At 47.4% G+C, this 142,957-nt stretch overlaps 1 long non-coding RNA gene across 7 annotated transcripts; it reads left to right on the top strand.

The window, feature by feature from the left end:
• Positions 1-419: 419 nt before the first annotated feature.
• On the top strand, positions 420-59,128 carry LOC142839420 (uncharacterized). Of its 7 annotated transcripts, XR_012908743.1 has the most exons (7): positions 420-705; positions 794-906; positions 41,006-41,122; positions 44,765-44,863; positions 53,428-53,547; positions 54,319-54,431; positions 57,571-59,128. It is a non-coding gene; the product is annotated as an uncharacterized LOC142839420 (long non-coding RNA). The 7 variants fall into 7 exon arrangements; XR_012908745.1 differs by lacking the exon at positions 53,428-53,547; XR_012908747.1 differs by lacking the exon at positions 41,006-41,122.
• The last annotated feature ends 83,829 nt before the right edge of the window (positions 59,129-142,957 follow it).

The following is a 142,957-nucleotide window of genomic DNA, read 5'->3' on the forward strand; positions in this document are numbered from 1 at the left end:
CTTCCTCAGTGATACTTGGAAGAGCATGTGAATTAGCATTGGTAGTTTGTCCAACCTCACCAAGAGCAAGCATAGCAAATTACCCTTCGTTCTCACTCATCCCCCATGCGACTGCACGGCTTCGGGATAGTGTAAACCTGAGTGGGGGGCGATCCTGCTCTTCCTCAGTGCGTCTCCCCTGCGCATGTGTCTTCAGGTTCTACACTTTCTCCCACAACCCTACACTACGGCGTGGCTGCTTGAGTTTACGGGATTCAAAGATATTGACTGATCAGAAATACACAGAGCTGGGGTTTCCTCTTCCCCCGAAGAGATACATTGGACATAAAACCAAGGCTGTGTTTCCCTTGGCGACAGCTCTCAAATTACACTTCTCATCCATCCTCTTAACCTTTCACATCCTTTCCTGCAGTCATTTCATCCTCCGTCGAAAATGCCAACCTAAAAATAAGCAATCACCCTGAAAAGGATCCAGATGGAAACAGAAAAGCATGTACACCCTCATTCAGTCCGGGGAAGATTTTCTACATCTGCTATCCGACTTACGTGTTTTTCTTCATTTCTGCCACATCACAGAGGAGTGTCGGAGATGCCGAGAAATGTTCGGACCCCCTGAAACCAATTTCATTTTTCAAGGATTTTGATTCCAGGTATTAATTGTTTCATAGGGCCCTTTAGAAGTTCAAGAATATATTGGAAATGAATGTGAGTGATTTATATGTTTTATTTAATTGAGCTGAGATTTCAGTTAATTGTGTGTATTCTTAAGAAACAAACATTTTGTTTCAAGCAGCCAGGAAGTGAAGACTTCATCAAGCTTGCAACTTGACAAATACCCTAATTCTTTGGCTCTAAGGACGTGGAAGACTTTCGAAGACAGGACTGCTGCCTTCTCCTTAGACCCAGGTAACCAGGCTGTGAGGATTATGAGAACGGTATGAACGCTGTAAATTATAAGCAGAGTGAGAAATGCAAATACCAGACTAACCGGTATCTGTAATAACTTGATATTTTTAAAATTCTCTTTTTAGAAGATAGAACAACATCCAGAGATACACACACACATTTACATCAGAGGGTACTTTGTGCCTGTTGTCAAGGAATCTTTGATGTCAGTACACATTCATCTCGAACACCTACGTCTTTCTTATCTATAGTCCCGTCTAAGGGCAACTGGCGTCCAGAAGGAGAAATGTGAGACACCACAAGACGTTGAATCACTAAGGGAGAAAATAACTTATATTTTGTACCAAAGCAGGCCAACTTTCTCTGCCGTATTAGGACATTTATCAGAATAGAGAATTGAAGGAAAAAGCATTGGCTGAATAAATTATCTTTTAAGTCACAGAGGCCTCATTCTCTAAGCAATGCTTTATAAAAATGTCCTGAGTTGTCCCCTGTTTGTGGCAGCCTGTGCCTTTAATTCCAGCACTTGGGAGATGGAGGCAGGTGGATCCCTGCAAGTTCAAAGCCAGCCTAGCCTAGTCAACACATTGAGTTCAAGGGCAGCCAGGGCTAGGTAGAGAGACCCCAACTCAAGAACGACAACAAAAGTCTTCCAAACACAGCACATAAACCCTGATAGCTTCAATTTCAGATGACTTAAGGACCACAATCTTTGTTTCATTTTTGCTCCCTAAATCTCAAAGCACAGGTAGTTAAACTGTTGTATCTGAAGCTGATGAGCTGAAAATTGAAAGAGAACCCGTTTAAGAGGTTCGAAGGGGAAGAAAGCATAGCTTCAGCCCTCTGTGTTCACAGGTTCAAATCCCAGCGCCTACATCTTGTTCAAACTGAGCATTCATCAAAGCTGGCTGTGTTTCTCCTCATTTTGACATTCTAAACTGTAAAATGCTGACAGGGGGCTAAAAGGGCAGCACATCTGCCTAGAGATGGCAGTGGGCTTGGCCCTCCTACACGAATTAGCAGTCAAGAAAATGCCCCACAGATGTGGTCACAGTTTGATGCAGGTAAGTCTTCAACTGAGATTCGCTCTTCCAAAGTTTGTCTAGGTTTGTCAAGTTGACAACCAGCCTAACACCTCCTTTTCCATTCTTTATAAACTTGACTGTATCTGTTAGTATCTACCATTTTATAGGGGATTGGATGACTGTTGGCTCACTAAATGAGCAATGAGTATATGAACAATCCAATGACCTTCCTCTTCTTCTTCACGGGATCTAGTAGAAAGAGGCACAGAAAACATTTTCCCTATCTAAAGGGTGTTTGTTGGAATGGAAGCCGGCAGGCTGGCCTGCCATCCCCAGCTCCCTGCCCATCAAACACAAATCTACCACCAGGTCTTCCATTTCTCGTAGCTGTGTCCACTTGTGGCGCATGGCATCCTGGCAATGTACTCAGGAGAGCCTCCAAAGGGAACTATGCATCTTTGACCGTGTACTAAAACAGTTGTTTCAGGACTGTTCCAGGAAGCAGGAGGCACTAAAAACAGCTCCATGAGCATCCAACCCAAAGAACTACAATCGGGCATTGTGCTTTGTGACCATGCCAAGCAAAGTGAAGCAAAGGGAAGTTCTGTAAGCTTTATAAAGGCCGATTTTAACAATCGCAACCTTTCCTGGAATAGGGATGTAACCATTAGGAGGCAGAGCAGACTTTTGCTTTTCCAAATATGTGGAAACATTTTAAATAAACCCCTTTCTCATAAAATAAATTTTATTCCTTTGGTCACTTTCGGTGTCAGGAGACCCACACCACCTGCTTGTCCTCGGCTCTTCATTGCTGGGCAGCCGCAGGTAAAGTTGGACTCTCCGATTCCATACCACGCTGCAATGCTTTGCTTAGATCATTTACCGACTGCTGTGTCGTCCCCGCACCCGCCTCCCCAGAGTCTCACTATTTCATTATAAAGACCAGAAGAACAGGCCCTTGTTCCCAGGCAGGAAAACACAGAAGCCTCATTTGTTTATTATTTTTAATCATTATGCATTTGTGAGTTTCATAGCTTCTTCAGCGATTGTTCAGTGCTCGATGAATTGGCATGTGATTGAAGTCAGCTGCTCGGGTCCCCAGGGTGTGACCATCCCTAACGCCCTGACGGAAACAAATCCTCTTAAAGTTCAGGCTTCAACCTCAAGGCCATGAGCAATTAATCTCCAAATACTCTACGTCTACCAGGAAAAACATCCTCAGTTGTTGGACTTTCCTCTACTACTACTCAGAATGTGTTTTTATAAGCACGTTCCCTCTTTACCTCCGTGAAAAATGCAGAAAGGCAAGCAAGGGAAAACAAGCCCGCAGGGGCATCATCCGAAGACAGTCACACATACCCCAGTGCACGCACGGGCTACTGGGTTGGGACAGACTCCAGCAGTATTGCCAGCTTTTTCAATTACCATAATACAATAAGATTTTTTTGTTTCACTTAATGCTCTCAGTTTGTTACCAGGGTATACAGCTTGGTGGGTCATCATTCTCTGGGAAAATGATATTTTAAAGAAAATGATGATTTTTCTGCCACTTCAAATCCTGTACCAAGAGCTGTTTGACAGATTCCATTTGTCCATTTCCACTTCTCTCAGATCCCTCATCCTGCCCAGCAGGTCTTAAGCTTCACCATGGGATCCTTTGGTTTCCTTTTGCTTCTAGTATTTGAGAGTAGGAAGGGGAAGATTGAAAGCAAATACAACAAAACACTGACTGTGGCCAACTGGATGATTGGCATGTAGGTATTGGTTATATTGGTTTCTATAATCCTACAGTTAAAAAAAATTAATGTATTTTAGCTGGGTGGTGGTGGTGCATACCTTTAATCCCAGCAGTCGGGAGGCAGAGACTAATGAATCTCTGATTTCAAGGCCAGCCTGGTCTACAGAGTTGGTTCCAGAATAGCCCTCAAATATCAAAACAACAAAAATCAATTAATGCATTTTAACATTTCTTTCTTGTGAATGAGGTCTGGCACACGCCGTGGTGGAAAACATTAGAGGGCAATAGATAGGAATAGGCACTTTCTTCCACCTGGGGATCCTGAGGATCGAACTTGTATTGTCAGACTTGGCAGCAACGGCCATCTCACTGATCCCCTACAGATATTTTTAAAGTTCTACACAGTTTAAAATGTGGCCCCTGTGTTTAAGAAGTTCAGAGTATGGCATAAGATATATGCAACTACATTACATTCAAGTCTTGGGCACTGATTATTACTCTGGGAGACTTTTTTTCCCATTTTAATATTGTGTGGTGTTGTCTGCAGTTAGGCCTTCATCATTCAGGCCTCACTCATGAGAGGCAAGTGCTCTACCCCTGAGCTCAGTTCAGAGATTCTAGAAGATTCTCTCTAACAGTTAAGGGAAGAGGGCAGAGTATAACACGCTTTCCCACCTGGTACCTTTCTGTGTGAATATAAAAAGGCTTCCTACGGATCAGAGAGTTTGAAGATGAGTGCTTTCCCACGGTTTCGGGTGAAGTTAGGACTGAACTACAGAGAGAACCTGGATGTGTGGAAGCAGAACCTGGACCACAGCTGGGGAGGAGAGTCCCTTCTTAGTAAGCCTGGGGTGTCCTGTGTCAGCGTGATCGGGGTGTCCTATGTCAACACGACCAGGGGTGTCCTGTGTCAGCAGTCAGCTTTCAGTCAGGACCATTTACAAAGGGCCGAGTCCCGCTCATCAAATTTCTGGCTGGTTGATGAGGATCTGAGGAAGCAGACAGAGGAGTGAGCAAAGGTCACTCTCTGTAAAGGGAAGTGTGCAAGAGGGCTGGAAAAGGGCAGGGAGCCTGGCTAAGTAGAAGGATCTAAGTGAGATTGATGGTGGCTCATAACGCGGGGCAGCGGCAGAGGGAAAGGAGGGACAGGAGACATCTTTAGAAGACAGACAAATCCACATGACGACAAAGCAGGTAGGGGAGATAAAAAAAAAGGTAGTATTGTGTTTATGACCCAGAAAGTGGGCTGAAATCGCTAAGTTCAGAGAATGAGAGAACAGGATAGAGAAGTGTGCAACATACTGAATTCGGGAAATCTCTGGCACCTCTTGGGGTTGCCCTTGAGTTCACGAGGTGCTTACGAATATAGTGAGTCTGGGTAGAGGCGCTTTCTGGACCAGAAGCTGATACATCGGCTGAGACCTTAATGACGTTGAATGTGTCCCAGAAAGAGTAAGGGAGAGAGAAAAGAACAGAAGCTGCAGCTCTTACGGTTCACGGAATTTAAGGACCAGGCAGGGAAGAGAGGCTGTGAAAGAGACTGAATTGTGGTTCTCTGGGCAGAGGGATCAGGTGTAGTATCCGTGAGCATCCCATCTGTTAACGAGGAGACTGCACAGGTAATACAGCAAATTTGAATATTGATAGAAATAAATACCCTTTAAAAAAGAAATATATCCCCTATTTGCTTTGTCTACTTGTTTTGACACAAGGTCTGGCTGAATAGCTCAGGCTGGCCTTGAACTCTCCATCCTTCAGCCTCAGCCTCTTGAGAGCTGGGGTTGTGGGCCTGTGCACCACTGTACTTGCCCAATATGGTAAGCCTAGCGTGTGAGGACGAAAACGTGCAGATGTGTTAGAAGAAGCATAGGCCTTGGACTCCAGAGGGCAGGAGGTGAAGAGACGGATGGCTCTGAGAGCCCATCTTCTGAAATCAGGCTGCGGGGCAGTAGGGAAGGGGTGGGGCAAAGACAGGGAGCCCTCGCCTAGGCAGAATAGAAACTTAGTGTTGTCATCCGTCTCCCACACGTCACGGACCTCCTGACATAATGTCCATGCCTCAGTTTCCCTTGCAATAGGATCTTCCCAGGGCCTACTCTCCAGGCGTTAGGAACTCAATAAATGTCTGACAGCTTAAATTCCTAGACTGAGTTTCTCTAGCAAGTCAGAAGAATAAAGGTCACTTAAGGAGGCACAGTATTTTAGCCTCTCTTTGAAAATGACAGCCTAGGTTTAATCACGATATTGTCTTCTATAAAAAAAAAAAAGAAGAGAAAAATTATGGCCTGACTCATTTTGGCAAATATAGTTTAGACTGACCAGAATGGCCTGGGAAGTGACCTCAACTCTATACTACTGTTTAATAAAGATACTGTATTAGTCAGGGTTTTTGAGAGAAACAGAACTGACAGAAAATGACTCTATCTATACAGAAAGGGGATTTATTAGAACGGCTTACAGGCTGTGTTCTTGTCTAACAGTGGCTGTCCACCAATGGAAGTTCCAAGAATCTGGTAGTTGTTCTGTTCACAAGGTTAGATATCTCCCCTGGTCTACATTGTCCACTGGAATATCAAAGAAGTGGACTCTGATGCTTGCCAGCTAGCACAAGCAGGCAAAAAGAGCAAGTTTCCCTCTTCCCTGTCATTTATAGAGGGCCAGCAGAATGTATGGCCCAGATTAAAAGTGGGTCTTCCCACCTCAAAAGATAAGGATTAAAAGTCAGTCTTCCCACTTCAAATGATTTAATTAAAAAAAAAAGCCCTCACAGGCGGCGGCTTGGGTTTTAGTAATTCCAAGAACAGCCCCCCGCAGGTACATACCGCATTTTACTGCAGAGCACAGCGCCAGTTCTTCTACGTTGCTAATATAAAGTTACAGTAGCAACAAGAAGTCAATTAATTAATTGTCTTGAGCTTTGTCAGGATCATGGAGCTTTCCGGGTGAGTTTAATAGATCCCGAGAGGTTGAAGGAAAATCAAAATAAAAGCAACTAGGCACCCAAACCAGCCATCAGGTGCTCAAGGGGTTGTGAGACCCGCGGGAAGCAGCATCCCTCAGCTGTTCTGACACCAGCCGCTCCACGTGGTTCCCAAGCTGCCTCTCCTTCTTTACACAGCTAAGTGAAATCCACTCACCCCATCAGAGGAATAAACCAACCACAAAACAAACCCATTAAAAGGCCACTCAAGTCTGCCTGAAGTGATCCAAAGCAGAGATGCTGACTCGCAAGAGCTTTCAAAGAGAGATGTTTTGCATTTCCAGTCTGAAAGCTTGTGTCTGCATCTACACTGGAGATCCCTGTCGGGCGAGAGCAGGGAGCAGTCTGGGCTGAAAGGGGAGCCCAGGACTCTGCGCTAGCTGTTTAGGAATGCGGACCGGGCACAGACCTGGAGCCAGAAGAGGCTCTTGTTGGATAGAGAAAGAGAGAAATGGTTACATGGAAAACCTTGGATGTTGAGGTTGGGTTAGACCTGTGTTCAAATCCCAGATTTCCTCCTCTGCAGTTGTGCAGGCAGGGCTTTAACGTGGTTGTTAGCAAAGCTTTAGAGTTCCACGTGCTTGCATTTGGTGCCTAGTGCTACAGGCAGAATGAAGAATGCATTCTCCCTAAAGCCGTTAGAGCACAATGGCTTCCAGAAAGGGAAAGTGATAACAGAATTCCGGGAAAGAGAACTAGGAAGGTCCCCGCCACACTGTTGGAAGGAAAAGAAGCCCATCCACCATGGTCGGGGGGCGGAGTTAGAGGACTCGGAGAGAGGGGCCCATGAGAGTAGGGAAGAAGAGCAAGTGGCAGTGACTGGCTCACTGGCAGGGAAGTAGTCCGTTCAGTCATCATCAGGCTTGGGTTGGGGATGTTTGGGATACAGTTTGTACTTCTCCCTGTATGAGGACTCCCGGGAGGAAGCTGCCCTGTACATGTGGGGTAGGGGCCCACCTGACAGCTACCCTGCTGTACCTCTTGGCTCTGGATGGACCTAAGGCAAGACCACTCCTCCCTTGAGGCTGCCCAGCCTGACTCTTAAGCCTTTGAGAGCCCCACTGGGGAATGCAGAGGCCACTGAGCACTTAGGCCAGTGGGCCATCCATGAGCTCTGTGGAAGGGGAGTGACACATAGTGTTGGAAAGAAAACTGTTGACACATATCACAAGGGACAGACCGAGTCCTGTCACCAGTGATGGTGAGGGCTGTGTGTACCTAGATGGAGGATGCAGCAGGATGCGCCTACCAGATCGGGAGCAGACAACAGGCTTCTCCACAGCTGGATTTTACTCATAGACCTACACTCCCAAGGGCCTTTCCATTAAGAACAGTAGGACCCCAGAGGACAGGACGAGGACCAGGCTTCCCAAAGCAATGGAGCTGGGGTAGGGCAGAGGAATAGTTCCAACTGAGCGTTGTACCTTGAATTATTTGAATAGCTATTCAAAAGAAGCCAAGATAACTAACTGGGCTGAGAGGAACCGAAAACAAAACCAAAGCCAAAAATGACTCTTTTGTCTGCTTCCCGTCCTCCACACAAACCATGAGCTCTGTGACTTGATCAGTGTTTGTGTGTTTCTGCTCCTCAGGAGGATTTGGGGTGCTAGAGGCTAAGATGAGCTATAGAAAATAACGGACCGAGTAACACACACATCATAGTCGCTGGGCAGATATCACAGCCTGCCTTACGATGAGCTTTGTCCTAACATAACTTAGACTCTGGGCCTCCATTTCTTCATCTACAAATTGAGGGTTATAGCGCTGCGGGAGAGTCATTGTGACCACTGAAGGAAACGGCATGCTCTAAGCACCGGGGACAGCGCGCGCAGCACAGAGCTGTGTCCAGAACGTCATCCCCAAGCTCCCTCAGGCTTCGGGTTTCTGCCTCTATGGAGCAGAATATCCCTCCATGAAGCAGTTATCTTGCAACCCCCCGTCACACGATAGATATGCTGAGAGGGGATCGCCCTTTCCTTTTTCTGTTGCCTTTCTGAAGAACTAATCTATTTCTCATTTCCCACCTCAAGTAAATTCGGGGAGGCGGGGCAATCGTCTTGTTTCTTTGTAACGGAGGGGAGTCAGAAGTGTCGGTCAAGTGGGGCAGGGATAGTACAGGCACTGATCACTTCTAGTTAGAGGGCAGAGGTACAGTCCACCACCAAGCCAGTGAAGAGGTCTTGGGAAAAGAGGCCGACTTAGCATGTAGAGATGGTGAAGATGGTCCAGGCAGGCACAGCGGCCTGCAACCAAATCAGGGAAGGCAAGAGATGGGGTAAGAGGGCTGCTATGGGAAGCTGAGGGCAGGTCTCACACAATGGCTTCATGTTACCAAACTGAGAGTTCTTTCTCTTTCCTTTTTTATTTTATACACACTGGTGTTTTGACATGGGCATTGGGTTCCCTGGAACTGGAATTACAGTCAGTTTTGAGCGGGCATGTGTGTCCTAGGAACTGAACCCGGGTCCGTTGGAATAGCAGTCAGTGCTTTTAACCACTGAGCCATCTCTCCAGCCCCAAACAGAGAGTTCTTAACATGCTTTTCTTCTGACATGTTGTGAAAGGAAAAAGAAAGCGCTAGCATAAACTGAGTCTCGGCACCGAGACCGCCGCTCTGTCAGTATCGTGTGAGCATGCTGGCACTAGGTATTCACTAGAGGAGCAAACGTGAGTTCAGGGAGGTTAGTCATCTGCCCAAGGTTACATAGCTAAAAATAAACCGAGTCAATCTTGGGTTTGCCTGCTCCACAGCCAGTGTTCTGAGAAAAGGCCCTCGGGCCTTCCGTGTTCTACCTGTTTGCTTGTGACTGTTGCCTTTCTCTTCAGCCCCTGGCTTTAAGGAAGTCATGATGCTTTGTGTTCTGTTACCAGTAAATTAACACAGAGGTGGAATGTGTACAGTCTGAAAATCAGACTTAACAGAGAGCTGCTTCTAGTTCAGGGTCAAGAAAAACTGCCCAAAAGATGCCCCCTGCCCCATGTATGCCCATGTCGCTCCTGTCAATCTTGATTATCCAGAGGGAGAGGAACAGGGTCAGGGCCCAAGATTCGGCTTAAAAAAGGCAAAGCAGAAATGCAGTAAGCCGTAGGAGACTCAGTTTTTCTATAGCTTCTTGCTGTTTAAGCCTAAGAGATTATATTTAGAGGCACATTCTGAGTCAGGAAACACGGTGACAAATGTTTATCTGGCAGAGAGCGCCTTAGAGAGAAAGCTCAAAAGGCCTGCTTCCTCCGCTGGGGCTTACGTCGTGAGACCCAGGATAACTTGGAATTTGTACTACAAATCAGGTAGAGGAACTTGGTCTGTGAGCCCAAGGGTCCAGTTAGGTGTAAAACCCTCTGTTTACCCAAAGCCGAGGCTCAGAGAGGCATGCAAACCCTTCAAAGCTCACACAGACCCAAAGAAGCAGAACCAAAATCCGGGACCAGAGATCGGACCCCTTGGCTTCCCTATGGAGCTGCTCTAAGGAGGATAAACTCACCTGACTGAAGGACGAAAAATGGTTAGTGTCCCAATGGCCTCTGATGGGTTTTGCTGGAATGACAGAATTTTTACTATTAAAGGTGGCAGTGGAAATCATCTAGTCCACTGGTCACGTTTTATAGATGAGAACATGGGGGCCCAGGGCATGTTGTGGCTTGTTGTGAGGCCAGAACAATTTTAGCTAAAGAATCTGCCTGTGGTCAACACTGAGTGATCTGTCTGTACATGTCTGGTAAGTATGACTATGATGTGTATGATGCATATATGCATGTGCGCACACATATGTATTTAAACATACACACACATAGTATATGTATGTATGTATACATAGTATACACACATACGTACCGTGTATGCATGTATATGCACTTGCATATACTATGTATCCATAATGTGTCTACATAATATACATCCCACTGACCATGATGGGCACCATCACCTCTAGCCCCACACACTCCAGCGAGATCCCAGAGGTAACCCCATTATATCCTTACCTTTAGACAGCATCCTGTCCTAGTCAGAATACCTGGGCCAGGCAGTTTGTATTGAAAAGACGTTTACTCTGGCTCACGATCCTGGAGGTTGCCAAGTCCAGAAGCACAGTGATTCGCGTCTGGTCAGCTTCTTGTAGGGGCAGCCTGCTGCTTCCCAGGCTGGGTAGCAAACTGTCTGGTGACAGAAGGGGCAAAGCATGGGAGACAGCCCCACTGTAGCGCTCGCCATCACTGTCCCTGCCCTGTAAAGCTGAGAAGTCATCCGGGGAAAGCTTTCCATGCACTCCTGAGAGCTCTGCCTCCAGACCCCAAACCCCCTGGCCAATCCACACCTCCAGCATCACCACGTGGAGGAATCAAGAGTCGAACACATGAACTCTGAAGGGGTTCACTCAAACCATAACACTTACCTCTCTAGTTTTACGAAGGAGGTAACATGTGGCCAACTTTTAAAGACGCCAGCAAAAGAGTTCTCAAACATCTGGTCCTTTCCCAGTTTGAAAGTCCCTGGGTTTGGCACATAGACTTTGAAAGTTGAAGCAGAAATCCGGGTCCAGTTGTTTGTCTCAACAGTCCTGAATACTAAGCATTTACAGCATTCTGGTGATAGGAAACTTCTGACAAAAAAATGTGTTCACCCTTGAACTTTACCTGGTCCCACAGCCACCTCCCTCTAGTCAGCTTGCCAAGCCCCGAGAGCCCACTCTGCCTTGGGGGAAAAAAGGCTGGGAGCCCTTTCTGCCTCTTTGCCATTTGCATTGCTACCCAGCTGAAGCTGCTCCCCAAGGAAGCACTTTCTGCAGTCAGATAGAAGAAAACCAGGATGCTGTTCCTCTGGGATTCCTGCAGTCACTTCACTATCCTCTCAGAGCCCCCCTCCCAGATCTGACGTGACTTGTCCTTTAAAACAGGCTTGTGAGAAAGATGCATTTATGCCCAGTGTTGCATTCCCGCACAATCCCGCTGGCGCCGAGGCTGGAAATGATCTGTGCAGGGCACACAGCCAGCCTAATCATTCCCATACTCACAGATGCAGGGAATCCCGGCTCACTGGCCCAGGGGAGGGAAGGAACCTCCCTCTTTTTGACAGTGTCTCCCTCATGGATATGCTTAGCAGTAATGACTGTCTGGGAGGAGGAATGGCATGAGCTGCGACTGGAAGGATGGGTAGGATTTGCTTAGGGTGCCCTCTGGCAGGAAGATGGGATCACCCACAGTTGGGGATAGTGAATGAACCTGGGACTTAGGGCAAGCAAGAGAGAAAGTCAGGTATTTGTTGGGGAGGAGGAAGAAGATGAAACCAGTCAGGATCATAAGGGGGAACAGAACCAGATGGGATCATTCCAGGAGGGTTATCGGCAAAGTTGTGAGCTGGGCAAGCCACAAACAGTACAGGGACTTAGACCCAAGCATTGTCACCTCTAGACACCAAAAGACAATGACCAAGATGGTGAGAGTTATGCCAAGCAGCTGTTTTAGAAGGAACAGAAACCAAGGACACAAGCCAGTTGGAGGCAATTACAGATTCCGGCAGGGAGGATGGTCAAGTTTACAGTTCAGGACCTCACAACCCACAAGTGCCTTCAGGACCCAGGGGGGTGGCCTGGCAATCTTCACAGGCTGTGTCTTTTGTAGATTTTGCAAAAGGCAGGAAACTTTTAACCATAGTTTCCTTTTACAATACACATCAAGTGTTGCGTGGCTTTGGAGTAGTAGTGGGCATCTTGGATATGGGGGAGACAGGTTTGGAAAGTGGACTAGATTTAAATTACTTTTAATTGTGTTGTGCACTCAATTCATCGCTGACTCTCTCCTTGCCCTTGGATCACATGGCTGTCATCTTTGTGGAGAAGTAGACCCTACCAGCCTGCTGGGGAGTGTTCACTGCCCCTTACTGATCTGTCGCTGCAAAGCTGACATTTTTGAAGATGTCTGAGCTTAATTTTCCAGAAACTGATAGGAAATGGCACTGAGGAGGAAGTTCCGTTGGAGATGTGTCTGTGAGGAATGAGGATGGCGGCACTGAGAAGGGCTGGCCAGGATATGCTATCAGTCAGTCTGAGTAGCTACAGATGGCCATGTGACCTGAGGAAGGATGGGGCCCAGGGTACCCTCTGTAGACCACAGCAGAACACCCACCATGTGACACCCTACTGGGGACATCAAAGACAAACTAGCTTATAAGAGTCATTGTCACCATCCTGGCAGCAGTGGCGATATTTTAAAAAGAGACATTTGTGTCCCTCTGGCTATCAGACTATTGAATAATGGTCCCCAAGGGATTGGAATATCCCCAAGAATATCATGTTGGAGGAAGGGATAGACTAAAAAGTCTGGTGCCAGCCAGAGGAGTTTATCTTCCAGGAAGAGCCTTCACACGGTTCTGACAAACAGTCAGACAGCCTTATAGGACAGACGCCAGCCTGGATACAAGTGGTCAGTGGTGGGCAGGACTGTACCTTAACTAGGTCTGCTTAGTTGTATAAACCTCCTGCCTTTTATTTAAAACTAAACCTTGGGCTGGAGGGATAGCTCAGGCATTAAGAGCACTTGCCACAGCCAGGCTGTGGTGGCGTACTCTGTTAACTCCAACGCTTGGGAGGCAGAAATCAGCAGATCTGAGTTCCAGGCCAGCCTGGTCTACAGAGAGAGTTCAAGGACATCCAGGATTACACAGAGAAACCTGTCTTGAAAAACAGAAAGAAAGAAAGAAAGAAAGAAAGAAAGAAAGAAAGAAAGAAAGAAAGAAAGAAAGGAAGAAAGAAAGAGGGAGGGAGGGAGGGAAAAAACGAAGGAAGAAAGAACAAAAGGAGCCGGGCGGTGGTGGTGCACGCCTTTAATCCCAGCACTCGGGAGGCAGAGGCAGACGGATCTCTGGGAGTTCAAGACCAGCCTGGTCTACAGAGCTAGTTCTGGGGCAGGCACCAAAGCTACAGAGAAACCCTGTCTCAAAAAAAAAAAAAGAACGAAAGGAATGAAGGAAGGAAGAGAGGGAGGGAGGGAGGGAGGGAGGGAAGGAAGGAAGGAAGGAAGGAAGAAAGGAAAGAAGAAAGAAAGAAAGAAAGACAGACAGACAGAAAGAAAGAAAGAAAGAAAGAAAGAAAGAAAGAAAGAAAGAAAGAAAGAAAGAGTGAGCACTTGTTGCTTTTGTAGAGGACTCAGACTTGGTACCCAGTGACACAAATGGCCATTTACAGTGTCTATAACTCCAGTTACAGGAGATCCATTGCTTTCTTTTGACCTCTTCGAGTATCAGGTATGCGTGCAGTGTACAAACATAAATGCAGGTAAAACACACAGACATATAAAATAAATTTAAACCCGAGCCTCATATTAAGACTCCAAAGATGAAAATGGGGGTCCCTGGGCCTCTTAGTTGCTCTCGCTAGTGCTGCCACGTGGAATGGATCTCCTTTTTCTCCTCTGCACTATTCTTTGTCTTGTTGATGAGCGTGTTGAAGACTGGTGGCCAAGCGCCACTTTCAAGGGCTGCTAGAACTGAGGCTCTTTCACTAACAACCCCAGAAACACTAACCATTTCAAAGAGTATTTAAGGTCAGTGCCTGAATCAGAAAACTTGAGGTGTCTGAAGTCTTAGTTCCATAGGAAGAAAATGATAGAGGTCTTTCCAAATTTAAAAACAGTTTGGACAGTTGATATGATTGCTAGACATGGTGGCTATGGGCAGAGGGAAGCCGATCTCTGTGAGTCTGATCTACATGGAAAGTACCAGGCCAGTCATGATTACATAGTGAGAGCCTGTCTCAAAGTAATGATAGACAAATAGATAGACATATAGATGATAGACAGACAGACAGGTAGATAAATGTAATTTTAAAAATTTACGTGATTTACAAAGAAATGCATACTTAAACCATTTTAGCCAAGTAATGGTGAAAGAAAATATAATTTCCATCAAATCTATTAAAGACTGGATTGTATTTCTGCTCGTTCTCTAGAAAATCACATGACAAACTTGTGTCTGAGGAACAGAGTACATGCAGGCAAGAGATGAAGAGAAAGTCTCACAGGTATTTAAGACAATTAAAGACATTAGTATCTTTCGGAATCCCTTTCTGAAGGGGGAAACGCCTGAAGTACACAAAAGGCAACCGTGATGGTATTCTTATGATGGTCAACTTTCTTTTCTTACACAGACTTGTTCCTCAGAGACTTCTGCCAACAGCTCAGTGGGCAGAACTGTCACATGACTGTCCCTAGCTGCCAGTCAGGCTGTGAAAGGAAGAGCCTGAACTTTCTAGACTCGGGGGAGGGAGGGGAGGAGATGACAGGGAAGGGATGTTGAAGTGGGCTTTGAGAGCCAGCCAAGGTCTCTGCCTCGCGATGGTTCAAAGTTTGAAAACCACAAGTTCTATGAGCCACGAAGGTTTGAGGCCCACAATTCCTTCTGTACCTTTGTAATGGCTGGAGTAAGAAATGCCCCACATAGGCTCAGGCATTTGAATACTTGGTCCTCAGTGGGTGGTGCTTCTTGGGGAGGTTACTGGAATCCTCAGAAGGCATGGCCTCACTCGAGGAAGAACATCAGTGGGAGTGAGTGGGGCTTTGAGAGTTTCTAGCCACACCCTACCTCCAGTTCGGTCTCTGCCTCCTTGGTGTGTTTGAGCTCTCTCAGCTCCCTGCTGCCATGCATTCCTTACCACTCATAATCTCTAGCCCTCTGGAACCATAACCAAAAACAAACTCTTTTTCCCCCCAAGTCACTTTTGGCTATGCTGTTTCATCAGAGCAACAAAAAGTACCTAATACTGTCCTTCCTGTGTGTGGAGCACGGTGAAGAGACTTTGCTATTTCTTTGGGAATTTTCTATTGCACTGTCTTGTAGGCCCATTTGGAAGCAGATCTTTGTCTCCATTCCTTCTGTATTTCATGCCCACATCCAGAGTCTCATAGTTCCCCAAGTTCATGCCTTCCTTGACTGTTCACTAAACTAGCAAATCTGCGCTAAAGACACAGCCTGTCAAGTGGCCCGGAACCTACCAGGCTAGTGGGTAAGGCAGCTTCGAATGTCATTTTTAAAAAGTTCTTAAACAGCAAGGACTGACTTGTCAAATAAAGTGGCTTGTTTGGTCAAAAGCAATAGACAAGTTTTCCCACAAACTTCCTTTAGGAAGAAGGAGGAGGAGGAAAAGAAGGAAGGAAGAAAGGAAAGAAGGAAGCAAGGAAGGGAGAGAGAGAGAGAGAGAGAGAGAGAGAGAGAGAGAGAGAGAGAGAAAGAAAGAAAGAAAAAGTTAGCTCGTTAGCTCTACATGACTGGTTTGACTGTTGAATGGCTCTGCTTCTTTGAAAATTTGTCTGCTTTCTCTTCCTAGACTGACCAGTTCCTTCTGAGGACAAGGCTGATTTAATGGCTGATTAATTTCCTTATCCTCAGGGGCGCAGTTAGTGCTGGCACATAGTAGGAACTCCAGAAATATTTGCGGTGGGGAATGGAATCTAGTTTATGTCTTTAATAAAGACTGTCAACTTGGCAGCTGGGCTCATCTTCGCTTTGGGTGTGTACTCTCTGACTTACGGGGGTGTAAGTGGAACAATGAATTGTTTTAAGCTTCATAAACTGTTTTGTGTGAGCCCCTCCTGGTACCACACACACACATATGTCTTGCCCCAGTGAGGCCCCTGCAGGGAGACATTAGCTCCAAGAGCCTAGACAGGATCAAATATCTTGGAGCATGCGCCTTGTCTTATCTATCTCTCACACACCCCTTTTCCTTCTTAGAAGCAGTGAGGAGACTTGGCTCTTTCCACTGAAGGGAGGGATGGCTGCAGGGAGCTGAACTCAGGTGCCTTTCTCCCCTCTGTCTTCTCTCATTTCATTCTAGAGTTTCTTTAACACACATACGCTGTTCCAAATCTCAAGCACCCAGAGAAGTCTTTAGTGACCCTCTGCCTGTTCTTACATGAAGTTGAGTACATCCCCCACTCCGCCACAAGAACAATGTCAGTTTATTTTAATTCAAAGAAAACAAAGCACTGTGGAATTTTAATATAATTTGTCTGTTATGATTTTTTATGCCCTTGAGATATCTCTTTCAGCCTCGGGTGACAGAAAGCAGACTGTTTCGTGGAGTGTCCCATCCCCCATTCTTAGCTTGCTTTCTATTGCTGGGATGAAGACCCTGACCATAAAAACTTGGAAGGGGAGGGTTTGTTTCCTCTTACAGCTTACAGTACATCGTGAAGGAAAGCCGGGGCAGGAACTAAAGCAAAGGCCATGAAGGAACGCGGCGTTCCATAGCTCGCACAGACTGCTCAGGTTTCTTATACAGCCCAGGCCCACCTGCTCAAGGGTGGCGCTGGCCCAAGTGGGCTGGGCCCTCCCACATCAATTGTTAATCAGGAAAAGGCAGGCAGGCTTGCCTACAGGCCAGTCTGACTGAGGCACCTTTCCCTCCAGTGGAAGTTTCCTCTTCCCGGATGACTCTAGCTTGTGTCAAGTTGACAAAAAACAACTGACCAGCACACCCACAGACATCACCATGAGCGTTGACTACCTGGACTAATTGGAACAGCGTTGATCTGGGACACACTTCAGAAGCCACCTGCTGCCTGGAAGGCAGGCAGGGGAGGTCAGCGCGACCTGATGCTTGATTATGTCCAACTGCTTCTGTGTCTTGATCCACCCACAGGAAGGATGCTTGGATATGAAAAGAACCATCTCTGTGTGCCTGGTGCTATTTCTTCAGTGTGACAGTTGGGAAAGCAGGCTGGGCCAGAGTCTGACAGCTCTAGGTTACAATCATAGTTGTATGTCTTTTGGCAAGTGACTGAGTCTTTCTGGGCCTCAGTTTGCCCATCTACAAAATGAGACAATGGCTACTTACCCACCTAGGACATCTTTGGGATGGCTGTGATTGTGTCTCTGATTCATACATTGGTTGTTAGGTGGCTGGGGGTATCTGTCATGACTTGGCTACGGGTGGGTATGGTTAGAAGTACTAGCTTCAGCTGGCCTTTCAAAGGCTTCCAGATTCTGGGTCCTGCACAGTTTTATCAGTTGTGTTTTTATTAATTCTTTATTGGTCCTTCAGCCCCAGCTCTACTTCACTCATTTATGGAAAACTGAGACCTATGATTTTCCTGCTGGCATTTGGTTCAGACACTGGTTTCTGAAGGTTTCCTGCCACTTGAGAGGACGTCCTTGGAGCTCTCTCTCTCTCTCTCTCTCTCTCTCCCCCTCCCCCCGTGTGTGTGTGTGTGAGTGTCTGTGTGTGCCTGTGCCCATGAGACATGGTCTTCTCCAGAGCTACATTACAGACAGTTGTGAGCTTCCAAACACTAAACTTGGTCTTCTGAAAGAGCAGCTAGTGCTCCTTACTGTTGAGCATGTCTCAGAATTACTTTCCACTTCCGCTGTGCCCTAGGGTGCTGCCTGTAGAGCGAGCATGGACGGAGCCTTGTTCTACATGCTGGGGACACTGCTGAATACTTTCCTACTGTGGCCAGAAGGGAGGTTTCGGTTAGAACTGTTGTGCTAGTCTGACACATGAACGGAGATTCGCAGTTCATCTTCCTCTGTTCTGGGGAACCCCTGGGAAGGGCTTCACTCCCGTTGGTCCTGTTTCCTGGATACCTTAGAGAAAGGGGTGGGGGTGAGGCCGGAGGACAGAAACACACAGTGAGACACACACAAACCCAGACAGGAAGGCAAATGAGACGTAAACAAAGGGAGAGGGGCCTGCAGACAGCTGGCAAGAGCTGGAGGTCTGAGGGAGATACTCAGAGAGAGAGAAAAAGCAAACTGGACACGTAGGGGAGATGCAGTTTAAGAGAGAAGTTAGATGTAGGGGGGGAGATAGGAAAAAACAGCGCCTGGGCTGGAGACATGGAGGTGGCACCCAGGAGGCTTCTTGCTGAACTTCTTTCTTGGCTCTCCGCAGCAGGCTGAGCTCATGTTCAGAAGACACGCTTTGGAAAGTGGGCCAGGCAGACTTACAGGGACAGCTGGGCTTCAGCTGCAGTTGACAGTGGCCAGCCCGTTAATCCAGAGCCTAGGCTACAGGCAAAGCAGGGGAACTCAGACTTTCCCCACAGCTTCTCTTGGGACAAAGATGAGGTTCCTGTGGCCCAGCACAGCCAGGGGAAAGCAGTGTCCAGGGACACACTGGGGAACCTGCCAGTGACCTGGGGCTGCACCCCTCGGGACCCATCTAGCCTGACAGGCCTCTGCTGGCATCTTGTGAACATGGGGAGTAGCCAGCCCATAGCTGAACAGTGCCACCCTGCCCGCTGCCTTGTCCAGAGGCACGTGCTGTCCCCTAGGCTTCAGGAATGCCTCTCTTATAGTTGAGAGGCCAATTACTAGACAGCCATGTTCTCCACACAGAGACATGGTCACTGAAAAATGCCTCCCTGGACAAGCTCCTCTGGTGTCAGGACAGCATCTCCAGAAGCCCCCAAAGGCAGAATCAGGGCAAAGACCTCAGGTACAATCATAGCCTGGGGGAGTCCTGGTCCTGGGGCATGTCCAACCTGTTTTGTGTTCCCCTAACTCCTTCTTGTTTCTCTGCACATGCCCACAACGGCCAAGGCCCCTGCTCTGCCCCTGCTCTCTTTCTGGCAGGTTGACCTACTCCTGTCTCACAGGGTTTCAGGAGACTTTATCCCTGGGCCACTTTATCTGGTGGCCAGCTCCTTGGCTGGCCTAGAAGAAGGGCACTGCTCTTGGGCCCCAGGAGATGGGTTTCTGTTTCCCTGTAGGCAGGATGGAGACTCCCTAAAAAAACAAAATGCCATCCAAGTGATGCTGGGCCCTCAGGGCTGACATTGCTGTATGAACTATAATGTCAGAGAAAGCAAAGCCCTCTGTAGATTAGGAAACTGAGCCCAGGTAAACTCCCAAGATAACAGCAGCCCTGTTCTTACCATCCATGGAGTCAACATAAGCTTGAGGATTCTCAGTGGGGTCAGATCACCAAAGTGTGAGCCCCATGAAGCTGGGGTGTAGAGTGTCGGCAGAGTCAAAGTCATGGTGAAACCACTCCGGAACTGACGCCTGCGGCATTGTCAGGATGGTCAGCGTGGGAGCCAGCCATGATAAGCTAAATATGGACAGACCACCCAGAGGAAGTGTTTACTTCCAACCATTATCACCTGCCAGACTAGGACTCAGCCATAAGTTTAATGAAGGCCTGAGTCTCAGTAGTTTACCCTGCAGCAATACCTGGTTGCAGGAAGGACCATAAACTAAGATTACCTGAGCACTACCCAAAAACAGACCATCCAAAGGAAGTGCCTGACTTCCAACCACTGTAGATAGGATCACCTGCCAGCACACACTTACCAGGAGACCTCTAGACAAATGTCAGCCAATGGGGATCCTGAGCCTTAGAAACTCCTCACCCCCCACCTTTACTACTATAAAAACTCAACTCTAACTGAGCTCGGGGCTCTCTGTTTATTGCAACATGTTGGACATGCAGAGAGACCGAGTTTGCAGACTTGCAAAAAAGAAAGGCTCTTTGCTTTTACATATGGGACTCGGTCTCCTTGTTGGTTTTTGGGGAACTTCGCAAATTTGGGCATGACAGTCAGGAGACAGCCTGAACCTCTCTATCATGGACAGTCTCCTTCCGTTTCTGTTTCCTGTGGCCTGGAGAGCTTTTTCCCATGCGTCATCACACGGCGTTCTCCCCACGGGCCTTCCAGCGGGCACCTTATCTGTAGAGGGAAGTCGATTACAGCGAGCCAGTGCCACAGTCATGAATAACTCCAGGTCCAGGATTCACGGCCGAGGCACTTGCTAGTCCAGCTTTAAGCAGGAGGTACTGGTCCCACAGAACACTATCTCCCTTTACTTCCCTCCGGATAGGAAAACCTGAAGAAGCAGGAAAGATCTCACCTCCTGTGATGCCTTGGATCAAACAGTCCTAGAAACAAAGAAAACCTCCAGCCTGATGTGGAGATGGTGGTTGGGGGGGGGGGGCGGATAGGAGGGTGGGAATTTTTCCTTAGAAGCAGTCAACTCTGCAAGGCAGAAAAAAAGTGGGTGGTGCTTTGTCTTGCCCTCCCCAAACACACTTGTGGAAAGCTAACCACTGAGATCAGCCCCCACTTTGAACTTGGCCTCCCAGCCTGTGTAACTTAGAGACGTGCCACTGTTGCTTGTACACCACCTGGCTGGCTGTATTTTGTTACAGCATCCTGGAAAGACTGCGGCTCGTGCAGTTGCTTGGCTATAGAATGAGCAGTGGCCACAAGCTTCACAGAGGGCTGGGTGGGGCGCGGGGGGGGGGGATGAGGAGTGTTTGTTGTGCTTTGTCCCTGGTTATGGTTGACCTGGAAGAACTCCACTGTAGGCAGATAACACTCTGCTGCTCTAGGATCAGCCCTTTGCTAACATTTCAATACTGAAAAGAACTCTCAGTTGATTCTATGGGCTTTTTCTAATGACAGTTTCCTCTCTTTTATGATAATTCCACCTATTTCCATTTTATTGTATCAGTCATACCTATCTCTCTATATCTATCTATCTATCTATCTATCTATCTATCTATCTATCTATCTATCTATCATCTATCTATCTATCTATCTATCTACCTACCTACCTCTATCTATCTATCTATCTATCTATCTATCTATCTATCTATCTATCTATCATCTATCTATCTACTACCTAGAGAGAGAGTGTCCTATTATGTAGCCCTGTTTTCCCCTAGACTTGTAATCCTCCTGCCTCAGCCTCCTGAGTATTTTGATTTTAAGAGTGAGTCACGAAGCCTAAATGTGGGGTGAATGTTTTCTGGTAGGGACTTAGCCCCATGATGCCTGTTTTAAGGCAGCAAACCAAGAGAAATCCCAGTGGATTGTGCAGGGGAGCAGTCAGTGCACACTCGGGTCTGACAGTCTTCACATGGGAAAGGAGGCACGCAGCCCCTCATTCATCATCTCAGAGTCCTTAACTGCCCCGGGAGAGGGGATAATATTGGCCATTCTTTGCTAGTTCTGTAAGGATGAGATGCGATGGCGTATATGGAGTAGAAAGAGTAGACTCCGAAATGGCGCCCTAGAATTTGCCTCCTGATGGTGCCACCTTCATCTCCCCTCCTCCTACAGTGGTGTTTGGGTTGAGTGTGACATGGCCAACAGACTCTAGCAAGGAGGTGGGATGTAGTTTTCCAAGTTAGGTCTTAGGAAAACATTGAGGCTACCTGCTCAGTTACCGTCTCTTTTTGGGGAAGACATTGTCATGCTGTGAACAAGCCCTTTGAAAGAAAGGTTTATTTGAGAAGAAACTGAGGCTCCCCGACAGCATTTTAGAATTGATGCTATAGCTACAGTCAAGTTCAAAGAAACCTGTAGCCCCAACCCCTGGCCAGACTTAGTCAGCCAGTCACTCCTCAGTTCCCAGTCTTCAGAAATGATGTGATATAATTCACACTCATTGTTTTAAAATGGTTGTTTGTGCAATAGATAAGGCTAAGATAAGCACTTGGTCAAAGTTATCTATTTAATCACTATTAATATTAACAAGCATTGGAATCCCTAAAGAATAATCAAGTTGTCCCTAACCAACGTGAAAATCAATGTCGTCTGGATGTTCTAGTTTATGCTGTGATTGATGAGACCTTTCCACCAAAATCAGTTTAGGGTAGGACAGGGTTGGGCTAGCATGTACTTGCCGGTCACCACCCATTATTGAGAGAAGCCAGAGCAGGGAGGGAAGCAGAAACCACAGAGGAATGCCTCTTACTGACCTGCTCTCCGCCTTGGTCACTGACCCATTTGCTCAGCCCAGGCCACCTGCTTAGGGATGGTGCTACCTGCAGTGGTCTGATCTCTGCCAAACCAGTTATCAATCAAGACAATCTCACATAAACATGGCCATAGTCCAATCTCACCCAGGCAGCCACGCAGTTGAGATTCTCCCAGATGATTCTAGGCTGTGGCAAGTTGGTAGCTGAAGGACACAGGAACTGGTGGCTCACACTTGTAATCCCTGCACTCGGAAGGGAGGTTTCTGTGATTTGGAGGCTAGCTTGGGCTATATAGTGAATTCCATGCCAGCCTAGGCCACAGAGTGAGACCCCCATCTTGAACAACTACAGCAACATAAAATAAAACAAAAGAAACAAACCGAAACCAAAAACCAAAGAAAACTAGTATTAATGTTTATCAAAAACCTCTATTCTTTGAAAGCTCTTTCTTGTCTCTCAGGCCTTAAATCCTAACTGTGTCAGATTTCTGTTAAGCACACACGGTCTCAAGTTATACAGTTCCACGGAAATAGAAGTTTTGGACACTAGTCCACACATTAGCGAAGATGCTTTTGTTGAGAAAGGGACACTAGTTCACACATTAGCAGAGTTGATTTTGTTGAGGAAGATCCCTTTGTTTGTTTCCTCACGTGGGTGAGGCTAAAGGAGTTCAGGAGAATGGTTATTGGCCTTATATAGCAATTTATATTTATACTTAAATAAATTTCTAAAAGAGAAACACCCAGCTGCCTCTCTGTACTCGCTGTGTGTCTCCTGTCCAGAAAGCGCATGGGTGGCCATGGTACTTACCTCCTGTAGGGGAATTTTCATCACTGCAGGAAGTTCCTGCCCATGTAGGACTTGTGTAGAGCAGAGGGCTCAGTGTGTTCTAGGCCTTGTCCTCTTCCCGGTAGCTCTGAGGCAGGAGAGATGGAGTCCTCTGTTCTAGAACGCACAGCCAGGATGCCAGCAACGGGTCTTGGGGAGAATGTCCCATTGTGTGTGTCCCTATTACTGTCAGTTTCTGTTGCCCTGGTCCTTGGTGTTGATAGTCAGTTGTTCAGTTGCTATGGTGGCACAGGATGTCCAGAAGCAACTCAGTCCCATTGCCTGTCCCCATCAGTAACCGTGTTTCATGTGTGGCCCTGCCACCAAGTCCCATTGCCTGTCCCCACCAGCAACCGTGTTTCATGTGTGGTCCTGCTTCCCTTTCTCCTCTTGCATGTCTACTGACTGTTCACCCAGGTCAAATTCTCTTAGTCAAGCCTTTGGGCCATAGTCTGCTCCTGTTCCCTTCTGCCAGCATCTTGTCGTCTCAAGTCCTCCCCTCTCCATTGTTCAAGTGCTCTTATGGATCCCTCACTCTGTTGTGAAGCAACAGTGAGATCACACATACCCAACTACAGTGGGCAAGAAGAGCAGAACGCTAGCCTGACCTGGGCTTACTGCAGCGCTGCAGCGAAGAGGGCTCTTTGGGGGCTGCTGGGCTGTCATTTCAATGCTGGAACTGACTGGTATAGCTCCTGTCAATCTTGACAGGGTAGGGAGGGAATTCCTGCTGACCACAGGGGCTTCTGGCTCTCACACGGTAGGGAAGCCTGGAGTGCTGGGTTTGACAGTGTGCCAGGGAAGACAGTAAGAAGGATGTTCAACAGGCCGAAGCTGGGGCATGACCCAGTGGGTGTGTGCCTCTTTGATGTGCTTTGGCAACAACCCCCCCTCCCCCCCCCCCCCGCTTTCCCTCAGATCTCTGGCCTAAGGTTGCGCAAGCGAATGAGGGATGCTGTGAAGAGAGCTGGGAGGCTCACAGCCACTGCCACGTTGTCATCTGGCCTGGGACACCAGGCTGGAATGTTTCCCATGTCCCATGGTGGGAGGCCAGACAGGGGGAAAGCTGGAATGCATCACCTACAGCAGTAGCTTGCCTAAACCACCGGTAGGGCCACAAGCCCACTAAATGCCTTTGTGTGAATTAGAAAAAACACCTCTCTGTGCGTGGATACAGCTTTTTGGGCTTGGCAACTGGAAGATTAGAGTTCAGTTCCAACTCTTTGGTGGACAACCTGCGCAACTGTATCCAGTGGCTGCCTGGTCCATTTCCCCTCCAACTGTAGGTAATGGACGTAGGGTTGGACACAGAAGAGGACTAACAAAAGAGAAAATGAATAGGAAGCTCACAGAGGTATTCAGACTCAGAAATCAGCCATTTAAGAGACAAAAGGCACACGAAGCCAGTGTCTAATATTAAGGTTGAAGTCTTGGCTCCTAGGAACCTTTTTCAACCTGCTGCAAGGCCCCTGGAAGAAGGGGGATGTTCCAGGAATGATTTTCAAGATGTCATCTTCCTTCATGAGTCCATTAAATGCATTTATTCTCTATTTATACTTACGCACTCAGGTGTTTAGTACGTTTTGATTTATGTGTGTTTAATCCATGTCTTTAATATCCGCCCCTAATTTTATTCTCTCTCCTGAACTCCAAGCTCCCAGAAAGTGCAGACTGTGCACTAATTGAGTCTTTCTCTGTGAAGGGTCTGGCCCATTGCCACCTGCTGCTTTTAAATAATACCGATGACGATCAAGTTCAGATTCCTCACTGTGGCATTCCAGACTTTCCATCATCTGGCTTTTAACCTTTTCCCTTCCCCATGCCCATTATTCTGGTTTAACATCCCATATGAGAGCCCGACTAGCTGACATCCCCCAAGCATTCCATCTCTACAACTTAGCTTAAGCTGCTGCTTTCACGGACACAGCCTCCTTTGCTTCCTCCTCCCCCTGAGGAGCCACACCCAGCCTAGAGAACCAATCCCAGGGCTTTTCCTTGACAGCTCTCCTGAGTCCTGCAGGAGTGGCCTGTACTTTAGTTTTTCTGTGACTTTCGTTCAGCTTCTGAGGGTACTCTTTACCTTATACTGCATATCACTGCTATTGGCACAAGTGCTGGCTTCCTGGTTGGGGCCCAGTATCTCATCTGTGCCCTTCTCTGTACCCTTCACTCCGGGATTCAGCTTTGTGGCCAGGCCGAGGACACACCCACCTTTCTCTGAGTGTATGTCTGCTCATCATCCGTACAGGTTAGACAAACCCATCCCTAAGGATCCTGTGGCGGCTCTGATCTCCAGTTCTCTGAGTCCTAGATGAATACAGGCTCAGAAGGATATCTGATGCACTCAAGAGAAACTTCCCAGTTTTAGAAGTTGGAAATTTGGGCTGGAGAGATGGCTCAGAGGTTAAGAGTTAAGTTAAGGTTGCTCTTCCAGAGGTTCTGAGTTCAATTCCCAGCACCTGTATGGTGGCTCACAACCATCTGTAATGAGATCTGGTGTCCTCTTCTGGTATGTGTATACATAATAAATAAATTATAAAAAAAATTTAAAAAAAGAAGCTGGAAATTCAAATCGGTTAGTCCCAGGCCCCCTGATTTTTCTCTCCCCATAGATGGAAACAGTGAGTGACTTGGAATAGATGGCCCAAGATTCAGTATTTGTTGTTCAGACCTGGCCTCTCTTGAAGTTTCCCTTCCACCCTTCCTGAGGCAGAGGTCTGGCTCACACTCTGGCAGTGGTGCTGAAGCTGCCCTGTGTGTGCCAGGTCCCTCTGTGCAAGCTCAGGACTGCATGCACCATGACAGCCAGCGAAGGAGCAGCCTGGCCTGCACTGAGGCCAAATTACTAAGCATTTAGGTCTTTAGTACCCTGACAAATCTTTTTAAAATAGGCCCTATATTGTCTCCCCAGGGTGACTCAGCACCCCATACAGTTGCTGTGATTCACAGAAGTGTGGGCACCAAGGGTGTGTGGGTGCTTCTTGGAGACTGTTCAGCTCTCCCTCCTGGAATCAAGAGGGGTCACAGCCAGGAGAGGCGGTACCCACACTTCACACCCTCAGGCTTCCGGAATACCAGTTTCCTCGTAGTTTCAAGTTTCTGTGCTTTGCATCCGTTGCCAACCCTCCAAGGCAAGCACATTTGTTGGGGCAACTTCAGAGTTGCAATGGAGTACGGAGACACACTGGAATCCTGATAGCTCGGTGTGAGGGCAGACACTGCCCTTAGGGCTAAGAGGGTGGAAAAGCCCTATCTGGTAGAGGCCTAGCCAAGTGAGAGTCTCGGCTTCAGGCCCATCCAGGTTGCTGACTCACTGTGGGCTCCTAATTTCCTGTGGAGGGCAGGCCCAGCTCTGGGAAGCCTTGAAGCCTTACTGGTGTTGATACAGCTACAGCCTAGGGCCAGTGGGCTGGGAGAAGGCCCTGCTGGGCCACAGACATCTGGGCAGTGGAGAGGACCAGGGTGGGGGAGAGGATAAGGGGGGAGATGAGACCCCACTCCCCATGTTTGAGGAGGACTGGCACAGCAGCTACTTTGAATGAGGATGATGGAACTCAGACAAGCCAGGACTAAGCCCAGCCTGAATCCTCGCTCTTGGAAGAGGTGGGCCACAGGTCTCTCGGATCCCATAGCTGGGTTTAAGATTTCCAGTTTCTCCATAGACTCTACCAGACAGGCCAAGAAGGTTCAGAACTGAATAAGACGAGTGCATATATATAAAAACTCAAATCCATTAGAACCCCTGAGTGCCGCTTTCAGCTTTCCCGCCTTCTCAAGGGCTCTAGGAGTCACTAAATCTTCTTTATCTCATTACACAAAAATGACAAGATCATAAGTGTTTTCTTTCTTTCTTTCTATCTTTCTTTTTAGTTTTTTGAGAATGGGTTTCTCTGCAGCTTTGGTGCCTGACCTGGAACTAGTTCTTGTAGACCAGGCTGGCCTCGAACTCACAGAGATTTGCCTGCCTTTGTCTTCCTTCCAAGTGTTGGGATTAAAGGTGTGCGTCACCACCGCCTGGCAAGTGTTCGCTTTCTACCTGCTTTTCCAAATGCTGTGAGAATGAGGGATGACCCAGAACGTGGCTGTGCATCTCAAGGCTCCAGGTAAAATGCTGAGTCTTGGCACACAATGGAGATAATGTTTAAAACGTTCTCAGAATTGTTTCTGTTCCTGTTCACTGTAGGTGAGAAGCTGTGCATGTGTGAGAGAGTGTGTGTGTGTGTGTGTGTGTGTGCATAGAGGAGGGCAGGGAAAATTCAGTGCTTTGAGGCTAGGGTACATAGTTGCCATTGCTGAGGTCTTGCTGTCATATTAGAGATTTGGGAGTCCCCAAGGTGACATGCTCAATAGCCAGCTGTGTAAGAGGCAGGATTTTCAAAAGGCTGGGGCTCAGATAATAGTTTAAATTTCTACAAGGCAAGAAGAGGGCAAGAAAGGGAAGCCCAATGCTTATTGCTCCTGATCACAGGAGAAGCAGGAAGAGGTGGGACAGTCAGCTTAGCCAGGCATAAGCCTTCATCTCCCACCCAAGGCTTCACTCTGGTGGGGGAGATGTGCCCACAGTTCAGGATACTCGAGGGCCTTGTTCAGTCAGTTTCAGAGGTCTGACCACTCAGAGATTCCCTATGCCAACTTAGGAGTGTCAGCGGCATAGCATGGGCAGTCTCTGCGTGCTCCTAGAAGCTGATAAGGAATTTAACTGAAAAGCCAGCTGGGGAAGTTGGAGTAGGGAAGGGCAGAGAGTATGGCTAAGGCTGCTTGGTAGATGTGTGTCATACCTCAGGGACATGTAGGACCCCGAAGCAATCCTGAAGAGGCCATGTCAGAGGCAGCTAACCAGAATCCGGTCACTGTGGCCCAGTGCAAGCCTCCTGCTAGCCAGCAACTCCTCACCATAGCTGCCCAGAGCTCTCACCTGCGGGTGAGTTTCCCACGCCTAGGCGCCACACTCTTTTTGAAGCATTCATGTATCCATGTCTCCATGTGTGTGCGTGTGTGTGTTCCTGTGTGCACACCAGCTCACATGCACGTGAATGCCAGAGGTCAGCCTCCTGTGCTGTTCCTCAGGAGAACTTTGCTCTTGAGAGACAATCTCCCATGGGCCTGGGGCTCTCCAGTTAGGCTACGCTGGCTGCACAGAGCATCCCCGGAATCTCCTGCCTCTGCTTCCCTGCAAAGACAAGCATGCCACCACACCTGATGTTTTTATGTGTGTTGGAGCCAATGTAGAGTTTCCTGCTCATGTAGCAGCATCTACTAATTGATTTCTCTCCGCAGCCTCTGGGTCTGGTGTGTTTTAAATGCATTCCATTGATTTATGAACCCAGGAAGCAAATGACTTTCTTTTGGGGGAGAGAAATACCTTTTGTGTCAGAGTGAGGAATAGAGCTCCTAGGTTACACTGTTTGGGGAACTGCGCACTGCCAGGCTTGTGTAGGTGTCAACCGGCACCTGAATGACTGATTGTCTTTGAACCTTGGGCACCTCATTGCCCACCTCACTGTCCTTTCTAGGTGGTTCCTTCCCTGACCCAATCTGAAGAGGTAACCCTGGGCATCGGAAGGGACCCAATTTGTAGCTAAAGTTACAAGACCAAGAGATCATAGGGGGATGAATGGGTATGAGAAGATCCCCCCCTTTTTTGAATGAATAGATTAACTTATTACCTATAGTGCTTTTCTGTTTCCCAGAGAGTGGCGTGCCATGACTCTCAGCTGCCAAATACAGCTGAGTCATTCTTTCCAGCTCTCCAAGCCAGGACACTTCGGTTGAATTCACTGTGGGGGAGGCAAAGTGGAGCTGGGGTTCTTCAGAAAGGAATTCAAGTTTCACAGACCTATGTGTGTTCGTACTCAGCTGCTCCGTTTCAGTCACAAAGAGGGGAGCGTGTGCCTGCTTCCAAATGCCGTCTGGGCAGCTCCGGGGCCCTGAATAGCTCCCGACTGCTCTGCACCCATCTCACCCAGAGGCAGGCTCGGTTGGTGCTGGTGACTCAGATGCGGGCATGATGGAAGACAGACTCAAAGGAGCACTGGGAACTGATTGGTGGGCGAGTGTGAGCTCGGGGCATCTGTGAATGACCCGGGGCTGTGCAGAAGTTCAGTTTCACATGCTAGAACAAATGGGTTCTTTGTGAATCATGGCTGACCTTTGTCTCCTTCTGCCTGGTCTTCCCCCACCCCCTCCTTCATGCTGGCCTCAGTCAGGATCCCGGGTACTCTAGAAGGAAACCCTGACTGGGGCTGGACATCTCTACCCATGGCAGAGCTAGGATAGGGGGGGTTGGAGAGGGCCATGGCCTTTGGGGATGATATTCTGCACTGTGTCAGAATGACTTTTAGGGTCTGGTTCTGTTTTTGTCTTTTCATTTTGCTCATCTTACACAGCGAGGGGGGCAGTCAGCGTCAATCGGAGAAGAGCAGCAGGACACTGAGCCCTGATTGCTACCCAGGGTCCATCAGACCCTTCTAGTCCTAAGTTACACATCCCCAGAAGAACCAGTTGCTATTTTAAAAAGTAACTGGAGGTCTGAGTTCTTTCAGATCTGATGCCCTGGCCAGAGGAGTTGGTCCTGAAGACCTGCCTGCTCTCTCAGCTCCTGCTAACATCCTGACTAAAGAGAGAGTTCTTCCTTCCAGTTTCTGCTGAGAGCAGCAGTAGCAGCAGCAGCAGCAGCAGCAGCAGCAGCAGCAGCAGCAGCAGCAGCAGCAGCAGCAGCAGCAGCAGCAGCAGCAGCAGCAATGATCCCTAAAACCCAGCAGCGCCATCCCTACCTCATTTGCTGGGATCTATTAATCTCTTACAATAGCCAGTGGCTAACCCACCTGGCAGACATCTGGTCTTGATTTAATTAACTTGAGAAGCGAAAGAACATCGGTAGGTAAAAGTCTGTAATTAACAATAATCTCTTAAGATTTTCTTTGTTGGGCCACTCCCTCCCCCCTCCCTCTCCAGGCAGTAGAAAAAGACTAGAAGGAACCAAAGGCAAATAGAGTTGAATTCCTTCTTGAGTAGTTGTTCCGGAAAGCCCTCTGGAAAAAAAAATTGCTGGCTGTTTAACTCAGCAATTTGGGTTCGCATTAGGAACATCATCAAACTGTGAACGCTTTAATCTCTTGAATGCTTTTGTCCGTTAGGAAAACCGTGGGCACCCAGCTCCTAGGCTGTGCTGTCACGCATCTTAGAAGCTCTTGGCACGTGGCCAGGAGTAAGAGGCTTGAGAGGGGTTGGCTTTGCTGGAGGAGGAAGCAGCCAGATGCCTGGGGGTGAGTGTCATAAGAGGAGCCAGGAGGCCAGGACACACCCCTTCGTTTTCTAGTCCATAAAATAAGGAGGTGGGGCCATATGAGTTCTATATTCTAGGTCCTACCTTCCCCATCTCAGAACCTCTGTAATTTTTGGTCTTTTCTTACACCGCAAACCTAATGGTGAGGTAGGTTAGCAAGGAGGAAGGCAACTCGATGCTTGCTCTGCAGGCTTATCAAAACCTTTGAGTCGGATTAAGACACTCCTCTGAACAGTGGTACATCCTCAGAGGGGTTACAGCCCCTGTGGCCACAGAGAAGAGCAAGTTTAACTTGCCTCCGGGGGTTTGTGGGGCACCTGTGACCTCAGCAGTAACGAGCATCATATGTTCAATAGCATTCTAAACCACAAGGGCTTTAGGCAGGCCCCCACATTAAACCCGTGCCACTGCCTCCCTCCTGCTGCTGCATGTTCTTCTGCGCGGAAGGAAGGCAGGACCCGGGCAGCACAGGCAGTGAGCTGTCTTCATTCCCGCAGCCATCCCACAGATGCTTATGCCTACTATGGAGGACCTGTCTCTGGGGAGACACAAAGAAATAGCTAGAATATCTGTTTGCCTCAGATAAATGGTACCAACAAACCACAGATTCCACCGAAGCCCAGCTTGGGGAACTAAGGAGTTTTTCGGAGCTATTTACAGGACCCTGAGTGACTCCTAGGAACCACTGAGGGGTCCCACCCAGAGCTCCAAAACACCTCAGAGCTGCATAACTGATGAGACCCTTGGGTAGTTTGCAGCAGCCTTGCTCTGGAACATGCCGCTTACATTTTATATACCCTTGGGAGATGCGGGGCCTCATCAGGATCCCAGGAGGGATTGATAATAGGCCAGCTCTCATGAGGGTCTCTGGTGGATGTGTATAGCTGTTCTGGTTGAAGGCAGCAATGGGCGTGCCCACTGTGGAGAAGATAGTCAAGCCAGCTGGGCCTCAGGGTGGCAGGAACTGATAAAAACACAGCACAGAGTCTCAGTGGCTCCGAGTGTTCACTTTTGCTGCTGTGGCACTTTTGGTGTGCATAGTACATCTGCAGCAAACTCACCCAGGAAGGTACCCAGGCAGATGTATCTTCCAGCCTGGCTAACCGGCAAGTCTCAGAAGGACTTACTACTTCTGTCCATAGGGTTCCCACTCATCCTTCGAGGTCAATGCAATACTACCTCCTCTGGGAAGCGTCTTCCGGCATCTCTGTCTTCTGCTCACACAGAGCATTTGGTTCAGTTGACACGAAATCACACCGCTTTTTACTTTGAGAATTTTCTCCATTATACTGGTAGTTCCTTGTGGGCAAGGACTACCAAGGCACAGGCAAGACAAGACCTTGTTGGGTTCAGTATGCTGGCCGCCATTACACTTGACGGTGAGTCAGTGTGTGAAGGGGTTGTGCTATTCATCTGGGTCTCCTCCGGAGCTTTCTTCCTGGCTTGGGTTCTCATGCCATCCTGAGTCTTTCTCTGGATGGATTTCCTAGCTTACTCTGATCTGGAACGGTCAACATCGTCCCTTGCTCTGACTACTCTAGTAGCTTCGGTGCAGTTAAGACCACACTGTTGCCTCCATAACTCCATGCCATTGATTCACATTAAATGTGGGGTCTTTGTCCCTGCTGCCACGTCTAACTTCACTATTCCCCATATTAGTGACAACTGTTTCGTTTACTTAGCTCAAACTTGGGACTTTGGGTTTGTCTATACCTGAAGCAGACGAGAAAGCTTCCACCTTTGAAACTGTGAAGGAGGTCCGAGTCCTCATTGAGATGTGGAATCATGAGCGTGAGCCCAGAGGCATGCCATGCTCTGTGGCTTGGCCTATGTCCTCAGCCCTACGCCCAGAGAAGTATGATTACTTCCAGCACTGGCAGCCCTGAGGGATTGCTCATTGTTGTGGAATCACAGGCTGGGTTTATTTTTATAACAAGTATTTACTGCAGAAGAGCCTAGTAGAACCGCCTGGGTTTCATAACTCTTCCGGCTCTATTACAGGCACAAAGCCATGCCAGCGTGGCTCCTCCTCTCTCCTGTCCCCATGGAGATGCCTGCTGGGAGCCATAGCATCAGGTTAAAGCTCAGAGTCAGGCATCTGAGCTCAGGGCTCAGGGCACAGCAGGATCCTTCTGGTTAGAGAGGAGAGGCATCTCATCCCCAAATAAATGGAAAGGAAGAGAGCTTGCTGTCTGGCCAGTGCAAGGGAGCCAGCACCTGCTGATGTACAGTCATTGATGTTGAATCCATCCAGGGAGGGATCAATTCATTCTAGAGCCCAGTTCTCAAGTCTCAGCTGGCTCCTGATTCTCCAGTTTGGTGTACTGACCCCTGAGGGGCTGGGGAAGCAGAACCCTCTCTCTCTCATGACTTCATTCTTTCTTTTTGTCCCGATACCTTCAGTGGTTCCTGTTACCTGGACACTGTCACTCTCTGGAAATAACTATTGTGTATGTATGTACGTGTGTGCATGTATGTGCACTATATGTGCGTATATATGTGTGTGTACGTGAGTGTATGCGTTTGTATGTGTGTGTGCACAAGCAGGTGGAAGGCAGAGAGTGATATTAGGTGTCACTCTTCAGGATCTATCCACTTTGTTTTTGAGACCAATGCTGTCTATCATTAGGACCTGAGACTCATGGGTTCAGCTAGGTGGACTGGCCAATGAGCCACAGGGATCTGCCTGTTTCTGTTTTCCCAGTGCTGGGGTTATAAGCTTGCCACTAGGTATTCATGCTTGTGGGTGGTATTCTGTACAGTGGGAGGATTGTCTACAATAGCCATACTTTAATTCTCCAATGACGGAGCTTATTAGACATGTAGCAAATAAAAGTAAACGAACAAATAGCACATAGCCGATAGATGGGAGAGCAGCTAGACAGCACAACATCCGTCAGGCCCAGCGGAGACGACCGGAATAGCCGAGTGAAAGAGCAAGCAGACAACATCATCACATCAGAAGTCAAACGAGGGAGCCACATTGAGGCAACCAGCTGGAGTTCCTGATTGAGAGCTTTCTTTCCCGGATGAGCTTCCTGCTTTCTGCTCCCAGCACAGACATTTTTATATCATGGGATAAACAATAGCAACTTCTGTTGAAAACATTTTACCCTCTGGCTGTTCTCAAGGGCACTATGTTTTTTAAATACCCTTAGATGTTTGCTGGTTTACTTTCTCGCTGTTATAGAGTTATGGGGCCAGCCTGCCCCAGGACAGCCAGTTCTAGAGGACCCTTAGAGACAAACATGGTTGGGTCTGAAATGGTGTGTGAAAAAGGGGGAGGGAGAGGTGTCTATTTTACTCCCAGAGCCAGCTTCCCAGTAGGCTTTAAGAACATACAACGGAGCTGGGTGGTGGTGGCGCACGCCTTTAATCCCAGCACTTGGGAGGCAGAGGCAGGCAGATCTCTGTGAGTTCGAGGCCAGCCTGGTCTACAAGAGCTAGTTCCAGGACAAGAACCAAAAGCTATGGAGAAACCCTGTCTCGAAAATCAAAAAACAAAAAAACAAAAAACAAAAAACCATACAATGGTTTACCAGTGTATTTTATATTATTCTTGACTCTTTAATTGTTTGCAGGTTGTGTGTGTGTGTGTGTGTGTGTGTGTGTGTGTGTGTGTGTGTTATAGGACATTCTCAGTGAAAGGTCCGAGAATAAGAATATAAAAATGTAGATTCCAAAGATAATAAGAGTATAGAAATAAAGAAATATAAAGTTGCAAGCCTAGGAGAATGAGAGCAGGCTGTCAACAGCTTTCTCAGCAGCTCGAGGATTAACTATCAACAGCGGGTTATTTCACTTTACAACCCATAGCTCTATTTACAAGGCCAAAGCATCTCTCTGCAAACTAGAGCTAGTCTAGTATATGAGCTGAGTCAACTTTTAGTAATAGATATATGACCTCTGGGTTATGCATTATCCCTGTATGTGAAACTGGCAGCAGCAAAGGGGAGAGCACAGCTTCAGTAAACAACACCTGGAAGACAATAGATTCAGTGCAAACACTAGTTTAACTACAAAAACTCTGTTAATGGAGATTGTAAAGTAAGGCAATCTGTATCTGAGTTTTACCTTGAGATTGTAAAAATTCCTTTGTTCAGGCCTAATGTCCCATGCCCCTGCTATAAAAAGATGCATTCAGAAACCAGTCTCTGCCACAAGCCTAACAAAATTCTTCTCTGGCTATGGTCTCAGCTAGCTGACAAGATTTTTGTGCCCCATGGAGACTTTATTTATTTATTTATTTATTTATTTATTTATTTTCCTTGATTCTGGTTTCTGGAATAAAGTTTGCTTCTGGCTTATTAGACTTTGATGGTCTGTCCCCATCTTTGCATCCCCCCCTGCCCAGACCCAACACTCAGCTTTTTCATTTTAACAACTTTTTGAGAATATAATTCGTGTAAATACAGGAGGATTGACTTAATATAATTTACATTAAAAAAAAAGTTATCTGGAAAGGCTTTGTTGGTCCTTGGAGCCCTAGCCTTTCTTAGGTCTTGCTAGCTTGATTATTGAATACTTAGCTGCAAGATCTTTTATTTATGCTTTTTAGTGTTTTAAATCTTACCATTTTATCTTTTTTTTCCCTTCATGCTGAGGTATGGGAACAAACTATTAATGCTAACATCTTAACTCATACTTTTGATTTTATCAAATATTCCTTCCTCAAAGAATTGGGGCCCAGTTCTTTTTTGTTCCCGGTCCTCCTCTTAATGACCTCCTCCTTCTCCTCCTCCTCCTCCTCCTCTTCTTCTTCTTGACTATAAATGTTTAGCCTGCGGGTATGTCTGTGCACACATGCATGCTCAGTGCCCACTGAGGTGAGAAGAGGGCCTCAGATCCCCTGGGACAGTAGTTATAGATGGTTGTATGCAGCCATGTGGGTGCTGGGAATTGAATCTAGGTGGGACCCAATCCTTTAGGGCATGGGGCAATGACCAGTCTGGCTACTTTCAGCTGGGCGGATGGTCCGTCATCAGGATTCATGCTAAGGTGGTATAGGATGTGTGGTGTCCAGGGCCAGGAACTTCAGGTGCTCCAACAGCCCTTGGTAGAAGATGGTGGTCAAAGACTCTAGACAGCATTATTATGTCGGAGGCTAGCCTCGAAAGGTTTAAGGCCTGGTATCTGGAAGACAACAAGACATACATGAAGAAAGACCAAAGACACAAGTCAAAATTGAAGTAGTAAGATCCAGTGTAGGGTATGATGTATCAGGAGCAATTTGTTTGATTTTGGAAGACACAGACTTGATAAGTCATTAAGTGAAAGTGTAGAAGAAGCTCAGGAAGGTTTGTCTGCTGGGCACAGGTAAATAGCATGAATCACGTGGCAACCATTGCTACTTGGCAAAATTCCAGCATGTTGACATTGTGGATCATAATCATAGCATTCTTTTATCTTCGTTTTTAATGATTCTCACTAAAGGGAGTTCCCTTTCCCTTTGAGAAATTATATGTGACTTCAGTGGAGGATGAGGAGGTATACAGTGGCAGCCTCCTTAAACAACATAACTCTTTGGAAAAGATCCCCGCTACCATGGAACCATATAGCGTGATAACTCTGCCTACTCCCACACAAGTTAATAGCAAGCCCCACCCAAGTCCATATGCCCTCCTCCTCCCATGTAATCTCTTGCGCAATTGTAGAGTATAACATATGTAGTTTTTCTTCAATAAAGCGACAGCCATCCTGATTCACCTTCAGATCTGGTCAGTCCCCTTTCCTTGCAACCTCCACACCTCCTCTTTGGGACCTGAATCCTGCTGGAACTGGACCAGGGCCGTTAAGAGTCACGATGGTATAATGAAGACTTCCCATGAGGATGGTTTTAACAGTAGGAGCTATGAATCATGTGTCTACATATTTGCTTATCTGAGGTTGACCTTTGGGTTTCATTTGAAGAGAAAAATCTAAGTTCTCAATTGGTTTATTGTTCCAGTGGGTTTTTCCTGCTTCTCATTGTGAGTATCTTCTAAAAAGGAGAGTTTAGTTCTGTAAATGAGTCTGGTTAGTAATCTCTGAAGGCAAATGGATGGTAGAGTGTCATATGCTTTTCAGATAGGTGTTTTTAGACCACGTATGTGGCCACAGATTAACAACCACCACCACCACCACCAACTTCTTCTTCTTCTTCTTCTTCTTCTTCTTCTTCTTCTTCTTCTTCTTCTTCTTCTTCTTCTTCTTCATCTTCTCCTCCTCCTCCTCTTTCTTCCTCTTCCTCCTCCTCCTCTTCATTATTATTATTATTATTATTATTATTATTATTATTATTGTTGTTATCAGTTGAGACTCACAGGATTACACTTAGGAACATAGAAGGAGCCCCTGACTTCCCTATATTTTTTCCTCCACCAGCTGGGCTATCTGGGGGTACCCATCCTGTTGACCATGTGGCTTCCTCTGGAAGCATGGGGAACATGCTGCTCTCCATTGAGTCCCCTCCCTGCAGTCTATGTCCTGGATAGAGTACACAGAATCCAGTCTCTGGAGACTCTACAGCCTGTGGGCTCGAGAGGAGACATGATTTATTGAAGTCAAGAGGCTTCATCATCTCCTGGGTTCTGGCTCTTGGAAGGCAAGACCCCAAAATATTGTTTCTCCTATTAGTCTCTTTTCGGTTTTATTAGCATAAGCCTCAGAGCTTTAATTGCATTTAAGTTCTAATATTTAGATAAAGTGTATAGAACAAATGTAAGTAAACCCTGATTTTTTTTCCTTTTCAGACGCATTCCCCCATTCCCAGTAGTTAAAAACTAACAAATGTAGCAAAAACACAAAGAATGATCTTAATTAAACATATTTTTTTTTCCTAGCCAGCTTTGGTGAACATAACTGAAAGTAGATCAAATGGGATAGGAGAGATGGTTCAGGGCTGAGCATGTGTATTGCTCTTGCAGGGGACGTCAGTTTGGTTCCCAGTACCTCCTGTGGGTGGTTTACAACTGTCTGTAACTCTAGCATAAGGGATCAGACACCCACTTCTGGACCCCAGAGGTATCTGCATTCATGTGGGAACATACCCACAAGTAGCCACACACATGATTAAGACGCAAAGAATTTTAAAAAAATAGTAGGTCAGTAACTTAAGAGACCTATCAATTTAAATAGAGGATTTCTGTCAGTGTGCTGAACTTTGACCTCAAGAATTGATCTTTAATCCCCATATGCTGCATGTAACCATTCATATACCATCTCTAAGCTTTCTCTCCCACAAACCTTGTAACTTGCTTACGCTTTCTGGTTTTATCTTTATCTCTATTTCTCCATTTTAGAACATTCTAGCTCTTTCATGTTAGGACCAAAATCTTATTTTATCATGCAAAAAAAATTTCCTCCTTCCTACTATAAAATACTCTTCTTTTTTGCCTTCCTTATCAACAGGATAACCTCATGCTTCTCATATTTCCTTCCTCCCCTCTCTCACTTTCTTTCTGTTTTTACTTTATTTTCTTTCTTAAAATCAAGAGACAGAACAGTGTAACTTTACTATCTTATTAAGGGAGCGAATCCAAATTGTAGTCTTGGTGTACTGTAACAAACTAGGAGTCCCTGTCCGCACGAATGGACGGGTGAAACTATAGTGATTTGCCTGTTGTTAGATCTTAGCAAACGCTTGTTTTCCTTCAAGGGCTCTTTTACATTTTTTCCTTGAAAAGGTTTGAGAGAGAAAGTTACATTCCATTAAGAGCCTGCCAAAATAAGTGAGTTCCCAAATGACCTGGGCAGTGAATAATCTGTGTCAACAAGAGAAAGCATAAGAGAAAATACACAGAGGCTCAAAACCCTTCACATCTTAGGCCAGCACATGCAGCTCCAGCCACAGAAGGCATTTGGGTGTTTATCTAGTTGTGCAGGAACGGGATGCCAGGTTTCTATGGGGTGAGGATTTTAATCTTCATTCCGTTCTCCATCCTTCTATCAACCTCCCATATATCCATTGGAAGTGAGCTTGAGTGTCACAGCTCTGGAGCTGCAAAGACATCCTGACTTATCGGGAAGCTGGGATATACCTAGAACCGCAATAGGACAGCTCAGCCATAGAGGGAGAGGTATCCTGACTTGTCAGGAAGCCAGGCTACCTGAAGTTGGGGTGTGGTGGAAGATGGTCTCCCCGCAGGATATATCAATTCTGCTCTTCTCATGGAGAGCCACTATAGCTGAATAATGCTCTGTTCCCCTAAGGGAACGTTCTAGCAGAGCTATCTGCTTGTTCTTCTGCCACCCAAGATGTTACTCCTGCTACACTCCGCTGAAGGGAAGCCCCTGCAGAATGTACTAATCTCCTCAGGGCTCTAGCAAAAAGTTATTACTTTTTCTGCTCAGCCTTTGTTCAACCCTCCTAAGGGAATGTTTCAGCAAGGTTCTTCCGCTCTGTTCTGCTCAGCCTTGCTCAGCCCCCTAAGGGAACATCTCAACAAGGTTCTTCCGCTCTGTTCTGCTCAGCCTTGCTCAGCCCCCTAAGGGAACATCTCAACAAGGTTTTTCTGCTCTGTTCTGCTCAGCCTTGCTCAGCCCCCTAAGGGAACATCTCAACAAGGTTTTTTCTGGTCAGTCCCCTAAAGGGATGTCCCAGCCATGCTCTTCTATTCTGCACCAGCGAATGAAGAGCATCACCCAAGACTCTTTGAGAAAGAGATTTATTTGGAAAGGAGTCCAGGAGAGTGGCTGCCTCTGCGAGGGTGGTGAAGGGCAGCCTGCAACTGAACTGGCAGAGGGGCTTATATACGGCTTCTTAAGGGCAGAGTTTTCCCAGGGTGAAGATTTTCTGCTCAGGGATTGGTTAGTTTAGTTGGTCAGGGGCAGAGATAGCTCTGATTTCAGGGCCAAACTGTTTTCCCCCCCACACACACTGGTCCTTTTTAGCCTTTTGACTCTAATCTTAGGACCAGGGCATTTTTCTTTCACTGGCTCTGATTCTAGGGACAAAGTGTGTTTCTTTGGCACTCACTGGTTTCAGTCAGGGAATGTTTCTTTGGTTCTGGATTCAGGGACAAAGTGTTTCTTTCTCTGTCTCAGGTCTCAGACCTAGGGTGTGTTTCTTTCACGGGCTCTGGGTTCAGGGTTCCCTCTCCAGGTGTTCTCTCTCTCTCTCTCTCTCTCTCTCTCTCTCTCTCTCTCTCTCTCTCTCTCTCACACACACACACACACACACACACACACACACACACACACACACACACACAATGGCTTAAATAGCCTTAACTATTTGCTTTTTCTCTCCACTGAGTTATGTGGTCAGCCTGCTCATGTCAGAGAGTTTTGGAAAATACTTTGAGACAGACATGTTCGGGTCTGAACTGGGGTGGAGGGTGCTTTGCCTACATACATGTCTGTGCACCATGCATGTGAATTGCCTATGGAAAGAAGAAGAGAACTCTGGGTTCCCTGGGACTAGAGTTATAGACGACTGTGAGCCACCATGTGGGCATTAGAAATTGCATCTGGGTCCTCTGGAAGAATGTCCATTGCTCTTAATTGCTTTTGTTTGTTTGTTCATTTGTTTTTGAGACGGGATTTCTCTATAGCTTTGAAGCCTGTCCTGGAACTAGCTCTTGTAGATCTGGCTGGCCTCGAACTCATAGAGATCCACCTGCCTCTGCCTCCCAAGTGCTGGGATTAAAAGTGTGTGCCACCACTGCCTGGCCGTTGCTGTTAATTGCCGAGCCATCTCTCCAGCACTCCTCTGCCTTAACTTATCCTTTTTCTTTGGCCTAATGTGACTTCTGGAGGTCGCCATGGATTGTTTCTTCATCACCACTCTTAATAGGCAGGGATGGGGTTGTCGAAGTCAAGCTGGCACTTAAACGGTTTGCTCTGGTTCTAAACTCTGAACTTGGGTGTCAGACAACATCACATATAAATCAGTCATCTTGAGCCCTGTCTCGTCCACTGGTCTCCTGGTTCAAACAGATCCTTAATCAATGTGTATGGATTCATATCTGGGATTCCTAGAGTGCCGCAATGAACCCTGGGCAGTGCTGAGTGCTGTGGGCTGATCCTTCCCAGTTATGGAAGTCTTCCCAGCTGGAAAAGGCAGTTGGAACAATAAATCAATTTGCCAGATGCTTCCTAATTGGCGTTCTTCCAAGTTTTCCTCTCCACCAAAAAGGACGAGGTTATGGCATGCAGCCCGATTCAATGCCCTTGTGCTTCAGCCTGCCTGGGACAGCTGTGGCCACCTACAGGAACTAACCCAGAATAGGTTAAGTGTTAGATATGCGATCAAGGAATTAATTCCCTATAACACCCCAAAGGAAATTTGCTCAGGAGATACCTCAGGGCCTCTCAATGAAGTAGCTAAGAAGAGGACAGCTGGAGAGATGACTTGGTAGTTGAGAGCACTGCTCTTCCAGAGGACCCGGGTTCAATTCCCAGCACCCACACTGTGTTCACCACCATCTATAACTCTAGTTCAGGGACCATGATGGCCTCTTCTCCCTTCTATGGGCAATGCACTCAGCTCGGACACGCGTTCCTTCCAAGTGTGGTATCCAGGAGTCTGGCAGTTGCTAATGGTCATATGCCTTTGGCTTCCTCCAGCAACTCCTTGCCTGCCAGGCCCTGTCATCCACACCTCTGACACCATCCTCCAGCCGGTTCCTCCTGCCATGAAGACTTTCTCTAAACACGGAACCCCATGAAAGGATGAGGAAGGAGGTATGTTTTTCACCGATGCCCACTCTGTTGCCCAGCTCTTTGGCAGGGCTGTAAAGGGAGCTAGAAACAAGTCTGATTCTTTCAACTATCTCAGAGTTTCTTTTGGACTCGGAGCTATCATAGTTTGATTTTATTTTTCTGAACCGTGCTGAGGCTTTCTAGACAGCCGTACCATCTCATCCGCCCAGCCACGTGGGCCTTCTTGAATTTCACATTTTTCCCACTTGACTGAAGGATCATAAGCTATACTGGCTCCTGAAGGAAGAAAGTGTCGAAACAGTAGATATTTGGATTCTGCGTGCTGTCTCCCAGAACATTTCCTCAAATATGAACGCCTCAACAGTTGGTCCCCTTTGGTTAAGCTCTTCATTCCTGTGGCAGGTTGGGGGAAAATAGCCACAATAGTTTCCATTCCTTTTGTGAAGAAAGGGAGCCCCAGCTTCCTACTGCTCTTAGAGAAATTGTAGTAAGATAGGCATAACACATGTTTTCACCATTGTAGCGTTTGTCTTTGAAATGTGTGCTTCTGTGGCATTACGTCCATTTACATCTTTGTGCCACCACCAACTCTGCTCATCTCCAGGACTTTTTCTTCTTGCAGCTGCTCAGATGGAAGGGTCCCTTTGCACTGCCCCTCCACTCAGTCCTCAGCAACAGCCCCTGTGCTTTGTGGCCCTAGGAAGTGAGGACTTGGAGCTGGTGGTAGCAGAATCCCACGGCTCTTGTCTTTTCACAACTAGCTCCTTTTACTTAGCACAGCCTCCTTAAGGCTAACCCACATCACAGCACATGTCAGATCAGTCCGCCTCTTAGAGGCAGAATGATGGGTACTCCATCATACACACTTTGTGTGTTCAGGCATCTGCTGATTGACACTTGGATTGCCTCCCTCATTTTGCAATTACGGAGATGCTGCTAATGCAGTCAGTGGGTGTACAAACATCTGTTTGGAAACCTGACCTTAATTCCCTCAAGCATATACCTAGCATTGGGATTTCTGATTCAGACAGCATTTCTGTTTAACTTTAAGGGATTGTCGGGTCATTTTCCATGGTGACTATACTATACCATGTGCCATTCCCACAGCTAAAGCATAAGCCTTCAGTTCTTCTAAAGCCTCACTGTTATTCGTTATGTTTGTTGTGGGTTTTTGTTTGTTTTTAACACTTTAATTTTGAAAATAACTATCGTAACAGGTACAAAGGAGCATCCCCTTGTAGCTTTAAGTCCCATGTCCCTAATGGTTACCTCACCTTTTCACATGTTTCCTGGCCTCTTGTACATCGTTGGAGTGAAATCTAGCCAAGTTCTCCACCCCTCAGTCGGGGATGGCCATTATACTGACCAACTTTCCCATTTTCATAGTGAAAATCTGACATTCTGGGAAACCCCTCAATTCCAGGCAAACTGGGCCAACTGGTCACCCCAGGTGGCTTTTGTCACTCTTTGGAGGATACTGTTGGAGGAGGCTGCTTGTTTGTTTCCCGGCTGCCCAGAAACGGAAATAATCACACAGAAACTGTATTAATTAAATAACCGTTTGGCCTATTATCTCTAGCTTCTTATTGGCTAACTCTTACATACTAATTTAACCCATTTCTATTATTCTGTGTATTGCCACGTGACTGTGGCTTACCAGCTAAAGCTTTAGCGTCTGTCTCAGGCAGGGTACATGGCTTCTCTCTGACTCTGCCCTTCTTTCTCCCAGCATTTAGTTTAGTTTTCCCTGCCTACCTCTATTCTTTCACCCTATCAGGCCAAACCAGTTTTCTTTATTAAGTCACCAATCGTATTCACAGCATACAAAAGGGAATCCCACATCAGGACACAGAGCTGGGAAGTGACAAGGGACTGGAGAATGGCTCAGCAGTCAAGAGGGCGTATTGCTCTTGCAATACATTCCCAGCACCCATATGATGCCTCACAACCATCTGTAACTCCAGTTCCAGGGGATCTGGTGGCCTCTTCTGGCCTCCGTGGGCCCTGGCATGTGTGTGGTGCACATATATACCTGCATGCAAACATTCATGCACATAAAATAAAATCTTTAAAATATTTAAAAGCGACAGGCACAGGTTTCAACCTAACCTCCACAGGACTCTGAAGCCCCCTCTTTTCTACCCTTGGAAATCTGAGCTTCACAAACAAGCTTATGCTCACAGGGCCAGAGAGGCGTGAGGCCCAGTCTGCCTGTGAGCTGCCAGGATTGAGAATAGAGCCAGCTGTGCCAGCTCACCACAGCTGCACAAGAGTCCAGAACTGCTCAGCCAAACTGGCCTGCACTAAAGAACTGCCCAGCTAGCTCGCAGCCTGGTATCCAAATAAATGACAATTGTTTTAAGCCTATAACATTTTGGATGATTTATTACTCAGTGAAACTCAGTGCCTGTGGTTCCACAGAAAGGATGCTATGGTCACCGTTTCTGTAGATCTTTGAGGTAGAGGGGACTCTCCTGGCAACCCCCACCCCATCCCCGCCCCCAGTGTCTCTACTTATTTAATCTTAGGGAGAAGGACTTCATCTCTCATTGAACTTCAGTGTGGTGGACCTGAAGTAGCCAAGTAGCCATCATTCTCTGGGCGCAAAATGACAAATGTTTTCTTTCTATCATAGTTTACCATGTATCATTGCACAGAAAGAAATATGCTCATTAGATTTAGAGGGTAAGGTGGCAGAAGGGCCCCCCTCTGCACCCCACATCCAGATACACCCTCCTACATGATCTCTATTTTCTCTTGTTGACCGCACAAGCCTGGAGAATTTTTGACTTACATCAAAGCTCTTTCTCCAGTTGGCTGAGGCTTCTGGAGGCGCGAGCCTCTGTGGGCAGCTGTAATGCAGACAAGCTGTTCTGACAGTGGAGTCTTCTCAGTGCATGTCCTGTTTGTCCCAGAGCTGTTCAGGGCCTGTCCTCCCTGCTGCTCAAGGTCAGGACCCTCAGGAGTCTTTTAAAGTCAGCCTATTTCTTACCAGAACTTCAGACTTTTCACCTTTTCAAGAAACAACTGTCTGGTGATGATGGCCCCAACTATACATAATGATTTTGTTTATTTGTTTGTTTGTTTCCTCTCCAGTCAGCCCTTAGAGGGACCTCACACTTACAGGGCTGCCCTGGCCTCCCAAACTGTCTGGTGGCTGAATCAATTCTCAGCCTCAGAGTGATGGGAATTCTTTTTTTTTTTTTTTTGAGTGATGGGAATTCTATTTGGGGCTCTCTTCTTAGCCGTGGGTTGCTAAACACAGAGCCACAGTGATGCCCACATGTTAGTAATGGTCTTTAGAAATCAATGGGTCTAGTGTTAGCACTTAGCGGATGAGGAACCTGAGGCATGGAGTTACCCAAGGTCTGGAGCTGGTCAGCTCAGTTACTGAGCAAAGTGGCCATATAGTTACAGCTAAAATCATGGTCCTCTGGCTGCTATTGGGACGTCCGTATTAGTGACTTTTCACATTGCTGTTCCCAAATACCTGATGAAAAGCAATCTGGTTTGGGGGGCGGTGGCTGAAAGGGTTTATTTTGGCTCACAGTGGGGAAGAAATTGGGGCTGGAGTGGTTTATAGCTGTGGGATTGGGGCAGATCAGGAAGCAGAGAGAAATAAATGCTGGCATCAGCTATTTTTATCCCTTTTTCCTTTTACAGCCCGAACCCCAAACTCATTGGATGCTGCTGCCTACATTCAAAGTGGATCCCCCCAACAGTTCATCCCTTCTAGAAAAGCCCTCATAGTTCCATTAGAAGGTACCTTATGAATCTTCAGGGGTTTCTTTACACCTCATGCAAATGAGGAGCTCGTGAGTGTGTGTTCGCGTGTGTGGGTGCACATGTATGTGCATGCGTGTGAAGGCCCCGGGTTGAAATCGGGCATCTTCCTCAACTGCCTATACTATAACCTTATATATCAAGACCAACTTTTTTAAAGAATGGAGAGCTCTCCACCATTTCAGCCAGCCTGGCCAGCCAGCTTGCTCCAGGGGTCCTGGAGGTGGGAGCTCCAGTCTTCAGGATGGCAAATGTTTTATTCACTGAGCCATCGCACCAGCAGCCCTCCCCCTCCCCTACTAAGTGTTACTTCATCCAGTCAAGCTGACAGTGAAAATGAATTACCATGGAGCCATCTCAGCTGTCCAACCACCGCTCTCTGCCGCTACTTCCCAAAAGCCTCAACACTTTGACTGGGTTTTTAACAAATGGGTTAGAGGAAGTGAAAGGAAATGAGGTTTTTTTTAGGCATCTGGGCAGCAGTCATGGGGAGTAGAGAGTGGTGTCCCCCAGGAGAGCAATCTCAGCGAGGGTCCTTTGGTATTCTCTTTGAGCTGAGAGCACCCCTCACACCTGCCCTATCCCCACCGCTGACAGAAATTCAAAAGGACAAAGGAGGCAAAGCTCTCACCCAAATCAGCACAGTGACAAACGCTGGAAGAGCCCTCTGTCCCCCACCTTTTCATCTTACTTTGTAAACATGTTTCTTATGAATATCTAAACGTCACCAGAGGAAAACCCATGGCTTATGAAATCTCTGCCTTTCTGGTCACTTTCTTCTGATGCTTGTCAAGTTTTCCTGTTGTAATAGGAATAAGTATTTCTTTAACCTTTTTTTTAAAAAAAATCTTTCTAAAACATTATTTCATATTTAGATTTTCTTGTGTTAATGGTTTTCATGTTTGTCTGTTTAAATTAGGATTCTGTAGCTATACTGTAAATGTGACATAATTTGTCTTCTAATTTGTCTCCAGTTGGATATTTGTATTATTTCTAACTCAGTAGAATTAATAACCCCGATATGGTTATTTTGTATCATTAGCTCTTCTGTCCCTTTGGGCTTACATATGCAGGATGAGCTTTCTGAGATTTGATCACAACTAAGTCTCCGTTCTTTCTATTGGCAAGGTTACTCTCCAAAGACACAATCAGTTCCAGGGCACCCAGCTCATTTAGATGTGCCATTATCCCAGCACAGAGTGGAGCTATCACTGACGCTTGTCATTTATATTCATTTTAGCCTGTCAAACTGGGGGAGGTAAAATAGTCAGGGACACAGAAAATATGTCAAAGGAGACAATTTGCAAGGTGGAACCAAGAAACAGAACTGGACGCCTATGAAGACAAAAGCTCCAAGTGGAACTGGCTGAATGAGGCTCGTTCACAATGCTCACCTGTCCAGGGCATGTCGAGGGCTGTCCTGGGTTGAACATTCAGGGCCAGTCAGGGTGAACACACATTCAGTAAATGTGTAGCAGAGCCCCTCACCTAAATGTGGTTTGTGATTTCTTTCTATTTTAGCGAGGGTACACATCCTTTCCTAGGTAGTGATCGTTTCCAGGCCTCACACGTCCTTTTCAGGATAGCTGACCATCTGCAGGGCTATTGTGACTACTTGTCCCAAGTACCTTTTCCTGTGGCTGTTGGGGGTGGATGTGTTCTTTTTCTTTTCCCCTGCACGGGCAGTCCTGGGTTGTATAAAAACGGAAGCTGAGCAAGCCAGAAAGCAGTGTTTCCTTCAGGTTCTTGTGCCGACTTCCCTCAGTAATGGGCAGTGACATAGAAATGGAAGCCAGGTGCCATCTGCTGTGAGGTGATGTTGCCAAGAGGGCCCTTGCAGAAGGGTTCTATGCTATTTAGGCTTTGACCAGACAAACCTCTTTTCTTCATAAGTATGCAGACTTGGGTATTTAAGTATAGTGATGAAAAGAGAAATACACCTGTTTGTTGTCAGTGCCATGGGAGCCTAAGAATATTTCAGCTCCGACTTCCCCTTACCCACAGACCTCCACACTCAAGAGGGCACCACAGGGAACAGTTCTGACGTATTATTCCTGGGCAGGCTGTTCTTCCTAGTTTGTTGGACCTACCAAGTTGCCAGTATCTAAACTGAGCAACTCAGAAGCCCCTGGAAATTGTGGTGGCCCAGGGAGCAGAGACAATGGCCCAGAGAGACCTGGCTATCTAGCTTTGCAGACCCATTTCTGCTTTTTCTCTTTCTTCATCCACTTGGAACATTTTTGGGAGCAGCTTCACGCAGCTTAAGTTTTGGGGTTCTCCTGCATGATTGGCAGGCCAAATATGAAGCCTGCACTAAGAAATCTCTTGATCACAAGGACCGCCCAGAAGCCTGGGACACGTGAAAAGTGATAATTTCCCTGGGGGAAGCCGAACCCCAGAAGGCCTGCTTGTAGGATGGAATAGCTCTTCTTATAAGAGACCTTTGCCTGAGTGTTTGAGAGATTCCCAGCCCTCGGGACTGGGATCAGTGGATTCTCTAGTCCTATACTTAGTATGTAAACACCCAGAGGGGTTAAGGGGCGGAGGAATTCTAGAATCCTCAACAACCTCAACAGAGTCCTTACCATTCTTCCAGCTGTGCTCAGCATATGGCTGGCAGATGATGTGACTGACTCTTCCAACAAGTCCAGTATCTGCCCCAGGGCTGAGACTATAGCTCTCTTTTCTCCCTGAGTACCCACAAATGATGGGGAAACAGTGGCAGTACACTCAGGATGGTCTGATTTTTCCAAGGAAGCACTAGACTGGCCGACAACTCAGTGCCCACCACTGAGGCGTCTCCTTTTGAGAATATTTTACTTACCCGTGAGTCTCTAGGCTTCAGAACAGACCCTTCCTATACAACTAGCATCTTCTTTGGTTTACTTTTTTTTGGGGGGGTGTAATACTTCTATATATCCAGGTGTCTATCTAGGTGCACGGTAGTGTGGGGTGTGCACGCCTGGCTGTGTGCATGTGGAACCCAGACGGTAATGTCAGTGTTTCCAGTACAGTGCTCCACGTTATTGTTGCAGCAGGGTTTCCTCACTGAATCTGGGTCTAAACAATTGGCTCGACAACAGGTCAGCGAGCTCCAGGGATTTGTGTGTCTCCATCCCTATGATGCTGGCGTTACAGGCATGCACGGCTATGCTTGTCTTCATATGTGGGTGCTGCGGATCTGAGCTCAGGCCCTCGTGTTTACGTAGCAAGCACTCTACATATTGTGCCATCACTGCAGCCCTCATATTGATCTCCTAAGATGTAACACAGCCTGCTTCCTGGCCTTGCTGATCTTGAAAGGAGAAGCCACCTGTCTCTTGCTCACCTCCTCCCACTCCAGAAGGATAACACTAGCTAGAGTCTTCTGTATGGCTCAGAGTGAAGTCCCTGAAAGGCTACTACAGTCTTTGGCCATGCTTGTCTTTGTATAAGACCTGTGGCTGGTCTCCAGTGCAGCCTGCAGACACTCCAAATGCTGGTTGTTACATTTAAAGGGGAACTGGAGGAATGGAAGGATAGTTAAGCTCCCAACACCTGCCCAGAGCAAAAGAAAATGAGAGGAATGAGGAGATGTTGAGACCTCATCTGAAGTGGGTTTTAGGTACAGAGAGATGAGGAAGTAAGTTTATTGTACTCTGGCCTCTGTAGACTTACCTAGCTCAAACAAAGGTACTTTGCAGGCCCTGTTGGGCTCCAAGCAGTATTGTGTCCTACCTACTGTCCTGGTCAGGGTTATCATTGTGTGATGAGACACAGTGACCAAAGGCACCTAGGGAGGAAAGGGCTTATTGGTTTATGCTCCACATTGCACATCATCATATCCAAAGAAGTTAAGGCGGGAACACAAACGGCAGGAACCTAGAGTCAAGAGCTGATGCAGAAGCCACGGAGGAATGCTGCTTACTGGCTTGCTCCCCATAGTTTACTCAGCCTGCTTACAGAACCCATGGCCACTAGCTCAGGGGTGTCTCCCCCCAATACAATAGGATTGGCGCTCTCACATCCTACAGGCTTGTCTAAAAACTAATGGAGGCGTTCTCTCAATGGAGGCTCCCTCCTCTCTGACTCTAGCTTGTATCAAGCTGACATAAAACAAGCCAAGACACCTAATTAACTTCAACTGTCATCTTGATGCAAACTAGAGTCACCCGGAGAGGGCAAACTGGTAGGGCATTGTCTTGATTGGTGACTGTGGCGGGAGAGCCTTGACCATTGGTGCTTGACGCGGGGGAGCCTCAGTCACTGGTGACTGGTGCGGGGGAGCCCAGACCATTGGTGACTGATGCGGGGGAGCCTAGACCACTGGTGATTGACGCAGGAGAGCCCAAACTATTGTGAGTTGTGCCATCTATAGGCAGGTGGGTCTGGGCTGTATATGAACACTTGGAGAGCATAGGTCTGGGAGTAAGCCAACAAGCAGCATTCCTCCGTGGTTTCTGCTTCAAGCTTCCTGCCTCGAGTTTCTGCCCTGACTTCCTTTGATGACATATGGCAACCTGGAAATGTAAGCCAAATAAACCCTTTCCTCCCCAAGTTGTTTTTGGTCAGATTGCTTTATCATAGCAACCTGATGACACCAGGACAGTATAAAACCCTTTCCCCCAAGGTGATAATGGACTTCTCTGTACCCCAGTGTCAGTGCAGGATGGGGACAGACTCAGGCCAGATAGGAAGAGCCACAGGACCAAGCAATCATACACATGAAGCCAGCAGCGGGCATTGTGTAGACTGCACAGTGCGGAACCCCGAGAGGAACAGCACCACACCCCATCACTTGAAGGCTTTGGCCTTGGAAGTAAGAGTGTTGGGAAAAGATATGGGATGTGAGACTAATGAGTACAGCAGCAGGGGAGAAGGGGACAGCTGCCGCTGCTACTGCCAGCCGAGCTGGGCCTTCTGGCCTACACAAAGCTGGAAGGTAACAATCACGTGAGCTGAACTTACTCTCAAAGTTATGGACGGGGTTGGAAGAATAGCTTATGGCAGGGCACAGACTTAGTACACACAAAGCCCTGGGTATAAGTTCTAACGGTAAAATAAATAAGTAATAAATTAAAGGAACACACACATACAAATAGAGTAGGGAGGGACCAGGCAGAGTTAGGGACCCGGAAGAGGGGTGGCAAAACCAGGTCAGTGCCAGAAGTCTGCTTGTACTGGACCAGAGTTCATCCCTTGGCCTCATGGTCTTCAGAGAAAGAGAAAGCAGTCGTTAGCAGAAGTCTCCCCGTCACAAAGCAGACTGTGTTTGGAAAGTCTTCACCCTCTCCTTGACCTTGGTGCTCAAGGTTTCAGCATGAGTCACCCCGTTCCCTGTACCAGCTTCTTTCTGTCTTCACCCCTAGCTCTGACGTGTCTAAACCCGTCCACACCCCCAGAGCTGAAGCGCCTGTCATCTTCACACCAAGGATGACTAACTGTGGCCTGCTCACAGGTTCCTAATTATCACAAAAGTGAAACTGCTACATGTCTTCAAGCTGAGTTTCGGGGAACAGATGGGTGGAAGTTGCAGAAGCCATGAAGACGTTGGGTGGCAATGAGCTAACCTTTGCCAGACCTTGCAATCCTCAGAGGCAAGGCCAAGTCACCGGGGAGCCAGACAAGGTGTCCTCCTTAGTGGAATTACCTTGTTAAGGCCGTTCTGACCGCCTCTGATTAGGTTCCCAGGCTCATTAAAATCCGTGTGCCTTCGACAGTTTCTCTTAAATCTGATTGGATCTACCTGCTGAGAATAGTCAGGGCTTTGCAGTGGCCAGTGCAAGCTAGATACTATCTCTTGGTTTGAATTCTTGTGACTGTTCCTCCCTACCCCCAGCCCATGTATGCTTGTGTGTGTGTGTATGCATGCACTGCCAACAATGCAAGTCACCATTTAGGTATGTTGGCTGGCAGGCCCTTTGTGCCAGCCCAGCCAAGTGTTTCTGGCCCAAACAAAGCCAGAATAAAAAGTCCAAGCCACTTGAGCTGAATTTCTCTAAAACTTAGGGAGTGACAGGACATGAAAGACACTTAGATTAGACCGAGAGAACCGCAGCTAAGAGGCCTACCAAAGGAGAATGAAGGGGAGGCTCTTACCCCCTCTGATATTAAGACATATTAAAGCCTTACACTATCAACAGTAGTCAAAACAACACACAAAAAGACCAATGGAGCAGAGCAGAAAGCTCTGATGAAGAATCGTGTGTGTCAGAACTTGAAGGATGGAAGTAAAATCAGCGCAACAGAGCTCGGAAAGCTATCTGTGCCATCTAAGAAACTCTATTAAGACAAAATTTCAAAAACAAAAAACAAAAGTTTGTAAGTTTGACTATATCAAAATTAGGAATTGTCTAACAAAAAGTACATCGCTGATAAGCTAACAGACTGGTGGCAGAATAAGTACAGATATCTGTAATATTTTCTAAGAACTTGTCGTTTGTAGCATGTATGCATGGTATGTGTTTATATGTGTATGATGTGGGTATGTGTGAGTGTGGGCATGCATGTGCTGGAAGAGGTCAAAGGAGTTTGTTCCCTCCTTCCACCTTTAAACGGGTCCTCGGGATGGAATTCAGTCACCAGGTTTGTGCACCAGGTGCTTTTTTTACCTGCTGGATCATCTCCTGGGCATGTAGTGCCAATTCTAATTGGTTTAATAATAAAAACCCGAGTCAGCCCAGTCGGTGGCGGCGCATGCCTTTAATCCTTGGGAGGCAGAGAATCTCAGTGAACTCGAGGCCACCCTGGTCTACAAAGTGAGTTCCAGGACAGACAGCCAGGACTGTTACACAGAGAAATCCTGTCTTGAAAAAACAAACCAAAAACAAAAATCCAGAGTCAGATGTTAAGGGGTGAAAGCTGAAAAATCAGAGAAGCAGAGCAGTCCGCCTCTACGAAATCCTCAGACTTAACGGGGTATCCTGTCTATGCAAGTCCTCAGACTGAGTGCTGTCTCTGTGAATCTCAGACTGAAACCACAGTTCCTGTCTCCACCCGCCTTATATTCCTCTCTCCACCCAGCCATATCACTCCTGTCCCCACCTCCCTGGTGCTGGGATTAAAGGTGTGAGCCACCACTGCTTGGCTCTGCCTCCCTTGTAGACTGATTCAATCTCGTAGCCCAGGGTGGCCTTAAACTCACAGATGCCCTTCTGCCTCTGTCTCCCGTGCTAGAATTAAAGATGTGCACCACCACTGCCTGGCCTCTATGGCTAGCTCTGCACTCTGATCTTCAGGCAAGTTTTATTTGTTAAAGCACAAACAGAATATTACACGGGCCCCTATACTTGTAATATCTAAATGAATGAGGATTTGATGAGAAGAATCTGGAAGGATTTTGGACACTTATGACTGGGATAGGAAAAGGGAGAGAAACAGATGTTACATAAATAACATTCCCTAAAGCTGGCAGGTTGCCACATGTCATTTCCCTGGGTCGCAGGCCCAGAGATGCAGAGCTGTGTGGTCTGGAAGTTGCCTTATGGGTAGCAGTGACCAAGTGAGAGAAACAATAGACTGGACAGTTAAGGAGTTTAAACTACGCTCCACTGTAGCCCAGGCCTCTACCAATGCCATGGGGTATTCGTCTCTTCAGAGACATGGAACCCCTGCATGACGAGTCACTGAGTGGATGCTACCCCCACGAGTGGGTCACAAATTAGGGTGAAGCGGCTTCCTTCGGCCAAAGGCAATCCCCATAAAGGATCTGGATCTTCCGTGCTTTCAGAGGCCAACACTCTGGCAGCTGAGAACTGAGCATCTAATTTCTAAGCAGGGACCTGACCTGAGCGGTGCACTCCACATCCACCACGGCAGGTGAAAAAGCTGCAGGAGAAATGCAGATGAAAACAAGATGCTACCTCCTGCCTTCGTTAGGGATAAACTATGTGGTTTATTTAATTTATCATTATCATTCAGGTATTCCAGGGATGACTATACAGCAGAACTGAGGTCTGCATAGCAGCATAAATGGATTTAGGAGCAGCAGCAAAAGAATAAACAAGGGGGAAAGTGAGAAACAATGAGCTAGAACACACACATAAATTAACACTGTGAAGAAATAACTTTTGCAATAAAGAATGCAAGTCAAAGGCGGCATACTACACACCTAAGAATTATTGTGCCTTGCACAAGAAAATAGAATTCAAGAACAGACAGAAATGGGAACAAGGAAGTAAATACATCTCCAAAAGGTGTTTTCCAGGGACCAATGGTGCTTATATCCTTGAGTCAAGAGGGAAGGTTAGCTGAACCCTCTTCACCGGAACTGTAAAGAAGCAGTGGCAACAGCTACCTCTGAAGCTCCGAGACAGCAAGTTCAGACTCCCTGCCTTCTCTCGCCGAGATTTCCTGAAAGGTCACAGGCTGAGTCATCCGCAAATCACAGGGCCCTGCCACACACCGCTTCTTGCTTTTTACCTGTGAAAGAAATGACATCCACCTCCAATGTTCAGTGGGTGAAAAGCTTGGCACCTGCACAAAGGTTCATGCCTCTGCTGGCGGGTGGCTGTTTCTCATTCTCTCGCTACCCTAAGAATCTTGCTTCCTTTGGTTCCCACCAGAGCCACTGCCTCAGCTGAAATGCGTCACCTCCAGTGCCCCTTGGAGCAAAGTCAGCGCGGCAGGTAGAAGAAACAGCCAACTTAAAGCAGTGTCTCAGAGCTTGCCCACCGCTGCAAATGGTGGGTATCTGATGAAAAGGGGCTCACTGGCAGGTTGCCTCGATGGTCTGTTAAGACCCCTATCCTAGTGGAAATGAGGAGGGTGCCTCCTCTGCTTCTGAATTGATCTACATGATACAATAATTACAGAGAAACTGCAGTGTAACGAGACTTGCCAAGTACTCAGGTTCTGTTCCTCACAGTGCCTGTTGCCAGCCCCAATGACCTCTATTCAAGGTCAGGTTACAGTCCGAAGTGTGGACTAGAGATTAACAATGACAGAATCAGAGGATAGCTGATCTGGGAGGACTGGAGGAGAAATCAGGAAGTCGGTCTGGCCACACGTACTGCTTCCAACCTCCTGGCCTGCATTAGGTCCTTAGTCCCATTTGACTCTTTGCCTTTCTCAGTTATCTCCAACACTGTACCTCTCCCATCAATGGAATACCTAGGAAACTGAGAATCCCAGGATATATGGGAAAGGAGGTCTGTTTGGGTATCACATTTTACTTTGTTTTCCTTTTGGGTCAAGAATGAAAACTTGTAAGGTTGCTTCAGGATTGACCCTGGAGCTCTCAAGGCAAGACGGTATTCTAGTTCAGATATGTAGCATCCTCTCAAGAGGCTCTCCTGATGGGAGCATGGTGCCTAACTGGTAGTGCTGCTTTGGGGAAGGTGCTGGGAACCTTGGGAGGGAGTCCCTAGTGAAAGGAGGTAAGTCACTGGTGGTGGGTCCTTTGGGGCTGTGTCTTCCCTGAGCTCCTCCTGAATCCCATATTCACTGTTTCCTAGCCACCACGACATAAAGCCTGCCTGCACCACATCGTCCCTCCGTGAAGGCTGATGTCTCTGAAACCACGGTTCTCGGAAGCCTCCCCTCTTGCACCTTGTGTCTTATCCCAGTGGTAAGAAAAGCAGTGGATATGGATGGGCCTCTTTTAAAGCTGTGCAAAGTCACCAGTGGACGAGCGAATGGGCACATGTCTGCAGAGCTGGCTCCCTTCTCCACAACCTTTTCCCTTCTTTCGTATTGGATAACTGGAGATCATGATAGGACCCAGAAGATCTGACCACTGCTCCAGCTCAGACTTCTTTTTATTGGGCAATCAGTCTTAAGCAAGAAGACATTGACCTCCCACCTTCTGCTTCTTTGACTGTACTCCTGCATGCTTAGACATGGAACTATAAAATCTGTCTTGGTAGTGTTCATATCAGCCTTCTCTAGCCTTTGGGGAGTAAAAACTATTTTTAAATAGAAAATTATAAGAAGAAATAAAAACTTGGCTTATAATTCCATGATCCAGGTAAGACCTGTTAGCATCCAATAGATAAGGGAGTAAGCGCATAGTTAAAGAATAGAATCGACATGAAAACAGACCAGATGAAAATGAAAGACCGCCCTCTCCGGTTTCCTCTCCTTTCTGCAGTAAGAACTCACAGAAGAGCTTCATCAAGAGAGACTGTGTCTCCTAGGAATGCCAGAGGCCACACCCATAAACTCTCTCAAACATGACTGCCCAAACATGAGCTGCACAGGATGACCCAACAGGACACTAAAGCGGATGGGAGGAAGCTTAGGAGGTCTCAGCCCACAGGCGAGTGGGGAGTGCTGAGGAAACAGTCTCCTAAGGGAAGAGCACACAGACCGGACCATGAAAACACACTTACAAGTAACAGTCTGCAGAGGCAGTGGGTTGTATCTATCTGTTTAGGAATGTATGTATTTACCTATAATTATGTAACAACAATTAATAAAAAAAAGAGACCACAAATTTGAAAAAGAGCAAGGAGGGGTATAGGAGAGGATTGGGAAGGGGAAAAGGGAAGGGGGAAATGATGAAATTATGTTGTAATCTTAGAAGATATAAGAAACAAAAATCCCACTTTGGAAAGTATGCATACACATTTACATGGAGCCTTTTTAGAAGCGTGCAAAAGTAGCCATGCTGTAAATAGTATTCTTGAATTTTTCCTTTTCAACTTATGTATGTGCCTAAAATCTACTTAATTCATCTAACAGCTAAATAGCAGCTCCTCGAATGGTCTCGCAATCCAGGCCAAATGGTTTTGCATTTTTTCTTCTTTTATGAACACTAATGTGTCCTCTTGTCCCTGGAATTTCCTCCTGAGAGCCAGGCTTGGCCAAGAGCTTCAATTCAGGTGCCAACCAGAGAGAGAAGTCCCCACGCCATCAAATGTTCAGGGAAAAACCATTATGAAATGGTCACGAGAAATGTGTTTACTTGTTTCCATTTTTGGAGAAAATTTCCATAAACAACGGCCAGTTTGACACTTATGTTGATGGTTGAACATTTCTGACAAACCTCAGTGTTTTCATAGATAAAATTCCAGATTTAGAGAGGACCTGAAGGTCATTTGGTCTGGACCCACTTAGAAATTCCTCCTACAGGCTTTTGCGTTATTTATTTTTGCCATTTCATAACATGGAACAGCTCTCACTAATGGAAAATTTTCCCTCATTTTCACGGAGCGGTTCTTTCTTCCTCCCCATATTAAGAAACTGAATCTTATTTAGCGTTCTAGCAGAGGCACTAATGAGAGTCAAGGAAGAAATTAGAGAGGTGTCCCACGTTCAATTTTAAGGAATTTCATGACTGTAAAAGCACACAACTTGTAAATAGCACAGCAAATATAAAATGCCACATTCATAACGCACTAAGGGGCTTCCTACCAGAGGGACATAGTCTCTCCTGTCTGAAGACGCCAATCAACACTGCTCTGTGTTCCCGGGTGCCGACCTAGGACTCCACAGGCAAGACTCCCAGTGTTGAACGCTCTTCTTGAACAAGAGAGGCTCTGAGGCAGTGTGAAGCTAGCGGGCAAACAAGCCCAGCATTCACACAACACAATGCTACCAGCGCCTGAGTGGCTATATCACACATTCAATCGGGGAGATGATTATATTTAAGCTACAGTCTTATGATGACACAGGAAAATCACAGTTCGTCAGACAGTAAACTAATATTATGTACTTAAGTATTTTAAAGCAATTTGTGTCTTTTGGTGAAGAAGAGGCCAAAATAACAATTAGAATTTTTAGAAATTAATAAATATGTGGCATTTGAAACTAATAAAACGTATCCGTGCACCCAAAGTAATGTGCACTCCCAAGATAATTAGTTCTGCCCAGGCTGTCTGGATCAGTAAATCAAACAAAACCAAACCAAAACACTAGAAGCTAACATACAAGAAGACATTTTAAAACTGTAGACATTAAAGAAGGAAAAAAATGCTTTAGGCACATTGATTTCCTTACAAAAGCCTTTAATGTGAAGATATATAAGCAAAATAAGAATCAGGGTGGAGGGAACCTAAAGATGGGTACGTGAGAATAGGTTAATATCTTAATAATTCTATTCTCTCTAAAGCATTTCACAATAGGGCGCTGCAGTTCTTCAGTTTATGACAAAAACATCTTCTAAAAAGTCAGTCCTAATGTTGAAGCTAAGAGACATTTTTTAAATTATTGGTACTATACGGTAAAACACAAAGACCCGTTTAAATAAAAGCAGGGTAATATCTCATTGGGCAGTAAACCCAAGAGGTTTTTTTTATTCCTCTCCATATCTATATCCAATGGAGACATTATAGGTGTACAACTTCTAAGCAGATATAAATTTTTAAGGGCAAAAGCCGTGATTTGCTCAAGAATACAGTTGTTCACATATCACACAGGATGTCTTAGAGCAGATTCCAGCTTGCTGAGCTTCCGATGGTAAAAACGCTAAGCTATTGCCTCTGCTATTGTCTAGTGGGTTGTTCCTTCCTTACTCTGCGGACTCTGGAGGCACACACTGTGGAGAAGTCACCCTCCACTACCGCTCCTCTTCGCACAGTTGGATCGCGTCGATAGAACCTTCAAGCCCTTAAGATGCAAGGCCTGGCAAAAGCCGCCCACAAAGCCGGTGATCAGTGTTCTGCTGGATAAATTCTGCTGCTTCGTCAGTTAGATTGTTAATTCAGATGTGGCTTTATTTCCTCGCTCCTTAATCTGTCCTTTTGCTTTGTTTACGTCTTTTCCAGCACCCTTCAAATTGATCTGCACACAACCAGTGACTGGCAACCTGTGGGAGAAGAGAGCCACCGCCTACGACATTTGCTACTAGTTTGCCAGGCTCCAGGAATGAGCGTCCTGCACATCAGCTGATTCCACTCATCACCATCTGGGGAGATGATGAATATTTTTCTACCCTGGGTCTAGAACTCTGGCCGAATACTGGATTCCTCTAGTGGTGTCTTCTTGCACACTGTGTTATGTCAACACTTCCTAGGAGTCCCCATGGCTTTCACAGACTTAGAGAAGGGGGTCTCTGACTGCCAATAGCCAGTTAGGTGGAGAGGCAGCCACCCTCCTCTATCCAGCACTTTCCATGACCAGTTCTTAAAGCTCTGCGTTGGCCTTAGCTCTGCCCTTGAAGTAGCCTTGAATTAATGTCCTTTCCCATGGCTGTTCTCCAGACATTTGAAGACTTTACTCCAAGTCTACTTTTTATTCATTTAAATGCCCCCCCCCAAGGGAGCAGAGTGATAGCTTGCTTGTCTTGGAAGATTGAGGACCTGAGTTCAACCCCCAGAACCTGTGTTAATAAAGAGAGTGAGGAAGGAGGAATGGAGGGAGGAAAAAAGGGAGGGGAAAAATTGAACACAAATGTTTGTAATCCTAATGCTGGGGAGTTGGAGAGTGGAGATGGTATCACCGGGGCTCATTGATCAATGAACTTAGTTTAACTGATGAGATCCAGGCCAGTCAGAAACCTGTCTCAAGAAACAGTGTGGATGGTGTATCTAGATTGCTGACCTCAGGATTCCAAACACATGCTCCTACATGCGTGCACACACGAATGCCCACACACGCACACAACAAATTTAAAAATTAAAATTAAAAAAGGCCTCCTATCCAATTATGTTCCAAACCTTGTGTTAACCACACTGTGTACCCCACAAAGGCTCATGCTGAGTCATTATTATTGTTTGCAGTTGCTGTAGATCCTAAAAGGGCTTTGCATATGCTAGGCATTTAATAAATAACGCTGAATGAATGCAAGGCAAAGATCAGTCTCTGTGCGCCAGGAAGTCTGCCTGTAGTGGGAGCGAGGAACACAGTCAAAGGTAATTATAACCCAGGAGTAAAGAGCGACAAGAGGCTAAAGAAAAGGGGAGGTCCTCAGCCAGCATTCCTCCTCGTCCCTTCTCCACGGAAGCTCCTAGCACACCATCTTGTTAGGACATGTCCGCTTGCCTCTCCTCCTGTATACTTAGCTCCTCCTCAGCTATGAATCCCTGATGTTTAACACAGGCTCTCACCTTGGGGAAGTATGTTACGGTTCCTATAATTCATGGATGGTTGGGTAGATCAGTGGATGAGTCTTTCCCCAAGGAAAATCATAGGAAATGGGCTGGAGACATACGCACTGCCCTTCCAGAGGACCTGAGGTTGGTTGCTAGCACACACAATTGCCCATAACTCCAGCTCCAGAGGGACCTACCACCTCTGCACGACCCCCAGGGCACCAGCACTACTGTGCACATAGCCCCCTTTCAACACCCCATACATAATCTTTAAAATAAAGTAATTTTGTAAAAAAAAAAATGAAGAGAACTGATTTTATTGGTATAAGCTGCTTTCTTTCTTTCTTTCTTCTTTGGGTGCTAGGTGTCGAACAGAGGACTAAGCATGCACCCTACTTGAGTTACACCCTCACTTCTCGACTTCAAGCTCTTCTTGCCCTAAGCTTTATCAATACAAAACCTTCACAGAATAGAAGTGACGGAACCAGCAGTGGGAGGAAGACGTCTAAATGTTCCACACAGCCTCACCTCTCTATCCAATGCCTTCAGCACACACTTCATCAGCGCCCGCGCTGCGTCTGGAACACTACCAGACACAACAGCAAGGCAGGCAAGATACGGTTTATCCTGTTTAGGACAGCCGAGGCCTTACTGGTGACAGTGTGCTCTGAATGAAGGACAAGGTGGTCAGGGAAACCTCCCGGAGGGGGAGGGGGGATTGTGCAGGTCAGGATATTCTGGGCAAAGGGGGCAGTGTGGCAAAGCCCTGAGGAGTGGGAACACGGCAGTTTAGGAATATAGGCGATCCTGTCTGTAGGTTCTGTAGCCACAAGCACCAACAGCTGTACTTACAAAATAATCAGGAAGAAAGCTTGATCTGGAACTGAAAATGTGCAGGCTTTTTTCTCGTCACTATTTGCTAATCAATTCAATAGAACAGTCATTTGCATAGCACAGTGGTATCGGTAGCATGAGGGAGCTTGGTGTGGCTTGCCACAGAGCAGTGTGTCATGGAATGCCCCCGTAGTCCTAAATACTTGGGACTGAGGCAAGAGGGACACTTGAGCTCAGGAGCTCAAAGCCAAATTAGGTAATATAGTCAGACACTGGAAAATAAGTAAATAAGGATGAATGTATGTATGTTATCTGCAGTAGGACCTGTTTTACACAGGGACTTGAGAACCTGAGAACTCTGGTACCCATGAGGGTCTTTGCTATTGACTGGGGAGTGAAGGAAGTGGAAGACAGAGCAAGGCCAGAAAGGGCTTTACATGGCTGCTAAAAAATTTAGACTTCAAGGATGAGGGAGTCATTGGAAAGAAATATAAAAGCTCTATACAATTGGATTTCTATTTTAGAAAGTTATTGTGTTAGTCAGCCTTCCCTTACAGTACCAAAGACCTGATAGAGTCAACTTGCAAAGAGAAAAGGTTCTATTGGACCTAAAGTCTTGGAGGTTCTGGTCTGTCATTCACTGGACCCATGGTTTTGAGCAGGTGGTAAAGTAGCAGCGACAGGGACAGTGTGTGGCACAGAAGAAAAAAAAAGGAGGGAGTGAGGGTCCCATTACCTTTTGAGGGCTCATTCCCAGGGACTAAAACCTCCCATTAGGCTCCTCCTCCTAAAGGATCCATCGCTTTCCAACAATGCCAAGCTGGGGACCAAGCCTTTACTATATGGCCTTGGCAGAACAGTCCAGATCTAAACTATAACAGCTCCTTTCATAGCCATGTAGAAAATGAACTGGAGGAACAAGAACGCTGGAGGACAGCTCCCCTGGGAGATGAGTTGGAACATACGTAAAAAGTAAACCGAGGGAAGAATGACTTAAGAGACACTGGACAGTGTGTCACACTACACTGACTCTCCAGATGTGGGCGGCTGGACGTGTCATCGAGCAAGGGAGAGAGATGAAGAGATGGGAAGTCCGGTAGCAGTGACTCACACCTTTAATCCAAGCATGTGGGAGGCAGAGGCAGGAAGATCTCTGAGTTCCAGGCCAGCCTGGCCTACAGAGTGAGTAGTTCTTGAAGACCTGGATAAATCCAGACTCCTCTAGCAGAAAAAATAGAACCAAAAATCTAAGCAGGAAGAGAAGAGCCAAAAATCTAGGTTAGCCGGTTCCGTGACAGTTTTAGGAACTAGCTGAAGATAAAGTTAGATTATAATCTTGAGAATAATCTTGAGAAACAGGGACTTACCCCCTTGTGATTATCACTGGTATTTTCGGAATTTTTCAATGATCACTGGTATTTTCATAATTTTCCAATGACACCCTCTCCACCCCCTTTGGATTACTGGGTTGTGGTTTCTTCCCTTAAATACCCCTTCTCCCAGCTACTCGGAGTCGAACTCTCTACCCACGCATGGGAAATGAGTTTTGGCCCCAGTGCACTGGCTCCTGTCCTGTCAATAAACCTCGTGTGATTGCAGCAAGGACGGTCTCTTGTGAGTTCTTGGGGGTCGTGTTATCCTGAGACTTGAGTGAGAGTCTCCCCGCTCCGGAGGTCTTTTAGTTCCAGGTCAGCCAGGGCTACAGGCTACACAGAAAAAAACCCTGTTTGAAAATTCTCCCCACCCGCAACAACAACAACAAAAATAAATAATAAATAGAAAAAAAATTGATTGGGAATGAGTGAATTGGGAATGGAGAGTTGAAGGAGCCTGGGAGACATCTGGGCCTAGAGATCTACAAGCCAGATGGACGTGTGGGTCACAAGCTCCAGGAACAGGACTGAGCTGAGAGATCCAGGAGTAGAGGGACACAGGAGGAGTATAGGGAAGGAGAAAGGGCCACCTGAAAGTCTCGGATCAAAGAGTTCTCTGGGTAGCTTCCTGTCCTAAAACAAATGAGGACCCAGGAATTCTCTCCGAGCACTGGTGTTACTCATGAAAACAGAAATCGGAAGCATCAGGAGTGCTGACTGGGGAGGGGAATGGCGTTTGGGTGACCCTTTGGTAGCAACAAAGCCACAGAGATTCCTGGATGAAGGGTGACAGCTGCAGTGAGACTTGCCAGAGCTTTGTGATCTTGCTTATTTGAGATGACGTTTGTGCTTGCCTCTTTTACCCCGCCTCTAATTCTGGGGTCTTGTATAAAGCTGCAGAATGCTGTGAGAACCATTGCATCAGCATCCGTGTGTCCCTGTCTGCTTCTGTCTTCAGCAGGACAAAAGCCCTTTCAAGTCTTTGCAAGTTTCAAGCATCGGAGCCACACAAAGCCCACTCAAGCCCAAAGCATGTGTAAAGCTGTCTCCTGGCTGGGAGGAATAAAAATCAATATTTTCCAAGATCTGAATTATTCAAACGCTATACCCCAGAAGTGATTCATAACCCAAAGAGAGCTTTGGTAGGAGAATGGCGGCTGTAGAGTTGTGTAAACAGTGTTTAGCTCACAATTCCCTGAGCAATCAGTCAGAGGACTGGAAAAAGATGAGACCGCAGCATCATTCTGATACAGAGTCCCGAGGAGAGCCCAAGGGACCTGGGCTGCTAAGGCATCTAGACATAGAGCTCAGGCCCCTGGGCTCTCCAAGTGCTGGTGTCGTCAAGAATTCCTAGGCTCTTTGCACATGGGAGGGTCAGGTTACATTGGTGATGGGGGAAAGGGTGATTCAGATGCTCCCCTATAGAACAGAATGAATGATCTTCTATGAGAAAGGTGTCTGTAGTCTTATATCCTTGGCCCAGACGACTACTTTGTGTGGATGTATATATCTATTATTGGGACTGCTTAGGGCATGTGCCACCAAGACTGTGACTCATTGGGAGGACTGTTCTGGAAGCCGATGACAAAGTCCAGAATGTGGCTCATTTGGTGAAAACTCATCTTTTTAGGTTTTTGTTGTTGTTTTGAGACAGGGTTCCTCTGTACCACCCTGACTGTCCTGGAACTCACCCTGTAGACCAGGTTGGACTCAAACTCACAGAGACCCACCTGTCTCTGCCTCCTGAGTGCTGGGATTAAAGGCGTATGTCACCACCACCTGGTGAAAATTCATCTTAATGGAAGAAATAGCAAACGCAATGGAGATAGAGGGAGGGGGAGAGCACAGGGGATATCCCGTGAACTCGCCTGGGTTATGAGTCAGGCTCTCACGTCACTGTGACAAAATATCTGCCATCAGGAACTTAAGGGAGAATAGTTTATTTGACTCGTGGTTTCAGAGGGCTCAGCTAATCACAGCAGACAAGGTCAGGCACTGCAGAACAGCTCACCTCCCGGTGGCCAGAAAAGGTCCCCAGCCAGTGGAGAGGTGCTATCCACATTCAGGATAGGTATTAGCCTTCAGCAATCCTCTCTGGAAACGTGGTCACAGATACTAGAGCCACACCTCACCAATATCCAGTGAAGTAGACAGAGTCGGGGGCAGTAGAAATGAAGACCTGAGATCTGGGTTTCTGGCTTCATCACTTGCCTTAGGTAGGACAATGATCTTTCTCAGGCACAGTTTCTGTGACACCAGCCACTAATAATGGACCACTACTGACTGCATTCTTGGGAAGCTCAACTGGAGCTGAGACACCCAGGCACCGCTAGCTATTCCCTCGGGATGTTATTTGTTAGGCTATTGCTTTGTTGACATAACAGGGACACCCAACCAAATAGCTTAAGTGAGACAGATGTTTACTTCTCTAACAAGCTGGCGTGGCAGCTCAGTCACCAGAGGACCGGTCCTTCCAGGTTCCTGGCAAGGGCGTCTCCTTTCACGGTTCAAGATGGCTTTCTGTCATGACCACAGTCCCACTAGCAGAAGGATCAAGGAATGGCAAGACCCCTCCCACCCCGACCCAAATGTTTATACACCGCCTCTTCTTATGTCCTGTTGGCCAGATTAGAACACATCTAGCTCTAAGAGAGACTGGGAAATGGAACCATTTTCTAGAAAGCCTTGGACTCACTTACAAATCCTGTGGCTAAACTGGCCCCACACCTTTAATCCCAGCACTCAGAGGTGGACAGATCTCTGAATTCAAGGTCAGTGTGGTCTACAGAGTGAGTCCCAGGACAGTCATGGTTAAACATGGTTCAAGAGAAACCGTCTTGAAAAACCAAATAATCAATCATCAATCAATCTTGTGATTAAGGAAGAAGAGACAGGTAGTGAGGGACAATCCCCAGCTCCTGCCACCTCCCATATTGTCTATACTCCTTGTGTTTGGGTCCTAGGAATGTAGACAAATACAGGGAAGATGCACGTGACTTCCTTAGGGAAGTCTTCCTTGGCCCTCCAGACCCCATTAGAAATTCCCAAACTCCTCTGTTCATCTTTCCCAAGGCTAGGAACGCTTACACTCTCGGTTTGCTGTCGTTTTCTCTGAGGATACACTTGTGGCACTGTGTCTGCCTTCCTCCCTGGGGCCTGCCTATGGCACACAGATGGATGTTCACAATGTCCTTGCTGACCAAGTAGTGTCATCAAAGAAAGGCTCTGGGACACCCTTAGAGCAGAACACTACAGCGCGGAGTGAATGGGTCCTCTCCACGCCAGGGTGTGTCTGGAACAGAATGAGTCGTTTCTACCATGTTCTTGGTGTTGTGAGTGTGTTGTCAGAAACACAGATGAACACACTTGGATCTTTCTACAAAGTCCTAATTTATTAAATAACAATGAATTCACGAGGCACAACAATCTTGCTGTCAGCAGTTCCTGAGTAGCCCACTTTTCTGGCTGAGGGAAATATACAGGTTTTGTTTTTTTATTCCAATCTTTAAAAAAAAATTAACTATGTATTTATTTATAGTGCATGTGTATCTGTGCATGTGTGTGCGTGCGTGTGTGTGTGTGTGCACACACATGTGGACGTCAGAGGACAACTTGCAGGAATGGGTTTTCTCTTTCCATCATTTGGATCCTGGGGATTGAACTCAGGACACTCATTCTGGCCAGCAAATTCCTTGGCCGGCCAAGCCATCTTGCTGGCCACAAATTGGTTAAAAAGGCTAAGAGAGTTCTAGGTGCTGAAAGAGCTCTGAGAAGCAGGAGCCCAAAGGGATGCAGTAAGCGTCTCTGTGAGAGAAAGCTAAGGAACCCCGGCTGGAGGTTTGTTGAGGGCGCTGCTACTGCTGCCGCCCTGGAGTCGGGCTGCACTGTAGCAAAGTGCAGTGTAGGCTGGAGAGGGAAAAGACAGGACCACGGCCAGGCAAGCAACCAGAAAGACAGGCGGACAGCAATTCCAGTGGGCCACTTCAACAGCAGGGACTGATCCACACTGAAGCCCCTGGGACATTCAGGAGTTCCCCGCCTCTGAGCCCTCTGGCAGGTGGGTGGGGTTGTTGGCACTGCAGTGTTAGGGTCCCTCCTCTTTATGGGGTCCAGGTGAGCTTAATAATTCTTGGGCCTACTTTTCCTGATCTGATTACAATAAACCATGCGCCTCTATAGTTCCAATTTATCTTAATAAATTGATAGGGTGCTGCCCTTTCTACTCCTAGCCATTCATCGGCTTGCACCTTGTGGGTGGCACCAGACAGATGGTGTTTATAGCCACCCAGGTGCTGAGTCACCTCTGTCCTCAATGAAGTCAAATACTGCTTGAAGATGGAGTCTCTCAGGGCAAGACACAATGTGAAAAAAAAACAAAAAAAAAACCCGTTGTTTTGTACAATATGGAAGAACGTAGACGGTGTATTGTTCTGAGCATGTAACCAGAGTCTTAGGCCAGAGAATCAGGGGTGGTTTGGGGGTATTGGGGTGTGTGTGAAGGAATGGGTCGGGAGTGGGCAAATTCCAACAAACTAATTCCCACTACTTGCTCCAAGAATCAAACAGAAAAGTAATGGGTTTTTTTTTCTTTTGTGTGTTTGTTTGTTTTGTTTTGTTTTTCAACTAGCTGTCCTGGAACTAACTCTTGTAGTTCCAAGCTGGCCTTGAATTTACAGAGATCTGCCTGCCTCTGTCTCCCTGAGTGCTGGGATTAAAGGTGTGTACCACGACTGCCTGGCAGTAATAGGGTTTTAATCAGCATGGCCACGTCCCACAGACAGAAATCAAGCATTTCAGTACATCTCCAGGGACAATGACATGAATATCAGGGTTTTGGGTTTGTTTGTGTTTTGAGATAGGGTTTGTCTGTGTAACACCTCTGGTTGTCCTGGAACTTGCTCTGTAGACCAGGTTGGCCTTGAACTTACAGAGATACAGCTGCCTCTGCCTTCAGAGTGCCAGGATTAAAGGTGTGTGCCACCACCACACAACACAAAGAGTGTCAACTTTATATAGAGAAAAGATAGGGGCAGGGGGCAGAGTAGTCTTGGTCAAATTGATATTTAGATGGTCATTATCTCAGCCTTATATGGTTGTTCCTGTCGGTCGGGGGAGGGGGTTTTCAATTACAGGGTCGCTCCCATTTGGGGACTGATGTCATAACGGGGTAACCTGTCCGTAAGGCTTTACTGTTCCTGGAATCCAAGGCTTAGGACAGTGACTAGAGACTCACGGATGCTTTTTCAGGGGTCTGCAACAGAATGTTGTAAAAAAAAAAGCTAACAGTAAAATAACTTATTTGCTCATACGTTTGCTTTCAGCCTTGAAGTAGGGATGAAATAAGTCAGATGAACTTAGTGCTAGTCAACCGTGTGTGGTAAATTTGTAGACAGACAAGACGGCACCATGTGGAACTGAATAGGGTCCTGACCCAAAGCTGGAGACAGATACAAAACGAAGGAGAGATGCCAGCTTTTTAGTCTGCATTCAGCTTTTCAGTCTGCATTCAGTCACCTCCTGGGCCCAATGAGTCGTCAAGGCTTCTTAGGAAAAGCACTTGCTTCACCAAAGTCTCCTCAGATTTGGAGGGAACTAAGTGACAAGTTATTGTCTTGGAGCCTGAAAGGTTTAGGGTTCAGGGGGCAGCGGGGCCAGACACTGAGGAGGATTGTTCTTTGAGATACCAGATTGACTGAGGAAAATATTAATGCCAAAAAAGAGAGATGCCAGAGATAGACAGCATGTGGGGGCGCTGGGGAGAGCTCAGGCCCAAATGGCAGTTCATAGCTGCGCTTGCAGGGTGAGCCCGCTTCTGTGGAGGCACAAGCGTGACACAGGAAACTGTCCTTCATTGATCTCAGCCTCCGTCATGTGAATTACTAACTTAATGGGGCGTTGCTTCCCAGGTGGCAGGGAAGAGGGAGGGGATCTTGCATTGCCAGGATAAGAGGACAGAACCTTGCCAAGTGTGACTGAGAGGAGGTAGGGGAATGAGAGAGGAGGGACACATGTACTGTAGCCAATGTACAGGTGGAGGATGTGACAGGCCTTGGTAGCTTTCTGACGTCTTAGAATCTGGTAGACTGGGGGTGTAAACAACCTTGGGGAAAACGAGAATTAGGGTTGCAGCTATTATCCCGGAATCTGGGCACTAGGGGGAATCTGTCAGAAGGTTCCAGATTCACACATAGACTCTTGTGGGGAGCAGGGAGGTACTTCTTGTCACTTCCTTTGCAGCAGCTTCAGGAAAGGGGCTACGGCAGGTGCTACAGCCTAATTAGGCCCTAGCCCCAAATCTGATAGGGGCATTAGTTATATCAAAGTAAAAAAAATCTCTGAAATTTACTTCACTTTGGTAGGTTAACCTGGGCTTCCAAATCTGAGCAGATGGAGCCTTCTCAGAGAGGCGGTAAGCCTACCCCCATGTTGGGGTAGTAACAGCAGTAGTGGCCGAGATTGGTTTTGTAACAAGTCCTTTGCTGTGCTGAGACATCTCGTGTTTGTGGTACCTATTGGGAAAGCACTTTCTTTGTTCCCTTATACAGATTGAGAGATAGGCTCTGTGATGGGGGAAAGGCTGCCTGTTAGGGAGAGGTGAACCTGGGATCCTGATGTTCTAGCGCTACGCTGGGTGGAGGTTTTCTACAGGTGAAATCTAGTCAAGACTCTGCCCGAGGCCTCCCATGAAAGGTGCAGGGAGAGCTGCCATGGGCAGAGCACAGACTGTGTCTGGGGCTGCAGGACCCAGTCTGGTCGCACTCTGAGAGGCAGGCTGCTGTGCAGAGTGAGGTGTCCCAGCTTTCTCCAGGGGAAGCAGGAAGGAGCAACGGCCCCCTCCCTACCACAGCAGGGTGGTCTCACCCCACACCACTGTCCCTGGATGGTCTTTGTTACTCACTAGCCTTCATCAGACATAGGAGAGCAGAGGAATTGGGGGACCAGTTGCTGGTGGCTATGCGATTTCTTCTATTTTGGCCCCTGAAGAGCAGGCAGGGGAGTGGTTTCTGTTGTAGCACCTGCTTTTTGTCTGAACATATCCACACCCCACTGAGACCAGAAGGATGTTCACAACATTTTTTTGGTGTATGTATGTGTAGTGTATGCTCATGGGCATATATGTGGAGGTCGGGTATCCCACTCCATGACTCTGTTTTATTCCTTTGAGATGGGGTCTCTCACTGAACCTTGTATTCACTGTCTATCCGTCTACCCACCCACCCACCCATCCATCCACCCACCCATCCACCCACCCACCAATCCCTCATCACCTACCCATCCACCTACTCACCTGCTGTAGGAATCCCTACCGCCAGTAGCCTTTAAGTTACCCACCTACTTGGGCGTGGCCTCTTATACTATACGTACCAATGTAAAACGCAAGTACGGCCTCTTTTCTGGCTGCGGGATTTGTTGCTGTTCCCCATTTCAGCAGAGGATTGTGATCTGTAAGTCCACCCCTAAATAAATAACCTTTTATTATACTCAATTCTGAGCTAGTGTGGGATTTCTTTTTTAGCATCTTCTTCACCCACCCACCCACCCACTCACCCACCCACCCATCCATCCACCCACCCATCCACCCATCCATCCATCCATCCATCCCTCCATCCATCCACCCATCCATCCATCCATCCGCTGACCCATCCTCATGTCTCTGCCCTTCCCTGCTTTGGAGTTAAAGCTGTGCCCTAGTCACACCCAGCTTTTCATGTGGGTGCTGGGAGTCTGAACTCGGATCTCCATGCTTGCACAGCAAACACTCTTATTCACTAAGACACTTCCCCAATGCCAGTTTAAGACAATTTGACTTGTATTCTTAAGACAACCAAAGCACTGACAGTTGGGGCTGTGACTGGCTCTTCTATTCCAATAGAGGAATCCCTGGGCCTTCTTCAGCTTTGATTGTATGAGTCAAGGCCTGAAGTTCCCTCCAATTTGACCCTTTCACCCTCTGTTCCTTCCACAGGTCTAATACCTACCCCCAGCTATTCTCACAACATTGCTCCCATTCCTAGCGTGTGCTCAAGTTCTTGGCCTTCAAGATAGACGAAGCATTTGGCTGCCTCATACTCTGCTTTAAACTGGCTGGAAGTTGTTTGGGTGGGCAGACATAGGATGTCATAAGGGCTAGCTCATAAGGCCAGCAGCCTCTCTGTGAGGCTGTTTATTGACGTGCTCTTTCCTTCCCTGTTGAGTTGGCCTAGCTTTGGTTTGTTAGAAAAAGACAGAAGGATGAAGTAGGATTGTGGGTGTGGTGTTTTGAACTAGAGTGCCCCGCACAGGCTCATTTTGTGCTCATTTGAATGTTTATCTCCAGTTTGGTGGAACTGTTTGGGAAGGATTAGGAGGTGTGGCCTTGTTGGGGGGGTGTCACTGGGGAATGGGCTTTGAGGTTTCAAAATTCCATGCCATCCTTAGTGTGCTCTCTGCCTCCTTCTTGTGGATCAAGATGTGAGCTCTCATTCCTGTCACCTCTTTGCTCTGCCATCGTGGGCTCTAATACTCTGGAACCATAAGCTCAGTTAAATGTTTTCTTTTATAAGTTGCTTTCAGTTACGGTGTTTTATCACAGGAAAGGAAAAATAGCTAATACACAGGGCTATAAAAACCCACTCTACCCTGTACATGTATTTAATGGATTAGAATACTTCAGTTTGTTTTTGTTCAGAATACATATTTCATTGTACTAGCAAATATCATCTCTAAGAAAAAAAATGTTCCTTAGTCACTATTCCATCTTATAGAATTCTGAGGAAGGAAAGTTCCAGGACAATGATGTGGTCTACTTGCCACAAGTTGAAGATGTCTGTGTGCTTATTAAGTCTCATTATGACAGTCTCGCATGCTGGATAGTCCTGGGGTGACGCCAGGGACCTCCACACAGAGATGAGAACAGTAAAAAACAGTGGTTATTATAACTCCTGCCTACCTGCCAGACCCTGTGTTAGACAGTGCAGATTTAAAATGAATAGACACCAATCTCTGCACTCAAAGGCTCCTGGGCTGAGACACCAAAAGTATGAACTGAAATCACTGTGTGTGTGTGTGTGTGTGTGTGTGAGAGAGAGAGAGAGAGAGAGAGAGAGAGAGAGAGAGAGAGCGAGCACTAGTCAGATGTCAACCTCAGGTCATTCCTCAGGACCCTCCCACACTGTTTTTGAGACAGAGCCTCTTTCTCAGACTTGGCTCATTGATTAGGCTGTAAGACACTGGTAAGTCCCAGGAAGTTTTTTTCTGCTTGCTCAGATCTGGGACTTAGAGTGTGCACCATCACATTTTGCTTTTTATGTGGGTCCTGGGGACCGAACTCAGGTTCCCATCCTTAGCCAGCAAGCACTTTACTGACTGAGGCATCTTTCCCCAGTCCCTGAGATTGCTCTTCTCACCCCACAGGCCCCAAGTGCCCAACATCAGCACCATCAAATGCACTCAGAAGTGAGTGTGGCTCAGGCACCTCCCCTTTATTATTCCTGCTGCTGTATGCCAGACTTCACGCGCATGTGTGTTTGCATAGCCTTTCATACCTCAGCCACAGCGGTTCTGGGTTTGCTGCTCGGCTGATTTCCCAAAGATGAAGAGGAAATGTGTTTATTCATTTAAATTGCTTCACGTAAGGATCCACTCAACTGAACACCTGGATTGTATTTTGATAATGATGATGTTGATGTTGAGGAAGCTTGATAATTCAATAATGATATAATGTAGCCTTTTTTTTTTAAAGGAAACTTGGCTGGATCTCAGCTAAGTAAACAGAAGAGGTTTCTTTTAGGAAAACGGTAAAATGAACAAATTTGCAAAGCCACCAGAAGAGGGAACAGCACCCCTCCTGGCAGTTTGGTCTGCATTTGGCACTTTTTAGGTCACCTCCAAAATGACACAATGTCTCTGTGGGCCTCATCCCATCTGCTGTCTGTCATGGCCTGGGGCCCATCACTCCTAAACCACCCCTCCTGCCTTCCAGGCAGGCACGGGCTTTCAGTGTGAGCAGCCCTGGGATCAACCACGCCTCATGGAGCATTTCCACATGTCTCAGGGTAACGTATTGCCCAGGGTCTTGGTCTCCAACCAGCAGTCACAGGAGGGAACTGCCGGATGGACAGCCAGAGCTGTTCTACAGCTATCGTTGCTAAAACAAAAGCCGCTTTCGAAGCTGAAAGCAGGGCTGGAGAGATAGCTCAGAGGTTAAGAGCACTGGCTACTCTTCCAGAGGTCCTGAGTTCAATTCCCAGCAACCACATGGTGGCTCACAACCATCTGTAATGATCTGGTATACAAGTATACATGCAAGCAGAACACTGTACATGTAATAAGTAAATAAATCTTAAAAAAAAAAGCTGAAAGCAGCCAGACAAGCAGCCTGAAACCAGGTGTTCACACCAGCACCCAACTCTCAGAGATCGCCCTGTGACCTCTTGGCGTCGGGTAACTGAAGACGTTTAGTCAGTTGGCAGGGTAAAGACAATTCCAACCTGCCTGCTTCCGTGGGGCACCTCTTGCCTGGCAGCTCCCTCGGGGAGGTAGGGGATGGGAAGCAGTGACATTTGATGAAGGGCATCTCTAGATCTGGTTTCCATCAGAGGACCGCAGTGGTTCCACAGCCTTCTCCGGGGCTATTGGTCATGCTCCTGCCTCCGTGGATTCTGGCAGCCTCTGGACCTGGGAAGTGCCTTTCCTGGCCAGGGAACTAGAAATACTGGCTCGTGGGAGCTTAGACTGGCCAAGACCAACTGCAGAGTTTGCACATGTAAAGCAAGGACCTTGAAAGCCAAATTTTGAAAGAAAGGAAAAAGTGGTAGTAGGGGAAAGAGCCAAACATTGAAAAAAAAAAATTAAAGCAGAGCAAAAAAAACAAAACCCTGACCAAGACAGATGCATTACAGTGGAGTGGAGAAAACTGCGATGGCTCCAGTAGGCATCGAGAGTTGCTGGTTCTCGCTCAGGCCAAAAGCCCTGTACCACATTAAGAAGGCATCTTGGATATGTCCAATAGAGTAGGTATCTTTGTCCTTCGCGGGTTTCAACCGGATAAACAGAGGATGACTGGAGAGGGAATCATGTGAGTAGAAAAAAATAAAAGCAAACCCTAAGTTCTGCAGCTAATTATTTAAAAAAAAAGGGGGGGTACAGATCAGTGGTAGAGTCTTTGCCTGACATGCTGGAAGATTCCATTCCTTGCAACAAGGAAGGAAAAAAAAGAGGGAGGGACAGGGGGAGGGACGGAGAGAAGGAGGAAGGGAAGGAGGGAGACAGAAGGCAGTGTGTGTGTGGTGGCGGGGGAATTCTCAAGTAATATCTGAGATTTGCCACCAGCCTGGTGTGTCAAACTACCTAGCCTCTCCTAATGCGAGGTCCTTGGGAATCCGCACAGCAGACTTAGCCTGACAGCTGTCCTCACATAGCTATGTGTCCCCAAGTCCGAATGTCTGGTGAAGGAAGACACTGGATGGTCCTGCCGACTGCCTACACCAATCACTGGAGGAGCCTGAGTTCCACACCGGCTCGGTGCAAATGAAAGCACACTCTGTCTTCCATCTGGTCCTCTTGGCCCGCTTGGACATGCTGGAAATAAACCGGCAATTTCAGGTTGGTTTGCCGGCCAAGGGAGCTTAAGGAATGGAAATTTGGAACAGGGGGAGCAAAGCCCTTGCAGCCACAGTGCTGACTGGCCTCGGTGCAATCCAAGTCATCACTTAGTACCCACTCTTCCCTGCAGGTCACCTGGTGACTGTGGCCTCTCCAGTGCCAAACCAGTGGGGACAGATGACCGAAGATGCAGAGATGACCACAGGGTGGCATTTGAATAGAGGCAGCCACAGTATTAAGCCTAGCACACCCTTCTTTTACTGATAAGGAAGCTGAAGCCAGGTAGGAAAAAGCCAGCACTTCTGCTTCCCCATCAAACTGCAAGGCAGAGAGGACTGGCCTTTTTCCCTCCTCTAGTTTCATGTACACGTATGTGTATCCATGTTTATATGTGTGGGTACACATGTGTGCATATAACATGGAGGGCCAAGGCTGATGCTGGAAATCATCTGCTCTCCCATCTTGTTCGCTAAGGCAGGGTCTCTCAATCGAACAAGAGCTGGCCCACGTGGCTTGCCCTGCTGATCCCCCGTGTCCTCCTTCCAAGGCTCAAATGGCACATGGACCGCTGTGGCTAACTGGCTTTCACACAGCTTCTCAGGGTAAGTGTTTTAACACTGAACAATCTCTCAGCCCAATGACTATTTGTGAACTCCAAGGCTTAGCAGAGAACATGGCCCAAGGAGGATGTTCAATCGATGTTTGAGAAAGGTGGGAAAAGGGGTATGGAGGGAAGGGAGATGTGCTAAGGTCACTACTGTGACTATGTAGACCTCACTCCATGGCCTCACCGTAGAGTGCTGGCCACCGTCTCTCTCGGGGTTGCTGTCTCTGGTCAGTGCTCTCAGGGAGTCAGGACCTATTGTCCAGAAAATATTACTGACACCATCAGACTCCAAAGCATCGTCTATTCTGGGGCAGCATCTGGGTGGCTCGCTGGTCTAGATGAACAGCATCAGAAAAGCCAAAAAGGTATTTGGTTTACATCATTGCTAAGAGGCTATGGCAGGGTACACACTCAGGCTAGGGTTTACGACTGAATAAGACTCAGGAAAAAGACACCACTTCCACTCCCAGAGAGTAGAGCCAAGGCGACTCTAGTGTAAGTTCCCATAGGACACACACAGGATGGAACTTAACAGACCATCCAGAAGGTGGGTGGATTCTTGAAAAATCAACAAGGCAGGGCCTGAGAAACAGGCCAAGAGAGACCAGAGGGGGCCTGCTCAAGCCCAAACACTGTCAGAGGCAGAGAAAGATTAGATGCAGGATCTGGGCTGTTCATGAGAAACAGCAATGGTGGGCTTAGTGAGTCCCCAAGGCAACAGAGCTCACCCCCAAGACAACAGATTCTATATGGTGGTGGCAAGAGCCTCACTCAAACCTATGGGGGTCAGAGAGGGAAATGGGAAATACTAAGGGAACTGAGCCCATCTGAACACTTTTTGCTTTCTTAGGTCCAATTCCACATTCTGCCAGCCTTGGGAATCCATCGCCGCTGCCCTTCACTTAAGGATGGTTAGGACTCAGAGTGGGGTGTGGTCCTCTTCTCAGCCTCAAAGCCCTATCAGAGATGTGACCTCGAACATCCAGACACTGCGTCTTCTGTCTCAAAGCTGCTGCTGGATCCACTGCTTGCTCGCACCCCACGAGTTGTATGATCTTGTTGGGAAGTTAGGCACATTTGAGAAGCCTAGCACAGGGAACTCAGGCAGCCGTGGTCTCAGGCCCACCTGAGCATGGAGCCTTGGTGGCCCATGGAAGAGCTTAATAGATGTTCCTGGGAGGAGGAAAGGAAGGGTGGAGACGGAGACTTGCCAAGGTCAGAACTATGGCTGTGGAGAGTCAGGCTTTGCTCCGCAGCCTCCACACGCGTGCCCACTGGTCTTCGTACACACGCTAGCTGGTCTCTTAGAGGAGATGAGGACCTGAGCGTTCTATATTAGGATAAGGTTTGGAACGAAGAGACCAGGACAAGCTCACAGAGAACTTTGCGCAGGACAGATGGGAAGAACATTGCTGGTGTCATCTCAGAGTCGCAGGTTAAAGCCAATGGTGATCAAAGCAGGAACCTATAGGCAGGAACCGCTTACTGGCTTCCTTCCCTGTAGCTTTCTCAGTTTATTTCCTTATACAACCCAGGACCACCTGCCCGGGGATGGCACTGTTCAGTGAGCTGGGCCCTCTGCCGTCAATCCTTAATCAAGCGAATGCCCCCACTGAGACATGCCCAGAGGCCAATCTGTGGAGGTAACTCCTCAGCTGAGATTCCCTCTTCCTAAGAGACTGTGGTTTGTAGCAAAAGCCAAATAAGCATCCCTCTTACCCAAGTATCCGCACCCTAACCTCCAAAACGACTGAAGCAGTGGAACAATATTAATACATTTCCCTTAGTGGAGAAGCAGGGACACTAAGGTACAAAATGTTAGTATTCAGGCATCTATACTGGCCTGCCCTTAGGGTCCTGACAGGTTATGTTCTCAGCTGCAGCCGCTAAGAGACCTTTCAGAGTGGCCTAGGTATCCATTTCTGACTCTTGCGCTGTCTTTTTGGTCAGAGTTCCTAACTGTGCTATTGCTCCCATCATGAACATAGCTCAGCTTCCCACCAAGGGATGTGCACATCCCTAGCTCCCTTAGAAAAGGCAGGCCTTGCCCACCTCCTGTCTCTCTCTCTTCCACCACTCTCGTCCCCAAGGACCAGTCTCTGTCCTTTTCTGCCCCTTTTCTCTTCTCTTCCAATAAACCGCCCATGTGAGCCCTGTTGTATGGTGAGACTCTCTCTTCCCGTTTTTTTTTTTTTAAATAAACAACAACACAAAGAACTGAAAGGGGCTGGGTGGCAGTGGCGCACACCTTTAACCCCAGCACTCCGGAGGCAGAGGCAGGCAGATCTTTGTGAGTTCGAGACCAGCCTGGTCTACAAGAGCTAGTTCCAGGACAGGCTCCCAAAAAAGCTACAGAGACACCCTATCTCGATAAACAAACAAACAAAACAACAACAACAAAAAAACCGAAAGGGTTATCTAGAGCTCATTTGCTATTGGGAGTGGAGACATGAAATTGAGGTGTCTTTTCTCCCAAGTTCATGGCTTTTCTACTAGTTCTTACAGGACAGGCTGTAGCGCACGATGCCCGTCTGCGCTCTATGTGCTACCACAGCAAGTTCATCACAAGTCTGAGTCAAATAAACTCTTTCCTCCCCAGCTTGCTTTTTGGTCACTGTGATTCGTCAGAGCAACAGAACCCAACCCTAAGGCGACTAGAAGAACGGCTCACAGTGGCAGGAGGGAAAGGCTCTCCAGATGACGAAGGGCCTTGACATTAGGGAAATGGCCACAGAACCATGATAGATGTAGACAGACCTACCTGGGTCATTGGGGTAGATGCTGGTGTCTAGAAGTAGAAGAGTGGGATTCAGATATCATGGGATGCTGCTGGTTTGCTGGCTCTGGACACAGGAGGAAGAGCGGACTCAGCCTAGATGACTTACGCCAAAACTGCTTGTTTCAGGGTAGACAGAAAAGACATGTATTGAAGTTGGAAAGCTGGGGAGAAATGTGTTAAGGGCGAGAGGGAGGAATTTGGCAGTTCTGTTAGGTATGAGACATCTTTACGGAAAGGCCAGCAAACCTCATTTGATTGGCATGGCAAGATGACCCTCAAGCTTAGCGTCCTTCACACTGTTGGTGGAAAGGATCTTCCAAACACAGAAGCCTGCAGTGAGGGGTTCTTTCTGCCAATTAGAAGCATCCTCTTTCTCTAGGGTTATTCCGGGGCTGTGCCCTGGTCACTCAAATAACCGCTAAGCAACACTGGCATTGTCAAATCCTTCACAAACTGCACTACACTTCTAAAGCTTCCAGCTACACCGTCAGAGCAAGCCCAGCTTCCTCAGCAGGGCAGGGGCTCTTGGGACTTCCAGGAAAAGCTGTAAGTGACCTTGGGTAGTATCCCCAGGGCTCCAGGCTCCCAACTGCTTGGGCAATTAAAGGAGAAGAAAGCTTTTGTTTTGCACGGTCTCTCGAGAGGAAAAAAAGCCTGCACTGTGGCTGGAGCCTCACTCTTCCTTGCTGACTCAGAAATAGCAGCTGTATGCCCTGGGAGCTGGCAGCTGTTGGCACAGAGATCAATTAAAACATGCCATTCTAGTTGGCTCTTCCTCCACCAGCAGCTCAGGGCACTTTCTTTCACCTCTTGCTTTCAATGTCCTCTGAGAGAGAGAGAGAGAGAGAGAGAGAGAGATTTATTTTATTTCCTTTTTTTTTTTTTTTTTTTTTTTTTGCCTGAGAAGGAGGCAAGGCGTGAATAGGAAGGAGCACTGTAAAGGGAGCCTAAGACCCAATTTGTTTAGGCTCTACCGTGGAACTATTTCCTTGGTTGTAAGCAAATCATTATCTCACCGGGCTTCAGATCCCTCAACAATCCAGGTAGTGATCGTCTGCATCCCTAGCCAAGGGTTGGGGGTTTATCTTAGAAAAGACAGGATGCATATGACCATGCCTTTCATACAGCATATGCAATAGGAATGTATGTGTATGTATAGTGTATATATGCATGTGTATGTATGTGTATATATATGTGTGTGTGTGTGTGTGTGTTTGAGACAGGGTTTCAATATACATAGGAATTCCCTATGTATAGACAAAGCTAACCTTGAACTTACATTGACCTTACAGCCCGTGCCAGCCGAAAGCTCTTTAATTACATGCACGTGTCATCACCCATGACATAAAATTATATTTTTAGCTCACCTTCAAAGCAAACTTAAAAAAAAAAACTGTGGCATAGGTGTAGCTCTAAGGTGGCTGAGACAGAGGATCACAAGTTCAAGTTCAGCCATGACTATACCATAAGACTGCCACAACTTTTTAAAAGCAAATAAGTCTTTTTCTAGTTTTGAAGTCATTTGGGAGAAGACATGAACAATTCTTAAATTCCTGAAGCTTCTTAAATCTCAAACGACTTCTCTTGGGCCTCAGTGGTCCCGACAGGGGCTGTAATTGGATTCTCTAAAATAACTACAACAGGGCTTCTGGGAGAATTGTCAGATTTGGCAAATATAAATATAGGACATTGAGTTAAATCTGAATTTTAGATAAACAGTGAATATTTTTAGTGAGTATCTTCCAAATGCAGCATGGGATATAATCCTGCCGATTTCATTGTTTATCTGAATTTGATGGAAGCAGGTACCTTCTGTCTTATCCAACTCTGCAGGAAGTGTGGGAGACATCAAATGGAATTCAGCAGGCTACTCAGAACTACAATACTCCTCCCTATGTCCGGAGTAGGGGTTCCCCGCAATAGGTCTAACTGGGGAGGATTCCAGCCTCAGAGAGACTGGAGAACCAAGGCTTCTAGATAAGGGAGACCACACAGGGGACGATAAAGAAAAGTCAGACAAAAATAACATAGTTAGGGAGGAGGACCAGAAAGAGAGCATGGCTGGGGACACAATCACAGTATGTCCTCCTGCGGCTCTTTACAACAGAAGGATCCTGGAGCCAGCGGCAAGCTTCTGACACAGGCGACACACCCCAGCAACGCCTCACTGGCAGCAGTACTTTGAGACTCTTCTGAGACCTGTCTTTTGCATGGCAGGACTGGCCACCGATGCAGCCGGATGCGGTCGGCCGTATCCCATATCCGGGGGCCCAGTAGATGCTCAGCAGCCCTCGTCCCCATCCTCATCTGCCTTTGGCCACTTCGTGCTGCGGTAATCAGAGAGCCCCAGCTGGGTAACTGATAGACAATGGAGGTTTATCTGGCTTGCGGTCTGAGGGCTGGAAGTCAAAGATTGATGAGAGGCCACATCTGGTGAGGAGTGTCACGCTGTCCTATCACATGGAGGGGGAGCATGGGAGACTGAATTCATCTTTATCTCCAGAGCCCACCCCTTCTACAGTGGCGCTAATCCACATCTTCATGACCTCCCCACCTCTAAATATTGTTTCATAGGGATTAAGTGTTAAACACAGGAGCTTTGGGGGAGCCCTTAAAGCCATAGTACCTTCCTTTTTGCCTTTCCTCATTACTTCCCAACCAATGACCATGAACAGGGCCTTTCATCTTCAGAAGGGAATCGGCCATAGTCCACTCGCAGAATGCTTTGACCCCGAGCTAAAAAAGAAGAGCAAAAACAGGTGACTGAGAGCTCATGTCCAGCTGGAGAAGGCAGACAGATTGGGAGACTTTGAGAAAGCCCTGTGTTCCGAGCTGAAGAAGGCAGAGCCGCTGCACTGTGGAAACAGAAGGGGGGGCAGAACTGCCCAGACAAAAGGAAGTGGCCAAGGGGACTGAGTGGAGGGAGGCACGCTTTCAGACCATTCTGGGGCAGGATTGGGGTTTCGGGCTAGTGTCCAAGGGAAAGCAAAGTTTGTACCATTTTAGGATGCTCGGGGAAGCAGACTGGCCTCTTGTTTGCCTGCTTTTGTCTTTTCCTTTCCATTGAGCACATCTTTATCTGTTGGAGGCTCATTTATAATTCAGGCAGCCTCCTTCGGAGGGAGCAGGTGTTCTCTGGGATGAACCACCTTGGGAAGCAGAATGTAGGAGTGGAGGAAAAGCATGTCATAGCACAGCCAAGCAGAGGCTTGTGTGGAGGCCAGGACAGGAGGGAGGAAGAGGAGGGTGGTCAGGACGAGAAAGGAGGAAGAAGGGCATGGTGCGAGAGAGAAGGATGGCTTATGCGCCTCCATCACCCTCCTTCCGCCTCGCTGGCTGTATTTCCTTCGTTGGAATGCTTTTGAGTCTGAACGGTTCGTCCTCCCTCCTCCCCGTCTTCCCCCTCCTTCCCCTCCTCCTCCCGCTCCCTAGTGCTGTTAACAAGGACTGTCTCTGTAGCACAGGCTTACCTTGAAACTCTTGATCATCTTCCTACCACAGCCTCCCTGGTGCTGGGAATGCAGCTATATTGCCACCATACCTGGCAATAGCCTCTCCTTCAAGACTGCCCTTTCAAACAACCGAGAGTCTCACGCTGGACCGTCTACCCTGGGCTGCCCAGAGAGCCAAACTCAAGTGTAAGATACAGGCTCAAACTTGCCTGCTTTCCTAGGCAGAAGAGGGACAGTCGACAGAAGGGGGTACTTTGACATGTCCCAGCTTTGCGCTGCCTACCACTGTTCAGGTGGTAAACACTAGGAGACCGTACAAGGGTCCCACTGAACACCCCAAGAGAGCGTCGTTCCAGCTCTTGTCTCCTAGTGGAGACATTGGTCTAAGTACACTCCTCCTGACCACATGAGTGAGCACAAGCCAGGCTGCAGGAGTGTCAGGGCCATCAGAGAACCAGTGACTGGTGGCAGATGGCATGAGGCACTGTCGCATTACACCAAGGGCTGGGTTGTTGGAACTTCCGCAGAAGGCATCACCACAGTGAAATCTGGGGCTGGAACAAGAAGCCTTGGAAGAAGCCAAAGACTATCCGAAGCTGCCCAAAGAATGCACAGGCAGCCCTGGGTCGCAGGAGCAGCTCTCCTCTTCCTCCTTGCCACGTAGATCTTCGGCAGGGATCTGCCCCTGATGAACTGAGGGCAGAGCTAGGCACCGATCAGACTGGCTGTGGGTACAGGCCCTTCAAGCAGCAGTGAGGACCAGCTGCAGTGAGGACAAGCCAGTTTCCCCGCAAGCTCATTTGCCCCCCCTGACCCAGACTGGGGTGTGGCTGTGATTCCAATCACCCTGAGAACCAGCTTGGCCTGTGAGGAAGGCAGACTCCCCCAGAGGACCCCAGGGAGCAAGTCCAACCCAAACAAAGCGCAGGCACTAAAGGGACTCCTGAGAACTCAGCATTATTAATGGGCTATTCAAGCTGGGGAAATCAATAGCTGTTTAGAAAGGGCTTGCGGAAGAGACTAGTTTAGATTAAGCAAAAGGGAAAGCAAATACTTGGCTCCCTAGGAGGTGAGAGGGCGAGCAGGGTTCCCCCCAGCTTCGCGGTTGCTGTCACCTCTTGACTGGTACACGCCAAGGAAGGCCTGTGTCTAAGCAGAAATTAATGTCTAGATTGATTTTTAACTCCGAAAGAGAAAATCCATTATTTTCTTAAAACCCTCCTTTCCCAGAGCACCCGGGAAATGCAGAAAGATGTGTGAAGCTTGAGGGGACGGAACTGAAATGTTGGGGCTTTCCACTTTGGCAGGGGAAGTCCAAATGGTGTCGATCGATTTGCAGGACATGTCCATGGATCATTCTTCCCCACCCCCACTTCCTTCCACCCTCCCCAGGGAAGCAGGGGGTCATCGCCATTGGCTCAGACTGGCAGCCTGGGAGGCACTGCACATGATGGGGTGAGGATCTGTCCGCAAGGACACTGTGGCAGTGTGAGGCAGAACTGTGTCTTTCCTCTTGATTGCGCTGCCATTTCAGAACAGAAGCGTTTGTAAAGACCCGGGGTTAAGGAGAGGGATAGATAGAAAGGCAGTGTTGGTCACCAATGGCTACTCCTTCAGGGTCTGGAAGTCGGTTCACACCTCCCCCCCCCCCCATTACCCTCCAAGAACTGAAGCCGAGCACATGTGGTGATCATCCGGGGATTCAGTGAGGGGTCCCCAAGGGACTTCTGCGACCTTTGTCCAGAATCAGGGTGAGGGTACTCACCCTGGTGACCTGGTACAGCTTGTGTCCTGACCTAATGGCACTTGAGTTCCATTCTCCTTTGTTAAGAGTGTCTATGTGCTAAGTCCTGAGCAGAGCATCGAGTGGCCCCACGAAGCTGCAGTTGGCAGGAGCAGAAGAGAAGGCAGGTTGGATTGCAGCCGTCTTCCATGCCCAAGGATGGCCTTCGAGGAGCTGCCTGGGTCTGTGCCACTCTGTTGCCTGTGGCTCAGACCCAGAGGCAGGTAACACTGTACTGGGTGGGGAGAGTGGGCCTGGCTTTGTTTCCGTTCAGACTCCAACTCTGTCTCCAGAGCTGTTGATCTTGAGGGAAGGATGCAAGAGACTTAACCTTGGCCCCCTCATCAGTAAGATGGAGGTAGTGAGCCGAATCTGGGCAGAGGCTTGTTCCACAGTATGTCTAAAGTCCTGGCATGTAATAGGCACTCAATTCTGGGTCCCGTTGCAATGGGCTTAGTTCTGAGTGCCTCTGGGTGACCCCGATTTGGCAGACCAGTAGCGGCTCTGCCACCCCGGGTTCTCGATGTCACTCCTGTTTAGGCTTGTCGCTGTGGGAGCTCCACAGGTGGAAAATTACAGGCATTCCCAGGCATGCCACAAAGCACACCCACTCTCCCCACAGGGAGATCAGGAACTTTCCCAGGGACAGGACCCAGAGTGTGAGCAGAATAAGGTAGGTGGCTTTAGGGAAGTTTTTGTGTGTGCAGATTTCTTTGGAAATCTGGAAGGGGTGAGCCAGTCACTAAGGTGGCCATGTTTTCCATCTCGGTCTTCTCCATAACGTCTGTCTGCTGGGCCCAGGACAGGAGAAACAGACAGGTGTTCAGGGCTCCGGATCTGTCCCCTCATTTCCTACCTAGGCACGAAGACTTCCTTTAGGGGAAAAGAAGCATGGCTTCTGGGAAAGCTGTCGGCTCACTTCTCAGCGTGCAACCACTCCCCACCCCTTTCCACCCCTCCTCCATCACTCCCCCACCCTTTCCATCCACTCCCCACCCTTCCCTACTGCTCTCCACCCTCCCCACCTCCAGAAGCCAGCACAACTGACCCTGACTTTGTCAGAGAAGCCATCTCCCCCTACCCCTGCACCCCACTCCCTCAGGGCTGTCTGGACTGTAAGGTAGAAACCTAGGCCACTTGGGCCTATCTGTTCTGGGCAGAACACAATCATAGAAGTGTATGATTGGTGCAGAAGGGTGTCCTCCAGGCTTGGCTGGAGTTGTAAGTCATGCCCGTGGGCATCTTGCTGTGTGAAGATTGTCTCTGTGTCCCCCTGAAAATTCTTCCACTGGAGCTGCAGATGCTCCCACATTGGAGAACGTCACAATATCTGCAGACAGGGTCCCCGGAGAAATAACTGAATGAAAATGGATGAAATTAGGGTGGACACTAATCCAATCTGACTGGTGTCTTCCTGAGAACAGGAAGGGGCACACAGAAATATTTCAGGGGTGCATGTGAGGGCATAGCAAGGAGATGGCTTGTCTATCAGTCACGGTGAAGACACCGGCCCTGCTGAAAACGGGACCCTACTTCCAGCCTCATGGGAAAACTCACTCTGTTATTTAAACCATTCGGCCTGGCACCCTAAAAAATGACCACACTCAGCCTTTGCATTGTACTTTTTCTTAAATTGATAACCTCTCTTTTCTTGGATTTAAGGCATATCTTCAAATGAACTTGTTTTCCTGATGAGCTTGTTTAAGTGGAAGCCACCTCAGGAAGCTCTTAGTCAAGCTGAGGAGAGGTGAGTGAAAGCCGTGGCCTGGCACCGCAGAGCACCACTGTAGAGATAATTGGGGAAGATGGATCACTCCATCCGCACAGACACCAGAGGTCACACCAAAGGAGTCTGTGCGCGTGCGTTGTGCTCCCAGACAGTGCCAGGGGAAATGCGCGAGGTAGTAGCGGCTGTTCATCTGAAGATTGATTTGTAAGCATCGTTAGAGGAATTGATATTTGTCTCACAGAAAGGACGTTTTTAAAAAAATAAGAAACATGTTTCTGTCGATTGTAATTCTAGTTGACCTAACACTGTGTTCTGGGCTTCACATTTTTTCCTTTACTCGATGGTAAATCCATAAACCTTGATTAAATCTGTAGGTTTTCCTGGGACTAGAAGATTCTAGAATTTTTTAAGGTAACTTCCGCCCCCCTTTTAAAGATAGGGTCTCACTCTGTAACCCTAGCTGGCCTGGGACTCGATATGTAGACCAGGGTGGCCTCAAAGTTGCAGATCCGCCTGCCTCTGCCTCCTGAGAGTTGGGGTTAAAGGCGTGTGCACCTCCACTCATTTTCATTGGAACTAAAACCCAAGTGAAAGCCAATGAGAGACAAAGTGGGGCGCATCTTTGACCCCAGCACATGGGCGACAGAGGCAGGTGGATCTCTCTGAGTTTGAGGCCAGCCTGGTCTCAGAGAGACAGAGACAGAATGGCAGGTAGGGATACGAAGCTGGTCTGTATGAACTTGGCTATGGTTCCTTTGTTGTTCATAAAGATTGTGGCTCCTTTTAAAGGAGCCTCTGATGCTTGCACTTAGGAAGCTTTTCTGTGTATGCTGTTTACATTTTTTATATTGTTTTATTTTATCTGTATGAGTGTTTTGCCTACAGGTTCATATGTGTATCATGTGTGTGCCTGGTGCCCTCAGGGGTCAGAAGAGGACACTGAATCCCCTGGACCTGGACTTTTGAGTGATTCTGAGCCATCATGTTGGTGCTGAGAATTGAACATAGGACCTTTGCAAAAACAAGTGCTCTTAACTGTTGAGCCTTCTCTCGTGTGTGTGTGTGTGTGTGTGTGTGTGTGTGTGTGTGTAGGTCAGAGGACAACATCAAGTGTATCCCTTGGCTGCTCTTGTGTTTTGATCTCCAAGTTTACTTTCCATATGTCGGAGGAACATTCATCTTTGCGATACTATTTCTTCATTAATTTTTAAAAAGTAAGTTTCTTGAATGGACAAAGAAATCATCTTTAATCAAACCTGTATTATGAGTTTTGTCCTTGGCTGGGAGCCTGGGCAGACACGGAGGGAGGGCTAGTGAGATGCTGTGAAGGCCCCGTGGGAAGAAACCATAGTTCAATCACCTGTGCCAGCAAAAGCTTCTGAATCCTGACTCGACCTCATGGCTCCTAGAAGGTGCTGATTGGGGGATATGCTTGCACTGGAGCCTTTGGACAGCCTAGACAGCTGTTTGTTAGATGAAGGACCATTGCCAACAGCAGTCCAGCGGCCCCAGAAGACAGACAAGAACCAAAGCGCTTCCCATGACATTCCTAGTGACTATTTATGTACGTCACTCAGAAAACCCAAATCCTATCCTTTCATAAATGTCAGCTGTGCGGGCATATCTCTCAAAGTTATATTCGAGAACTGGATAACAGAACTGTCAGAAGCATGGTTTTTACCTCTCCTCACGGGGTGGTCTGGCAGCTTGTCCACAGGTTGAAATTATCCACTGCACTGCCATGGACCAGCCAGACTCCCCCCAGTTCCCACTTCCTCCAGAGCAAATATGACTTCCCATGTTCTTCCTGTTATCTCGATGCCGTATTGTCTCCTCGGTACACTTTAAGACAAGGGAGCCAGCTGACAAAGAGAAGTCAGGCTGGCTTTGCATTAAGACCAGCAAGGACTGGATTCCAAGGGTCTTGTTTGTATGTTGAGGACCTGAAGATCTGGAAGTCCTGTGCTTATTTGGTACCCATCTGTGATGGTTTGAAAATGACCTGATTGGGAGTGGTACTATTTGGAGGTGTGGCCTTGTTGGAGTAGGCATGGCCTATGGAGTAGGCGTGGTCTTGTTGGAGAAACTATGTTATTGTGCGTGGGCTTTACGGTTTCAGAAGCTTAAGCCAGGCCCAGTGTCACTCTCTCTTCCTGCTGCCTATCAATCCAGATGTAGAACTCCCTGGGCTCTTTCTCCAGCACCATGTCTGCTTGCATGCACCATGCCATGGTTCCCACCATGGTGACTGTGAACTAAACCTTGATCTGTAAGCCATCCCCAGTTAAATATTTTTCTTCATAAGCTTTGTCAGGTCATGGTGTCTCTTCACAGCTATAGAAACCCTAAGACACGATCCTTCCAGGCCCTCTTCTATGCTCCCTCTGATGTCACAGAACAGAGCTCTGCCCCTGTCTGTAGCTCTAGTACACTATCTCAAGCCCTTCCTCAGAGCTCCTCCTGTGTCTAGCTTACCTTTGGTACCTCTGTATCTGTCCTGTCACCTCAGTGGCTTGAGAGGAGGGCGAGCGCCACCAATCCTAACATTCAACCAACAGTGCTTTGTGCATGCTTAGGGCATGGAGTTCCACTTGGGAATTCACGTGACTCAACTCTCAGGCCTAGAAGCAACTGTGTAGCCCAGCTGGGGCTGCTGCTTCCCCAAATGTAGACCTAGCACCTATAAGGACTACACATATTCCTCCTGCTCACACCTATAAGGACTACACACATTCCTCCTGCTCACACCTACAAGGACTACACACATTCCTCCTGCTCACACCTATAAGGACTACACACATTCTTCCTGCTCACACCTATAAGGACTACACACATTCCTCCTGTTCACACCTACAAGGACTACACACATTCCTCCTGCTCACACCTATAAGGACTACACACATTCCTCCTGCTCACACCTACAAGGACTACTACCTATAAGGACTGCACACATTCCTCCTGTTCACACCTACAAGGACTACTACCTATAAGGACTACACACATTCCTCCTGCTGGCCGGGTTCCTGGTGCAAACCACCTGCACCCACGTGGACATCATCTTTCTGCTCCCCAACTGACTCTGCTTTGTTCTCCTTTTCTCCTTTTCCGTTGGCTGTGTTTTGTGATCCTAAGCACCCACCCTACCTCCTGGGCCCCCTTCTCCCTGGCCCTGGCCCACAATCCTGGAATCAACTCAAAAGATGGCCTGTCCTTGATTTTTAGATTCTTGTCTAGCTGCACCCCCCCACCCCCCCCCTCTCCCGTCCCCAGGTCCTCACCGTGGAGCCAAGGACAGCAGAACCCGCTGGACCAGGGTTTGTCTGCTAGAGATGTTTGCCACTAGTAATGGCTCAGTGGAACTACAGATAGGATCCTCTTCAGAGAAAAAGCAAAAACAGAACAAAAAAAAAAAACCCAAATCACCCATAATTTTCAGGACGGGGTGGGGTAATTTAGGACGACGAGTTTCAGCTGCTAAACATCACGTGCCCACTTCCGTGTGCTCCGCAAGCGATTTCATTAGAGTCGCGAGTAGCTGCGGGATAACCGGGCAGGGACGGTGCTCTGAAACCCTCACACCACCTCTCCCAGGACCTGGTGCCCCCGGATCTGTCTCAAAGTCTGGTCCTTGCCTCTTCCCACCAATACTCTGAACTCTTAACAGCTTCTTTGGAACAAGTTGGGTTTTTTTTTTCCCCCTAAACATGGAGGTTCCGTTGTTGGCTCGGCTCCTGGCACCCAGGCAGACAGCAGCCTGGGCACCTCCTGCTCTGGCGCTGCACTGGCAGCGGGAAGTGATCTTTTCTGAGGCTGGGGAACATCAATACGCAGTGTTTTCGCTAAAGTGCTTTCCGTCTCTCACAGTCAGAGCAATCTGCTTGCCTTGAGCTAGCCCGGAGTTCCTTGTTAACAGCTAATTTGGGTGCAGTTAGTATATGGTTCTGTTGCGAATCTGACATTCACATTGCCGGCTTGATGAGTAACAAAGGGAGGCCGAGCCTTTTCCCCCCACTGCAGCAGCGCGGGCCCATATGGTGTCGTTTTTCAAGGAACAGATTTTCGTCTTTCATGCCATTTCAGAGCTGCTGCCCTCTGAAAGAAATTACCAGCTCTAATTTAATGCAGACCATGCCTGGATGTCACTGCAGAAATCTAGTTAAACTGAGCGCTGGCAGGTCCTGCGAGCTCACAGACAAATGTTCCTTTGCACCCCTGTCTCCCAGACCTGCCTTGGTGAGCTGAGAGCGGGTCCCAGGATGGGGGTTGGGGGGAGTTTCTTTCCCTGAGGATCCCAAGGCCTCCTCCTCTGATCCCATGTGATCCGAATTCCAGCCGGAATCAGTGACCCTGTCTTTAGGTTGGGACTCGATTTCCATGAAACCCTGCGGGGACCCCTTAGGGCAGTTCTGTCACCCTATAGCCTGTCTGTGTGCTTGGGGACAGAAGGTTTCAATTGAGACCTGCGGCTCCAATTCTCACAGTGTCAGGAAGGCCAGGAGATGGGCTTACAAATCAGAACACCAGCTGTAGCTGGGAGCCTGTCCTCTGAGCCTGCACTTCCTCCCTTTAAGAGAAGGGAACTTAGAATATCTCTTTCCTCACACCACAGTGGCTCTAACAGTGTGCGTTCTTTTCAGAGAACCTTTGTGCTCCTTTGTCCTGGGACCTTCACCCTGTGAGGCAGGCACTCCCGAGCTTACATTGTTGGGAAGTTATAACACAGAGAGCCAGCGAGGAAGCCTGCGTAAGGTCAGGCAGCTGGTCAGCCAGGAGGGTAGGAGAGGATTCAGCTGGTCTCACTCCTGCTGCAAGGCAGCAGAGTGAACCAGAAGCTAGGCCATCTTGGAGAGCAATGGGTCTACATTGTCGAGCTTCACCAAGGTGAGGAGACTGCACAGTGACCCAGGGAATCCTTACTCTGTGACGTGTATCTCATGAAGGGATATCCCGGAAGAAGCTGAGATGCAGATCTTAGCTCAGATTCGAGTCATTGCATCACTTTGAACAAGCCACTTGGCCTCTTCCTCTTAGCCATGGTCCCTAAAGGTGCGGATAGACTATGTTAAGTGACCTCCGCTGGATTAGCCATTAGTTCTGTGGCAATAGGTTCAATGCCGAAGCCACACAACATGGAAGCAGGGCTAAGATGTTAGCTGAGGGAACAATGGCCATGTTTAAGACATTCAAATGCTAGCAAAGCAAAATGCTCCAGGAAATGAAAAGGTAAGACAAATGTAAACCAGAAGGTTACTCCTCTAAGACTAGGCTATAGTAGGAAGCTGCTTGTTCTTTCGGGGTGCCCAGACTTGAAATAACCACACAGAAACTGTATTAATTAAATCACTGCTTGGCCTATTAGCTCTAGCTTCTTACTGGCTAGCCCTTACATCTTAATTTAACCCATTTCAATTAATCTGTGTATTGCCACGTGGCTGTGGCTTACAGGCAAGGTTCTGTCCTGCATCTGTCTCTGGCGTGGCTACATGGCTTCTCCTGACTCCGCCTTCTTTCTCCCAGCATTCAGTTTAGTTCTCCCTGCCCAGCTCTGTCCTGCCCTGCTATAGGCCCAAAGCAGTTTCTTTATTAGTCAGTGGTAATCACAGCACGCAGAGGGGACTCCCACATCACTAGGCAAATGCTGAAAAGGGACACAAACTCAATCCTAGCCAGGCTGGCTCCTAATGGAGAGACGAGGTTGGCGGAGGACAGTAGAGGCAGGTGGTGACTGCAGTAAAGCAGTGAGCATGACCTGAGTGCAAGGGACCACTCAGCTCCAAGGAAATGTTGTCAGACAGGAATGTTGTCTGTGCAGTGCCCACGAAATTCCAACTTTTTTTTTAATAGCTAGGGTTAATTTATTTAACATGTAAAAACAATTTGGGGGTCCTATTAAAACATTTAAAATACAGACACATTCAGGACAGGAATAATCCCAGCCCAATCCCTGAGGTGGGATGAAGGAGTTGAACCCAGACAGTCTCAAGAGAGGAAGGCCACAGCTTCACGCCCATGGGCAGACAGCATTGGGCCATCACAAAGAAAGAGTGGAGGTGGGATGTAGTCAAAGGAAGAAACTGGAGATTGAAGGCCATGCTTGGGAAGATGAGATTTCTTGCCTCTGGCCCCTTGAAAAAGGGTCAGTTTCTGTCTGGTGGTTTCATTCTCTTGGAGAAGCTGCCCGCAATTCCAACTTTTTACAACACTTGGAAAATCTGGGTATTTGTATAAAAATATCCCAATTTTTAAGAATTAAAAACAAATCCAAAGACTTCAAACTCCTTTCATGCCAAACAGAATGTGTCTGCTGGCCATATGGCGCCCAGGATTCCCGGTTTGCAGTTCTGCGCTAATATCTTCTGGGTTGGTTTGTGTCTTTCTTTGCTTTAAACAATTCCAGAGGGCTCATTTCCTGGCGTTCCTTCGGGGTGCATCACAGCCGTGACCTGCCTACATCATTTCAAGTCAATAACGTATTGCAGCCCACAAATCTCATTTTCCTGTTCATGGCCTCTGAGGCTGGACCCCTGACAGGGGCCAGCAAGCATGCCCGGTTCCTCCCTCCCCGCCTGCCTGAAAATAACCATCTCGGAGAGACAAACAACAGCGGGGCAGGAAAGAGTGATTTGGTCTGGCTAGCAGGGTGGAACAGACATGGTTATTTTTTTTCTTGCAGTCATTTCTACTTTATTAAATCACATAACCATTTTCATTGTTAGCTTAGGTACAAATTAATTGCTGTACAAATGAACGAAAGAGCAGATGAATGCCCTCGCCGTTACTTGAATCTTAAATGGCAATTACTCGGGTTTGTAATCCAATCGAGTCAATGGGAGTGCAGCTGCGGTGCCTGCTCTGGCCTGGTTTGCTGCTAATGGGAAGGCTAGATGTCCCTGGGGATCCCCTAACAACCCGTGCGCGAGGACCTGGGGGGAGGCACTGAGGTCTGCTGGTGTCCTCACTGTAAGTGGAAAGGGGTGCCGGTGTTAGAGACCGTGTGCCCTTTTCCTGTACTCAGTTTCCTCTCGGGAGGATTTCTTATTACACGCTCTTGTTCTTCCGTCACTTTTCGATTTTAAACAAATCCCCAGAACCATGTGTAAAGCCCTAAAAGGCACTGTCCAGAGACTCTTATCTGTGTCCAGGCAGCCTTGCAACAGGCCCCTTTCCTGCCCCCAGCCCTTCCCCCACAGCTGGGTGTGAGCACTCTCCATGTGCTCTGACTGCATTGGCTAGAACTGTCTAGATAGCTGACTGACTTTTCCCCAAAGGAACTCTAACTGACCCAAAAGCAGGGAGAATGTCATTGACATCCTGGTGCCCTTGTAGGGTGGGGGTGGGGGCTGGCAGTCGGCTCCAACTGGTGGAGACATCACTTCCTCTGTGCAGGTAGAGTCTCTTTGCCCCCTCACTGAACCGTCCACATGAACATCAAGCAAGTTCATTTCCTCCTTCATGGCACAGCCTTCTGTAATTTCCTGCCAATGTCCTCTCCCATCTGGCAGGGAATGTCAGAGTACCCTCCTAGAACAGTTCTTCAGTTTCTGGTGTGGGAGGTCCTTCTGTCTATGTGTTGTTTTTAATTGGTTAATGAATAAAGAAACTGCTTTGGCCTATAGCAGGCAGAATTTATCTAGGAGGGGAAAACTAAACTGAATGCTGGGAGAAAGAAGGCAGAGTCAGGAGAAGCCTTTGTAGCCTCACCAGAGACAGATGTCAGAACTTTACCAGTAAGCCACAGCCTCATGGCTATACACAGATTAATGAAGATGGATTAATTTAAGATATGAGTTAGTCAGAAATATGCTTAAGCTATTTACCAAACAGTATTGTAAAACATAGTTTCTGTGTGGTTATTTTGTGGTCTGATCAGCAGGGAACAAAAAAGCAGCCTCCTACAACAAGTTTCCACTCACCAGATCAACCTCCTCTCTCCCTTGAAAATGATACATTGGTATTTTTTGATTGGATAATCAGATACGGTGTAAATAATGGAGTTGTACCACATACAACTTTCTTTTTTTAAGGAAGGATATTCCTTAGTGAATAGTAGCCAGTGCCGACTCTAGAGCTGACTTTTTTGTTTTTGTTTTGTTTTTGTCCTTGAGATGGTTGCACTGGAGCCTGTTTGGAAGTTTCTATAAATGAGCTTTTAGGTTTTCATTGCAAAGACCCTAAGGTGAAGTATTCCGTTAGCATTTTCAGTAAGCTCTGTAACCATCTGAGGGCCTGTACAGAATTCAGAGACTTTCTGCCTCACAAGCAGGACATCTTTGTATTCTGCGTGTTTTACATTCCAAACAGAAGAGCCCTCGATAGCTTCCCTCAAAAGTGCCTTTAACCACAGGTCCTAAGCCTGCTGTAATGACCTCCTACATAAAGTGCAGCTATGTGGATCTGTGTCCAGTGTGCTTTTAGCATTGTTTGTAAGCCTAGCGCGATGTCTTACACATTCCATCGATGTTGAGTTAATGAATGAAGAGATGAGATCTCTTGAAACAAGGTAACAGAACCACTGACTTGTTCTAGAAGGTCCTTCTCCCTTTGCTGCTGCGGATGGGATGTACAGATGTGGACGAATATCAAAGGTAAAACCACCTAGGAACTACTGACATAGCATGGATTCCTTTTCAGATTTAGAAATCTAAGCTCCTCGGGGGGAATTTTTGGAATTTTTGCACAGAATATGAACCCTAAGATAAGCATAGGTTTCCATGGCAACTGAACACGAACTTGTTCATTACTTTCTATATTTTACCTTTGTGAAATCCTCATGAGTGAACTGGGACTTGGGAATACATAAAATGCCTCGTCCATCAAGTATATGCTGCCTGCCGGCTTCAGTCATTACTTTCCGTGGGATTTGGATATCCAGCGTCTCCGAGATCTCTGAGGGGTCCATTACCAATACCAAGGGGGTGGAAAGAGCCATTCATTGGTCCACAGTCACAAGATGGAGCCCAGGCCTAGTTCTTCTGGCTCTAGACCCTGAGTTTAAGCCAGGTCTCCTAGCCCTGCCCATATCCATGAAGTAGAAGGGGTTACCCTGCCCTATAGTCCTCACTGGAAGGAGGGAGAAGTGTTTGCCTGTGAGGTGAAGGGTATACAAATGTAGAGATGACAAAGCAGCCAGACGGAGGGGGCACGGATGGTCCCTGTAGCACGTGCTGGGGACAGAATGAACAAGAAGATTCCCTGGAGGATGCCAGTAACTCTGGAGGGCTGGGCCTTCCAGCTCAAGAGCTGGTGTGGAAACTAGCGTCCTGAGAGTCAAACCGGTGGCTCCCAGTGGTTCCCAGCAGTTTCCAGCAGTTTCCAGTAGTTTCCAGTGACAGGTCCCCTCCCCTTTACAGGCTCCGGCATCTCCCAGCTCTAGTCCCACGTGATGCTATTTGTACTTTCAGAGACTATTGCTTGAGAAGTCCAAACTGACAAAAAGCTATCCTGAATTGTGACCATTCTTTTTATTTTTTTATTTTTTGAGACAGAGTCTCTCTGTGTAATTTTATTACTTGCTCTGTTGACCAGGCTGACCATGAAGTCACAGAGATCCACCTGCCCCTGCCTCCCAAGAGCTGGGATTAAAGCTTTGTGCCACCAATGTTCAGCTATGGCCATTCTTTAAATTATTTATTTTCAACTAATTGTTATATCATATTGTTACTTGGGAAATATTAGTGTTAGGTGAGATCATGTTAATCATTCAACCTCTAGACAATGGTTCTCAACTTTCCTAATGTTGAGACCCTTTCATACAGTCCCTCATATTGTGGTGACCTCCCCCTCCCCCGCCCAGCCATAAAATTATTTTGTTGCAACTTCATGGCTGTAATTTTGCTACTGTTAGAATCGTAATGTAAATATTTTTGGAGATGGAGGTTAGCCAAAGGGGTCACAACCCACAGGTTGAGGACAACTGCCTCAGATGCTCACAGGTTACCTGGCTTCTCAGAACAACCCTCTGACCTAGCTTACCCTGCGCACTAAAAAGGGCAAAGTAATGAATGAGATCCAAGAAGTGAACTCTGGCCCCAGGTCAAAGACACATGAAGCTGAAGACAAGAAAACTTAGTTGCCGGTGGAAGTCTAAGGGGGAGCCCCACCCATGAGGAGCATCTGCCGTACTCCTCTCTTGACTGACTTGAGTGCACTGGCCAGCATGGGGTTCACCCAGCTAAATCTTGCTATTCCATGTCAGGTTCAGCCATGCCTCTTGTTGTCGGCATAGAGCAAGCGGCCAGCAATCGTAATAGTTGGATTTGATTACAGCTGGACATACTGACTTCAGACTCTATAACCATCCCGAGAGATTGCTAAACTGATACTAGTCCCAAGTGACGGATGACAGCAGGCCTCTGAGCCGGGCCCTGAGGCACGTGAGCTGACTGGGGGCAATACTTCTGAGCAGGCCTCTGAGCCGGGCCCTGAGACACGTGAGCTGACTGGGGGCAATACTTCTGGCCCTCATATGTCTACATTCCTTTCTGTGTCATGGCTCAAAATGGACACTGACCAAATGCCAGATTTTTTTGTGCTTGGGGAGGGTAGTTGTTATGTAGTTTCTAGGATATTGACCTTTGACCTCTACCCTCTAGCTACCAGTAGCATCCTATTCCCTACCCCATCTCACTTATGGCAGCCAAAAATGTCTCCAGGCATTCTAAATATTCTTTGGAGAAAGAATGCCCCCACCCCATCTAGGTAAGAACCATTAAGATGACCCACCACCATCTGAAGTTCTGCTCAAACGTCCCTCCCGAATTATGAATGCATTCAAGGTAAAGATGTGTCACCTCTGTCCAAAGACTTTAGAACACTTGAAAACTCCATTTAAGGAGTGTGTGGTCAATTGTAAAATACAGTCAAGCCCTATCTCACTGTACGCAAAAGAAATGGGAATGCTGAGAACTGGGCAGCCAGCAACCTCCTCCGGTCAGTTTCCTTTCTTGCTGTGACGAAATGCCTGCGTGAACCAGCACACTTGACAGGTTTGCTTCTGCTCACTGTGTAAGAAGGGATCCGGTCCATCCTTGGGGCAGCGTGGCAGCGGAAGTGTGAGTGGCCGTCACATTCACCTCCATCAGACACAGAGAAAGGGATGCTGGTGTTCCGAGCATCTTCTCCTTCTTATTCAGTGCAGGACCCCAGTGCGTGGGATGGTGCCATGCACATTCAAGGTCAGCTTTCCCCACTGCAGACTTCCTAACAGACATCAGAGCCTATCTCCAAGGTCATCCTAAACTGCTTCAAGGTTCTTTATCTTGGGCATGCAGCTTGGTTGTCAAACCCCTTGCCTAGCAAACCTTGGATTCAATCCTGTGCTAGATATAATCCTCTCTCTAACTTGATACAAGCTAGAGCCATCAAAAAGGAGGGAGGGAGTCTCGATTGAGAAACTGCTTCCATATGATCAGGCTCTAGACAGGCCTGTAGAGCATTCTCTTAATTAGTTATTGATGGAGAGGGCTAAGCCCATTGTGGGGTGGTGCCATCCCTGGGCTGGTGGTCCTGAGTTCTATAAGAAAGCAGGCTGAGCAAGCCATGGGGAGAAAGCCAGTGAGCAGCATCCCTCCATGGCCTCTGTATCAGCTCCTGCCTCCAGGTTCCTGACCTGCTTGAGTTCCTGTCCTGACTTCCTTTGATGATAAATTCTGATGTGGAAATGTAAGCCAAATAAACCCTGTCCTCCCCAAGCTTTGGTCACAGTGTTTCATCACAGTGACAGTAATCATACCTGAGACAAACCCTTACTTTCACACAATCTCTGCAGGACAGGAGTATCAGAACTAAAGGTCACCTTTGTCTCCAAAGCCAGCCTGGGACACATTAGCCCCTGGGTTATCTTGTTTTTTTGCTTTTGTGGTGGTTGTTGTTTTGTTCATTTTAAGAAAAGGCCCAACTATCACAGTGACCCAGTGATCAACAGTCACTCTCTTAAACATCGATTGCTCCAGGGGAAAAAGTCTCACCCACATAACAGGCATGGTTTTGCACTGCCCACTGTGGGACCCAGAGGGTCACTGGAGGCTGTTGGAATTTTGTTGCTTTACTGATTTATTTTATTTTGTAATTGTGTGTGTGTGTGTGTGTGTGTGTGTGTGTGTGTGTGAACTTGAGTATGTATACCACAGGCATGCAAGTGGCTGAAGAGGACAGGAGAGGGCGTTGGATTCCCTGGAACTGGAGTTAGAGACAATTTTGAGCCACTACGTGATGCTAGAAATCCAGCTCACGCCCTCTGCAGGAGCAGCAAGCGCACTTAACTGCTGAGCCGTCCACCCAGCCCCCAAATGAAACCTTTCATTGTTGTTGGTTTAAATCCTTGGTATACTTTATGGCTCTTCTTTTTCTTCTCCTCCTCCTCATTATGATTATTGTTTGTTTGTTTTTCAAGACAGGGTTTCTCTGTGTAGCTCAGAACCTGTCCTGGAACTTACTCTGTAGATCAGGCTGGCCTTGAACTCATAGAGATCCACCTGCCTCTGCCTCCCGAGTTTAAAATCATGTGCCAACACTGCCCAGCTTGAATTGTAATATTTACCTCCTAAAATTAGTGAGAAATGGCATTTTAGTCACCTGGCAAACTTGTTTTTTTTTGTTTGTTTGTTTTTTGTTTGGTTTTGCAGAAGTGGATCTAGCTTTCTCAAAAGGACCTTCTTCTTCTGAGGAGAGCAGTCACATCCTTGTCGGCGCCTTCAGCAATCTTATGCCTCAAGTTGTAGAGAGTTCCATACTTGCTTCTGTTCAGAGGCGAGGGTTCCGTTTCTGGCTTCATCCCTGCTCCTTTCTAAGGCCCCTGCTTTCTATGCTAGGTCTATGGGCACCCCGCACTGTTCGTGGACAGGGAGACGCACTGAGTACTTTGGGTGTTTTTACCCCACTTTTTTCCAACCCAACTTCCTCTTCCAGCTTGTTCAAGCCCAGTATTTTCTAGCCTTTGAAGGAAGATAATCTGGTTTTACAAGCACATGCTGAGCCCTGCCTGTGTCTGGCTCTGGTTTCTGTGGGTGCTTGATCTTGGTCAGTGTGGACTGGTTGCCCTTGGATACAGTGCGAGAGGAGAGCCAAAAGGCAACGCCCAGACTCAACTCCCAAAGACGCTCCTGCTTGTGTTTTAACATCAGACTGAAATGGCGGCAGAAAAAGACCAGCTTCCAGCAGACCAGCTAGGAAGCCGTTCACAATGAATGTCACTGCCTCAGGATAGCAGGACTCCATCTGTTAGAGGGGCCTTTTGGGGGGTCCTGGGACATAAAGATGGAGACTCTGCCAAATGTCCCATTGAGGTCCCCTGAGTGGAAGAGTACTCATCAGAGTTTATGCGTAGTCAGACTGGCCCACCTTAGGGAGCCCCAGCTGGGGAAAAACTCTGGTGGGTGCCACTTCATCAAGGTGTCTGATGACAAGCAGGAGAAGCGGGGAGCCTGGTCTTACTGTGGGGAAGGAGGTACCCCCATGTGCATACACAAGTGTCAATCTTTCTGTACCAGCCACAATGGGCTGGGCGCTGGTACAGGCCCTCAGCAGCTGCTACAGCTCACCCCCATGGTGGCTTTGTGTAGAGGAGGCCAAGCTGCTGTGCAGAGAAGCCTCACCCCGGTGCTAGACAGGACCTGGGGAGCAGCATGTCATCACAGCCTCCGCTCAGCTGCTCCACTGACGCCTTTGTGGTGGCAGACTGCACAGCCTTGCCACCTGCCCTCACTCTGCCTCGGGCACAGCTTCCTCAAGTCCACAGACCTATTGCCTGCTGTATACAATTAGCCCTTGAGACTAATTCAACCAACCAGCCATGGTTTAAAGGACTCTGAAGAAAATGGCACCTATATTGAACATATATAGGTGTGTGTGTGTGTGTGTGTGTGTGTGTGTGTGTGTGTGTGTGATCTAGAGATGGGTTTCCAGACAAACATCTGTAACTCAAATTGCAGGGGAACCAGCATCCTCTTCTGGCCTCCTTGGGCATCAGGCACAGACATACATGCAGGCAAACCAAGTATACACATATAATTTTAAAATGAATAAAAAATCAAGCACATGGGAGCAGGTGCATAGATATGTACGAACGCTACTCCATCTTACAGAAGGGATGAGCTTTTGTCCCTTGTTAGGACTCCTGGGGCCAAACTCCACTGACCTCAAGGGACCACTGACCTTTATACATGTATCTCATTTTGCCATCTCAGCAGTCACGTAGGACACCTTTACCCTCGTTTTACAGATGAGGTCATTAAGGTTAAGCGATGTTGAGAAACTGCAGAGACCTTTTGAGTCTTCATAGGAAGGGGAGGAGCCTGAGATCTACACAGCTTTCTAGTTCACGTCTACACTCCCCCTGGGAAGTTGTAGAGGGGCAGCAATCTAGGCTATTAAAGATTGAGAATCCCTGCTGAGCCAGCGGTGGTGATACAGGCCTTTAATCCCTTTAATCCCAGCACTCGGGAGGCAGAGGCAGGTGAATCTCTATGAGTTCAAGGCCAGCCTGGTCTACAGAGCTAGTTCCAGGACAGCTAGGGCTGTTACACAGAGAAGCCCTGTCTCAATAAAAACAAGAAAACAAAAACCAAAAAAAAAAAAAAAAAAAAAGAATCACTGCTGAGGACACAACAGACTCCACGCAGCTAGGGATGAAAAATAGACTTCCCCTGGAGGGTCTGGTGTGGCTGTTCTTAAGATGAGATCAGACTAACCGTCATAAACACGCACCAAGAAAAGCTCCAACTCTCTTCAGAAACACACATTTTTTGAGATTAAAAAATCTAAATCTGCTTATCTGTAATGTTTATTATCACTATGACTATTTCCTAGTTGGTACTGGCAACCATAAGAGGGCTTGCCGTTCTGCCAGGGGCATTCATTAAGAGAATTCCTGGGGCTGGAGACACGGCTCAGTGGTTAACAATACCTGTTCTTGCATTGCACCTGAGCTCAGTTCCAAGAAGCCACAACCGTCTGTAACTCCAGATCCCAGTTCCAGGGGATCTGATGGCTTTTGACCCAATAAGGGCACTGCATGCACATGGCACACACACATACATGTAGGCAAAACACGCATCCAAATAAAATATGTCTTTAGGGGTAGGGGGAATTCCTCATTTTCCACTGAATTCAACCAGAGGTTGAATGCATCCTCAGAAAGGAGGCAGTTAGAAAGATCATGTTCCCGGGTCTGTAGAAAGCCAGCTGTGCAGACTCCTTAACGGAGATGAAGGTGGCCAGGCAGTGCGTGGCGCTGCCTACAGGAGGCCTGTGCGCAGGGCCCGTGAAGATCCGTGCCTGGCCTCGTATCCGGTTTAAAGTACAAGCGCACACACAGCTCGTGGCTCGGGCTGGCTCAGGGCCCAGCAGCTGTTCTGGGGATCTGCACAATTAACATTCTCCCAGCGCCCAGCGCCTGCAGGAATCCAGTCACGTGCTGGAGGTGGTGCTGGGAGGAAAGAGGAGGAGAGCCCTGTGGGTCAGAGGCTGTCCTGTTCTCAGGCTGTTCTGTCCTGTGTCCGACTGCTGGGTTCTTGGTCACTGTCAACCTGACCCTCAGGTGCGTGGATGATGGAATCTGGGGAACAAGGGACCGCTGCTTCCGTGCAGTGGGATTTGGCCAGCCTGCTGTTCCTATGAGGGTGTTAACAGTACCTCCTGTCCCTTGGTTCGTTCTCATCTACCTCAGGGCCAACTTGCCTCTAGCGTGCTTGGGCCTGGTTACTAGATAATGTCAGGGACACCGCTTTAGAGCGGCATTTTACTCCTCATTGGCTCCCTTATAAGAACATTTTGTGAATTAAGAGGGCAAAAGCATCTATTAGAATTCCCGAATGAACACCAACGCATCCCCGAACGGCCAGTGCCCCCACCCCCACTTCCTACAAGGTTCTGGATGGCTGCCCGGTCACTTACTGTCATATCTATTGCAAATATATGCGGTAGCCCGCCTCCAACAAATACTAGACCCGATACCACCGATGGTGCCAGGTGGGAACCGCTCCTGGACACCCCGGTATCTCAAGCCTCCCTCCATCCAAGAACCTACTTCCCAGTGGGGCTTGTTCCTCCCTATTGTTTCCAGTTTGTTGTGTGCTTCTGCCTTTCCATCTCTTAGTTAGAGGTCACTATTCACCTATGCAGTATCTGACAGAAGTCACTAGGCTCTTGGAAGTCACTGCCCAGAAAAGAGAGAGAGAGAGAGAGAGAGAGAGAGAGAGAGAGAGAGAGAGAGAGAGAGAGATATCACTACTCCTTAAGAAAAAAATGTTTTCCAGGAATCTGCTAGACAATCCCATTTAAAGCCTCTGTGTGTGTGTGTGTGTGTGTGTGTGTGTGTGTGTGTGTGTGTGTGTGTGTGTTTTAATCGGAAACCCCTGTAATGTCATGAGCCTGTCTGAGATCCCTGGTTCCTGTCAGAAGTCATTATCTTCTCGTAGGAAAGCACTCTGTGGGATGATTCTCTCCACAGGATGCTTGGAGCTGTTTGTCATGTCTGACCCCAGCAGCTTTCCTGTGACTCTCTCACTGGGAGAGGTTGAGCAGCTGCTGCCTGATTGCACCTGTTTTGCTTTTTATCTGGAAGTTCAGTGCCAGGTCCAGATGTAGCCTGGGGCGGTGGTTACAACATTCCGTTCGCATCACCTCTGCACGCGGCATCATCTCGTCATGGTCGTGTCTCATCCCCCTCTGTGATTACAGATCTGCTGTGTCCTGGGCTGAGACAGCTGCCTTGCAGAAAGGTGCTGCCTTGTTTTAACAAGGTCAAACCTCTTGTCCTGTAACTGTTGCTTGTATTGCCCCTCAGAGGAAGACTGGCACTTCTCCCACACTGGAGCCCGTAACTTTGCTCCTGAGCCTTCTCAAGCCGAGTGGAAACAAGAACTCAGTGGTTCTGGCAAAGTATAGCATGTGCCATTATTTCTCTTAGAAACACTCAAAATAAGGCTGGGTGACCGTGGCGCACGCCTTTAACCCCAGCACTTGTGAAGCAAAGCTAGGTGGATCTCTGTGAGTTCCAGACTAACCTGGACTACAAGAGCTAGCTCCAGGACAGCTAGGGCTGTTACACAGAGTAAAAAACCCTATCTTGAAAAAACAAAAACAAACAAAACACACACACACACTCAGGTGACAGCAGCCTCTTACACAAGAATTATGTTGGCTTCCCCTAAAAGAGTTCATCCAGCTGCAAATAAAGGAAGAAAGAGATTAACAGAACGTCATCCATTAATTCTGATGCCTAACTTTCTCTCACGGTAAGTGTTTGAGGTGCAAGGTGTTGGGATGACTAGTTTTAATTATTAACTTGACAAAATCTAGTCACTTGGGAACAGTCTCAATGATGGAGTGTCTAGATAAGGTTGGCCCATGGGCTCATTATTATCATTTTGATTGTGTTAACTGAGGTGAGAAGAGCTGTCCACTGTGGGTGGTACCATTCCCTAGGAGAGGGAATCATGAACTGTAGGAGAGCAGAGAAAGGGGATTGATCCCAAGCATGGACAAATTAATCCACTGTGCTCTGCTCTTGACCGCGGATGTAACATGACCAGTTCGTTCAAGCCCCTGCCACTATGACTTCCTTGCCACGCCTGACCATCCCACAGAACTGTGAGCTTTATAAAAGAAAGCCTTTTTGAAATTAATTTTGTCAGAGTATTTTATTGCAACAAAAATATCTGTGTTGATTCACTGGACATTGTTATTCCACACCTTACTTCTGTGGCTGGGTCACGTCTCGTCCACTTCCCAGAATTCTCCTGTTTTCATTGACCCGTCTCTACTTCCTGTCTGGTTGTCCTGCCTATACTTCCTGCCTGGCTACTGGCCAATCAACATTTATTTAAAATGTAATTGACAGAATACAGACCATTGTCCCATTTTTCTTTTTTTCTTCTTTTTTTTTTTTTTTTTTTTTTTTTTGGTTTTTCGAGACAGGGTTTCTCTGTGGTTTTGGACCCTGTCCTGGAACTAGCTCTTGTAGACCAGGCTGGTCTCAAACTCACAGAGATCCGTCTGCCTCTGCCTCCCAAGTGCTGGGATTTAAGGCATGCGTCACCACCGCCCGGCTTACCAATATTCTTTATAGACACTTACCCCCTTAGTATAGAATTGAAGCATAAGTGGGGAAGTTAGGTGCCCACAGGAATGGGCACCTAAGCTGACATTCCACATAAAATGTTACATGTGCTCACTCATATGCGTGCAACCCCAGTGCTTTCGGAGGCAGAGACATGATCCCAGGGGCTTGCTCCAGCCTAGCTCTAGGCTCAAGGACAGACCCTGTCCCAAGGAAAGAAGGTTCACAGTGAGAGAGCAGAACAACCGCTGTGGCCCTCACACTCACAGACCCCCCAACATGTGCCCCCCTACACATATATACACAAATAATTTGAACAGGAATTAACCAGAGTTTTCTTCTCACAGGCAATATGGATGAATGCACACAATGGAAACATGATTTGAATCTGAAATATCCCTCCACCCCGACTCCACTGCTCATGTGTAAATGACAATTCCAGCTGGTAGTGCCATTTTGGGAATAAATACCCTTGGGTTCATTCCTTCCTTCCTTGTGCCTTTTTCCATATCTGTAGAACTAAGGCATAAAAAATGATATCAAGGAGACTGGAGAGATGGCTCTCGGTTAAGAGCACTGACTGGTCTTCCAGAGAACCCAGGTTCAATTCCCAGCACCCACACAGCAGCTCACAATTGTTTGTAACTCCCGTTCCAGGGGATATGACACCCTCACACAGACATATCTGCAAGCAAAACACCAATGAACATAAAATAAAAACAAACTACTAAAAATATCAAGGATATTTTATTTATTACGTTCTATTTTTAAAAATATGTTTTATTTATTATGTTTATACAGTGTTCTGTCTGCATGTATGCCTGCAAGTCAGAAGAAGGCTCCAGATCTCATTACAGATGGTTGCTGGGAATTGAACTCAGGACCTCTAGATAAGCAGTCAGTGCTTATAACTGCTGGGCCATCTCTCCAGCCCCCATGGGATTTTTTTTTAATCAAGATAGAATCTCACTATGTAGCTCTAGCTGGCCTGGAACTCCCTGAGATCTGTCTGTCTCCAATTTCCAAGTGTCAACATGACTGGAAAAGGATTTTTAAAATTTATCTTTTTAACCTATTAATATTTTTAATTTTTTGTGTATGGGTGTTTTGTCTACATGTGTATCTGCACACTAGGTACATACAGTACCACAAAGACCAGAAGAGAGTGTCGGGTACCCCAGGACTGGACTTATAGACAGTTGTGAGCCACTATGATGTGGGTGCTGGAAATCAAGCCTGGGTCCTCTGGAACAGCCAGCCAGTGATCTTAACTGTTGAGTTTTCTCTAGCCCCAAGGAACATTTTAATGCCCTTTATTGTCTGGGATTAAAATCAACCCAGTATTTCACTCTGCTTGCCTCCTGTCCGCAGCCTCCCACTGTGTCATGTGGTTGCTGTAAATCACTGTGTCTGAGATTCTGTACACCCATAGGAAGATACACACTTACTAATATATCAGTATTCCACTTACTAATATAAAACAATGCCAGAAACGTTTTAGGATGACTTCCAGCCATAAAGCCTAAAATGTAATTTAATATCTCAAAAACAATCAATGAAAGCCAATTCCATAATGTTTATTCATTAGACACGTATCTAGGGACTTCTAGGAGCACACTGATGAGCAGCAATGAAGCAGCAGCTAAAGCCACTTTCTGAGGACAGCTCTGCTCAGCAAGGACGGACTCACACTGTGTACCACTCTCTGGGAAGACAAGTCCTTTGATATTGCATGACACTGGTTCTAACTTTGCTAGCCTTCCAGCTTGCAGGAGCACCTGTGTGGCTGAGGTGCAGAGAGACAGAAACTTTATTTTATTTTATTTTTATTATTTTAGTTATTGAAAAAAATTTCCGCCTCCTCCCAGTTTCCCATTTCCCTCCCCCTCCTCCCACACATCGCCCCCTCCCCCCACTCCCCTCCTGCTCTCCCCACTCCTCTCCCCCTCCCCCCCACTCCATTCCCCCTCCTCTCGAGCCTGAAGAGCAGTCCAGATTCCCTGCCCTGAGGGAAGTCCAAGGTCCTCCCACTTCTATCCAGGTCCAGGAAGGTGAGCATCCAAACAGGCTAGGCTCCCATAAAGCCAGTTCATGCAGTAGGATCGAAACCTAGTACCATTGTCCTTGGCTTCTCATCAGCCTTCATTGTCCGCCATGTTCAGAGAGTCTGGTCTCCTCCCATGCTTATTCAGTCCCAGTCCAGCTGGCCTTGGTGAGCTCCCAATAGATCACTTCCACTGTCAGAGACAGAAGCTTTTCCATCCACTGCTCCATCCCAGAGGCCCTGGTTCCCGGCCATATCCTCCCTACTCCTGGCTACTGCATCCTAACCTAAGGGAAGCTTGTTCTGTGGAGGAGACCTGAGCTGCAGTCTGTGCAGGGACTGAAGGTCCCACTTGATGAAGAACCTGAGGATTGATTTTTTTACTCAATCATTTGAGGGAACTAATTTTTATATTAATATCAATGTTGATAGAGCAGAGTTTGATTGGAATGAATTTAAGACTCATTCATTTTCTTTAAAGAATGCATTGATTGCTTACTAGGTGTTATGATGTGAACGTAGATGTTCCCCTAAGGCCATATGTTTGGACATTTGGTCCCAGCTGTTTTGAGCAGGTGACTTTGAAGGTCACAGCTGGTCCTGTCTCTGGCTCAAGTACGATGCATCAATGCTTCCTGACCCATTGAGATGTAACCAGTCACACTGTATGATGTTCACCACTGTGGATGGAGCCACCCCAGCAGGCATGCCTTCCTCACCTTCCTCCGAACCACGAGCCAAAATAAAAATCCTCCATTCGTTAAATCGCTTTTCTCAGTTATTTATTTTACCACAGTGCTGAGAAAAATAGCCAACACACCGGAGCATGCATCATCCTGGAATCTTAGGCATTGAATGGCGAAGAATGCTGTACAAAGTCTGCCCTCCTGGGACCTGCATTCTAACGGAAGGAAACACAAAACACAGAGTTCCACACCATGTCAAGTGGAGACGATAAAACAGGGAAGAGGGCTGTAGAGAAATGGCCATGCTGTAAACGACCACTTCAGGCTTCACCATTAGCTCCCTGGTCCTCCTCCCTGCCCCTGCCCCTGCCCCTGCCCCTGGCATCAGGGTTAGCTGAGCAAGCACGGACCCTTGGAGATGCGGAGCATCGACTAGGACAGGACCTGGCCTAACAGATACATCTTGAACAGTTGAGTCAAGGCAAGAATGGTGCTAAAGGGGAGCCAGCCGCTCACCTCTCCTCCCTCTGTCCCTCCCAGCCTGGCTCTGAAGCCCCTGGGCCTTACCCCTCTTTAGCAAGCTTCTGCCTCAGTATTTCTATCTTCCCAGTCAGCCCAGGGTTGCTTGAGCTCTCAGATGCCCACATGACTGCTCAGGGGAACCTCATGAACAATTCACCCAACTCTGCTCTCAAGGTTTTGCCCCTCTGGCCAAGGGCAGCCCTGTCTGTGCCAATTGTCCACAGCCACCAGAGCTGAGTCTGCCAGTCACTCTCCTAACCATATCCCACAGCGGCTTCTCCTGACTCCCTCTTGAAGATCCAAGGACTGCAGGGCAAATCAGAGAAGAGAGCCTGGTTAGATGCCGGCCCTCAGCTCACAGGCGGTCAGCCAGCAGTCTCCAACTTGGCCGTGGATCAGTCACCTTTGGGGCCTGTTAAAACAGAGGCTTCTGGGCCACCCCTGGAGCTTCTGACTAATTGAGTCTAGGAGGGAGTCCTAGCACGGACAAGTCTAACTGGATCCCAGGTAGTGTTGGGGCTTCATAGGAGGACCTATTGCCCCAGGTCAAGTATGAGGCAGGCTGGATCTGCCTTCCATGCCTGGAGCCTCTCCCTAGGCTCCTTCTTTCCCTTCTCCCTGTGGAACTATCTTTTCTTTCTCCCCTGCCTTCGTCATCTGATTCCCTTTTTCTTCTCTTTAAATAGGAAAGCGAGCTAGAAAATAATTACAGTGTCTCAATATCTAATCATTTCTCCCAGGAATATGTGAATTTAGCTTTCCAATAAAACGCCAAAACTCCAGAAAGAAAACCGCCGGCAGCCTTCAGGGGTCAGTGAATAGGGGTTGTGGAAACGGTGTGGGCGAACACTTATCTCATCCCTGGTGTGTGCCAGTGGGGAACGTCTTCTACCCGGTTTGTGGAAGGATTAATTCTATGTCCCTCTCCTCCTGAAGCACGGAGGCAGAGACACTCCAAAGGGAGCAACTCCTCTTAATGCCTGTGATTAAATCCCCCAAGGAGACAGCTTCTTTTGTGTTCTAGGACTGTCACCGCCTTGGTAGACGAGCTTGGTCCTCCTGCTGAGGGACACCCTGTGGTGCCTGCATCAGGCAGGTCTCTCTCGCAGAACAAGCTGACCAGAATTTTGAAGTGTGGGAGGGTGAGGGATACGAAGCATACTTCCCCTTCAGCCCCAGGAAGCTACACTTGGCCTCCCTGACTCACATCTTCTGAGAATCAGTTATTGCCCAGAAAAAAACAGAAACGTGGCCAGAGGAGAAACGGGAAGGAACTGGGAAGGTCAGACAGCATTCTCTGAGTCATTGATATGGCGCAGGGTCCCTCGCAGCCTTGAGTCAGTGGAGACGACCTTGTGCAGCGTGCTGGTCCTTCTGCTGCCCTGGAGTCATTGGAGATGACCCCTCCAGTCCTTGAGAATGTCGTAGGCTCCTCTAGCATGGTGGGTGGCCACAGAGGCGCTTTGAGCAGAGTCAGCACATCGGAACAGCTGGATGATGCTCCACTGTTTCGCTCTGTCTTGAGTCTGATGAAATTGCACACAAGGCCATGTCTACCGCGAAGCGTTTCTCCAGGCCTGTCCTCAGCTGCTGTTTCTGAAGCCACACTACACACTGAGAAACACTCCCATCCTCCCCACCCTAGAGGGAAGACGGCGGCCTCCGTTCTGTTCTTTCCTCAATTCCTTGTCACTAGAAGAGCTGGCCTAAGCTAGCTCCACCCAACAGAAACTTCCAGGGGAGAAAACACTGCTCACAGGGGATGCCACACTTTGGGACAAAGTGCTATAGGTCCTGACATTCTACCCTGTCACATGGTCTCTTCTTGTTTGCTCAGTAACTACACAGATGTGAGGAGTCCCGCACTGTGAGCAAGTGGCCGCAGCCTCGATGCCACAACTGCTTCCGTGCCCCTGGGCTATGGACATATGTGACCCCTAACTATTGGTCTGACCTCTCAAGACTTGGGTTTTCTGATTGGAAGGTAGTGGCGGGCTGTTGAGGATTTGAGTTCTTCCAGTTTGGAATATCATATTTTCACAGCTTCAATACTCACTGATATGTCCACCAAGGGGCACCACCGGCCTTCTCCCTTCTTGGTTCAGCTTTGGCTCGTGACCCCAGCCCTCCACCAGTTCCACCTGTCTGGCGAGGGTCTGAGGACCTTCACCCTTTCTACCACTCCCTCAAGCAAGTCCCCCCCCCCCACGCCCAGTCACCCTCTGGGACATGACCGCTCCAGTTCTAGTCTCATGGGGTCTCTGTCTCTGCCTTCTCCCATCTTCCTTTAGGCTCGTCATCCTCTGGAGGTTTCATCAGGTAAATGAAAGCGACTCAGACTTGATTCTTCTTGCATTGCCCTGCATTTTTGGAGCTCCTCTTGATCAGGAATAATTCTGAGCTACCCTGGAACCCTCAGCCATGCAAGATCCCAGCCTATCTCAGCCTCTCTAGGTTGCCCTAGACCTGCTCCTAGGCTTGCAGACAGAGACCAATAAATCTCTTCAACAGCAGACTGCCAGTTCTTTTAACCTTTCCATGATCACATTTACAACGATGTAAAAGCTAAGGCCACCACCTCTGTCTGGCCTCATTCATACATCCCTTCCTCATTCCTGGTGAAGGAAACAGCTCAAGGATGCTGAGACAAGTGTCCTGTCAAGGCCCACAGTCTGAGGGGTTATAGAAAATACTAACTAAAGAACTCCAGACAAGGTTATCCACTGCAATACACACAGTGCTAGGAAAATGGGGGACAGAGGGCAGAATGAGGTAAGAGGGGGTCTGACTGAAAGTCGCCCACTAAAAACCATCCACTAGTATCCTGGCTGCTTTAGGCACAGGGGCACACGGAGCAGAAGAGGAAAATCAATAGGCTGGAGGCAGAGGGCTGTATAGTCATAAATAGACATATTTATCAAGCTGCCCCTCTATCTGAGCAGCCTCCTTTCCCATGCCCTTTTGTCTTCCTTTTGTTCTCCCATCTTGCTGCAGTTCACAGAGGATGGCAAGAGGCTGGAAGACTCTCCTGAAGGGATGCGGACACGAGGACTCTTTGCACAAGCCAGGTAGGCAGATGCACAGGTTTCCTAGTATATGCTGAAGTACTCTCTCGAGTGTGGAGTTATTTTCATTTGTTAGATAACACCTTTTCCCTCCATTTGTGTGTGCGTTGTGCACATGTATGTGTGTGCATGGTGTGTGCATGTGTGTGCAGTGTTGCAGAATATTTGTTTAACTATACAAAGATGTGTTGCATTTGTTTAATCACACAAAGATGTGTTGCTGTTTTACCTTGCCTGCCCATGGCACCTGATTGGTCTAATAAAAAGTTGAATGACCAGCAGCGAGGGAGGTATAGGTGGGACTTCTTGGCGGGGAGAGTAAAGAGGAAGAATTTAGGCTGGGGGAAGAAAGAAAAAAGATGCTAGGGAGACCCCAGGGACCAGTCACGAGGAAGCAGGCAAATCGGACATACAGAATGAAAGAGAAAATGTAGATGAAGAGAAACAAGTTAGATTAAGTTATAAGAGCTAGTGAGACAAGCCTAAGCTAAGGCCGAGCATTCATAACTAATAATACCTCTCCATGGCTTTATTTGGGAGCTGGTAGGCAGCCCAAAGGAAAAGCCATCTACAGTGTAGTGTGTGAATGTGCACAAGCAGAGGCCCAAGGCTAATACCGGGAAATCATCCACCATCCTTCTTTACCTTTCCAATGAGTCAGGGTCTCTTAATCAAACTCAGAGCTCACTGATAAGGCTAGTAACACCAGTCAACTTTCTCTGGGGATGTCCTGTCTCTGCCTCCCAAGGCTGGAGTTACAGGCAAGCTGCCATACCCACCCATGCGGGTTCTAAGGCTCTGAAATCAGGCTAGTGCAACAAGCCCTTTAACCACTGAACCATCTCCCAACCCCAGAGAGAACAATTTTAAAAATGATAAAGCACTCTAAAGATATTCCCAAAATTCTAGGAGACCCTATCTGAAAAACAGAAACCAAACAGAGAGGTGAGCACTGTGCAAAAACCCAAAATAGGGTAACAGGTGAAAGAGAAGTGGGGTTGCTCTACCTGGAGGCCCTGGTCAGTTAGTGAGAAATATGACAATACTTCTGTGGGTTCCTGCCTTGAGTGTAGGCAAGCCTGTAATTACTAGAGTGTAATTGGTTAATCCATGCCTTGACGTATTTAGACGTATTGTTTCTGCCATCTACAGTTTATTAAGCTTTTAGCAGTAATTTAATAACAGCCAGACTTGTCTTGTTTTATTGGAAGGTCCTATTAGATTACATTAAGGTAGTTCTGTCTACTTGAGATTGAAGCAGATGGAGGGAAAGCAATTGGTTCTCGGATTGGAAATAAATGAGATAACCATGCACAGGGGGCGATCTCCATGAAGAAAAGTGAGAGAAGCAGTCAGTTCCCTAAAGGATGAATCAGGGACAGGAAATAGGGGGCAGGCTATAGAAGCAGGCATCATCAGGTCTGAGCAATCCTGTCTCTTGTAACATCGGACATTCTATTGCCTTTCTTATATGTTGCTTAACAAGGCTAATACTCAGCCATGGGTCATTTCCCCCTCAAACCAGCCTCTTGTTTTCTCTGAAAGGATCCTCTTAAAATTACACAATGTTTAAGAGCCTTGCTCAGACACTCAGAAAGTCAGTCCAGTGATGACACTCTAGCCCACCAAGAATATGAGCATCATAACCTGCGGTGTCTGAGATCTTACTGGATCCAGAGCATAAGGCCAGGGAAAAGGTCTCTCATGCCAGTTTGGAGGCTGGCCTGGTACCAAGTGGGAAGTTGCAGCCAACTCATCCCCCAGGGAGGACAGCTAACTAGCACTGCTCTGTGATTTAAAGAGACACTGACTTGTCCATGACCCTCAAGGTTTTCTGAGAAATAGGGTTGAAACCATGCCATTTCAATGTATTGCACCCCAAGTGTCCATCAAATAAAAGGTGAAATAATATGTAGGAAGGAAATGAGCAGTATTTCCTCCGACCTCATTCTCCTTTAGTTAAACCAATTAGCTTTCTGTTCAGTGTTCTGCTTCATGTTCCTTTCCTCCACAGTGAGGTCAATAAATTTAATATTGTTTCTCAAGTTTCTTCAAGAGGAACCTCAGTGTACACCACCACCACGTGTAAATCAGTAGATTAACTTCACAATACCGGATGGGAGGGAAGGTGTTTTAGTTAGGGTTTCTATTTTGCTGCAAAGAGACACCATGACCTTGGCAGCTCTTACAGAGAAAACATTTCATTGTGGTGGCTGGCTTGCAGTTCAGTCCATTATCATCATGGTGGGACATGGCGGTGTGCAGACAGACATGGTGCTGGAGAGGGAGCTGCTACATGTTGATAGGCAGGCCACAGGAAGTAGACTGAGTGTCACACTGAGCAAAGCTTGAGCAAAAGAGACCTCAAAGCTCATGACCACAGTGACACACTTCCTCCAACACCTACTCTAACAAAGCCACACTGTCTAATAGTGCCACTCCTTTTGGGCATCATTTTCTTCCAAACCACCACAGAGGGGAACTAACTCATTTCTTGTTTTCCCTGTGACTACTCTTTCAGGGGGCACATCTAGGTAACCATTTATAAAACTCATTTGCAGGACTGAAGACTTCTGTTTTGGCCTCTCTGGGGACTAGCGCACCAAGGGCCAGCAAAAGGAGGAGAGATGGTAACGTAGAAGGGGATGGGAAGTACATGCTAGCTAAGGAAGCCATCTTAATGACTCGTACCCAGTATATTTCTTGCTAACATGGTGCTAAAGCCAACACTGAAAGTGTCAGGATCACTACACAGGATGCAGATGGTTACCCACATGGGAGTACTAAACCTCAAACCCTCTGATGAAAACCAATCCATCTCTACTTCTACAGAATCTACTCACCACCCAACACCCTTGCCTTCTGCCACAGATCATAGACACATATATGACCCTCACTGATCTGATAAAATTCTCTCTCCTATGAAGGTAGAAAATGGGTTCAAACAGCTACATGGTAGATTCCTGTTATGGCCTAAATGAACGTGTTCTTCCAAAATCTAAATATTGTGACTTGTATCAAATGTGATGGGATTAAGTATAAGAGCCTTGGGGCTAGAAAGATGGCTCGGTGGTTAGAGCATGGGTTGCTCTTCCAGAGGACCTGGATTTGACTCCTAGCACCCACATAATAGCTCACAGCTATCCACAATCTCAGTTCTAGGAGTCACCCTCTTCTGACATCCTAGGACATCGGGCACACATGTGGTGCATGTACAGATTAACACTCATACACATTAAATAAATAAATAATATAAAAATAGATTTTTAGGGGGAGCCTTTGAGAAGTGATTGTATTGTGAGTACTGTGTCTTCATGAACTAAATTAGTAAGTCCTACAAAACGTTTTGTTTGCCCTTCTGTTCTGCCCTTTGGGGACATAGTATTCATCCTTTTGATTTTTGTCTTCTACCCACCATGTGAAGACATAGCAACATGACTCCATCTTGAACAAAGACAATGAACTCTCACCAGACAGAAAATCTACCTGTATCTTCATCTTGGGCTTCCTAAGCTCCAGAATTGTGACTGGTGAATTTCTACTATCGATGAACTTGCCCAATCTAAAGAAAGTATTTTGTGTTGCTGCACAAATGAAAACAGCAAGGGCCGGGGCACGGAAACTAAGCTATGAGTTAGTCAGCAAAGCAAAAGAACAATGCAGGCACAATTGTCAGCACATCGGGCATCATCCAGAGAACTTTACATGTTTGGACGCAATATCACAACAGCCCTACAAGGGAGGCAAGTACTGTTATTATCTTTGTCCCCACTTTACAAAAGAAAATTGAGGGAAAGAAGAATGTGCTCAAGATCACAAGTGACTTAGGAGAGAGAGACAGAGACTATAGAGACCCAGAAATGAGTGCCAAAGAAGGAGACACAGAGACAGCACCCTCTTGCTCTTACCTGTTAGCAGGGGCTGGTGCCACCCCACGTGCCTCACTTCCTTATTTGAGATGCACCAAGTTTCTAGCCAATTTTCATTTTGCTCAAGTCAGCTTGACTGAGTTCTGTTCGTTGCCTGCAAAAGATCTCTGACTCAATACACTGGGAGACGAGGGAACATTCTCCAGCAGGGGGGCCGTCATTCGCTAGAACTGTGTTATGTTAATCAGCCAGAGAAGTATGTGAGAGATGTTTTAATTTTGTTCTTTCTTGAATTCACACAGTAAACCAAGCAGGGGTCATATAATTCCCTTATAATAGCTGAGATTAAATTTCATACAAAAATATGATTTAGGAGAGCGGCTCCAATTGCAGCCCGGTGACTGGGGATGCATGCAATCACGACGTTACTTCCACCTGTGAGCTAAGTCTCTCTGGAGGGAAATGTGCACTAATCCGTCAGAAGAAGGGAGGAGATGATGCATTCTTAATTAGTCTTCATTTCTACTTCCCGGTTAATGAGTTTTTAATTACTGTGGGAGCTTTCCCATTGCTGCATTATAAACCATCCCCAACCATCTTGCTCATGCTTTCTGAGGGCCAGGAATTTAGAGCAAAACAGAGAAGGCTCATCTCAGTCCCATGATGCTCCGGACCTCAGTTAAAAAGATGCCTGGTGTGAGTGGGGCTGGGGCTCGGTGGGAATCCCTTCACTTGTGTACCTGGCTCTTATTGCCGGCGCTGGCTAGAACTCCATCTGGGCTGCTATCCAGAACCTCCATGTGGCTTCTCCCTGTGACTTCTCCGCATGACCCAGTTTGTTCTTCCTCACACGACTGCCGCCGGGTTCCAAGAGCGAGATCTTTAGAGACAGCTGGGTCGAGGCTGTGCCTTCGTGCCTCAGAAATCGCACAATATCCTTTCTGCCGGAGCCACAAACCTACCTGCCTTCAAGAGGTGCGAACATAGCTCTTACCTTTCGAGGGGAGAGGTGGTAGTGAGACACCCTGTAGTGAGACGTTAAGATGGCATGGGTGTTACTGTCACCGGTATCTTTGGAAAAGAAGCACAGCGTCATAAACAGCGTGGCGAATGTTGATTTCTTAAAAAGAAAAATAGGGTTGTGGAAGTCTCTAAGTGTCATACATATTCAAACTTTTAATTTAGTCAAGTCTTGAGCGGCCCAACTGAAAATTTCATCCATTGAAAGGAAGGGAGGGTCAGAGCAAAGGGAAGTGTGAGGAAGTGGGACTCCAGGCATTATCGACCAGCAGAGACCCACTGCCGTGTAAAAACAATGACAGCCTGCAGAAGAAGGGCCATCCTACCGGAGCAGGGTGGGGATCATCAGATTTATAGACTAAGGAAGCATTTCCAAAAGTTCAGAATAGATGCAGCCGTAGTGAAAAGCTCCAAAAGGGAGTAGGGCTAAAATGGGATCGCCCTAAAAATAAAACCCAGCACCTAAAATTGCAAATGATCCTGATGAGGAAGAAAAAGAGGACTGAGACAGAAAAAAATAAAAAATCAAAAACCCAGCCTTCCTGCTGATTATCACATATCTTAAGGGGAAACACACAATGATGAAAGGAGAGCATGTAATCAAGATGCAGGCAGGAAATGTCACCACTTGGGAAAACAAAACAAGTCTTGCTATTTAGCCTGTCTTTGCCTTGAACTTTCGTTATTCCCGCCTCTGCCTCCAGAGTGCTGAGACTGTAAGTGTGTGTCATCAAGCCTGTTGTCGCAGCTGTTAACAAAAACAGGGGTCAGCAAGAGACCCACCCCCCAAAAGTTGAGGTTTCAAATGCTGGAAGAAAGTTAAAAATTAATAACTCAACAGACCATTTTGGTTCTTTGTAAAAGAGCAGGGGTCAGGGAGGGTGGCTAAATGGGTGGAAGGTGCTATTGCACATGTCTGGTGACCTGAATTTGATTGCTGGAACCCAAACAAAGACAGTAACACAAGGAAAGGTAAGTAAGAACCATCCGCACAAAGTTGCTTGTCCTGCTCTGCACAGGTGCTGTGGCATGTTCACCCCAACACGCAATAATAATTATAAAAAGTAAATAAAGGGCAGTGGTGCTGCACACCTTTAATCACTCAGGGAGGCAGAGCAGGTGGATCTCTGTGATGAAAGTTTCTGTCCAGTTTGGTCCCTCAGCAGTTTAATTCCAAATAAACACACGGAGGCTTATATTAATTAAACTGTTTGGCCTATTGCTCAGGCTTATTGCTAACTGACTCTTACAACTTAACACATAATTTTTTATCTATGTCTAGTCATGTGGCTTTGTACCTTTTCTCAGTAAGCCATTCTCATCTTGCTTCTTCAGCATCTGGCTTGCGACTGTGCTTCTGTTTTTCCCCTTCCCAAAATTCTCCTAGTCTTGTCACCCTGTCTAGACTTCCTGCCTGGCTACTGGCCAATCAGTGTTTTATAAAACCAATGTGAATGACAAATCTTTGCAGTGAACAAGAGTATTATCCCACAGCAGATCTCTGTGAGTTCGAGGCCAGAATAGTCTACAAAGTGAGTTCTAGGACAGTCAGAGCTACTCAGAAGGGAAGAGGAGGAGGAGGAAGAAGAAGAGGAGAAAGAAGAGGAAGAGGAGGAGGAGGAGGAAGAAGAGGAGAAAGAAGAGGAAGAGGAGGAGAAGGAGGAGGAAGAAGAAGAAGAAAAGGAGGAGGAGGACACAGTGAGAATGAAAGCATATGGGGTCATCTCTATCGCAGGCTATTTCTCCCTATTATGGACTTTCAGATTTGAATGACCACTGTTCAAGGCTATGCAAGACAGGTTCGGTTTGTACCTATGGTCCAAGTGCAATGAACAGTGTTTCCTGCCATCTGCAGAAGTAACCTGGTGTAAATGCCAGACAAGATGGGGCAGAAGGAGCCAAGATATTGGATGAATCCAGTGCAAAATTCAAATGCAGAGAATTCTTGCTTAAATACGCAAGGTGAAAGTGCTATCAGAGGCAGTAAAATAAAAAGGTTGTTTTCATTTTTCTTGCATCTCTTGCAGTCTCTGTGAAGTATGTGTGTGTGTGTGTGTGTAACCTAGCATTTGCTGTTCTAAGTAAAAAAAAAAACCTTGAATTGCTAACATGAATTTACCTTTTCTTCTGCAATGACACTTTTCAATGCAAATGTTTACGTTGCATGTAGGATTACTAAAATGGCAAATCAGACATCTGTATATATTTTGTTCTCAGCAAAACAGGGGAAGCCCAGCATGGAATTTGCTCACTTGTTTTTTATTTTTTGACACATGCCTGTCGGGGGCCACATTCTCTAACCTCCTCCATCTCACCATGCAAAAGGAGATTGTGAGAGAAAGCAGCCCCCTCCCCCAGCCATCTCTCTGCCCCTTTCCTTCTGTGTCACAGTTCCCAGGCAGTGTGACTGCCTAACACTGGGGATCAGACACAAGTGAAAAGGGGGATGATACTGTCCCATGGCTTTTTGCACAAGGCAAGGTCTGGGGCTTAGAAAACGAGTAGCTTCGCATGGTTATCTTCCAGACACTGGGGTTTTAGAAAAAGAACTGCAGTTTCTGCAGCCTCAGCAGGCTAGGCCTGGCCACCAGTCCCAATACACCCCTTAGAGGGATGAGCAACAGTGAAGAGCAGAGAGAGGACACTTAAACAATGTCTATTGGACCAGTGACACCCAACCCCCTAGACTGGCTTTGTGATACCGACAAGCTTTAGGCTTAAATAGCGGAAGGTAGCAGAGTACAGATAGATACTTACTCAAACAGTCCCTGGTCAGGCATCTCTCATTGTCTCAGGACAGATCTTGAAGTGGCATGGAGAAGTCCATGTTGTTTGAAGGAACAAACTGGGTCACAGGAGATGACTGCTGATGCCCCTGGGTGCAGCTCACCATCATGGATACGTGTGGGATATTCCTTTACACTGTGCGAATGTATGCCACTGTGGTTGGCTTAATAAAGAAGCTGATTGGCCAGTAGCCAGACAGGATAAGATTGGGGGAGAGCCAAACAGAGAATGCTGGGAAGAAGGGCAGGGTCAGAGGGGTCACCAGTAGACACAGGGAGAAGCGAGATGAACATGCCGTGCTGAGAAGGTACCAAGACATGTGGCAAAGCATAGATAAAAATTTGGGCTAAATGAAAATGTGTTAGCTAGTAACAAGCCTGAGCTATTGGCCGAGCATTTATAATTAATATTAAGCCTCTGTATGGTTACTTGGGAGCGGCTTGCGAGACAGAACTTCCACCAACAGGTAAGGGCCTCCATCTGGGTACTGGTCGGTTCTACCAGGCTCTACTGTTCCTGGAATCCAAGAAGACTATAGGATTCAGATGTTAACCTGAGACCTTCAGGTACCCTTTGAAAGGCTAGAGCAGGACATTCTAACCGCTGACAGTAAACATGCCTCCATTGCCCTGACCTTCACCCTTCAGCTTTGAAGGGAATAAGATTGGTTCAGGGTCACTGGTTCCTTGAGCCATCACCATAACTATGTGCAGAGGTGAGCAGATTACCGGAGGCAAAGAAGACAGTTGCAAAGCAAAAGCTGAGCCACCAGGCTTCTATCTTGCTTTTAGTTACCCTGAAGACTGAAGGGAGGGATTAGCGCTCCCCAGTAAAAGCAGTTTCCATGACTGTTACAAGCCCTGGCTTGGCGCTGGCTGAGGCTCTCTTACCCGGTGGCCACTTTAAGTCTATCTGACATCCCACATATTGTGGATCCAGTGAGCACCGAGACCGCCCTGGATGGTGAGGCCAGGAGCGTAGCGTACTGGTCCCATTTGTATGCATTACATCTGCTGATAATTACCTCTGCTGTCCTCTCATCCGGCTTAAAGACAAGAGTCCCAGGACAGCATCTAAGAGCACTATTCTGTGGATGTATGCCCACAAGGCTGGTCCTGCGGAGAGGATAGGAACCGTGTGTGGTCCTTACACTTGAATATGTCTTAGAATCATGAGGAGGGCTCGAGGACCCTTCTAAAGTTTCTAGATGAAGAGGCCTAGGAGTGGAGTCAGAGAATTTGCTTTTCCATTGAATGTTTGAGCAATGTCAACACTGTAGGTCCTGGGAACACCCTTCAAGAAACACCAGTTAAGAGCACAGCCCTGTGCACACACTGGATCCACTTTCATCTTAGAATGCAAATCTGGCTAAGTTGTCCTAGGGTGGGGCCATACTGCCAGGCTGCAGCCTTTTCAAATAGCCAGAGTGCAGAGTAGATGATAAGACCTAAGGGAGGAAAAGGTGGGACTGGAAACCACCAGCCTGGAGGCCTGAGCAGGGAGAAGAGGGAGGAATGCATTCCAGACAGGATCCAGGAGGATGTGCAGAAGAGGGAGACAGGCAGCAAGGAGGAGCTGGGTGGGAGAGAAGCCGAGGCTCTTACAGAAACTGGGGCACAGGGGATAGAGACACCGATAGGAGCAGAATGCACAGAAAGGTGTGGGGGAGGGGCAGCAATGTGGCCCTAAAGCTTGTAGATTGGGACGTTATGCCGGAGATGCAGCTCTCCCAAAGCAATTGCTAAATCCCATCAAGTCCACGTTAAGCTAGCGGTCCCAGAGTCAACGGAGTCTCCAGGAGTCCACCAGAGCCTCCCTAAGGCTGCCCTGTAGAGAAGGCAACTTCTTTCCTTCCTTCCTTCGTTCCCTCCCTCCCTCCCTCCCTCCCTCCCTCCCTCCCTCCCTCCCTCCCTCCTCCTCCTCCCTCCCTCCCTCCCTCCCTCCCTCCCTCCCTCCCTCCCTCTCTCCCTTCCTTCCTTCCATTTATCTTTAGACAGGGTCTCATGCTGCAGCACAGGCTTGGCTTACCTCACACTCACTATATAGCATAGATGATCGTGAATGTTTTCTGCCTCCTTCCTGAGTGCTGGGATTGCAGGCACAAGCCACCATACCCAGTGTATGTGGTCAGAGCCCAGGGCTTCCTGTGTTGAGCAAGCTCTCTTTCTACCAGGAAAGTCCCATCCCTGACCAAAACTCTTTTTTTCACTAATGAAAACTGAAAACATAATATTTATTCAGTTTGACTAATTTGTAACAGTGATGGAAATGTAAGCTAACTAATCCATCCTTGGAGTCCCAACAGATTTAGATAGAAGGCAAAGATAGACAAACTAAGCAATCTAATCAAGTCATATAATGAATTTCCCCAGTTTTAGAATCCTCCCCCAGTCTCAGCTCCTGTCTCTCCTGCAAGGAGGTCAGATAAGGAGCAAATGTTTCTTCAGTAAAGACATTCTCATCTGGAGGACGTGGTCTTTTCCCACAATGAGATTCCCGGGGAAATGAGAATCCTATGGGGTCCCAAGGTTTCACTAGATAGTAGCCATGAAGAGAGCTACAAAAGTCTCCTTAGAATATCCTTATTCCCACCAAGCAGGCAGCTTCCGGGGACTGACAGGGTGGAGACTCAGGAGCTTTAAGGCCCACGTGGGGACGGCAAAGAGGGGATCTGCAGGCTGCTATCGCTGACAGTTGTATGTAATGCCAAAAAAAAAAAAAAAAAAAAAAAAAAGGGAAAGATTTGAAGACCTGTAGGGGCTGACCCACCACAGGTTGAGTGGATTCAGGGAGCAGGGTAGGAGCCAGCTTGCCCTCAGGTTTACTGGGAGCACTACCCTCTGGCCATTTGCTCCTTCGGCTTCCACACCCTAAACTCCCTCCCTAGAGGTCCTCCAGGGCTCTTTGTACAAGCCTGATCATCCAGTCATCTGGAGTCAGCATCACTCAGGGCTTCTGTTGGTTTTGCAGGCATCCGGGAAGCAGGATAACCACCGTGTTCAGACAAACTGGTCTCATAAGTCTGCAAGTTCCTTTTCTCTCCTGACAGGAGGCATAAACTCTTCGCCAAATTGAATACCTTCAGAGGGTTTCTCTCCAGTATGACTTCTTTCTTGCCTTCCTTGTCTTCTAGAACTTTAACAGTGTTTTCCAACATTATATGGTCTTCCCAACTGTAGCCGTGTGGCAACTTCCAAGCTCACCCACGCTTCCCTCAGAGTTTCCTGAGTGGCACTCACAGAACAGCACAGAAAACCACTGGCACCTGATCCCTTGCCTAGTTTTTTATGATATAACTTACTTATCTACTTCATTTTAGTGTCTGTTTACTTGTAGACAGAATCTCACTGTGTAGCCAGAGTGGCCCCATACTCAAGACCTTCCTACTTAGAGCCTTCTTGAGTAGCTGAAATTACAAGATGGTCCCTGAACCTCACACAGGTCTCCTTGCTTGGGAGGTGACTCTGGGGCAGAAGGTTTGTCTTGCTTTTCTGTAGATTTTTCTTAACATAGAGGGGCATGTCGTAGGTGGGCTCCAAGTTCCTGCAAATAAGATTTAATGACTTGGGGAACTTGTGTGTTCTGCCTCCATCAACGCCCCTTACCTGGAGACTCTGCAGTGCTGAGTTACCCTGAGTGTGGGTCAGGGAACTAGTCCCAGAATTCCCTGTGCCAGGTGTTCTTCATGACCTCTTCTGCTTCCCCTTGTTTCCCATCAGAGGTGCACATGGAGAGTCTCAGGACTAAGGTAGTTCCAGCCTTCCAGGGCCCGTCCCCCAGGACCCGCACCACCCCACAGAACCTAAATCCTGCTATGCCAAGGGAAGGGAGGTGGGGACAGCAGCGAAAGAGTTAATGAGCGAACCCAGCTGTGTCCTGAATCCTGCAGCCCCTGCCCCCTACAATTCTGAGGCTGCACTCTTAAGAGTTTAGGGGAAGTTTCCAGTGTCCCAAAGAGCGGGGACGGCAGCTTAGTGTTCTGTGGCTAGGCTAGAGAGGGGCTGGGGTAGACAGAGAGGCTTATAAACAAACAAACACACTTGTAGCAGCTTGAAGATGTTAACACTGTGTACAAAAGATCAGAGAATTTCCCTTTGAAACCTAGTGATGAGAGGAGTCCTGGAGAAGGAGGGACAGAACAGGGGGAAGACACGAAGGGGGGCTGCAAGGGCAAAGAAAAAAGGTCACTCCAGAATTTAACCCCTTTCCTTGTCCTTTGGTGAGCCAGAAAGACTTTGGTTTTCTCTACCTCCCCCTCTCCCACCCCTGCAGGGAGGTGGGTAAACCCGTTTTACTGAAGATTTAATTCAGGGGTAATCCCTTCCCTTTCTCACAAGAGGGGGTCCAGGAGACCCTTGCCTCCAAGTCTTTGATCCAGATGAAGCTGAGAAGAAAGACTTCTATAAAACTGTCAGGGAGAAAGGAAAGGGCCTTGAAGGGACGGTCATAAACCGGCAGATCACCTTTGATCAGTCTCTCGGGTCCCTTTTACAGCCCAGGATTACGGGTTTAGAAGTGCCCTCAGAGTGTCCTCACAGGAACCACGAGACTTCAGAACTGAATGCTCTAAACATTTAGAGAGACTGTGCACAAAGGGCTTTCCTTTTCACTAAGGAAGAAAGAAGAGAGAGAGAGAAAACATCAGTCCAAATCATGAAGTTGAGCCCCAAGTCAGCTGCAAACTGAAACCCAGCCAACTTTCATCTGGGTGCTGGGATATTCCCCGACCTCGCAATAACAGGAACATATATTTCACTGATGACTGGGCAGATACACTTTTATCCCCACTTTCCAACTCCTCTCCACAGAAGAAAGCATTCACTGTTAAGATTTTTTTTATCTCCAGCAATTACAGTGTGAGAGGGACAGAAACCTGGTCCTTCCTGTGTGTATGTGAACAGATATCAGAACGGAGTGGTGACTTCTAAAAATCTGCTGTGCGCAATCACATAGTCCACACGGATACGTTTGTCATAGTTCTGTCTGGGTCTGCTCCAATCTGAGGTTCTACTTCACCACCCTCTTCCTTACCTCCTGAGCATCTCATCTCAGGCAGTAGATCTTTGAGCCACCAGCCCCCACAGTCATCTATCAGGAACACCCCTGTAGTTTCCTGCTACAGCCCTGACTTGTGTATCAGATGAGGGGCAGGAACAACATCCCTGTGGAGGTGGGGTTTTTGCCTGGCATTCATACATACGTTCTAGCCATGTCCATCCCAAGTCCATTGGAGATACACAGAACGGTAGTTGTAGTTGATTTTTTGTTGTTATTTTTTTTTTGGTATTTTTTTGGGGGGGGGATTTTTTCAAGACAGGGTTTCTCCGTAGCTTTTTGGTTCCTGTCCTGGAACTAGCTCTTGTAGACCAGGCTGGCCTCGAACTCACAGAGATCCGCCTGCGTCTGCCTCCCGAGTGCTGGGATTAAAGGCATGCACCACCACGGCCCGGCTTGTAGTTGATTTTTTTTAACCCTTTGGGAGCTTGCCACCTAGTTCCCAAATAAATACATGAATACTTATTCTTACTTCTGAATGTCTGATGTTAGCTTAACTTGTTTGTAGCCAGCTTTTCTTAAGTTATTCTGTCTACCTTTTCCTTCTGGGCTTGTACCTTTCTCTATTCTATACACCTTTCTTTCCTTCTCATTCCATGGCTGGCTGTGTGGCTCCATGGCTGATCCCTGGTGTCCTCCTCTCCTCCTCCTTTTCTCACTCCTTCTCTTGTCCTGAGCCTAGATTTCTCCTTATTCTCTCTGCGTGTCAGCCCCACCTATTTCTCTCTCCTGCCTTGCTTTGGCCATTCAGCTGTTTTAGACAGGCAAAGTAAGACTGCTTTACAGAGTTAAACAAATGTAACATTAAAGAATGTGACACATCTTTGTGTCAGTAAACAAATATTTCACAGCATAAACAAATGTAATACGTTTTAAACGAATGATCCACAATATAGGACAATCAGCTCCAAGCCAGCGACCTTGTTAGTAGTCCCTGGGACTGACCCCTGTTGTGTGACTAAACTTTTCCGGGGGAGACATAACACACATCTACTCACTCCAGATAGGGATCCCATAACAGACATGGATACCAACAAAGTCAAACCTGGTGAACCAATGAGTATATTGGGGTTACTTATAGGAATATAAGTAAAGGGTTTCTTTATAGGAGTGGAAATGACTCAAAGACAACTCCATCACCAAAGCCCACCCTAGCATGAGTGACAGCTCAGAGAAGCTGGGAACCTGGAGCACAGTCTGCAATGTGCAGGCAGCTCACCAGGTTGGAGAGTGCATTTCCAAGCGACTCAGTTGGTCTAAACCACTTCCGGCAGCTCTGCTGGTTTCTGCTTCTTCCAGACTAGCCCATCTGGTCTCAGAGTATTCTTTGAATCTTAGGTTGTGGAGAGATGCCAAAAAAAAAAAAAAAAAAAAAAAACCTTTGCAGTTTTTGTTGTTTACTCTGGCAGGGAGGAGCTCAAAAAGCTGGTTGGTTTCAGGGACTTCCTAGAGCTATTTTGATTGTTTATTTCCTTGTTTAAAGAGCTTCCTGGAAGGATAGAATGTTTCAATCTTGGAGGAATCTGTTACACAACAATCTCTTTCTCTGGAACATTTAGAACCCCACTAAAAGAAGAAAAGGTTCACTCCAAGACCCTTATGGTGGCCTGTGTAGGCTTAGCCCTTTAGAATTATACGACTGTATCATCATCCCCGAGTAGAGATGAGCTCGTCTTTCCTGGGAGATAGTCACAGAATGAAACACTGTTATTGTTTTTGCACCAGGACCTGACATCTACAAGCCCCTGGATTGGGAGAGTAGAAAGCAACCTGTGAGGAATGGGTTGTCAAGACTCTTGCAACTCACAGCGTACTGAGGAGGCCTGGCGGATGGTAACGGACAGCACCGGTCTGCTTCTGCTGAGCTGAGAAGGAGGCCTCAAGATAACTATTGACAACCGTGGTCTTATGAGCCCAGAATGTGGGGCATAGGAGTCCAAACCTCTGGTAGTTTGAGACAAGTCAGTCTAAGTAGTCATACATTTATTATTCAGCTGGCAAGAGTGTCTTGAGCAGGCTGGGAAAACCAGAGACAGCACAGGGGATGTAAAAGACAGACAGCACATATCTGGGGGCTGGTAGGCAAACCCATAGTGGATTAACCAGACTTCTGCATTCTTGCTGTTGATTTGTCTTTTTGTTTGTTTGGGTTTCATTTTGTTGTTGTTTCCCACCCAGTGGTGGGAATTGAACCCAGGACCTTCTAGGTCCTGCTTTGCTTTGTGTATGTCTGTGTCACGGTGTATGTACATGTTGTGGGGGGGGGGGTCAAAGGTCAAGGCATCTTCTAGCATTCTTCATCATTTTCTTGAGACAGGGTTGCTTACCAAACTTGGAGTTTGCTGATTGGCTAAAGTGACTGGCCAGTGAACTCCAGGAATCTGCCCGTCCCTGTCCCCTTCCTCTCGTTCTAACCAGCACTAGGGTTCCAGGGAAGCCAACAGTGTCCAGCTTTTACATTAGCGTTAGGTGTCTGAACTCAGGTCCTCACACAAACAGGGCCAGCACCTCCCCTGCTGAGCCACCTCTTTCTGTGCCCTTGGTCCTGAGTCAGCCGTCTCACACTAGGTCCATAGGAAGTTCGGGTTGCTTGTAAGTGGGGCATCTTTCCCACGCTCCCTCACTGAGACAGCATCTGGGCATGCTGTAATTTTACATTTTTTCTGCTGGAGGTTACTATGGCTGGGAGAGCATCCTTAATGACAGGCTCTCAAAGGGCCCAGCAGTAGCTGGTGGTGGGAAGACCAGAGGGCTCCATTTCATGGGGATGAGCTAGGGAAGAAGTCTTTCAAAAGGTTTTTGTGCTATATGCAGATTACCCTGGGCAAAGCAATAGTGGAAGCTGGACCCTGCCAGTTCTCCTGCAAGAGAAGGTGTTTTGCTGGAAATGAGAGAAATGAGGGTTTGGGAATGGGTGGGTCATGGAGTTCCATCTCAGAGGGCAGGAGCAAAGCTGAGGACGCATATAGAGTGAGCTCAGGCAGAGACAAGCAGAGGCCTCCAAGCCAGCAACAGTGAGACCAGATCCCCACATTCTCACTCTGGAGCACTTTAGAGGTTCTGAGCTGCCCTTGGCAGTCTCGATCACCTTGGTGGGAAAATTTGGGATCCTGACCCAAGGATTTTTGCATAGATATCAATTCCTCACGTCTGTACACACTCTTTAGGAGCTCGACCAAGGCCATTACAAAGTGGTCAGAAGCACAAAGGGAAGCCAAGATCCCATCCTTAGCACAGAAATTCTTAGTATGTCCGCTCCATCTTCCTCAGGAAACACTATGATTGTGACAATATTCTCAGACTGAAGACATTTTTTTCTCCTTTTCTTTCTTTCTTTCTTTCTTTCTTTCTTTCTTTCTTTCTTTCTTTCTTTCTTTTTCCTTCCCTTCCCCGTCCCTTCCCTCCTTCCCTCCCTCTCTCCCTCCCTCCCTCTCTTTCTCTCTTCCTCTAACTCTCACTATGCAGCCCTTGCCTAGAGTTAACATGTAGACCAGACTGGCCCCAAACGCATAGAGATTTGCCTGACTCTGCCTCCCAAGTGCTGGGTTCAAAAGTGTACGCTGCCACCACACCCAGCTTAGATTAGTAATCTTTATACTGATTTATACATTCTGTTCTTACTGAAGGGATGGAATTTGAGGAATATTTGCCAAGCAGATATGATAGTGTGTAACTATGGTCCTAGCGCTCAGGAGGCTGAGACGGGAGAATCATAAGGCCAGCCTGGGCTCGGGAGTGAAACTGTATCAAAGGAAAAAGAGAAGGAGGCAGGGAAGAAGGAGTAGGGGAAGGGAAAGAAAGAAAAGGGAGAAGGGAAGATAGATTTGTTGAGTTCTGTTACTGGCCCTGTGGAATGTTACGGCTTGTTTAAAAATAACCACATAGGCTCATGTGTTGAATGTATGGTCCCCAGCTGTTGCCATTATTTTGGGAGGTTCTAAAAACTTTCAGGAAGTGGGCCCTAGTTGGAGGACAAAGGTCACGGAAGTGAGCCCTCGAAGATCAGGGTTGGTCCCTGCATTCTCCTTGCTTTCCACTTCCTGTCCTCTGTGAAGTAAAAATAAATGAAAATAAATAAAATCCCCTCACACATGCCATGTTCTGTCCAAGGACGTGGACTGAAGTCTGGAATCAAGAGTGAATACATCCCTCTTCTTGTTCAGTGGTGTCTCTTGGGGATTTTGCCATGGTAACAAGGAAGGTGATTAACAGGGGCGTCCAGTTCTGCTCCTTTCCTCAGTCTCCCTCCATTCCTCTCTATCCTCACTGACTGAAATCAGATCCTCCACTTCTCGGTCCTTCTGTGCATTAGAGACTTACTATGTGCCTGTTGGTTTGACTAGTGAGTCCCTGGCGGCTCAAACCTCGATATGTCTGCGCCCATCTCTCTTGGTACCTCGATATGTCTGCACCCATCTCTCTTGGTACCTAGATATGTCTGCGCCCATCTCTCTTGGTACCTCGATATGTCTGCGCCCATCTCTCTAGGTACCTAGATATGTCTGCGCCCATCTCTCTAGGTACCTAGATATGTCTGCGCCCATCTCTCTTGGTACCTCCATATGTCTGCGCCCATCTCTCTAGGTACCTAGATATGTCTGCGCCCATCTTTCTAGGTACCTAGATATGTCTGCGCCCATCTCTCTTGGTACCTCGATGTGTCTGCGCCCATCTCTCTAGGTACCTAGATATGTCTGCGCCCATCTCTCTTGGTACCTCCATATGTCTGCGCCCATCTCTCTTGGTACCTCGATATGTCTGCGCCCATCTCTCTTGGTACCTTGCTATGTCTGCGCCCATCTCTCTTGGTTCCTAACACTATGCTGGCATCAAGCAAGGACGTCAACAATGACTTGTTTGACAAAAGAACAAATAAAGGAACATGAAGGCGCCTCCGAGTGCCTGTGGCGGTCAGGTGACAGGGCAGACACTAACAGCTAGACATATCATGCCTGCCGGCCTCTTATGCCAGTGCCCACGTGATGTCAACAGTACTGGGAGGATTCCTGCTGTGCCTTTAAGGCTTGCTTGCCCTTGCCCTGGGCTCTGGGGAGACACATCATCGGCAACCCCCCCACGTGTGTGTGTGTGTGTGTGTGTGTGTGTGTGTGTGTCTGTGTCTGTGTGTGTCCCTCCCCCTGCACGCATCCCAGAACCTTGACAAGCACACATGCACAATCCTTCAGACAGGCTCTTCCTCAGCTTACATTCAAATTGCCTTCTCCCCACACGTGAAGCTGCCTTTTCTCCAGAGATATAATAAGCCCTGCAGTAGACCGTGGCCTGTTCTCTGAAATGACTCCCTTGAGCCCACCACATCCCTACCATGGCCCTTCCTTCTCTTGATGTTTTCGCTGCTTTCTCTTAAGTTCCTGTTTTTTGTCAGATAGGGAGTTCGGCCTGAGCCTAGGCACAGCTCCTCCAGCTGGCCCTTAAAGTCTGGCCTCTGGCGAACCTCAGCACCCCTTGGCCTTGTGTATATATAGGGAGGGAAGGAAGCAAGCCCACCCCTCTCTTCTCAGACATAACCTTCTCCCTGCCGCTGCATAGGCCCTGAGCTCTGGCAGTGTTTAGCTTGGGTAATTTCTGAGTCTCCCAGTAAAACTGAACTAGACAACTGAGAATTCACTTAAGAGGAGAGAGTTTGTTCTAGAGAGAGTTCCTCAGACTGAACACCATAGCCTAAGGATCACCCCAAATAAAGGGAAGGAGCGGAGGTGCTAGGGTCTGTCTCCCCAGCTTCATCCCTGTGGTGTCTCCTTATTTGTGCTGTTCCCTTCCTCTCAGAGCATCCCGGTCCTGCACAGCTCTCTTCCTTCCTGGTTCTGGCAACAGATCCCTTCCCCACTCCCCATTGCCAGTAGCCCTGGGGGCCCAAGCTCCCCTTTACAGCTTTCCTATATTCTCTCTTCTAACCTGTCCTTGTTATAAGTCAACCTCAACTAGGACTGGAGCTCAGGGATAGAGGCCTCGCCTTGCATGTGCAAGACCATGGGATTGATCACACACACATACACGAGAGGGGAAACACTCCAGAATTATCCTAATTACAGAAATATTTCTTTCCTGTGGAGACCCTGGCCAGCATAGAGGAGTGCTCCTTCCCTTGAAATGGGATCGCATGGTGACAAAGTCTTTTTTATGATAGGTTGGAAATGCCCTGTGGTAGTTTGAAAGAAAACAGCCCCCTAAAGGGAGTGGCACTAATTGGAAGTGTGGCTTTGTTGGAATAGGTGTGGTCTTGTTGGAGGAAGTGTCACTGTAGAGGTGGGCTTTGAGGTCTCATATATATATATGCTCAAGCCACACCCAGTGTCACAGTCTGCCTCCTGTGGCCGGCATATCAACATGTAGCAGCTCCCTCTCCAGCACCACGTCTGCCTGCATGCTGCCATGTCCCACCATAATGATAATGGACTGAACTTCTGAACTGTCAATGAGCACCAATTAAATGTTTTCTTTGTAAGAGTTGCCGTGGTCATGGTGTCTCTTAGCAGCCATGGAAACCCTAGCTGAGATGTATCCTAAAATGAAAATGTACCGGGTACACTCTAACCTACCAAATGCCTTTGCTTAAACAGGCTCTGAAGGCTTTCAGTGGAGCTGACAATGGAGAAAAGGACCAAGTGCTGAGCCCCATCTTGTCATGACGTATTGAATATTAATACCAACTTCCCAAGAAAAGTGATTGTTTAGCGGTCGTGATCTGGGAGGCTCCAGTCCAGGATCAATTGGCCTGCTGCTCTTGTGCCCGCAATGGTAAGATAGCACACAGTGGCAGGACCACCTCGCTCACCCTGCAGACAAAGAGCAAAAGGAAGAGGAAGGCGGTGGTGGCACACGCCTGTAATGCCAGCACTCAGGAGGCAGAGGCAGGTGGGTCTCTGTGAGTTCAAGGCCAGCCTGGTCTACAGAGCGAGTTCCAGGACAGACTCCAAAGCTACACAGAGAAACCTTGTCTTGAGAAGAAGAAGAAAAAAAAAAGAGGAAGGGGCTAAGGTCCTACAGAACCCCCCTTTGAGGGTATCCCTTTGATGACCTTAAAACACCCCCACATTAGACCCTACCTCTTCTTGGTTCCATGACCTTCCCTTGAACACATGGGCCTTTGGGGACAATCCAAGTTATAGTAGATAGCAGTAATAAACTGACTACCTTTCTGGGAATGAAAGACAGAAAGGCTGTGTATGTCTGTTCTTTGTACCATCATAAAGTTTGAATAATCCTAAGTCAAAACACCGTAAAAGCTGGGACAGGCTGCATAAATTGCATGTCAGTGTGATTCTCAGTTTGTTTTTAAAAATACGGTCTGTAGTCCAGCTGCAGTAGCACAGAAGAGAACGCGGGGATGCAGGATGTCAGAGCAGCTGAGGGTAGTGACCGTGAGCTCAAATGAAAGCAAGAATAACAGCAATGCCCTCGGCGTCTTATCGTGGAGCACCAGCCGGAGAGAGGGTGGAGGAGACATAACCCATCCGTTCAATCTTCCGTGCGGTGGCACATCCCCGAGGGGCAGGCGGGTCAACACAGACACTAGAGTATTCAGACTGGATAGGAGATCCCTAACCAAAGGCTCTGGCAGGACTCCAGGGTGGGAATAGGAGAGGGAAAGCCCTGGATGCTGAGTTAGTGTGAAGAGAATACCGTCTGGCTTCCTGGACCTCCGCCTGAAAAGGGACCCTCTGCAGACACCTCTGGGAAAGGCTTGTGCCCATGATCTCAGGTGAAGACACGCAGGAATGCTAACTCTGGGTTGTAGGTGCAGTAGGTAAACAGCATGGGCCGCGAGGCTGGAGTCCTCCATGGTTTCTCTCTCCAGAGATGATTGTGTCCTGCTTGGGTCCCATGGCTGGGTGGAGGGCCATATTCCACATTGTCTGCCCTGCCCACCTTGGTCATTGGAAGCCCTTTAATCAAGTTGAACTTCTTATACACACAAATGGGGGAATGTCACTAAAATGTTAATGTGGTTTCTCTAGGTTAGGGCTGTCCAATAGGAATATGAACTGTGTCCCCCCGCCCAGGAATTATGACCTCAAGACTACCTTAAAGCACGCAGGGGGCAGGAGGTATGAAATTAACTATTGCATTTATTTATTCCAAAATAGCCAAAACATAATCTCTAGCATGCAATAAGTATTTTTCAAATACTACGATATTGTAGAGTACTTAAAAATTTATTACATTTTGGGGCGTGTCCGTGTGTGTGTGTGTGTGTGTGCCACAGTTCGTGTGTGGTAGGACAGCTTGTGGGAGTCAGTTCTCTCCTTCCACCATGGGGTCTTGGGGATGAAACTCGGGCCATCGGTCTTGGTCACAAGTGTCTTTACCTGCTAAGCCATCCGGCCAGCCCCATACTCTTTTGTAGGAGATCTTCCAAGTCCAGTGTGTAGTTTACCTTTGCAGCACCCCAAGTCATAACTAACTACATACCAAAGGCTCAAGAACAAGATGCCTGCGGCTACCCCATCTCACAGCATTAGGTGACACACGTATGGAGTCTTAACACGCATGCGGTAGTCTTTCTACAAAGTGGTTTACTTCTTATTTAAAAAAAAAGCGGTACTCTACAAGTGCTGTTGTATCTAAGTTTTATTTTCTACTTCTTTTAGTAAAATTTCCTGTGGAAAATTCCAGCTAGGTGTAGCAAGTGCTACAAGCCCTTAATCACAACAGACACAGCTTGGGTTGCATAGTGGGATCCTATCATCGAAACTCACTCAGTCAGTCAACCAGCCTTCTCTGTAATGGCCTCTGAAGGGAAAGGGGCTATCTCAGTCTAGCCAGTGAGCACAGACAGCATTAATTGGGAAGTTTACCATTGGTGTAGCCAAGGGAGCCTCGGCAGTGCTGCTGCTAGCAGGGAGTACATGCCTCCTCTGTGGCTGCCTCCCTGCAATGCTCTGAGCCGCCAGACCAAAGCATCTCTGCTCTGAGGAGTGGTGGAGGTATACAGGTCGGGATGGGACATGGTCTTCACTCCGATACATGCGGCTCTTTCTAAGCAGCTCTACATACTGCCCAGGGAATAAATGTGACACCAAGTTTCGGTTTCAGAAAGTGAAGAACTCCAGGAAGCTGGCCAGCTCTGCCCTGCCCCCAAGGTTAGGGCGTATTGTTGCTCTCTGAAGTAGTAAAAAAATAAAAACAATGTAGTAATTCATTCCCAGTCCTGGGCTTCTAGCGAGTATCTGCAGGTCACTTAGCTGGCTGACTGGCCGGCTGTCTGGCTGTCCGGCTAGTTGGCTGGGATGGAAACACCTGCTTTGAGAGGGTAGCAGAGAATTTACCCTAACTGGCACCCTTGAAGACACCAGGATGCCCTGCCTCTGACCTCTCTGTGCAGCCTTGCAGTAGACACTTCCCTGCTTGGTGCATCATGCCTCTCGCCACACCGGGCATCAGCCGAGAACCGCACACAGATCTCTGAGACTAGCTGCCGAGACAGCATTTTATGAGCTTTTGTCTCTGGAGGAAGCATTTAAAAGCCAGACAGTTCACAGATGAACTTGGAAACCGTTTCCCAGCCTGGTTTCTGGGACAGCTGGGGCCAAAAGACTTAGAGAACCTGCATTCATCATTAAGACCAACACTGAGTGGAAAAGAACTGCCCGGAGACAAGGCTCTGAGTAGGCAGGATTCATCCAGAAACCACCTGGACAGACAGCAGCAGCAGACACAATACTGCTGATTTCTGTGTGCCCTGGAAATGTCCTCTGCGACTGAGCAATGTTTGCCCCGGCTCCTGGGGGTTGTGTCTATTTCCTAAGATTTTCCTGTTTTGTGCAGCTGTGGTCTGGCATTTGAGATGCTAAATGTTTTGAAGCTGAAACTCCTGAAAGGCCTCCAAGACCAAAGGCTGTTGAGTAAACTTAGGGCCTGGAGCATTGTGTGCTACGCGCTCTCTCTGCCCATCGAACCACAGGAATTGCCCCCTCCTCCAACATGTGATTACTCTGCCGTCAAGTGCATAAAATTACTAAGTGCCACAGTCATAAGGTAGACAGGAGGCCCGCCTGCTTTTTTCATTCAATAGTAGGGTAAACTGAGGCCCAGAGAAAGAGAGATACTGGCCACAGGCCACAGAGTCCATTAAATCTAAAGACCCCGCTCATTCTTGACATAGATCCTCTGCCCCCACCCCCTCTGGTGAGGGGTAGCCGTGCCCCACATGAGGAGGTGGGAATCAGGAGAGGTGACACGGGGAGGCAATGGACCAGCTCTGAATGTTTTAATAGGTTTCCACTTTCCTCTCCTATCTCACGGCTTCCCGACACCTCTTTCCTGATGACCTCAGCTTGGTGTTTTGGCTTTCAGTGCTTGTGAGAGATGGAACACACAGACACAAATGTCATTCAACAGGGGTCACTAGAGCCTTCCACAGACACCATGAGCGATGACTGAGTGTGGTTGGCTGTAGCAGGGGAGCCCCATTCCACAGATCACCTCAGTCTAAGACTGGAGCGCAGCTCGTGGAGCACAGGAAAAGTACAGTACGAATGCAGGGTGGTGTCAGACACAGAAGGCGGTGATTGGCAGGTAGAAGTCTACTCGTGCAAGATCAGCACTTGGATTTCAATAATTGGGTAAAAGAATTGCATTCGGTCTTCAGTGTGTGGTCAGCTGTTCATAAGACTCTAAGACTAGGGGGTGAAGGGGCGTCAGATAGACTCCCCAGGATTAAACTTTGTTGATGCTCGCGCCTGTCTTTTCTGAAACCTAGTGACCCTGCCTGTTAGATTCTCCTGGCTTACAGCACAAAAGCTTCCGCCTCCGTTGGTCACAGACCCTGGAGAGGGAAAACATCCAGGCCCCTCCTTTGTCACCCCGGGGACAGGTCTGGGGATTCCCTTTCTACCCCGAGGCTAGCAGGGAGCTTGGTGCGAGTCTGTTAAGCTTCTGGATGTCTTTGTAAAGAGAGTCCTTCAGAACAGAGCGGTTCCTAGCGCTGTCCTTGTAACAGAGGCGCTGCTTCTAGACAGCGTAGGATCAGGCAGCCCCGTATGCAAGCCAGCCAGTGCTCCTCCACTACATACCACATTGGCTTCCTCAGAGCAGGCAGATGCTGTACAGGGGGACCTGGCCCCAGGGAAATGTCCACCGGATGCAGAAGTCTGTCTGAATTCAGTCTACGAATTTAATGCATCTTATTCCACAGGGAAATTCCTGACTCTTTAGCTGACCTATTCGAAAGATGACCATTCTTTAAACACACATTTAGACCTGAGCTTGATTCCCAAGTGCCAGCCCCTTTCTCTGGCAACGCTCTCCATATCCCTCCCGCTGCCTCCTCTTCTGGGAGCCGATCCTTGTCCTGGCTTCTGTCGGTTAATGGCCTTCTCATCCCCTGAGGCACCATATGCTTAATGACATCCTCAAAAGAGAAAGAATCTCCCTTAGCTGTCCTCTAAGTTTTGAAAAGTATTTGTCCCCTTCATAATGTGTGTGTGGGGGGGGGGACACAAATGAAGCTTAAATGCAGCCAGTGAGCTAATGGGCCTGCCTTTCCCAGGGAAGAGAACACAAAGGTTCCAGCCATTCATAGGGCCTGGAAATACTGCTGAGCGGTGATCAGTCCTGGCTCTGGCTAACTGTTAACGAGCTCAGAATCGCCTGCTCAGGGACTGTCCTTTGTTCTGTCTCCTCTCCTACCTGCATTGTCTTCCCCACTCTGTCTCTGACACACCAAGCCAGAAACTCCTCTCCCAGGCAAGCGATGCTGGCTTGCACCTCTCATCATAATTCACTAGAGGGAAGATGCCTTGAAATTCAAGGCAACGTAAATCTGTGTTACAGGGCTTATTAGGAGTTGGCATTCCAGAGCAAAAAGGCATTTTCAGTGCAGGATAGTAAAAGGGTAAGAATTCGCTTCTTTTTTTAATTGTCTCTTATCCTTTCTGCGTTTAGCCTGGTGATTATCTAATATTATTGGGCTCTATAGTCAGAAAGCGTGTACTTAGTTCCTACCCAGTGCTCCCACGTAACTGCTTTCCATTGCCCTGGATGAACTAGACATCCAGTAACAAGCCAGTTCGGGAAGCAGCGTGTGCTCCACACCTTATATAACTGCACTGTGATTTTTGGCTTTGTTCCTCTCCAGATATGGGCCTAAAAACTGACAAAGCCCGTCAGGCAGTTCCGACTATCTGTCTTCCCCGCAACTAAATTAACACACTTCTTAGGCATCCTTCAGAACAATGCTTCTGGATCCTGGCTGCAATTAGAATCAGCAGGGAGCCTTTAAAAAATCAATGCCCAGGCCCCACTCCAAATCAATTAAAATAGATTTTTGAGGTGTGGGCCTCTGGCATGGGAATTTTTATAAAGCGACCATGATTTCATCAGTGCGTGGCCCTAGATGGGAATCACTGTTTTAAACATAACCCAAATTAATGATTATAGGTTTTGCTTGCACAGGGAATGTTAATTTAATATTTGTATAAAACCTGAGACAGTCATGCTTTGAGTCCAATAAAGCCATCAGGAAGCTAGGTTTATGTAGTGTAACTAAGTTGCACACGGAAAAAACAAAAGTAGGGAAATTTCTTCCAGTGCTGCCTGGGTTAGCAAGACCTTTGGAGGGCTGAATGCAATAGGGTAGACAATCAATTCAGAGCAGTAAGTTGAAGCAATCTCTTTCCTAGCACACCACTTTCTAATAGAGCCAAAGCCTATGAGTGCAGAAGATGCCCTGTTTCTTTTCTGCCTCTCTGTGGTGGAAGCCTAGAACAGGACGGAGGGGACAGATGAGATTACACACAGGGCACAACCTACACACCATGATGTAGGGACCACTGAAACCCGCAGCATCATCTTGAGAGCTGCAGGACAACTAAGAGTGTCCATCTCAAGGACACTGCTCCACACACCATCCTCTCCCTGATTCCCTCGGGCAAGTGACTGTGGGCAGTTGTTTATCCATCGTGTCTATGTTCCAGAAAAGACACCCTGACTGTCAGGGTCTGCAGCTTCCCTGGTAAGGCAGATTGTGCTTTTCTGAATTTATTTACCAAGTCCCTGTGTCCCCAAATGATGTTTCTTATACAAAAGGAGCAACTTACAAGTCTTACAACATCTTCTTTGCTTTAAAAGAGTGTGTGTGTGTGTGGGGGGGGGAAGAGTATTAGCGTCAAATGATTACATTTATAGAAGATGGATCCAGTGCCTCTGAAAACGCAATTCTTTATGTTTGTCTCAAAGCAAGTTTCTCTGCAGGGTTTTTGGAAAGTTGAAGTGATTGACACACGGCTGCTAGGTGGCAAGCATTGCTGAATGTGATTGTCACTGGTTCTACACCCTACCTGGGAGGCTGTGCTGGGGACAGGAAGCCATGAGGGTCATGAAGATCTGTCCTATGGGTTATGAGAAGGTCACATTTGTGTGTGTAGAGACCTCCATTTGAGAAGAACTGAACAAAGGGTATGGTGGGACCCAAGATCCTGAGATTAAGAGTCTCACACTCTAGTGACTGAGCTAGCCAGGCAGCCGGGAAACAAACAAGCAGCCTCCTTCAACAACTGGCGCCTGCATGACCAACTAAAATCCACTTAAAACCTGAGAGGACTTGCAAAGGAATTCTAGACACTAAAAAACAAAGTTTACCTGCATCCCCCCCCCCCCCTCAATGGGCTTTGCTTGCTGGCAAAGAGCTCGTTTAAGAGAGGTTTTCCTGATTCAGTGGCAGCAAAAATAAGCCGCAGTTTGAAATGCCAGCTTTCTGGGCCATGCTGCCAGTGTGAACTCTGACGAGATCTGGCTATGGAGCATTTAAAAGGAATTTGTGAACAGAGTGCTACAACTTGCTTAATGGCAACACAGGCTGGCTGTGTGCCTAAAAATGGGTCTGTGAGCATGGCTCTCAGAGGCAGCAAACAGCTCTTCCATGCTGGGCTGGGCTGGGCAAGCAGGCAGTGCTGTATTTCCCCTAACAATGGCACCGCTTAAGTTCATAAGGAGGGCTTAGCATTTTAAGAAGTGCTCCTGGACAGTAAAGAATTACAGATATATAGCCGGGCAGTAGTAGCGCACGCCTTTAATCCCAGCACTTGGGAGGCAGAGGCAGCCTGGTCTACAAGAGCTAGTTCCAGGATAGGCTTCAAAGCTACAGAGAAACCCTGTCTTGAGAAAAAACAACAACAACAACAAAAAGAATTACAAATACACAATAGGACAGATTCAGACATAAATGACCTCTAAATGAGTCATAGTGTTGGATAAATGTACGTAGGCTTGGGAGAGAGAAGAAAAGGAATAAAAAGAGTTAAGAAAAGAAGTAAATGGTTTTTAAAAAGGTAAAGAAACAGAGTATAGATAATCATAGATTAAAGGAATAAAGTAAAAAAATAAGCCATATAAAGATGAAAAATTCATAAAGAGTCTGGATTATGATATTATTGTGTTCTCTTTGATTGTTTTGACTGTGAATGAACTAAATACAGACAGACATTTCACTGTACCGGCTACTAAGCTAAACCAATATATATATCTTAAAGATGTCTTGACTTCAACATATGGGGCTAAGGATATGTTACTTTGGAAAAGAGGTTGTTCTTTCATTTCCACAGAAGATGAGAACCTGTGGATTCATTCTAGGCTAACGTAGTTTGATCCACCAAGGCCCCCTGAAAGGTTGCCATGAATACCCCCCAAAATTACTTTGCCCCAGAAAAAGCAGGAACCAGTATGGAGAGACTTACACCCAAATTCCCAAATATTGTCTGTAAATGTTTGTTTACATTTAAAGGGGGATATGCTATAGAGATTTGCATTGGTGTGAATCTTGGTTTATTGATACAAATTTACGGTCAATTTTGTTATATTGTGTATATGTATTTCTGATCTTGATCAAGGTATTGTTGTAAAGCTCATTTTAAAATGTCATGTATAATTAAGAAATATAGGTTAATAGATAGTCATCCATCATAGTCAAGCTTGTACTCATGTTAGATTTTCTAGATGTACAGAGATATATTTCTGTTGGATAGGCATTCTTCAAACCTTTCAAAGATTACAGAATATGGCATTTAAAATGTTTTAAGAATTTAGGATTTACCATGACTATGAGACACATCTGCTCCTGACAGCACCAATTACTTCAAGAGGAATATGGGCGTTGAAGTGGCTCCTTATGGAGTTTGCTGGCCATTTGGGCAAGAAACTGCTCTTGCTTCCATTGCTTGGTGAACTGGAAATTCAGGACCCACAGAGAAATGACTACTGAACTTGCCTAAAGGTGAGACAATCCTTTAGGGTTTCTGCTTCATGAAAGAGTCTACCAGACATTCTGCAGGATACAGAAGAAAGTGACTGACAAACTGCCAATATAGGCAGAACTGTCTTTGAAATTTCCTGCTTCAAGAAAAAGTCTGCCAGATACTATGGGCTGAAGATGGATTCTCCCAATGGTATAGAAGAACTTTGGGTGACTATCCAAGCAACAAGATGTCTCTGTCATTTCTAGAATTTTGGAAATTGTTTACAAACTGTTTGCATTTCCTGTTTACTTAGGTAATAGCATATCCTTCTGGAGTCTTTGATGGAGTTGAGAAATAGATAGTAATGATATAGTTTTCCTTAGTTATGATAAAAGATAATGTAGATATAAATATTGTAACTAATTCTTGCTTGATAACTATTTTGTTATATGTAATTTTACTATGTTAAAGTTAAAAACTTCCTTTTTATTTAAACAGAAAAGGGGAAGTGATGTGGGATTCCCCTCTGTATCCTGTGAATTCCTTTGGTGAATAAAGAAACTGCCTTGGCCTATTGATAGGGCAAAACTTAGGTAGGTGGGAAAAACTAAACTGAATGCTGGGAGAAAGGAGGGAGAGTCAGAGAGAAGCCATGTAGCCTTGCAGGAGACAGATGCCGGAACCTTGCCAGTTCCTCATGGTAAATAAACCTCATGGTAAATATAAAATCCTGGAAATGGGTTAATACTAGATGTCAGAGCTAGCTAGCTATACAATTAAGCAATTGTCCAAACAATGATTTAAATAATATAGTTTCTGTGTGATTATTTTGGGTCTGAGCTGCCGGGCAGTCGGGAAACAAACAAGCGGCCTTCTTCAACGTATCTGGACCCTGCTTACTCACTGGGGCAGTTCTTGACTTCCTCTAAGAATGACATGGACATGCAAAAGGATGAACAAACAAGAATTTGTATTACATTTTGCGTATTTATTTTGTATGTATATATGTGAGTATATGCATGCCATGACATCCATGTGTAGGACAACATACAGTAATCAGATTTCTCTTTCCACCATGTAAGTCCCAGGGTTTGAACTCAGTCCCCCAGCCTAGCAGCATGTGCTTTTTCCCTGATAAGCCATCTCCGTGGCTCATGGATGACTTCTATATACCATTTGGGAGTTGTAGTAATAAAAGCTGCGGGGCTGCGTCCCTGGCACCTGGCTGCCCACATGGCTAGCTCTAGCTTATGCCCCGAAATAATTACATGGAAACTGTATTCTTTTAAACACCATTTGGCCCATTTCTATCTAGCCTCTTTTAGGCTAGCTCTCGCACCTGGACTAGCCCATTTCTAATAATCTGCTGTAGCCCACGAGCTGGCTTACCAGGGAGATTCTAACCTACGTCCATCCTGGGTTGGAGCTTCATCGTGTATGCCTCAGAAAGCAGAGCTCTCGCGTCCGCCCGGGAGCATGGCGTCTCTCTGAGGCGTCTGCTCCCGAGAGGAGAGCTGTCGAGTCTGAGCTCACTTCCTCTTCCTCCCAGCATTCTGTTCTGTTTTTGCCACCCACCTGTGTTCTAACCTACGAGGGCCAGCCAAGCAGTTTCTTTATTTTTTTAACCAATGACCTTCCTCCATCAGGGAGTGACAACATGGATGGAAAAATGAAAGCTGAATGCTCAGTAGCAGCAGGATGCCAACCAGGAGGGGTTGGCAGCAGGCGTTCCAGCTGTGAGCTCTCAGTGTGCGTGGGATGCCAACCAAAGGAGTCTCTAAGGAACAGGTGGCCTGCCTGGGTGGTGGTGGTGCACGCCTTTAATCCCAGCAGAGGCAGGTAGATCTCTGTGAGTTTGAGGCCAGCCTGGTCTATAAAGTGAGTTATAGGACAGCTAGGACTGTTACACAGAGAAATCCTGTCTCAAAAAACGGAAAGAAAAAGAAAAGAACAGACCACCAGGGAGAGTGAACGTAATAGAAGCAGAACTGTTGGACCTGGCGGGCTGTTTCAGGGGCAGAGCCCCAGAGGCAGGATCAAGTGACCCTGCTGCAGTCCTGGAGCTGGTCTAGGGAGGGGGAGTGAGACTGATGATCTTTAGATAGACCCTGATGGGATCTGATTGGCTGGATGTATGTATGCAAATGAGATGAAGAATAAAGACCAATCAACAGAGAGACTGCCAAACTCAGGAGCATTCTCAATCAAACTTACTGCTCCACTTCCCTCTCCCAGCTCTCTCAGTGCTACAGAGAAGTGGAAAAAGTGAAGCAAGAAAAAGAAATTCCTAGAGTATTTTTCCATTCATTCCCGCTTCCAGCCCCCAACTACAGTGGTGGTGGCGGGTTTCTCCTCCGTCTGCCATCACCCTTATTCAGCATAAGATAGCAAGACTGCCTCAAAACCTGTGGAATAGAAACGGAATAACCTAGAGGCCAGCCTACAAAACATGCAGTAAATCTAGCCCTACTTTCATTGGAAATCCCACCATCTATACCCAAAGCAGGATGCAGTCTGGGCTGCCCGTCTGATGAAATCAGACAACCCAGATTCTGCTCAGTGTTAGAATCACCCTAGTTCCTATGTCAGATCCTCATCTATGCGTATTCAAGGTGATCAAATACCATGGGAAGTGACGAGATGCTGCCCTAACTGACAAGAAACCATGAATCCATTTCGTGTAGACACTAGTGTCAGCCAGCACTAGGCAGAGCATCTAACCTTACGCAGAAATGACCTTCTCTGGATCACACTGGTGAACGACAAGGACAGAACTGGAACTTGGAAGCTCTACCTCCCAAGTCAGCGTTCTTGACAACACACTCCTTCTCCCCCTCTTTGCTGCCACCATTTACTGAGAGCTAGAGTGTGCATATAATTTGGTCAACAAACTTAGTCGACAACTTTTGGGAGGACTGCCCGGAAGAGAAGGGTACTCAAGGAAGTTTGTATCAATCAGGTTGATGGAATGAACCCATATATCAAGGAGGGATTCATTAGATTGACTTACAGGATTCTGCTCTGTGTTTGACTCATGCGGGAGGAGGCCAGAAATCTCGTAGTTGTTCAGTCCACGAGACTGGATGTCGGATGTCCAGCAGTTTCAGTACGGCACCAAAGGCCCCAAGGACTCCTGGAGCACTGTTTGTCTTCAGTCTAGGCTGGAACCCTGAGGAAGTGGTTTAACACGGGTGAGAGAATGCCATGGCACTAGAGTAGGTGGGCTTGCCACGGAGGGTGAAAGCAATCAGGCAAAAGGTGGCGTTTCCTTCTTTTGTGTCCTAGGTGGGCTGCCATAGGAGGTATTGTGGAACTTTAGGGTGAGACCCCTTGCTTCAAGTAATCAGATCAAGAAAATCCCTCACCGTAGTAGTGCCCAGTAGCTGGGATTCTAGTTTATTCCAGATGCAGTCAAGTTGACCACCAAGATTAGCTACCACAAAGTAATATCATTGTTTAGAATGTGCAGGTCGACAATCTAGGGTTTATATTGGACGGAAGTAAATGAAGTAAAAAAAAAATCAGGGGTGGAATCAGTCCAGAAGGACCCTTCCCTTGGAGATAGGGAGCAACCAGTCCTCCCATGGTGTAATGGACGATCTACCAAGAAGCTGAAGATGGGCAGCCTATCAAGGGAAACACAGGACCCTGAGTGTGTAACAAAACTCTTCTGAAAAAGAGGAAAGAAGCCAGCTGGAGAGATAATACTTCTCCACTGCTCTTTGTTCCAGACACAGGCAGAAGCAAGTAAGACGACTTTCTAGGCCAGGATTCCGCTCTCCGTGTGGGAAAAGTCTGCTCGGTGGATTCATTTAGCCTAATGCTGACCAGAGGGGCCTGCAGGACATGAAGAACCACTACTGTTTGGTGGGGGAAGAAAGTCAGTGGTCAGGAGGAAACCTCTTTCGTGTTCATTCCCAGGGTCAATCGAGTGCCACAGCAGAAGAAAGGGTTTCCCAGGTGCCAAGCATGGGGCAAAGTTCCAGGGGCCACTGGCAGGATATGGCAGCTCTCCTCTCCCACCTTCAGGGGACATACAAGAGAGGAAATCTGCACTTGGCTCTGGAATGAGTTCATTTCATTCATCAGTGTAACCTGAGCCCCTCTCAAGCCCCGGGGGCTTGGTGTCTGGCCCTGGCTTTGGAACCTGCCAAAAGGAGCTGGCTGCTCAGAGCCCAAGTCAGGTTTCCCTCCAAAATGAATCCAAGAGAAGACGGGGTGGGCTGAGAATGCCATCGGCTGGAGGTCAAGTGGAGGCCACAGCCCTCCGCTCACCATAGGAACCAGAGTCCTGTCTAAGGTAAAAGGCGATTCTGGTTGTGTCAAAACAGGAGCGAGCTGGAAGTCCAGAGGTAGATCATCAGAGGGTTGTTATGCAGCAAACTGTAAGCCCACCTGGGCACAGACCCTAGGCAGTCTTAGCTGCAGACCAGTCTCCTCTTCCATTGAGGCTCTTCCTCAAGCCTGACAAGAAGACAACAGGCCTATGGGCTGCATTAAAGAGACCAGGACAGAAAACTAGGCCTCCAGCTGCATCCTTGTTCTGAGCCAAGCTCTTCCCCTCCCCCACACTCACTGGTGTCCCCACCCCCAGGTGCTAGCTCCCAGCACACTTTACCATGAGAGGGCAGCTTCCCACTCCCGAACTTGCCCACTGCAGGAGCTCCGGGGACTGGAAGCACATAGCACCAGCAGAACACCAACCCTGATGATGACAGACACTCGGAAACTGTCTTTACCCTCTGAACCATCTTTGCCAGCCTGAGCTATTCCTACTTTGTTTTCCTTTTTTTCATTTTTTGTGTGTGGTATGTGTACTTGTGTGGTATATGTGTGCATGGTGTGTGTAGTGTGTGTGTGTGTGTGTGTGTGTGTGTGTAAATGTGTGAGCCCGTTTCTGTGGGTGCTTGAGCATGTGGAGGCACAAGTGTGACATAGGAAACCATCTTCCATTGATCCCCAGCCTTCGTTATGTAAATTACTAACTTAATGGGATGTTCAACTGTTGGGACCAGCCTTGACAAAAACACCTCTTGCCAGGTTGGGGGCACAGGAATCAGAAAAATAAGTAAAGGGTATGAAGATGCTAATAAAATAATAAAACAGGAACTGTAGGTTAGTACCAGGAGTTCCAGTGAATACTGAAAACGCCCATTTAATTTTCCATACACTTTTATACCCCAACACAAAAGGGAAAGAAGGCAACAAAAGACTTCTTTAACATGATACAAAGGACAACTGAATTAATTGCTTCAATGCTTTGAGACATGAAGTCATTAGCATTCTGTTGCTTAGGTAGTGAAGCCGCCCCAGACTAAGCATCCTGAAGGCAGCCACTCCCCAGGGAACCTCCTAATACAAAAGAAGGAGCAGAGTGCGTTTGCGTATCCTGACCACCTGTCAGGGTGGAGTGGATCTACCTGTATGGGCCATCTTAATGTCAGAAGAACCAGCTGAGTCAGGATGTGGAGCCCTGATTATTGTCATCAATTTTGAGCAACCTCCATCAGACAAGGTGGAAATAGGCTCACATTTTTGGGCCTCCGCATTCAAGCCAAAGTTTAAAAAAAACTAACTTGTCTAGCAGAGGGATGCAAAGTTAAAACTCATAATCTCTCTCACAAAACCGACTTACCCAAATGTCCCCTCTAGATCAGGAAGATGGCACCCCCTTTCCATTTCCAACCAAATCATCATTTGAGTCTGCTTGGCGAAAGGCTCTTATGCCATGTTGAACTTCACTGACCCCCAGACTACAAGCCTCCACCGATGGAGGCCAGGCCCCACAAGCTCTTGGTCCGGCCCATAGAGCAGACTTATCACATCTGCCTGCAGCAAGTAGTCAGGGGTGACTAGAGGACCCAGAAGCTCTGAGCCCCACCAGCCCACACCCTCCTCTCTAGCCCACTAACAATCTGAAGATCCAGGGGGACAGAGCTAAGGGGTGTTATTAAATGAGAGTCCCTCCATGGGGGGAAGTATAAGGAGTCAACGTTAAGAGTTCCTCGAATTCCATCCGCATGGCTACCCAAGGGACAAACCTCCCTCATCTTAGATGCTTGTTTCCCCTATTCTTAAATTCTGCTCATTACTGAGTACTGCCAATTTCACCTTTGAAATTGCTTTGAATCTGATTTATTGGGTCCATTATATGACTGTTAGTTGTTAGTCCAAGAAAGTGTTATTATCTCTCACTTGGGCTCCTCATTAACCCCCTCTACCTCCAAGTTCCCGCTCGGCCTTTCAGTGTTGGTGTTGACAGCTAAAACCTGCGACATGGGCCCAGCACTCTGTCGGTGCAGCCCATGCCTTTCTCCCTAGCCTTGAACACGTGCCATGGTTCCCCTGAAACTTGTGTTGGAAACTATAGCCACTCTGCCTTCCTTGATTTCTTGGGGGAAACGGCTTCGGTCCACCTCAGAATCACATACTGTTGCATCTCCTCAGAATCCATCTTTCCTTCTTCCCTCCCTCCTTCCCTCTCTCTCTTCCTTCCTCCCTCTTTTCCTTCCCCTTCCTCCCTCCCCTCTCCCGCTTGCCTTGCCGTTCCTCCTCCTCTCCTCCTTCCTTCTCCTCTCCTCCTTCTCCCTCCCACTTCTTCTCGTTCATATTTCATGTTTTAACCTGAACGTCAACTTTCCATCAGGTCCCCCTACTAAAGTGGTCAAGAATTTTTTACATTTTCCTTCATCGTATAGGTTAGTTAGTAATGAGGCAGCTGGATTGCTCTGCCCCACACTCCAGCTCCCCTCCCTGGGCACCTGGCACACTAAATGGTACACAGTGGTAGATGTCTGGTAAATAATTTGTCAGTTGAATGAGGGAGAAAAGTGTTCTGAGAATAAGATGCATTTTCAGTGGATAGTTTAAATCCAAATGGCCCTTCTCTGAAAAAGTCGAATGGACTGAGGAAGTATGGGCTGGAGTGTCAGTGTGTGTAGGGGGGTAGGGGTACTGAAAGAAAGGGGTGGTCCCCATGGCAGAGCTAATAGATCCTCTGGCTGTGTATGGAAAACACAGGATTGCCTTCGGATGAATAAGTAGGCGGAACATAGAGAGGGTGTATCTCAGAGGGGACACACATTCAATTGGGAAGAGCAGGAAAATGTAGTTCTTGGCATCCACCATACCAAAATCTGCCAATATTTCCCTGGGATGCAGATTCTCTCAGGATGCTTTATCTCTATGAGTAGAAAGTTATTATATTGTGAGGTCTGCCACTTTAGTTTTGGGGATTCTCCGTGACATGGAGGTGTCTAGAACTGTCTCTATGTGTTCTCCAAGCCTGTTTTCTAACCACTAGTCCTAACACCACCCAATTTTCTCTAATACGTTCCTTCTTTCTCTGCTTAAGTCGGCCAGAATTGGTTTCTGCTGTGTATAGCCAAAGACTGGCTTAATTTGGGAGTCAGCAGACTCCACATGACCAAGCAGGTGAGTATCAGGCATGTGGGTACCAGGTGTAGGGATGCTGAGCATACAAATACCCAAGAGTGGACCAGACCGCTCTGGAATCCTGGACGTTAAGGTCTCCTTTGAAATATGAAGGGAAGATGACAGTTTTGGAAATGGAGCTTGCAAGCAAATACGTGTGGGTGGTGGCCCCACTAGATAAACCATCCTTTTGTTGAGATATGTCATTGTCATAGGTCACCTGATTCATCCCAGCTGAGGGCTTGGG

Source organism: Microtus pennsylvanicus, chromosome 1 (assembly GCF_037038515.1).
Source record: "Microtus pennsylvanicus isolate mMicPen1 chromosome 1, mMicPen1.hap1, whole genome shotgun sequence".
In the NCBI taxonomy this organism is placed as follows: Eukaryota; Metazoa; Chordata; class Mammalia; order Rodentia; family Cricetidae; genus Microtus; species Microtus pennsylvanicus.